Source organism: Echiichthys vipera, assembly GCF_963691815.1.
Source record: "Echiichthys vipera genome assembly, chromosome: 15".
Classification (NCBI taxonomy): Eukaryota; Metazoa; Chordata; class Actinopteri; order Perciformes; family Trachinidae; genus Echiichthys; species Echiichthys vipera.
Window position 1 is genome coordinate 24,200,046 of NC_139840.1, and position 139,863 is coordinate 24,339,908.

Sequence of the window (139,863 nt, forward strand, 5' to 3'; positions counted from 1 at the left end):
AGCCTCTGGGGGCAACGGACAATTGAGGGTTCTGGTGTAGCCAGTGGATATCCGGATCAAGACTCCTCTTCTCTGTGCAGGCCATTGTTTACACTCTGATAGCAATGTTGGGGGTTGACTAGCAATGTTGGGGGTTGACGAGATGACATCTAAGACTGGAAAGTGTGTCAAGTAGCCACTCAGTTAACAGATATTTCCATATGAATGTTAAGCCATGTTTCCATCAAACACTTTTGTTATCGTAGAACCTTTAGAACCGTGATCGGATTTGCGTTTCCACTGCAGATACTCTAAAATGTATGCAGTATTATCACCAAATGGCACAAGTCGTGGACAGGCATATGCTGAGAAACAAGTTAAAAAACCCTTTTCATTCCATGCCCCAGACGATGCAGAGGAATGTCTGCACCAGTCAAACAGACTGCAGTGTTTCTAGCGCCATCTTTTTAGTATCGGATCAGTGTGCTAGGTACCTCAACAGAGGGGTGACGGAAAACGGGACCACTCTGTTGATACCATCCACAACTTTTGACGATAGAAACACAAAAGTAAATGTTCTAATGTGCAACTAACTGACCAGAACTGAAGCAGACAGCTCAGATGGAAACAAGGCATGAATGCTGTTCGACAATATCAGCTTAAAATACGATATGTTCTCAGCGTTCAAAGTTTGTTTATGTTGCTCCGAAGTGACAAAAAAAGAGATTCAACCCTCCTTAGCTGTGATGTCAGACAGATGTCCATTGTGGGAGTCGTCAGTGAAACAGGAAGCGATTTCACTCATTCACAGCCAATTTGTGTCTGGCAAAATGGGATCAAAGGTCCCTGTGCTGATTGAGAGAGAGCAGAGATGAAAAGCTGCTTTTGTCATTCCAGTTCACAGCTTCTTCCTGGTTGGCCAGATACAGTCTGCTGTGCCAGCCGGTCGACTACAGCGACAGCCCACTGGCCATGAGGGTAACTTGCTTTAAAACATCATATTGCCTACTTAACAATTACTTACAATTTCAAAATCAAGCTCCACTCTGGGATTTGTTTTGTGCAACCATACACACAGGTTTTGATGGACTCGACCTTGATGGCCAAATATTCTGTACAAGTGCCTCACAAAATATCTGTGTGTGTCCTAAAATCCCAGTTTAAAAGACTAATAACACTTTTCTCCCTGTTGGGCAGATGGCCAGAGTGTGCTGGTGGTTCTATTTCTCCAAAGTTATAGAGCTCAGTGACACTGTGAGTACAAAATTAGTTATTATGTGTTATTTAAAATGATTTACAGCAACTCAAAGTGACAGATGTTCTTTCTGAACATCCTTAAGTGTGCATGTATTCCTGTACCTGCAGTGCTTCTGTGTGTAAACACGTGGATGCAAGATCTCACCCTGTTTCCTGTCTTTGTGCGTGCTTGTGTGCTTCAGATATTCTTCATCCTGAGGAAGAAGAACAGTCAGCTGACCTTCCTCCACGTCTACCATCATGCCACCATGATCTTCAACTGGTGGGCTGGGGTTAAATATGTGGCTGGTGGCAGTGTGAGTACATTACCAACATACCAGCCAAGTCTCACAAAAATGTCTCGAAAATGGAACAAACTGTGCAAATGATGTCTATTTTACAGGAGAAACACACTTTTAAACACATGCGTTCAGGGGTATTTGGTGTGAAACTCATCCTGTGTATGTGTCCATAGCTTTCCTGATTGGTCTGATCAACTCCTGGTCCATGTTGTGATGTATCTGTACTACGGCCTGGCAGCTTTGGACCAAGCATGTCCAAATACCTCTGGTGGGAAGCGCTACCTCACCTCCCTGCAGCTGGTCAGTAAATACCTCCGTGTGTATGGGCCTCCGTGACATTAATTCCTGCATTCACTTTGCCTCTGCTTTCCTTCTCTTTTCCTTTTTTTTATTTAAATTTTTGAGATGTTATCACTTGTCACGTTCCCATCGTTGTCATCGTTAATGTGGCACAATGCATCTCAGAATACCTCCTTGTGTAAGTCTGTCGGATCATTTTGGGTGCTTATTAACCAAAGAGAGTCTGTACGTAGTTACACTTGTATCTTTTGAATAAAATATATTTCAAACTTTTAGCATCCTGTATGCGACATTGTGGTGCTGCCAGCATTGTAGTACATTGGCAAGTCTTTCCCTTTCAGCCAGGTCGGCAGAAAGAAATGTTGGCATTGTACATTTCTGCAAACCACAGAAACAGTTTTGGCACCATCATGTGGCGTTATTTTACACATTTGGAGCAAGTGCTCCAAAAGCCAAGTGACAGGGTCTAACAAGCCTCAAACTCTTCTTACGGAGGCCGGGGTGGATGGTTGGATCTTACGCACAGGGCTCTTGCACCCAGGAGACAGCGGCCCCATTCATGTCCATTCCCATGTGACAGTTAAACTTAATAACATAACAGACCCAAACCATGATCTTTTTCTAAACCTAAGTATTTATGTATAAGTATATATATATATATATATATATATCTTACCTCTGTTTGGGTATGTATCCAAAAAAACTAAAAAGTATTTGACTTTGGTGAGCCCTGGATGAGGCCTTGTGCTTGGCTAGCCATTGCTCTGATTGGCTGGTGGCATAACTAGGCGGATTAGCAGCACTGATGCTCCTCAACTAACTACTGGACCATCTGTTTACTTATCGTTGATAAAGACACAATGCATCTGTTGGTCATTTTTTTTTTCTTTCTATATGACAGCAGCATATATAGGTCAGTGTGGTGGCTGATGGCCATAATGTAACAATAATAGTACTGACCTTAGAGGCGACCCCACAAGCCCCCATTAACAGTTGACTTCACAATTTTGGTGAGCTGAAACGGAAAAAGTTGAGTGATTGGGGAGGTTGAATCTCTATGTGTGTGTGTGTTTGTGTGTGTGTGTGTGTGTGTGTGTGTGTGTGTGTGTGTGTGTGTGTGTGTGTGTGTGTGTGTGTGTGTGTGTGTGTGTGTGTGTGTGTGTGTGTGTGTGAGGGGGGTTTCTTTTTGTGTTTTTGAGAGGTAATTATTATTTACATTGGAAGGGGAGGTGTCTGGAGTGTTGTGGTCCATATGTTCATTCATACACTATTCCTGCTGGGCTCAGTACAGTTCATGAGTTGTTTGACATATTTGGTAAAGAACTTGGTTTTAATGAATTATACAGGCTGTAGTGCAGGAATAGGTGTTGCTCTGTTTTCTTCAAGTTGCCAGGTTTGTCTGTGTCCAACAGTCACTCATACAGTGGTATTGTCTCTCTCTCTCTCTCTCTCTCTCTCTCTCTCTCTCTCTCTCTCTCTCTTCTCTCTCTCTCTCTCTCTCTCTCTCTCTCTCTCTCTCTCTCTCTCTCTCTCTCTCTCTCTCCTCTCTCTCTCTCTCTCTCTCTCTCTCTCTCTCTCTCTCTCTCTCTCTCTCTCTCTCTCTCTCTCTCTCTCTCTCTCTCTCTTGCTTATCGCTCCTGTGTTTTTCACCCCCCAGCTCCAGTTTTTCGCAGTAACCATCCACACCACCTACAACCTGTTTGCTGACTGCGACTTCCCTGACTCCATGAACATAGTTGTGTTTGCCTACTCTCTCAGCCTCATCGCTCTCTTCAGTAACTTCTACTACCACAACTACCTCACCAAGAAGACCAAGAAGACATAGGGAGAGAGTCGGAGGTGTTTAAGAGGAAGAATAGAGTTGAGATGAAACAAGTTGGAAACAGGAAGGTAGTTGGGGAGAATGTGGTGGGTAAATATTCAGCTCTTAAGGGTTTCTCTTCTAGGCTTTCACACATTAAGCTTATAATAAAACTATGATTACCATCAAATGTGTGAAGGGAGAGCTATAGCTTATATTTAAGCCTAGTCACTAGAAAAGAAAATCCCAGTTGGGGATGTTTGTCTCATTCCCTTCAGGTTTGGTTGTCACTGTGTCATTGATGGTGAGAGTTTTTTGTATTCTACTTTAAAAAAAAGCACTTGTATGAATGTTTTTCCTGATTATGTTCTCTCAATGCAGGATCTGTACGATTGTTGTATGAAATTTAATTAAACTTTTTTTAAATTATTTTTTTTTAATTTGCCTCAATTCTCATTTTTCCCTGTTTAATTTATATGCGAAGAACCTCTCCTCACAACCGTTTATGGGGCATTTATGAAGACAATGACAGAAGAGTGCGTGCTTGAGCGTTGTTATCTAACGAAGCTTGTATTCACCGACTCAGATCAGACTGTTACTGTACTGCTTGTTTCTCACCTAAATTGTTTTCAGAAACACATTTTAGTGTACTGTTTTATCTGTAATTTAGGCTCTCATTCACTCTTTGTAATGACAGTAACAGTAACGCAGTAATTCTCGTGTATTCCAAGTATCTACTTCATGGGTATTCCATGTATTTAAAGCAGGGGTAGTGTAAGAAAGCTGATCTCTGCTTAAGGAGGTAATTTGGGGTGGTGGATGGGCCCCAAAACACGAGACTTTGTCTCCTGTTGTCGATCTTGTCCCAGAAGTACTAAGCCAAACCAAGCCATTGTGAAGCCTAACCCTAACCGTCACCTTATGTTGCCTATGCCTAACCAACACCAAATGTAACCGTCGCAGCCCAGTGCCAGTTGGTCACAGTCTTGCTGCCGCTGCTTTTCATGTGCTTTGAATCTGCGCCCTGAACAGTAATGCAAAGATGTTTCCTATACCTATCGCGGTCTTCCATTCATTCATTCATTTGTTCCTTCTGTTCTTTGTACCAGCACAGAACCACAAACTCATTCAATACAAATTAAGTCATGTTTCATCACTCCCTTCCCCCGCTGCTGATGGATGAGACTTTATAATCACTAGTCGAGTTTTATTCTTCTCTTACACCCATTGGTTGGCCGTCACAGCCAATCAACTGTTGGCTGCCATTAGCTCTGTATCCATCTATCCCTCCCCCTTTTTAGATTAGGGTTCCCCTCCCCAGTTTCTAGCATTTAATCCCTTTTACCAATGGGGAAACCACAGTCCACCACACAACCCCCTGGTTCCATCTGTCATGATGTACAATTGCCTAAATCCCAAGAGTCCATCCACTCCCCCTTGTGGACAGAAATGACATAATCATTAGAGGGCTGACTGAATTACCATATCTGCTCCCCTTGCATTATATATCCCCTGCCATCATCACTTATTCCCAATCTGTTCACCATCTATACTTTAATCTCCAGCAGCATATTGCTTTTGACTGTTCCAAACTCAACAGGGGGGTGGACAAAATAACAGAACACTGTGAAGAAACACTTTGAAATGACTAAATCAAAAGGTCCCGAGGCAGCTTCTCAGGTGAGTCATATTAATACCAATCAGCACAATGTGGCAACTTGACCAATTTCGACATGAAACAACTTACAAAGGCAACAGAAACCAGACTGGTGCTTTAAAAACAAAGGACTCTTTTCTTCATAAAAATCAACACACTTTGTCAAAGTAGCACATAGAGTTGCTACATGACAGGACACAGTGCATTCACAACTAACCCCATAATTAAATCACATCTTTTACACTTGAAAAGGGCATTAAGACCCTTTGTGTCAGCACAGTGGACTTTGTTTAAATGTTACAGTAGAATTACAGTTTGACATTTCTGACAAAAAAAGGTATTGTGGACATTACACAGTAACAGGATTGGGCTGCAATTAAAAACCCATTTGCATCAAAGTCAGACAGTTTTGTACAGGCTGGCATAAGGAGCTCAGGCCTTAGACCAGTGAACCAAATATTATGGTCTGCTGAGACATTTTGCTTGTGTTTGGAGAAAGCCAAATGGAAAAGTTAACTGTTGACCATGGTGGTAGATCTGGAGTAGGTTTAGAGGCCATCCTGTTTAAGTCATTGTAACAGTTGACATCTTGGTCGTATAATGTTGAAGGAAAATTAGACTGTTTGAAAGCTGCACAAGAAGCTTATAAGTGGAAAACAGCACTACAATGGGACGATGAATGTAAGCCCAGTGTGAGTGACTCTGAAGGACACCAAAACACAACATTGTTGTAATACTCTGGAAAATGACCACGGTGGCAATCGTGGTTAGCCTCATGAGACCATCCTGATCATGTGAGCTTCATTGTATTTAACTCACAGATCAATCTGGTAACATGCGGCAGAGAAAATTTGGAGAAGGTTGCCCAGGCGACCGAACCAATCAGCGTTGGTTTTGAGGCAGCTTGAAGTGTGACGCAATGAGAAGCGACTGTTCAGTGTAAACAACATGGCAGCTTCAACCAATGAGATAGATATGCAGAGCAAATGTGAATTATGCAAATCAATCCATCTGTTAAATTGTGGTATCCTCTCTTTATCATTGCTGAGGTTAATCGGAATATGGCCAAACTCCTTTGTGACTCCAATGAAACCAACAAAGAAGTGCCAAAGACTGTAGTTCCTAAAGTGGCCACTTGAGGCTGGCACCAAAGGTGAGTCAATCACCAAGGACCCCCATGTTTAAATGCCCAGCTTTACAGCTGAAATAAACACGTTTGAAGCTTGGTACAAAAACAGGTTTGGACTTTATAGCTATTTTCACTGTTCTTCACTACTGTTCACATCCTTCACCCCTTATAGTTATGCATAATTAAGGGAATGCTGCTTTGGATGACAGGTGAGTGCCTTTACAGATGGTTTTAGACTGCAGGCTTCATTTGGCCTGCCTCAGCTCCACCCACGCTCCATCCCCTCGCACTGCCATGATGGCGGTGGTCGGAGCCCACATTAAGCTTCACATCGTCTCTGTAGAAACCTATGAGTGACGTCACAGAGATTTCATCTATATTTCATCAACCTGTGCCTCCAAGGTAGGAGTTTTTGACCACCAGTAATGCTTGGGGTTCAACACATTCATTAAGCCTCAAGGATATACACTTCTATTACCACTTTAGTAAGAAAAAAATAATGAAAAACTGTAATACTCTCCAGGGTAACTTTAATATAGGCTATGTTTGAATTTATGACTACAGATTATTTTTTTCAGATGCTCTTTATTGGCAGATGAGAAGCTTTTCTGACAGCTGTGTGATGTGTGAAGCTTGGCTGACATCAGTTAGCATTTTGCAGACTGTGTGTATGTTTATGTGTATGTGTATGTGTCTGTGTGTGTCACTGAGTGCAATATAGCAACGCATGGCCAGTACTAAAATAACACAGACACACTTGTGTAGCATTATAAGCCATATTTTGCTGCTGGCAAGTACTTAATCCACTCTCCATTTCAACTCAAGTGTGACACACACACACACACACACACACACACACACAGCGCTGATTGCCAGCAGCCCATTTAAAGAGTGATGTCCCTCAGCCCTCTGCAGGCACAGCTCCAGGTTGATTACCGCTGAGTGCCGTACAACTCAGGCATGACTGACTTTCTGGCGCCCAGTCACTTTTATCAACTTGTGATTTTGCAACCGGATGATGGATTTCATCTTGAGTGTTACAGGTGTCACCCAGAATATTAGCCCTTTTAACTTACATTTAACAACATGCATGTTAATTGAAGTGCACAGGGGTGATGCAGACATTAAAGGACTAAAGAATCTGAGCAACCGCTGTGCTGTGAACGTGCTTAAATCTGCGTTTCCTGAATCTTGTTTGTGAATGACTTTGTGCCTGTCTCCTTGGTAACTGTTAGACAGTGTTTGGGCTGCGGTCAGCTAGAGGCAGACTGTAATTATTAATCAGGTTAGAGGGAGAGGATATTGAAGCGCTCTCGAAGCTGCTGCTGCTAACTTCCTAGTGAGAGGGACAGGGATACACACTCACACATAGGGACACACACACAGACATTATTGTTGTTAGTGAAAGAGGTTTGGGAATAAGAGGCTGATAAGTGTGCTTGAAGGTGAGCCACTGGGTTGTTTCATACAATGAGGGTTAATAAGAGGCTGCAGCAATCTCGCTGTGATGGGAGCACACTCAACCAGCAGGCAAGCTAGTGTTAATCAGCCAACCAACCAGCTAGAAGCTCCCTGTCAAGTGTGTGTCTGTGTAATTAACAAGCGTGAAGCTCCAAGTAGTCGCCAATAAAGACTTGTGCAGAAGGGAAGGTCTTTTACCCTCCATCTCTACATCGTAGTATAATTCACATTTGATAGAAAACATCTATCAGCCACTTTGTCGTCACTTGTGTTCCATGCGCATATGTGCGTACGTGTTTCTTTGTTTTCATCAAGAGAAGCCCCATCTGTTGGCGACGTCGTCCCCATTTATGGACAATGGGATGAACCCAATGCCACCTGTATCTGTGTTATCAGTTATATGGGGGATGTGCCATTAGTCTTGACAGGTTTGATTTATGGCTTCTATTGTTGCTGTGGGTCAGACCATCTCAGACATAAAGAGATTTGTTTCAGCGGGGGCTCCTACCCACAGGGTATTTCTTGATTTGATTCATATTTGCATGAATCTGATTCAGTGAATATGCCCAAATTGATTTTGGGTACGTCTGTCAGCTCCAGGATGGCAATGCCGGTCGGTGGCTTTGTCCACCACTCTGGTCCGGTCTGAAATAGCTAAAACAAAGTTGGATGAATTGCCATGAAATTTTCACTAATCACTAAGTGCATGCTCCTTTTTGGTGAAGAGTAAAGAGTAAATTCTAACATATCGTCGTACAACGGTTTGCATGATATCTTACAAAAAGTAATGCACGCTGTTTTTGTGCATTATCCTACAAATTTCCAGCAACAGGAGCAATCAGGTTGCCTGCAGTGCTGAACCTGTCTAGGCAACAAACTTGGTTTTGTGTAGGAAAAGATGATAGTTTGGATTATAATCAAGTAGTATGTAAATTACGTAAATTACGTGAAATACGTACACAAGTAAGGTGAAATAAGCCAATATGGACTTTTGCTTTCACACGGGACATAAACAGCGGGTAAAAGTCCTGTGTTTGTTTGAACCATCCATCCACCCTGACCTTCTCCCTACACAGGCTTTGTCGCTCTTTATGGCACGTCGCCTGACTTCTTCCTTTCAAAGCAGCCCCGCACGCCCTGGCTCACAGGTATGTGGGTTATATACGTTACTTTTCAGGACGAAAAGTGAGTGAAAACCGCTTGGAAAATTCACACAAATCGCTCAGTGGTACCTGTGGATGCTGATGTAGTCACCGTATGTACCAGTAAAAATTTGATCTATTTTTCCAAAATGAAACTTTTTACACAAATAAAGAAGCCAGAATATTAAACCTCTGTTTCTTGCATCACCATTAGTATTTTCTTTATTGTGTATTTCCAGCATATAAAGCAGGTCAAACACAGACTTATTTATTTATTATACACTTCTGCATCAGCTTAACTTCTGTGTATCCCACTATAACATTTGTTAGAAAGTAAAACATTTCTCCATATTCATCAATGTTATTAGGCTTGATCTGAAATATTTTTAGCCCTTGATGGTAGGGCATCATCTGTGCATTACAGAAAGTACAGTCTGAAAGACTGTGTAGTATACTGTGTTGCCTAGATACAAGAGAGGCAATGTCATTAGACAGCACCACATCTTCTTGAGTTAGTCGGGGGGGGGGGGGGGGGGGGCTCCTGTTACAGATGGATGTTACTTTCAACTCAAGTGGGGTGACTGTGGCTCAGTTGTCGGCCAATGTCCGGTTCCATCCCCGCCCTGCCCTACTTGTGTCATTGTTGTTGTGTCCTTGGGCAAGACACTTCACCCACCTTGCCTCGTGTGAATGTGTATGACTGCTGTATGTTTGAGGAGGTGGTCGGAGGGGCCGTAGGCGCTGATTGGCTGCCACGCTTCCCAGGCCCCAGGGCAGCTGTGACTACTACGTAGTTTACCACCACCATGTATGCCTGTGAATGAATGGGACCTGGACTCTGTAAAGTGCATTGAGCACTGAGAAAGACGCCATATAAATCTAAGCCATAATAAAAAAATTAAGTGTAATGGTTACATCACAAGTGGCCTCTGTTTTGTTTAAGTATTAGTAATAACTGAGGAACAATGTGGAAACCCCACTAACAGTGTTTTAACGTCATCGTCCTGTGCTACGTTCGCCACGTGAAACACAGACCTGATTTTTTCCCCTAATGTGCCCTTGTCCAACAAAACAGTCTGTTTTAGCCTCTAAAGCCTCTGACCTTGTATTGAATAACATTTGGATTGATCCATTCAAACTAAATCCTGCTGGTATAAACTAAATGCTGTATCCAGCTGCATCATGATGAGCAACAGAGCAGACTAGACAGCCTGACATTTGAGATGCACTTAAGGCTATTTACGTGTTCACAGGGTTTTTAGTTTAGATGAAGCTGTTTTGCACACAAAAACAGTCTGCCAATATGAAGGATGCAGTGGAAAAGACAGCTACATTTTCATCAGGAACCAGTCCATCTACAGTACAGTGACTCTGGCGTCTTTCACACTTTAAACAAGCTATATATTTTTGCAGTTTGAGCTGTGAAGACCCAGTTAAGGCCACTTTAAGGTCAGTATGACAACTGATTTTGTTCTGCTTGATTATGCTGCTACAGTCCTATTCTGTCAGGGGATGATACTCTGAGCTTCTCTCCTTTCTGTCTGTATCAATCATGTCTCTGGAGTTTTTTTGTTTTGTCGTCTCGCAGGTCTCTGCTCATGGTGGTGCCTGCTGCAGTGGTCCTGCATGACGCTTCCTGCTGCTATGTAACACTATTACTCATATATACTATCATTAGTCTTATAAATTATAACATTTGTAGCCATGAAAACATCATCAGTAACATATCTCACCGTATCGCAGCTCTTATTACCCCTACTCAACATTGATGATATTTACCGGCAGTAGCTCAGTCCATAGGAGACTTTGCTGGGAACCGGTACTCGAACCGGCTCCCAGTTCGAGTCCCGATGTGGACCATGAATGGAGCGTGGACTGGTGCCTGGAGAGGTGCCAGTTCATCTCCTGGGCACTGCCGAGGTGCTGTTGAGTAAGGCACTAAACCCTCAACTGCTGGGCGCTGAGCCATTGGCAGCCCCCTCGCTCTAACATCTCTCCATTAATTGCATGTATAGAGGTCCTGTTTGTGCATGTGTGTATTTCAGGCCTGTGTGTGTGTATCCTGTATAATAATAATAACAGAGTGAAAAAAATGAATTTGCGGGATAAATAAAAGGAACTCTTCTTCTTCTATCTTTGTCATATTCTATCACCTTAGCTGTGCTTGTGCTATATAATAGCTGCCATAACATATAAGTCATATTCACATTACTATAGCTATTATTATAGTTACTTTGGTGGTTGCTTGCATCTCTGGGACTGTCTCTCTGTCTGTCTTTGTGTCTGTCTTTGTCTCTCTCAGTCCATCTGTCTGTCTTTTCTCTCTTTCTCTCTTCTTTTCTTCCTCCCCTACTGGTCAAGACAGACGTGTGTCCTCCACAGAGCTGGGTCTGTCTGACGTTCCTGCCGGTTGAAGGGAAGGTGTTGTTGGGTCTATGTAAATCATAAATAAGTCATAGAGTGTGGTCTTTACCTCCTCTGTAAAGTGTCCTTAGATAACTTTTGTTATGATTTGGCACTATAAATAAAATTGAATTGAATTGAATTGAATTGAATTGAATTGAATTGAATGGAATGACCCCTTTTTAAAGTGTCCCTGGTGCAACAGTTTTATTCCTACCAAGGTCACATTGAGAAAGTCCAAAATGTAAATATTGTCTGGGATGGACAGGAAAGGACACTAGACTTGTCAAGGACAAGAGGAAAGAAAATATGGAGCCCCCAAAGTATCACAGGGGACTGGGAAATCATTAATTCATTCAAGAAGAAGAAGAAGAAGAAGAAGAAGAAGAAGAAGAAGAAGAAGAAGAAGAAGAAGAAGAAGAAGAAGAAGAATTATTACTTCATTAATCCTGCAAAGGGAAATTAAATTTTTTCACTCTGTTATTATTCAGGTTACACACACACACACACACACACACACAGGCCTGAAATACACACACACACACACACAGGCCTGAAATACACACACATGCACAAACAGGACCTCTATACATGCAATGAATGGAGAGATGTCAGAGCGAGGGGGCTGCCAATGGATCGGCGCCCCGACCAGTTGGGGGTTTGGTGCCTTGCTCAACAGCACCTCTGCAGTGCCAAGGAGATGAACTGGCACCTCTCCAGCCACCAGTCCACGCTCCATTCATGGTCCACACAGGGACTCGAACCGGAAAATTAACGGTTCCCAGCCGAGTCACCTATGGACCTTGCTAAATCCAAAATGTCCTTTAACAACTTAAAAGTTGACACATTGTATCCCCCGTATTTAAACATGTAGTGATAGAAATGGAGGCATTGAAATTAGCACACAGTTAGCTTATTTGTTTGAGCTACAGGAAGCTAACGTCCCGACTGCTCTCAGCTGGCCTTTGTTTCGTTAGCTGGTCTTTCTAAGCTGTTGTGTTGTGACACGTTTTTCTCTCTGTTAATCTTGTACATCCAACACATTAAACCGTGTCTCTTGATAATTTATGATGTAAATATGCTGATGGTTTCAAGCGAACTAACAATGTACCCACTTCTGTTGCTCACCGGCTTGCTCTCAAATGTACGTATTTCACACCTCTCTCTCCTCTGTTCAGCCCTGCGTAAGCCTTCACCTCTATGCATTATTTAAAGCACTGAGGTATTTCTCAACTCCCCCCTTTCTTCTCCTCCCTTCCTCTTTACTTTGCTCTACTTACCTTTCATCTACTCTGCTGATCTCTCATCCCTTCGCTTTCTTCTGCTTTTTTATCTCTTCACTTCTCCCCTCTTCTCGCCTCATCTCTCCTCTCATTTCTCTTTTCTACATCCCTTTATTCATGCCACCTGGTCTTTCTTCTTCTTTCCCCTCAACTCTTATCCTGGCTTCACTTCTTATTCTCCTTTTTACTCCCTTGTCTCCTTCCCTCAACCCCCTTCTCCTCTCGTCCTCCTCCCCTCCTGCCAATCGCCCCTCCTCTCACACCCTCTTCACCCTCTGATGATTGCTGAGCACATTTCATTTGACATGAAGACAAAGGGCTGAGTACACATGTGGTTTCCCTGCAAGTCCTGTGTAATATGAAATATTAATGCAGGCATAATTTGGCTCCCCGGGTGAGGTGGGGGTGGTGGGGGCTTATAATCACCAGTGACTGCCATTTCCTTCCCCAAAGGATGGTAAGGCTGTCAGGATGGATTGAGAAACGGTAAAGATAACAACAACAGAATGCTTAATGTTGGCAGCTACCGTGGCCTATTTCTGTCTCTGTGTTTAATGGTTATATTGGCTCATTGCCAGAGTTACAGTACTCTCTTCCTGTCAGGCTCTTCAAAGTTAAAGGTGCTACGTGCAGTATTTTTCCACCATCAACAGTCATGGTCAAATTAGTTGTGATAGACCGTCATAATTACCATAAACAACTGGGAGCCTCTCTTGCACACCAGCACTGTAGTCATACATCTTATATTTGCCATAAGACGATGTTTCTTCCTGTTCCTTCTAAAAGTTTTCAGTCGTCTCACAGGTCTGTTACAAGAGAGCCCAAAAATCCACATGCAAAGTAACAAGCAGATACAAAAACATATAATCATTTTATGAAATATGATCCATTGTTATAGATTAAACTTCCCAACTGTATGTAAAAACGGAACTCGATTATTTGGATCTGAACTACACCTCTGTCATGTTTCATCAGGGTTTTTTCTGCAATATAAATTTTGAGGCGGTCAACTTGCTGAAATTGTCGCTGGAATCTTGATTGAAAATCACTGTAGTTCTACGGAAGCTCAGCGGTGATGTTTTTAACTCGACCGCAGCAGAAATGCGTTTGATTTCAGCTCGGGGCCGCAAAATGACGTTGACGCGCTGCTTGTGTTGCCACGGGGCTCATAGGGGCTCCGCTCCTTTAGAATGTTGTGCTGAGCGTAAACGCCCCCCACGGGCGCAGAGCGGCGCGGTGGTTTCATTTGCTGCTTAGCGACAGGATGGCTCCGGTACGTTTGAAACAGGTGGGGTGAATTATTTTGCATAAATCCATTGCGACCTTGTTTGGACCATACCCATCTTTAAACTCAGCCTTAATTTTGATCTCAGCTACACATTTGTGAACCAAGTTTGCATGGAAGCTATCGGGGTGACAAAGGCTACGTTCACACGGCAGTTACAAGTGACCTGAATCCGTTTTTTTGCGCTAATATGTGACCCATAACTGATTTGCCTTTGACAGTGTGAACAGCACAAGACACATTGAATCAGACATTTTAGAATCGGAATTAGGCCACTTTTAAATGTGATACTGAATCGGATACGTATCTGATTTTTTTAAAAATGCGACCGCAATCTGAACAGCCAGGTCACATTTAATGCGGATTTGATGTCATTCTGATCCGCGCTGCACTGTTTGGTAAATTAATTACAAAGAAAAAGAAAGTGTGCCACAGGCAGGAGCCAAGAACAGAATCAACAAACAAACATGGAGGACAGCAGTGAAGCAGGCGGTCAGTAGAGGGAGTGAAGTTTTGGACCTCATTAGTATTTGAGGTGACACTTCGGTGCAAGCTACACTTGAAGGGTCTTATCCTAACCCACCTATTTTTTCCGAACAGGCCATAAAGTCCTACAATACCGGTTGCCGTTGCCATGTTCACTTCCGTAAACACCGATGTGGCGTGATGTCATCAATGATCAACTAGACGTGCGGGTCACTTCAGGAGCATGAGCTGTTCACACAGCAATCCGTAGACAGGCCACATTTAAAGACCTAATGTGAACAGCCAAACAAAAAATGTGATCAATAAATCAGAATTGTGCATTAAGACCTGCAGTGTGAACGTAGCCAAAAATGTGTCCACAGACAACGACAAAACACCTAGCAAGCAGGTAGTTTCCCACTCCAGTAGGTGTCTCCAGGACCAGATTTTTGATTCACACACACTCCCAGGGTGAAAACACAAGGGGCCATTCTGCATTAGACATTGGATCTTTCCCTGCACATGCACCTATAAAACCAAACGTATTAAGATACTATACTGAGAACCACACAGACAAATGAAAGGGTTTTACTCAACTGAAAAACTCATGAAAACTACTGAAAAGCTTCCACACACACCAGTAAAGTGTGCTCATATACTGTATACTAGTTCAAATGCTCTCGTATGGTATTGTAAACATTTTTAATATATTACCAAAGCTTTTCAGTTGTGTATGTAAAAGCATTTAATGTGTAAGTGTGTGTAGTTTTCAGTACAGTATGTGAATAAGTATGGTTTCATATGTAAGGGGAAAAGTACATGTGCATGCGTGGTAATTCTTAATAATGTCCCCAACGCACTTACTTCCATGTAATGTCGACTCAAATTTTATATTGAGCACTGGTTCATAGTTTAATTTTGAATGAAAAATCATGTTTTTTTCTTTCTTTTTTTAATACCTTGCATTGTCACATTTAGTTTCATTCAACTTTCTATTTATTAAGTTGTTGATAGAATTGGTTTGCACTGTCGCCTCACAGCGAGAAGGTTCCAGGTTCTTATCCCAGCTGGGGCCCTTCTGTGTGGAGTTCTCCCTGTGTCTGCGTGGGTTTTCTCTGGGTTCTCCAGCTTCCTCCCACAGTCCAAAGACATGCATGAGTTAGGTTCATTGATGACTCCAAATCACCCGTAGGTGTGAATGGTTGTCTGTCTCTGTTTGTCTCTATGTGTCCTGTGATAGACTGGCGTCCTGTCCAGGGTGGACCCCGCCTCGCGCCCGATGTCAGCTGGGATCGGCTCCAGCCCCCCCACGACCCCGACAGGGACAAGCGGTTGAAGATGAATGAATGATTAGTAGAAAAAGAAACTGGTGCAGGTACACAGAAAAATGTTTTTCAGGCCCTGCTGGGGTGAAAGACGGTACATTCAACCACAAATCTGCTTTCTCTAAGCCGTCTTTTTACGAACTATACCTGCTGACAAGATTTTACAAAAGCAACAAAAAGTAATTCACTGAACAAGGACACTCTCTCTCTGTCACATGTTGTGCTTGTTGAAGTGTATTTATGTATTGCGGCCCTCGCGGTGTCACCTGCACACCTCCTTCTCACTCTTTTAGTAATTCATTAGAGGAAGTATGATGCACTTAATCAGAGCAGATGAGGCCGTGAGCATCCGGGAGCGTTTGTCTGAAGCTGCGCTTGCATTACAACGCGCTCATCTCTCTAGCGTCGCACATGGCACAAAACTTTAGCATCAAAGCCGAGCATGTGCACACACCCACACCCACTTCTTTCCCATGGGAACCAGCTTTTTGCCCCCTCTCTCTCTCTCTCTCTCTCTCTCTCTCTCTCTCTCTCTCTCTCTCTCTCTCTCTCTCTCTCTCTCTCTCTCTCTCTCTCTCTTTTACACACACACTCACACACGCATGCTGGGCGACACCATGGGCACACACAGACAAGGTCACAATTTGTCTTTCACATGTTTTATTCCCTATATGTGATTTTCTTCTCTTTCGCTCTTTCGTTCACACCCACAGACACATACACATCTCTGCTCTCTCTCTCTCTCTCTCTCTCTCTCACGCACACACACACAGACACACATACGCACCCATATAGGCTACAGTTGCATCACTAGTGAATTACCATGCCGTTCCGCGTTATTAAACATGACACTCGGCCCAGATAATGGAGCCTTTCTTCATCTCAATTTGGAAGGCTAATCTTATTGCTTTGATTAGCAGCAGCTTCATTTACATATCAAGGCCTCCCCTCCTTTAATTCCTCCATCGCAAATCCCCTCTTTATAGCTGTAGATAAAAGGAATCTATCTATATGTATCTTTCTTTAGAATCTTTTCTTCCTTCCCCCCTCTTCCATTCTTTTGTTCTTCATTAACTCCCTGTTCATTTGTTCATATTCTTGTTTTTTTTCCTCGTCTTTTTCCCCCCCGTAGTCATCATCAGCTCACTCTAGTCGTCTTTATTTCTCCCCTTCTGCACAAATAAAGAAAGATGTCTATCACAAAACAAGAAGAGAGAGGCACGAGTAAAGCATGACTTCACAGAGATGTGATTGGATGTTACATAATGGTCAGCAATTCTTGTTACTTATCGTCCAGCAGGATTTACACCCAGGGAACGAGGAAAGCTGAAAAAAAAGAATCTTTCATCCAAAGTTTCAGATACAGCCTGCTATTAAAGTGTAACCACGTTGTTACGACATCGGCAATAAACTTCGACGTCTGTACTTTGCTCACTATTTCAATGCTGTGAATGGGAACATTTTGTTTGACCTTGAGACAAAAAATAAATGACATGCAATATTTTTTAGTCCTGGACTTTCTGCATAAACTAAGTGCGCACTCACACGGTCCATCCGTACTGTGCCCCGTGCTTTAGGGTACTTGTCCCCCCTCCCTCTCCCCCCGTGCCCCAGGCCCGTTTGTACTCACACTACCTGGGCCTCGGCGTGAATGCTTCTTGCTGCCTATACGTCATCACGCCGTAACACGTCACACGCATTGATGACGTCATCGCGATGCGTCGCTTTGTTTACAAATCTTTCCATAGACTGTCCGACTGTTTTTGAATCTTTTCATCGACCAAATCTGCAGTAAACACTCCACCTCCGCATCACACCAACGTGAACCTATCGCCGCCATTGTTTTAAATGTCCGCGCATGGTCCCTCCTTCTTTTTTCTATGTCCCAACAGGCGCACATAAAATGACCTCAGAACCGCCGTAGGCCTCATGCTCGTGCTCGTACACATGCGCAAACTCGTGCTCGTACATGTGCAAACGTGCTTTACAAAAGCCCACCTCTCCCAAACGGGCCGTGACCGGCAAATGTACCGCTCCTATGAGCTGTATGGTTGCACTCACACTGGTCAAACAAACTAGACTTTAGTCGTGAAACGTCCTGGGGCACGGTACGGATGGACAGTGTGAGTGCGACCTAACTATGGTGGAAAAGGAAACAAGTGCTTTAGATATAGCCTCTCAGGGTCCGTCCATACGAACGCGAGTGTTTTTTCATCAGCTGCACGGTTTGACCTTTCATCAGCAGTCATGTGTGGACAGGGAAAACCGAGGAAAACCGCAATTTCTTGTCGACATTGTTTGAAGTCACACTGTGCGATGGTAAACAGTCAGCTGTATCCATGGAGACGTGCGGAGCACTCTAGACGTGACCAGCTGATGAAGTTGCTGTTATGGAAGATCTCACCAAAATACTGCTGCTATTTAACAACTTATCAGCTCTTTGTGTGTGTCTCACTGTCAGTCCACAGGAAGGAATCTTCCCGGCCTCGGTCTGCCATTGTTGTGTTTCTGTAATGGCTTTTTCCAGCCTTGTGATTGGCTGAAATGGCCTTCCTGTTAGAAATGCTGTCATCACCTACTGCTTTGGCATGTGCATGACATAGTTTCGACGAAAATATTTTTTATCACTCCAGAGGTGTGTGTGGGAATTTTTTTTTTAGTTCGGTTTCAAAAATACCTGTGTAAATGTGGACTAGGCCTCAGTCAATTTGATGACACTCTGTTTACGACGATGAACTGTCTGTCAAAGAATTGATTTCAAAATACTTCTGTTGGTTTACAAAGATCTGAATGGTTTAGGTCCAAAATACATTTTTGATCTTCTGCTCAGCTACGAACCATCCAGACCTCTCAGATCCTCTGGGACAGGTCTGCTCCGTGTCCCCAGAGTCAAGACTAAACATGGTACAGGTCTGCTCTGTGCCCCAGAGTCAGGACTAAACATGGGACAGGTCTGCTCCGTGTCCCCAGAGTCAGGACTAAACATGGGACAGGCCTGCTCTGTGTCCCCAGAGTCAGGACTAAACATGGGACAGGCCTGCTCCGTGTCCCCAGAGTCAGGACTAAACATGGTACAGGTCTGCTCTGTGTCCCCAGAGTCAGGACTAAACATGGTACAGGTCTGCTCTGTGTCCCCAGAGTCAGGACTAAACATGGGACAGTTCTGCTCTGTGTCCCCAGAGTCAGGACTAAACATGGGACAGGTCTGCTCTGTGTCCCCAGAGTCAGGACTAATCATGGTACAGGTCTGCTCTGTGTCCCCAGAGTCAGGACTAATCATGGTACAGGTCTGCTCTGTGTCCCCAGAGTCAGGACTAAACATGGGACAGGTCTGCTCTGTGTCCCCAGAGTCAGGACTAAACATGGTACAGGTCTGCTCTGTGTCCCCAGAGTCAGGACTAAACATGGGACAGGTCTGCTCTGTGTCCCCAGACTCAGGACTAAACATGGGGCAGGTCTGCTCTGTGTCCCCAGAGTCAGGACTAAACATGGGACAGGTCTGCTCTTCGTCCCCAGAGTCAGGACTAAACATGGGACAGGTCTGCTCTGTGTCCCCAGAGTCAGGGATAAACATGGGACAGGTCTGCTCTGTGTCCCCAGAGTCAGGACTAAACATGGGACAGGTCTGCTCTGTGTACCTAGAGTCAGGACTAAACATGGGACAGGTCTGCTCTGTGTCCCCAGAGTCAGGACTAAACATGGGACAGGTCTGCTCTGTGTCCCCAGAGTCAGGACTAAACATGGGACAGGTCTGCTCTGTGTCCCCAGAGTCAGGACTAAACATGGTACAGGCCTGCTCTGTGTCCCCAGAGTCAGGACTAAACATGGGACAGGTCTGCTCTGTGTCCCCAGAGTCAGGACTAAACATGGGACAGGTCCGCTCTGTGTCCCCAGAGTCAGGACTAAACATGGTGCAGGTCTGCTCTGTGTCCCAAGAGTCAGGACTAAACATGGGACAGATCTGCTCCGTGTCCCCAGAGTCAGGACTAAACATGGTACAGGTCTGCTCTGTGTCCCCAGAGTCAGGACTAAACATGGTACAGGTCTGCTCTGTGTCCCCAGAGTCAGGACTAAACATGGGACAGTTCTGCTCTGTGTCCCCAGGGTCAGGACTAAACATGGGACAGGTCTGCTCTGTGTCCCCAGAGTCAGGACTAATCATGGTACAGGTCTGCTCTGTGTCCCCAGAGTCAGGACTAAACATGGGACAGGTCTGCTCTGTGTCCCCAGAGTCAGGACTAAACATGGGACAGGTCTGCTCTGTGTCCCCAGAGTCAGGACTAAACATGGGACAGGTCTGCTCTGTGTCCCCAGAGTCAGGACTAATCATGGTACAGGTCTGCTCTGTGTCCCCAGAGTCAGGACTAAACATGGGACAGGTCTGCTCTGTGTCCCCAGAGTCAGGACTAAACATGGGACAGGTCTGCTCTGTGTCCCCAGAGTCAGGACTAAACATGGGACAGGTCTGCTCTGTGTCCCCAGACTCAGGACTAAACATGGGGCAGGTCTGCTCTGTGTCCCCAGAGTCAGGACTAAACATGGGACAGGTCTGCTCTGTGTCCCCAGAGTCAGGACTAAACATGGGACAGGTCTGCTCTGTGTCCCCAGAGTCAGGACTAAACATGGGACAGGTCTGCTCTGTGTCCCCAGACTCAGGACTAAACATGGGGCAGGTCTGCTCTGTGTCCCCAGAGTCAGGACTAAACATGGGACAGGTCTGCTCTTCGTCCACAGAGTCAGGACTAAACATGGGACAGGTCTGCTCTGTGTCCCCAGAGTCAGGACTAAACATGGGACAGGTCTGCTCTGTGTCCCCAGAGTCAGGACTAAACATGGGACAGGTCTGCTCTGTGTCCCCAGAGTCAGGACTAATCATGGTACAGGTCTGCTCTGTGTCCCCAGAGTCAGGACTAAACATGGGACAGGTCTGCTCTGTGTCCCCAGAGTCAGGACTAAACATGGGACAGGTCTGCTCTGTGTCCCCAGAGTCAGGACTAAACATGGGACAGGTCTGCTCTGTGTCCCCAGACTCAGGACTAAACATGGGGCAGGTCTGCTCTGTGTCCCCAGAGTCAGGACTAAACATGGGACAGGTCTGCTCTGTGTCCCCAGAGTCAGGACTAAACATGGGACAGGTCTGCTCTGTGTCCCCAGAGTCAGGACTAAACATGGGACAGGTCTGCTCTGTGTCCCCAGAGTCAGGACTAAACATGGGACAGGTCTGCTCTGTGTACCTAGAGTCAGGACTAAACATGGGACAGGTCTGCTCTGTGTCCCCAGAGTCAGGACTAAACATGGGACAGGTCTGCTCTGTGTACCTAGAGTCAGGACTAAACATGGGACAGGTCTGCTCTGTGTCCCCAGAGTCAGGACTAAACATGGTACAGGCCTGCTCTGTGTCCCCAGAGTCAGGACTAAACATGGGACAGGTCTGCTCTGTGTCCCCAGAGTCAGGACTAAACATGGGACAGGTCTGCTCTGTGTCCCCAGAGTCAGGACTAAACATGGTGCAGGTCTGCTCCGTGTCCCCAGAGTCAGGACTAAACATGGGACAGATCTGCTCTGTGTCCCCAGAGTCAGGACTAAACATGGTACAGGTCTGCTCTGTGTCCCCAGAGTCAGGACTAAACATGGGACAAGTCTGCTCTGTGTCCCCAGAGTCAGGACTAAACATGGGACAGATCTGCTCTGTGTCCCCAGAGTCAGGACTAAACATGGGACAAGTCTGCTCTGTGTCCCCAGAGTCAGGACTAAACATGGTACAGGTCTGCTCTGTGTCCCCAGAGTCAGGACTAAACATGGGACAGGTCTGCTCTGTGTCCCCAGAGTCAGGACTAAACATGGGACAGATCTGCTCTGTGTCCCCAGAGTCAGGACTAAACATGGGACAGATCTGCTCTGTGTCCCCAGAGTCAGGACTAAACATGGGACAAGTCTGCTCTGTGTCCCCCAGAGTGAGGACTAAACATGGGACAGGTCTGCCCTGTGTCCCCAGAGTCAGGACTAAACATGGGACAGATCTGCTCCGTGTCCCCAGAGTCAGGACTAAACATGGGACAGATCTGCTCCGTGTCCCCAGAGTCAGGACTAAACATGGAGAAGCAGCGTTCTGTTTTTATGCTCCACAAATCTGGAACAAACTTTCAGAAAACTGCAAACAGCAGACACTGCAAACTGAACATCTCTGAAAAGCATTCATGCTACCCCATATGATGGATATGAGATAGTATGTCATGAAAGTTTGTGTCTGTTGGCTGTTGCGTAACACATTCATACAGCAGCTCGAATATTAGATGGGAAATGCTGCATCGTGAAGAATATTGTGGAAGGTCCAAGCAAGAGCATTAAAAGTCAACCAGAGCCTGATGTCATGTCACGTTGCAGAAAACCATTCACCCAGCTGGAAAAAGTATAAAGATGCTGCAGTTGGGGTGTAAATCGTGTTAAATGTGATGAGAAGTGGGTTCTTTAAACAGCATTTGTGCACTTCAGCACACTGACCTCTCTGTGTGAGAGTGTGTGTGAGAGTGAGAGACAGTAAAAAAGCCAGAAAGATAGTGGGTGTCTTTTATAGGATGTTGGCCAATGTGATGTTTTATGTATCTATAAAGAGCTCCAAGGCCATGTTGACTTTTCATGGTTTAGAAACACTGTTAACAGAACTACAGGCTAATGTTGCAGTGGACCAACATTTTCCATTATGGTGACTACCTGACTGAAGCACCTCAGGCTTTCAGTTCTGACAAAGTGTGAATAGGTAAAAGCTTTTGATGCTGCACTTAACTTCGATCTTACACAATACAGCCATTTCCACAGACCACGGTGTGCTGTGCCTTTTTTTTAAAAGGAGGATATAAGAAGCGCTTGCTGTCGTCTCTAGTTTGCCGTTTTTATTAAATTTACTGCTGCACACGTACTCTCAAAACTCTTTCAATTATGTGTGAAGAATAATATTACTCAATATATTTAATATATAAAAGAACTTAAGTTTGATGACATTAGGGCAGAAACCCTCTTTTACATTTATATCTGTTGCAGGCTGTCATCGTTCACTGTTCGTTCACTGTTGAAACGTAACGACCTGTAATTTGTGTGTCCAATATTGGTTTCAGCCTTGTCCCTTGCGTCCCGATTGACCTAATTAATTGCGCGATGTTCCACCGGGTGTTTTCTTCGAGCATTTCACAACTTTTCCAGACTTTTCTTTTTGCCACTTTGACAACTTTTGTGAAACGTTTCGCTTGCATCAAATTCAAAATGGGCGTACCGTTTTCAAAACACTCACATTTCTCAGTTTCAACCTTTGACATGTTGTCTTTGAGCTATTTTCTATTAAATATGGGGTTTCAGTGTTTTGCAAACCGTCACGTTTACATTTTAACACAGTGTCGCAACTTTTCTGGAGGCTGGTTTGTACCAACAAAACAATCTGTATCTCCTTACACAATGTGTACATTGTAAAGGTGTGGCATATATCACGTTCCTTTCCTTAGACAAAAGTATGAATTATAAAGTAGGGTGTGACTCGTATCACGTTTCTCTCCTCACAGAAATGCATCAATTATAAAGTAGGGAGTAACTAACATCATATTTCATCATTCCATCAACACCAGAAAGACCTTGAACAGGTTCATGATGATCTTTTTACAGATCAGACCATTCACAATGGAAGACCATAAACTACTTTAAATAAAGGGATTATATTTTCAAATACTGCTTTTTTTTATTAGATTTGAGCAGTAAAAGTGGAGGGTGAGACCATGGAGCCATTGCAGGAGAGTTCACTGACCTGGAGGTGAGCTACAAACTCACAGCGATGAGCAGTCAGCACTTTACTCACTGCTCTAAGAACTCCATAAAAACCCGTTTATGCAGGTTATTGCCCTCTCCCTCGTAGCCCATTGTAGTCATATTCAGCTGTAATTACACACTTGTGTCATCACATGCAGATGAGGGAGGCGGGGACAGGTGTAGAGTATATAAACAGGGAACAGCCTTGGTCTCGGCACCTCGCTTTTCCCTCAGCTTGCCTCATTACCTCTGCTCTCACGCCTCCACATACCGACATCACCAAGAATGGCCTTCACTGGAAAATGGGAAACTGAGACCCAGGAGGGATACGACGCTTTCTGCAAGCTGCTCGGTGAGACAGACTGAATTTAAAACTCTTCTCAGGCAAACTTTACTTCCCTTATCTACCCTGTCTGATTGTCCGGACGAAGTTGGACAATTATAACCTCACACTCCTCTCCTTTCCTCACTCTAGGAATCCCCGATGATGTCATTGAGAAGGGCCGTGACTACAAGCTGATCACAGAGGTCGCCCAGGATGGCAATAGCTTCACCTGGACCCAGATCTACCCCACAAACGCCAAGGTCACCAACAACTTCACCATCGGCAAGGAGTGCGACATGGAGACCATCGGAGGAAAGAAATTCAAGGTGGGAGGCGGAGAATCCCAAGCTCTTTCTTTTTCATATTCAGTCTTTAAGTTCCAGCGGTGCAGGGCAGACATATGAAAGCATGAAGGTGATTATAAACCCAAAGGGAAGCTGCTTCCCTGACTGATATAACCTGTTTGTTTTCAGGCCACAGTGCAGATGGAGGGAGGCAAGCTGAGCGTGACCTTCCCCAACTACCACCACACCTCTGAGATCAGCGGAGGCAAGCTCATCGAGGTAAACACACTTACTTTGGCTTTTAGTACTGAAACCCTGGCGCGATGACAGCAGTTATTATACTCAACGCCCCACAGGGATCATTAGAGTCATTAATGTTAGATTTCTGCAGCTGGGGGTAGACATTTGCTCACAAGAGAAAAACGGCCTCAAACACAGAGTTGTGCAAATGAGTGCACATTAACAAGCGTTTCTGTCTCACGTCTAACCTTTAAAGCCCGAGCCAGTGAGATATATCTCTCCAGTTTGTTTTTTTTGCATATGTTTCCATTGTGCTTTTCAAAATTTCTTTCAAGAATTAGATTTTAAATGAAAAAAACGAGGAATAATACGGTGCCAGCTAAAATGGGAACTATTTTAGTCACTATTACACAGCAAACCTTTTTATGAGATCTATTGAAGAATAACAAGACTCCGCCAGAACACACTCCTTCTTTTAATAATGTATCACTGTCTGTCATCTGTCTCTCTAGACCTCCAAAGCCGGCGCTGTAGTGCTTAAGAGAACCAGCAAGAAGATCTAACTGCTGACTGACCTTTGACCTCTTAAACAGTTACAACGGAGACCTCAGCTACTACTGCAATTAATAAACTAAGAATATGATACTATAAGATGAGCCTGTGATCTGTCTGGATCTGACTGTGTGTTTGTGTATATCCTTTAACAATAATGTGAGCTTTTTATTCATGAACATTTTTGAAATTTAAGGCTTTTGATTAATGCCACAGTTTAAACAGAGTCAATCCGTGCAGCACAAGTAGCAGCAGCGTAGGACTTTGGATGGGTTTGACTCTTAGGAATATGCTTAACTCAAATACCAGTGAAGTAACGTCACCCATAGGTGCCATTTTGACAGTGCCTGAGTGTAAATGGAGCTGAGGTGGAATAATGGAGCCTAAGGTCTATGCTATCCACCTGTGACCGCACCCACCTGTCATTCAAAGCGACCATACGTTAACACTTAATTATGCATGACCTTAAGAAAAAAAAATCCACGCCCCATACTGTTGTCATGGAGAGCAAACCAAAACTATTTTGTTGTACTAGGCTGTTAACATGTTTATTTCTATAAATCTGTGCATTTTAACATGGGGTCTGTGGGGATTTACCTGCTTATCAGCCACACTTGATTTAATGTTACAATGCTCTGCAAGTTTAATCATTTGTTATCATAAGCTCACAAGTAATATCGCCTACAGTTTAACTTGTTTGCTATTTGCAAAAAAGGCTCTCTTTCAAAATGGAAACTAGGCCACTAATGCACCAGTTTTGATGAGCTTCTGTTGCATGACCTGACATTAACACACCTGCTACCTTTATCAGGACCCATTCACCCAACTAGTGGTTCTGAGTGCCCCTAGTGTCTACAAAAATAAATAACAGACAATACCAATGAAATAATCAAACGAATGAATAGTGGAGGTTGTCAAAAGTGGGATGTAATGTTATTTTGTCCTATTGTTAGGACTGTTACTGTTTCAAGTCACTTCTGTCCATATGCATGCTCTCTCACTCTCTGGATCTGCTGTATTTCATAATCAGGAGCTAAATCACATTATAGTCTACCTATGTCACTTTGCAGTGGCAGTAATTACAGTTTAGCTGACTGGGTTGAACTCAGGGGTCTGTCTGACAGGGTGTTCAGTGCCCAGAAGTCTTTTATTACTTTGATTCAGCGGAATAAACTCTAAAACACCTCAATGTGTTCGCTCACAATAGAAAAGCTCTGACCTGCTGCGACTCACATGAGTTTGCGAGACGTATTAGCCTGTTAGCAAAGCAGCAGCAGTGCTCTGCCTGTGTCTGCACAGGATGCATTCAGGCACAGTAAATACGGATAAAACCAAAGTAAAGCCTCTTTCCTGTCACACTTTCAGTACTACACACATATGTCCTAGTAGGAAAGGGAAAACATCATGAGTTTAAACATTTTTATCAGCTGAAAGTTTTTAATAATGCCTTATTTAATTTTTTTTCCTGCAGCCTTCTCAGAACCCAGATACTGTGGGTTTCATTATATTAGAAGAATAATGTTAAAACTCATTCTTCTTTTGCAACTTTGACAACTTTGGGACATCCACTCATGATTTACTTCTATTAAACTAAATACAATCCATGTAAACTCTCATCACACAGGATGTCTCCTCCGTCAGAGTGCTGCTCTGTTGCAGTGCGCTCAGTGCTGCCACCAGTGGAAGGAAGCTGTATTGCAGCAACCCCACTGATTACTGAGACAAGTAGATTCCTGATCTTTGCCTACTTTTTGGAGGTTGAAACTGGCCTTTGTCATTTTCTCTTCTTTACTCATCATTTCTTTCACACCAACCTTTTCTGTTAACCTTTCCATTCCTGTCCGTATCCCTCACTCCCCTGTCTCTTCCCTTGCTCTTCCTTTTGCCCAGTGTTCCTCGTCTGCGGCCTCTTTTCCTTTTAATTGCTTCTGTCCTCTCCCCTCATGTCCTCTCTTTTCCCTCTCCTTCTTGTCTCTCTCCATATCTACCCTATTTCTCTGTGGCTTCCAGCCAAGCAAATAATCAGTTAATTAACCAGCTCAGTCCCAGGATCATTGTAGCAGCTCTCAGAGGAGCACTGTAAAGGCTCTCGTGTCTCTAATTTACAGCTTCATAAAGTGGACTGGAGTAAGGTACCAATCTTTTGAATAAAATTGCCAGAGTACAGCCTGGGTCCATGTGTGCGTGTGTGTGTGTGTGTGTGTGTGTTGGCCTTGACTTGAGAGCCGCTGACTCAATAGCTCCCTAATGAAAACAAAATTTCATTTTTTTGCCTCTGAGGTGACGATTGTTTTGTCGTAATAATGAGACGTCCTTTTGCCGGCATCGATGCAATCAAGATCTTACACTCCTGGAAAATTAGGGTTGGAAGGCAACAGGCAAGGTGTCATTTGAACATGTTTGTGTGGCTCTGTGCTGGTGCAATCACTCTGCAATATCACTTCCTTTGTCCTCACAGACAAACAGGCCTAATTGGCTATTTCCAAGGCTACTGTTTCTGATTGGACATTTTGCCTCTTCCTGATTGGTCTCCTTCTAAGCAACCAGGAGTGGAGAGAAAATGGCTTGTTAACATCGCCCTGTTGTGTTTTTGTGATCATGTAGCCTTCCTTCAAGCATGCACGGAGCCAAGACACAATATGAACCTGCATTCCCCCAGAAACTGTACTCACCTACATTGGCAACATGTTGCTCATAGTGTAGAAAAGCACCAGCATCTTTTTGTCCATTAGTCATTTTACTTCAATCAACCTTTCATTTAAGGGCGTATTGGTTAGCACTGTCACTCACAGCTAACGTCCTCACCTTGGTCCAATCCATCCAGTGTCTGCTGGGTGTCCTCTGGATGTCTGCTCTGCTCCCAACAGTCAAGAGAGGCAAGCAGGCTAGGTTAATTGGAGACTAAATTGCCTACAGGTGTGACTGTAACAGTGAACGTCTATCTGTGATGGACATGCAATCTGGACACAGTCTCTTGCCCGGTGTGCTGGGATTAGGCTCCAGCCTCCGCACACCTGCACAGGATAAGTGGGTACAGAAGATAGATGGGTTCATGTTTAATTGAAGGTCTAATTCATAACACGACACAGTCAGAGTTGTGTTGATGGGAAAATGACGTTTTTGGCACGTCCATGTTGGCTTTATTTCTCAGACTCGGAGGTGGCTGTTTGATTCTATACTGGTGGCAGCTTCCTCTTTATCTGAGTGTGACTAGTCAACTTAGATCGACTTTATGAAACGGACCCAAGAATGCTTGTTTCTTTTCCAATTTCCTTAAAAAAAATCATTTTCTATTTGCTATAATTGAAGTAGCTCTATCTCCCCCCAGCTCCAATTTCAATCACAGCTGCTCAAATCACAGTGCTTTGGAGAACGCACTGAATAAAGAGATACAGAGAGACAAAAATGAAAGTGATTTAGTCGAGATGAGTGAGGGATTGAAACAATAATAAAAAAAATAGAAAGAGCAAGAGAGAGTAATGCTCTAGACTGGGGCGTATGATGGGGTGGGGGTAATCTGCTGATTTAAATCCAGCTCTGTGTCATCTTTGCGTGGGCAGAGAGTGGTGTTTAACTTCCCTCTGTGGCACCAAGGAGGACTTCACGGGGAGCTGCACTAGTGCCACAGAGGGAAGCCAAACTGTTCGTCTGCCCACACTAAGATGACACAGAGCTGGATTTAAATCAGTATCCCTGTGATTGCATGCATTTTCGGGCTACAGCTGTAGTCTTTGACACAGAATCCCCTGATTTTCTCCCACCGTGCTTCTACTGTTTCATTGTGGCTGTTCTATCACAATCCAAGTCCTCTTTTTAAAAGATATTCTTCCAACTTTGTAAACAGTTTGAATAGTGGATTGTACCGGAGCAAAGCAAACGAGAAAAAAGTGCAGCATGAGTCAATTTCTTCAGGGTTCCTGTCTTAGCCCATGTCCACATAATCTGTGTACAATAATTCTGGTAACTTTACAAAACAATGTTGGTAAACATTGCAGGAAAGCAGACATACGTTGGCCATGTTTGTGCAAAGTGTGTCACAAGACACTTTGGAAAGGCTTTTTTATTCTAATAAACACCTAAATGCTGTTTTCACAGCTTGGTCTGCAGAAGAAAAATGTTGCAATTGAATGTTTCTGCAAACCACAGAAACGTAAATATGTCACCCTCTAGCATCTTTATGACACGCACCAGACTTTCAACTGATAGCAAGAGATCCATAAGTCAGGTGATGTAGTATTTCCAGCCTCACTCTTCTTAGGTGAAGTTTAAATACATAACAGAGGTACTTATTTAGACCCAAACCATGATATTTTCCTAAACCTAACTATGTAGTTTGATCCTAAGTAATGTCAATAGTTTCTGTTAGCCATGTGTTTAAAACTGCGACCTTGGAGCATCAAAACGGGTTACAGTGGTTCTGAAATGTTCAAACGATTCATGGTTTGCAGAAACGCACAATGCCAATGTTTTTTTGTGGCAACCGGGTTGGTAACAACATCGGAGAGAATATTTGAAAAGATCCTTTGCAGCTGGTGTAGAAGGCCAAAGTGGAACCCAGATAATTGTGAACATGGGTCAGTACTTGCCCCCTCCCTAAACACCCACCCACCCACCATCTACACCACGGCTTTTAACTGAGGCCTTTAAATCTCTGAGGTGAACAGAAGCAAGGAGTCGTTCGTATCTTGGCCCCTGGACTGTGCACAACACCCCCCCCCCCCCCTATAATAGAGAAACCCCCACAGTTTAACCTTATGTTAAAAGTGCCTAGGGATTTCTTTTTCTTTTCTTTTTTTTTTTGCTTTTGGAGCTCTACAATTCCCTTCTATGTCCCAGCATGTTATCTGATATTATAGCATGTCCTTGTAAATTGGTAAAGCAATTTGTGTTGCTTTTAAATAGACTTTTTAAAAAAGTAAAATGTCTTGACTTGACCAATGATGGATTGATGACGTGTGAAGACTGCAGACCACTTTCAACCAAGTGCAGTGGAAAAGATTCAGCCAGCTCACTGCAACCCTGAACAGCATTTTAGTGAATCAATGGTTCAACTGATTAACTGTTTTGGCATCTTTGGTATCTAATGCCCTTTTCAATGATTAAGCAGCAGTGTGGTAAAGCACAGTGGGATGGAGGTATAGATGTGGGGATGCTTCTGGAATAAAGGAGTGTACTGCCAAGATGACTGTAAACTGTGCTAGTCACTCATTCACTTCTACATTATTCAACCTTACATACAGTATAGACCAACATTAATCATTTGCTTACAGTCCTGCCTACAGCAGACACAGACAAAATAAATGTAATTCAATTTAATGTAAAAATGCATCATAGCCCTTATGTATAGATGCCGACTTTAAGAGAAGGGTTTTAGGCTGCAGTCAAATAGTCTTTGAAGGTTCCTAACAGAGATAAATGACCCCACCTAAATGGCAGCCATGATAAGAGCTGTCGAATTCTCAAAATGCTTGGTTCCTTTGTTGCCTCCTTTAGCACACGGTACACTGGACCTTCCTTTAGAAAGGAAGGGAGATAATGCCATCCCACAGTTTGAAGCGACGAACCAATGATACGCCTATCTTGCATAAATTTAACAATTATTTTCATACAATCTTACTATCTACATATGAGTGAACTGGAGGGTGAGTGTGAGCAACCCTTCTCAATGTTACAAACAATAATAACATCCACCGTCACATAATTACGAAGCCTAGTGTAAGTGCAGTCAGAATCTCTGAACACCACGGTTCTCTTTTTCTAAGTCCTAATGAGTTCTCTTTCACACCTTTCCTTAAACGTGTGACGTTTTCCATTGAGGTGAAGGAAAAGTGGTTAGTAAAAGACAAAGGGTGTCATTGTTTTGTTTTATTTGACCGCAGACTTATTGTGTACATCGTTTCTGTAATGAACGCTTATTGGTTACAGCTTATAAAACCTCAAGGTCACAGAGACGTTACACGTTTTAAAGTGGTCACGAATGGCGACTTGAAATCCTGTATGTGATTTGAGCGCATTTATTCTTCTGTGCACATTACAGATTCATTAAATATATTTAATTCTGCAAGATTTATATAGGAGATATCCTGGTGTGTAGATGGTTTTCCCTCAAATTATTGGCCTGCTTACTTGTCAGCCGGCAAATCTATTCATCCGTCCAGAGAGGCTGACTCCTCATGCCCTGTAGCCCAGGACAGGGCCTCTCTCCGGGGGACAGTAGCCGGCTTTGTTCCCCTATCATGCCTCACATTCCCCAGACCTGCCCTACATGCCTGCTCTGTGGGCAAGCAGCCTGCCAGCCGGGGAACCAGGGTCCATCCATCCAGACAGCCATCCATCCATTCATACTTTAGAGCGGCTGACTTCTTGTACCCCCCTGGCCCAGAACAAGGCCTCTCTCTGGGGGACAGTAGTCGGCTTTGTCCCCCTCATGCCTCACATTCCCCAGACCTGCCCTGAGTCCCCCCTCAAGGCACAGGGCACTGGGAGGGGCACGGGCCTCTCCAGGCCCCCATTTTCCCTTTCTCCTTCTGATATTATCGCTCTTTCAGACCCCCCACCCCCGACCCCAAACCATCACACCACCACATCTTTTTTTCCTGAAGGTTTTCTCTAGCCAGCACTAAGCTTTTACTGATGCCCTTTCTTGCTCTACCCCCCCCCCACTAAACTATAAAACTGACAGTTAACAACCTTGTCTCTCCTCTCTGAATCCCTCACATCCCTTCTCTCTCTTCCACTCCCACACACTCCGTATCACCTCTCCTTTCTAATTCTTTTTTTTTGGTCAGAATTATACATGTATATCATACCTGTAGTTATGTATTCCTCCCCCTGTTCTCTCTGATCCTTTTCAACTTTTTCTTTCACCTAAACAATTCTAATATTCAAATACCCAACTTTTTCACCCTGAAGTCAGCTTTCCAAACCCTTCTGTAATGCAACCTCAGCAAACGTCCGCCAGCTCACCTCCTATCAGCCGCTTGCTCGACACAAAACACAAAAACCTGATCAAGCTCCAGTGGCTGTCTGTACCTACAGCCCACTTCTATTCAGTGAGGAGAAGGGTGGGGGCGTAGGCCATAATTAAAGATGGCGTCCTTGCCGTTGCACAATGGCTCTGCACAGAGAAGGCTTTTATTGCATGTATTTTTCTCAACAGGAGAGTGGGCAGTCTACCCTCTGTTAGCATTTAATTGGTTTAACAGCTGGAGAGGAGGAGGAGGAGGAGGAGGAAGGTGGGGGTCCAAACGGAGGAGAGGAAACAAAGACATGGAAGAAAAGTGAGTCACCGGGATTTTAAATTTGTTGTGTCTGATGTTGATAAATGTATCAGCGGCGGACTGATTTTAGATATTGTGCATCTGAGTGGAAATTAATGATTTGCTGGCCTGTCATCTCCCATCTGCACACCGTGATTGGAAATGGTTGGCAGGTAACATTTTCCCTGCAGCATCATGGATATTATTTTAATTTAAAAATACACCGAGATTAAGAAGAGAGACGCAGTGCCTGTTTTGTTTCAGGATTCCACCCACTGTGTGTGTGTGTGTGTGTGTGTGTGTGTGTGTGTGTGTGTGTGTGTGTGTGTGTGTGTGTGTGTGTGTGTGTGTGTGTGTGTGTGTGTGTGTGTGTGTGTGTGTGTGTGTGTGTGTGTGTGTGTGTGTGTGTTAGGTTAATGTGGATGCTGACAAGTGTCTTTGTCTGTCCTCCGCCAATAAATGAAAACTGGAGCAGAGCCTTGGGGCAAGGTGAGGCCATGACGCTCCTCTGGAGGTTTCAACTAATGGAGATCCACTGTTGGGTCGGTGGACCGGCCCTCAGGGGCACGTTTGGGGATTAAAAATGTAATCCACTGCGCACATTACCACGTACAGGCTGGAAATTGCAATCTGGGGTGTAAGTGGCCACAGTTCTAATACTTTTACTTCCCCTTTCATTTTGCCACTACCCCAACACTGTTATTAGACTATTCTTCCATTCTATTCACTGGATGAATAATATGATTTTTAAACTATTGCCAATTTAAGGACCCACATCTGAAAAAGAAAATGTTCAACAATGCAGTAAACGTTTTAAACAAATACCGTGCTGTGACATAATTTCCTTCCGACACAACTATGGCACCCTGGAAAGAAACTGTTGCATCCGTGTTTAAAACTAAATAAAATGAGTACATTTTTACAACACTGGTGTGATTCAACATTACGTTGTGGAGTTGATGTAATGACACATAGGACACCAACAGGACACCAACAGGAGACAGACAACTTACTCCTGGGTCAAAGTCCTGGGTTTGTGTGACCCATCCATCAACCCGACCTCCTCCCTACGCAGATTGTATTCATCAAAGCGCCTTGTATATCAAACACCAAGTAAAACGTGGTTAAAAGGTGGTATTTGACGCTGTGGGACGAAACACAGGAACAAGCACTAAACCGCAAAAGACACTTCATCTACTTGGAAATAAATCAGAATTAGTTACGGCTCATCTTATTCAGCACTAGAGTCAAATGCAAGCATACAATAGGCTGTTAACTCAAGTTGGCAGAACTGATTACAGGCAGTTGAAGCTATTTCAATTTCCTCCGTACTTCAATGATGTGGGTTTTTTACAGATTTAGGGACATTTCTTTCTGTCTTTTTGCTTTACCACTTAGGGGCAAAACTTCAAAAAGCTTAGCCTTATAAAGCTTTTTGTAAAGTCACATAGTCTGCCTCAGTCCTCAGTCGCTCAGGCCCTTGTTGTCTCTCCTCTGCTCTTATTCCCTAGGCCCCTTCACTGCCATTTTCCATCCTTCCACCAGATGCCCTCAGACTTTGGCTGAATCCAAATGTCTGTTCCCAGGAAGCCTGTGAGTGCTGAGGTCTGTCCAAATCCACAATTCAGTCCACAAGGGGAGTGGCCTTCCAGACTTCCAGAGCGGCCACTCAAAGTGCAGTGATTTAATTACCCACAATTCATTGCAATACGGGCATGACATTGTAGTTTTTCCAGTTGCTGATTAATAAGCCACCAGGCAGGTCTAAAAGTGACAAAGCAGTGTACAGAGTTGCTTAATTAATAATATTATTAATAACTTTCAGAAACATTGCATGCAAGTCTCCCTCTCTCAAACATACACATGCGGGTGCCATGGCGCTGCAGTACAACCGTCCTTTTCTCTGCCAACAATGTGCTTACTATAATGTATAAAGTTGGCAGTTTGTGGGTCGGCTGATTAGTGGCTCACTCACACTAGACGCCAACGCCATATTTTGCTTTCAAAATGCCGGTGTTCTGCGTGAAATCACAACTTTAAGCAGCCTCTGCAAAAAGCAAGCACTTCAGTGTTCAAAAGCTGCAGTGGAACGCCAAACATATACATATATGTCGGATAAAACAACAGGCAAGTTCTGCAGCAATCACCATCTACATGATTGTAGTTTGAACATTTCCACAGCAACGAGTGAAACAGACTTCAGGCCCTTCTATCAGCGGTTTTGCAGTGTCTTGCCCTCGCAAGCCTTGATGACAGCGAACATGTCACAGTGTTTATGACTAAAGTCAAGGGGAGGGTGGACATTTTCAGATTCAGCCTTTTCCTCCTGTCCCCGTCACCTGACTGACCTGCTCATCTACACACCTGTTCCCACTTCCCTCATCAGTTGCCTGGCCTTTCCCACTCACCTGCATCTCATTCTCTCATCAGCCCTGCAGCACCACACTGCTGTTTTTTTGACATGCAGTCTTAAGTGTATTTCTTTAGGTATACACACACTTTGCATATATGAAGAGGTTCCCTTATACTCATTTGTACATAAAGTCCTCGATAGCTGTTTCTGTCTTTACCATTAAGAATAAGAGAGTTTATGCTGTCTGTAACACCCCCACGTTCTCTTCAGTGTGCCTATTCATCAGCAGCATATCCATCATAGTATGCCCACCTTGTTACTATCAAATGTTAGCTTTAGTGGAGGCCTAATGGCCAAGGTGGGAGGGTATATAGATGGAAGGATATGTGGTAAACATGTGTGATGAGCTGAGGGGGGGGACTTCCCACAGCTATACTCCAGAGACAGAAAAGCTTATTTCACACTTCATTTCCTCCTAATACTTAGAACAACAGCACAGGGAAATACATTTACACTCACACACACACACACACACCTGTAATCACTATAAATTTCCACCATGTATGCATACATTTGTCTGTACCCCACACTCTTAATAATATTGACGGATTAGGAAGAAGAGAGGATATTGAAAGAGTAATAAAACTAGCAGCATGATCATGTTCTAGCACAAATGTGTGTGTGTGTGTGTGTGTGTGTTGTGTGTGTGTGTGTGTGTGTGTGTGTGTGTGTGTGTCAGGGATCCTGTATTCAGTTCGTCTCTAAGTAAAAATGTTTGTGTGGGCTGGCAATAGAAAAAAATCAATAGAGCACAGCTCATAACCTGTAAATGCGCTCTTTAGAAATTCTATTAAATGATCCTCTGAGGTATTGCATTTGGGTTAATAGACACAGTGAAATGTTGAGATTAGCAGCTGATAGATGGTCGCAGGGAACAAAGCAATGCCTACTCAATCTCTGAATTATCTGTGAGATATGCTCGTTGGAAGTAGTTGCTATGGTTGTGGCTAATCTTACTTTATTAAATAGGTTTAATAATTAGGAATTGAATCTGAATCTGGACACATATGAAATTTCCCCAAATGGACATCAACTGTGTCCCTCAAGTACAGGAGTCTCTTGAGGGACCACCACCTCGTGCAAGGCTGCTAACCTGACTCAGAGGCAGCCCTGAAGGCATCGGCTGGCTACTTTTTGGTAGCCTTTAGCTTGACCGTTTAACTGCTCTACTTGTTACAGCAGGGAAAAATGCAAAAAGGTGTCAAGGTGTGGGGAAGTTACACCATCCTTAAGAAACGGACAATAATAAAGGCCTCTCAAATACCTGGAGACACCACACACCCTGTCCACTCTCACTCTGTGTCTTGACCACAGACGTCACGTCAGAGTCTGACACTTATCTGACACTGAATCAAGTGTCTATACCGCTTCTGAATTTCAAAACAGCAGGGCAGACAATCCCAGACAGTGAAGTTATCAGTGTTGCTACATAAACACTGCAGCTCATCAGTGTTCAGATCTGTGAGATTAAACTGACGCAGAAGGTGCTGCTCTCTGCCTCCAGCCACGGCACGCTTTTGGACCTTTTTATCGGGCTTCAATCTCGCGTTTACTAGAAAAAATAGACCTGAAGCATCAATATATGTTTCAGGTGGGAGCTTGTACAGATACCTGAATTGATTCAAATGAGATTGTTTCAGTTGTGTGAGACAGGTGAGTAAAAAAAGTTCAGAAACACCTGTGGTCTAGACCAAGCCCCCAACACAGCGGCTTCCTGGTTGATCCAATACGGAAGTGCCAAAAACTGCAGTTCTCCAAGTGTCCACTAGGGTAGTTTGCATAATAGAGCAGTTTCTTGTTGACCCCCATGTTAAACAGGCCGTTTTCACGGCATAATTAAACCTATTTGAGTCCTGGTACACTGTATGTTTAGGTCATATCTCCATGACAACACTGAGGGGTGTGAATTTCTTTGCACTAGGCTAGTTTTTAATTTATTGGAGGTTAAAGTTTATGAACAATTAAGGGCGTGGTCTCTTGAGTGACAGCTAGCCTCTGGCCCTCACTTCTCCTTGGAGGTATACTTCAGCCAGATGGACGTATCTCCCTCCCCCCAACGTCACATACATGCCCTCTTTTGGTAAGAGGAAATTAGGGAATGTGAGTCAAAGTCTGACAAGATGGAGACTCCTGTAGGCGAGGACGATTGGATCAAGTTTAGAGAACGTACGCTGACGGGTATAATACGTCCTTTTTATACAGTCTATGGTCTAGACACAGGATTAATACAACCTCAAGCCCCCTGGACGCTGAATTAGATTAAGATGGTTGATGAATGTACTGTAGCCAATGTAACTCCGCTGCTAATAGTAGCTAGCACGCAAAGCTAATACAGTCATTGGCCCTCATACAAGAAGCGGTATATGAACACATTCTCGAAAGATGTCAATACTCTCTTGTTCATGCATGTACACGTCTGTGAGTGTGTGTGTGTGCACGTGTGTTTAGTGAACCAATCCGATAATTGCATTGAGCGATTAGAGCTGACACCTTGCACTTTTTTGTTATCAGTCATTAGTGAGAGTGCCGAGCATTATGAGTGTTGTAACCCTCCTCCACACGGACACACACACACACACACACACACACACACACACACACGCACACACGCACACACACACACAGAAAATCCATCCCTGCCTGTCACATTTAATTCATTCATCCATTGTTGACAAAGAAAGGGACACATTTAAACCCAATTTCACAGCTGAGCCTGATTGGATATTGTTTGTTTATTAGTTTGGTTTTGCATATCACATGGCTGTATACACACAACCGTTGATGCACTTAAAAATAAAAAAAAAATGGGGGACAAAAACTTTTTCCTTTCTCGCCTTTTTTTTTAAATGTGTAAATACTTGACTCAAAGCATGTGGCAGAAGAAACAGATCCATTAATTCAGTTCAATTTAAAAAATTCTGTTTTAGACTGAGGATTATCTCTGCATCTATAATAGTCAAAATACACGGGGTGCATACATGGGATGCCTGCAACAGAGTACGTCAGAATACATTGAGCAGGTAGAAAAGCCTGCTGAGCCCCGCCTACATATGCTGGGCTTCTGTTCCCCATGTATTTTGGATGTGATGGGCACCCCGAATGTCTGTCCCAACTTCATGGCAATCAGTCCAGAGATTGTCAAAATATTTTGCATAAAACTAAAAAAATGTGAAACCTATGGTGGCACTAGAGGAACAGCGAGGGAATCACCAAAGTCATTGGAATTCTTTAGGGGTTATTGATGTTTGTACAGAATTTCTGTCTCAGTTCATCCAATAGTTGTTCATATTTCAGTTTGAACACTGTACCAGACAGACAGGATTGCCATCCCTTTACCCATGCTAATGGTGTGGCTAAAATAGTAGTGCTATAGGGTTACAATGTCATGGTTGCATTTTCCTTTTGAACACACCCAGTGTATCCGTCACACAAAGCATTTGTTTGTCTCTCAACTCAAAGAGCCATGTTTTTGAGTGTTCCAGTTCCTAGCTAAAGCGTTACCCAATGAACACAGTACCACACAAAAAAACCCTTGTTTTACTGCACACCACTCATTCACGCCACTCACTGCTGTAGGTCCACACACACACACACACACACACACACACACGCACGCACGCACGCACGCACGCACACACACACACACACACACACACACACACACACACACACACACACACACACACACACACACACACACACACACACACACACACACACACACACACACACACACACACACACACACACACACACACACACACACACACACACGCACACACAGAAAACCTCCCACTTGGGTTTGTTTAGGGTCACAGAGATGCCTCCTCAGATCGAGTGCTAACCATCTGGTGCTACATTCACCACACCATGGACTCATATGGAGTGTGTGTGTGTGTGTGTGTGTGTAAGTTTGTCTAGTGGGGGGGCATTGAGCATGTGGCCCCCACCCAGGGTACCTTCATTGCATGCAGTGGTCTGGAACCTATGGATCACCACAACCCTACTGTCATAAACACACTGTATTGTTTTGCATTCACGCCACTCACTGCTGTAGGTCAATACAAACACACACGTGCGCACACAAACACACACACACACACACACACACACACACACACACACACACACACACTCCTGGGACGACAACTCGAGATCTCTTTTGGAGTGTGTGATGGTTAGATGCGTTAAGGGGATGGTGAGGGGAGTGGGGGCTGATGGGGCTGACGGGTGGAGATGATAGAGTGCAGCGGTGAGATGGAGCAGGGAGAGGATGGTGACTGAAGGTAAAATGATGGCTCTTGGCAATGAAGATGGCGGTGGCTAAGGTGAAGAGTGCAGCGAGGCGATGAGTTTAAAGCTGGATTTTCTCCCGTACACCCTTATGATACGCTTGTTGACCTCTGGAGCCTGAGCTGCGTTGCACCAGCTAAATTCATTTCATTTTATGCTCCATGCTGCCTGTGATGACTTCCTCATTGAAAGAGTCCTGAAAGCGGCTGCACTTAAAGAAGAAAGCAGGTTTTGTAATGTAGTCTTTATTTTCTATATTTTTTCATTTTTTTCTTGCCAGCATTATAGGTTCTTTAACAAACCAAGAATACTCTACTAACAGGGTAGGCAGGAGCCCAACGTGCCTGTGGACCTGTGTATGTGAAGAGATAATAAAAATCAATCTGGAAAATCCTGTTAGTGACAGCTGTGGGTACAAACAACAACCCAGCAGAACAGGACAACCTACCCTAGGGATATTTCCAGTGGTGTATTAAAAGCTGCACTAATCCATATTTTTATATAAACGATGGATCAGATGACTAGGTTTGATGTGAATGGTGTCACCCGTGGTCATGAACCCGCGGAGAAGTATCATTATTGCACTACGTTGGTCTCCGCAGCTTCATTCAGCTCATTTTCTTGGTTTTTCCGACTCGCCTCTCCACTCATCAACCTTGTATCCAGTTGCAGTGGGCAGCTGCTTTCAGTGAACAAGCTCTTATAAACCTACTGTACCTGTACCTGCCCAGCAGCAGTTTGCAACGTTATCGACTAGCTGGTGAACACAGCACAGACCAGGCGTCAGCTTACAGAATAGATGCATCTGCTCTGGAAACCATTCCCGTTCTACTAGTTAAGCGAACCAGTAGTCCAACTCCATTCTGTTTCTGTGGGAATCAATAGGAGCGTGATAAGCTCTCATCTAGTCTTGTATTGCAGCATGAGTTTCTGTTTTTGGTATAGGCTAAAATAACCTGCGCAGGGTTGTTTGTATATCTTTAAACCAATCACAATCGCCTTGTGCGGTGCTAAGCCCTGGATGCAGCAACGGTGCCTTTGCAAAACAGATACTAGATGGCGGAAGGGACCCGACTAGCTATATACCAACTGTGTACATCTGGTATGACAGACTTGCTCTCGCCTGACTATCATTACATTGACATTACATCAGAGGACATTTTCATCAAATGTTTCCCCATATTGCCGCTGATCGCCTTTTAATGCTCTGCAGCTCAGCGGGCAGTGCCAGGCTGCAAAAATCGGTCCCATTCACAGCGAATAGCAGCCTGTCGCTGTCCCAGCTTTTGAGTCTGTGTGCGTGAACGGCCCGTCGTGGACCATTATTGAAAATACTCACTTTGGAGAAGGGGAAAAAGTCCAACATGTGGTGTGTATGAGGTAGATGTTAAAAAGAAACTATCACTATATTACAGAAAGGTTACAAAACTCTATGCAACCAAAGGTGACAAGTGGTTTTACACTAAAATAATGTACTTTGGTTCTACTTTTTCTCTTCAATTTTGGGCGCGGATTACAGACATTTTAACTTCTCCTGCCTGCTTCTTGGCCGTAGGCTTTATGGAATGATATCTAGATGGTTTCAATATACTGGGTTAAGGTTGCAGTCAAGTTGTGGAGACGTGGTGTTAGCATTTAAATGAGTTTAAACACCAGTGAAGAGGTGTTCTATCACCCGTTCAGTGTTTTTATTTAATTTTAGAAGAATGTGGAGGCGGGGCGTATCAAAGGAAGAGAAGACTTCGTCTATCTGTGTATATACAGAGACACAAATACACAATTTCACTGCTTGTCAGATTTCATTTTCCAGGTGACCAAACAGAGAAAATGAATTTCACAGTGCTGATTGGTTAATTACTCTTTGTTTATCTGTGGTCATTTGTCCGTCTTTTTTTGTTTTTAAAAGCCCGCATTATCTTGTGGCAGAGTGGTGTATAGACCAGAAATGCCACATTCATCTTAATGGATAAAAATGATTAAAAGGCCACTCAACCAATTTTACACGTGCAGAGGAGTGCCACTCAGTTGTGGAGACAGTGTGACAAAATAGCCCTGATGATGTCATCCTTGTCAACTCAGTTTGGGCTGAAGACGACACATTTATAACAGAAAGCCTGCACTACAAACCGGGTACTTTCATGTCGTCTTCATGGGAACAGTATTTGTAATTGAGTCCTTAGCCCTATTCACACTGCATGTTCGTTGTGGGACTGACCAGGAAATAGAATAAACCAGGAAGCAACGGCGCCGGAAAAAAACGTGAAAAAAACAACAACAATAGAGGGTTACCTTTAAACCGAGGGAGGAATACGCCATGGCAAGTGACGTCATTACCAGGAAGAACACCATAATTCTGTCCAAAATTCGTCCGCTTGGGTTTTTGACAAAGGTGAACCAGAAAACAAAGCAAACAAATTCTGACCAGCTGTATGTTGGCCGAGCGCCATCTACTGTACCGGAGGAAGAGTTAATCCCGTCATTTTCCCATTCAACCGCCTCTCATGTATACGTGGGGAACTTCAATAAGGCCATTTTTGGGTTACTGATGTGCATGTAAACAAACTAATTGATATAGATTATCTAAAGTGAGCCTTTTATTAGGTGGCTCAAATATGTTTATGCTTTTCCCTTTCAAAGCAGTACGTTACTTACTCCTGCACTGGGACTGCTTTCTGCTTCTCCAAAACCTAAAGTTACCAACTTCAGCTTTAATGAAATAACAGGGAGGTTTGCAGAGGAAATGGCTTTGGAGGAGAAGCTTACGAAGCCTTACTTCAACCTTCTCTGTTGTCTTCACTATCAATAACCACCACCATCTGCAAAGTAAGACACAAGTGTAGAAGCTCAAGCTGGACAACAACAGTTCAAGTTGCCTGCAGCTTCAATCTGGAGGAGATTCATGTCACCTTCGATCACCTTTGTGGCTATGACACAGAAGCAAAACTCCCGCTTTACTTTGGTCTGACATACACACACACACACACACACACACACACACACACACACACACAACAACAACAACAAAGACGTTAACACAGTGAGAGCTAGCTTCCCCTCTTAGCGTTATCTGATCTGCAATGCTAATCTGTGGTATTTGTCTCCTGTCAAAGAACTGTTTATTGCTGATTCTCTCAATACACTTAATCCTGTTTGAACATGCAAATGAGGGAGAGGGGAACAACACACACACACACACACACACACACACACACACACACAAATAATCACAAACACACACAAACAGAAGGATGCATTCAAGCAAGCACTGCGTCGGCTAATGTGAGCACCGGAGCGCGCACACACAAACACCAGGCGAGCAATTTCTCCGACTCACATAAGCCATTTGGCCGATATGGTGGCTGATGAGACCATAAGGCTGCTGGGTGTGAAATCACATCTTAACACACACATACACACTTCAAATCACCCCCTATCACCATTAGAGACACCGCAGAAGCACACACACACTCCAATCAGGGTCCAATGAGCCCGTGCAGAGAGAGAAAGGGGCAGAAAAGAGAGTCGGGGTGGAGACGAGAGAGATGGTGCCTTCAGCTTTGAAGTAATGTCAGCAATTTCAGATATAACTCTCTCTCTCTCTTTCATTTGATGGGAGTCCATTTAGATGGATTGAAAGGTGCTGAGTGGAGGGCTGAAATCACGGGTAAAAACATGCATGGTGTTACATTTTATGTTCCGTTTCTTAACTTAAGTTTTCCTTTTTGTCTCCACGCTATTGTGCAGTCATAATGGACGGAGGATATTCACACACGATTATCAGAATAATGGAAATTCACCACGTAAAACATATTAGCGTTTGCCTATTTTTTTATCGCAATCCGCAGTAACGATGATTATTGTCCCATCCTTAATGTATTTGATTCCACTGATGAGAGAATGCTCTTTGTCTCTTATGTGTAGGCTTTATGTTTTACTAATGAGAGGAAATATGCATTACTTGATCTTGTTTTTATACATTTTTAAAATGTTTATAGTCTGTGCTTTACATGCATGAAAGACAGTTGTTGATTTCCAAATGGCTGTTTAAAGAAAAGGCAGAAACAAGTGTTAATGAACGATCATTTAGGCACAAATCTACCGTTCTCGCGATTGACAGATACACCGTTTTCTCATCAACAGGTTTGTATATCATATGAAAAGTGAAAAAAACGAAAATGTGAGCAGGCCACAACAGTTTCTTTTAGCTTTTGCTACCATTACTTGACCAGTTCTAGTCTACAAAAGGTGATGGTGATGGTTAGGGTTAGGCATCATATTTTGGGACACTTCCACCACCTCAACCTGTCTCCTTCAAGTGAAATTCAGGCGTAAAATCATCCCAGGGTCCGGCAAATACACTCTACAAATAAGCCACTGAGACAATTTTTTTTTTAGTGTTACTACTATAATTGCTGTTTCTTCACCTTGAGAGACGCCGAGGTCCTTCGGGCATTCGATTAAGACATCTTGTGCAGTTTTATGAAATCTATTTGAAAACACATCTAGCACCACAAGAATAATCTTCTTTAAGTCAAGAATTCGTTTTTCAAATCCTGTTTATCTTATAAAAAATGAAAGGCAACATGATTCCACTCGGATTAAGTTCAAAGCAACTGGTTTTAAGAGTTTAGTTGTTTAGTCAAATCAATTTATACTAGAGTAGAACATTTCCAAGGCACTGGCTGTGTGGCCATGCATCCGTGTTGCCAGACACGGCCGTGATATTAGGTGATGCTGCCTGGATAATGTTTACAGTGGGTTATTACGGGGAGAGAAATGGAACTAGAACCAGGGATATTGTGATCAATATATTTCATTTACACATCAACACACAGCCACTACAGAATGGTTTGTTTGTGGAAAATAAAAGGTTGTGAAAATGGAAAATAAACTGTGGTTAAGGAGGTGTGGTTAAATGTTTTTTGGGGCACTTGTCAATCAGCATAGATATATTATCACCATACAAAGTTGTCATGGTGAACGTCTTAGCAAAAGATTGCTTATTTACACACCCAGTGGACATGGAACATATATTTTGAGTTGTGTTTTTGGACACCTGATTGTTTGCTCTATTTTGGTTTCCGCTCACTGAGAGAACACCTGGCTCTTTAGCTGGCTTGCAGCAAAATTGGTTTGGTCTTGTTTTCATTTTGTGCTGGGCAGGCGGCGTCTAATAGGTTTATTTGAGTTGAAAGACACTGAAATGATACCTCCCTTCCGCCAAACACCCTCTCAGTACCATTGTAATTAAATGTTTAATTATTGTTCACGACTTATTTTAGTTCACTTTAACCCTTTGCATAAAGTATATAACCCTTATCTGTGTTAATTATTTTTGTGTATTTTATTTCTGTATGACAAAACCAAACCAATTGTGTCCACACTTGGCACATTTCCAGCTAACATGTTGGGCCCTATAAGGGGTAAATGAGGCCCAGGAACAGGCTTAAACTGGATTCACAGTGTGGTGTCCATATGGGTCCAATGGGTCCCACATGGCATATAGATGTAGGCTGACTATATGAGCCCTTTATGGGTTTCTTACGGCCAAAGGAAAATACACCCAAAGGGTCCGCTGCATTAAATTGGGCTAATCCCCAATAGCTTATTGAGAAAAATGCAAGGAAAGGGGAAATTGAACGATGCCAATAAAAAAAAATTATATTTCTCAAAAGAGTTTAATAGTGGGTGTCTATCTCCTCCAATCTGTCCTTTATTCCATCTTGCTCTCGTTTCCTCCCTTTTTCCTTTCCTTCCCTTCCCTTCTTCTCCCCACAGTTTGATTTTCATCTCTTTCTCCCGCTGGATGTCCCACTGGGGGCCGATAGCCTCCACAAAGCACCCAACACCCAGAGTGAAGGAGAAAAGGGCAGCGAAAAGAGAAAAGGGGTGAGAGAAAGGCAAGGGGAAAATAGAGGGTGAGAGGTCGCAGAGAAGAAGAGAGCAAGCGCAGGAGAGAGCTGTAAAGAGAGCAGAGAATAGAGAGCGAGAAGAAGACTTAAGAAGGATAGTGAGAAAAGGAGGCAAATAAAAGGGAGGGAGAAGGAGAGAGAGAGAGAGAGAGAGAGAGAGAGAGTCAGTGGTGAAAGAGGTAGAACAAGGAGGAGAAAAGAGGCAAGAGAGAGGATAATGGAAAGAAGACAAAGATGTGAAGAGTGGCAGAGAGAGAGAGAGAAAGAGAGAGAGGCTGGGAGGGAAGGAGGGAATGGATTTGACACAAACAAGAGTATCCAGCAGAGTAGAAAGGTGGAGATGAGAAAAGGGGAAGAGACAGAGTTGATGAAAAGAAATCAAGCTTTGAATCAAGAGGGAGGGAGAGTCGGTTGCCTGGAGCCTGTGTGTGTGAGTGTGTGAGTGTGTATTGTAGAGGATGGAGGGTCATAAAGGCTTGTGCCATCTCTGCTAAGGAGAAGCCCTTCAGAAAACATCTCATCAGCTTAATGTGTGTGTGTGTGTGTGTGTGTGTGTGTGTGTGTGTGTGTGTGTGTGTGTGTGTGTGTGTGTGTGTGTGTGTGTGTGTGTGTGTGTGTGTGTGCGTGCGTGCGTGCGTGCGTGCGTGCGTGCGTGCGTGTGTGTGTGTGTTTGTGTGCGTGCGTGTGTGTGTGTGCGCGCAATTTGTAGGGGCAGTGTCTTCAGGCGAAAAACAGTGCATTCATGAGTCGGCCATAGGTTAGGTGATTGCATACTTCCCCTCCCCCTTGACACACAAACACTGTCTGGCCGATCCGCAGCCTGTTGACACCTCAGTCTTAATCATCACCTCTGTGTCAGGCTGACAAAATGTTCTGCTCGGATCTGCGTCTGCCACGCACTCGCGGCGCTTACGTGCACTCAGGAAATCAGATTACTCTCGGCTCTCGGCAGTAACCTAATTTCTGAGATGATGTGTAAATTAGAAACCTGGTTTCCTTAACGAGGTAAGAAAAAAACCTGATTAGCAGAGGTTGATTTCTGCTGGAGAAACATGGTTGTTTGCACATGCATATCTAACGTTTTTGTATCGTTTTTTATGTATTTGTGCATCTGCACGACAATGTATGTAGCCTGGCAAGTGTAAAGGATAACAAATAAATCACCCGCATATGCAAATGAGACTGTCGTGGGACGTAAAACATAAAACAAAAAAAGCTGATGTGAGCATTTTGCAGCTTTGCATCCCCTCAGTTGGGACAAAACACGACACTGGGAGGTGATATCTTGGGCTCTGGGAGCTTGTTAGGGCTGTTTAAATAAGCCACAGATTTAGTTTTGCTTTTGGAAATACTTTGAATTTTAGGCTCAACTTTGTGTTGTCCTGTAAACATGTTTCACTGATTGTTTCTGTTCTGGTTCTTGCATATCTGCCGGGGGATAGTCCTGTTCCTGATCCTCTGAGCTTCTCTCCTCTCTGTCTGTATCATTCATGTCTCATCAATGCATGTTACTAATTCAGCTTCTTCCCCGTAGTTGTTTGTGTTTTGTCGTCTCGCAGGTCTCTGCTGATCGTGGTGGTGCCTGCTGCTGTGGTCCTGCATGACGGTTCCTGCTGCTATTATCACTGTTACTCATATATGCTATCATTAGTCTTATAAACTATACAATTTGTAGCCATAAAAACATCATCAGTAATACTCGATATCTCATTGTATCACAGCTGTTATTGCTGTTACTCATCACTGATCGTATTTACCACCATAATTATTATCATTGTTAAATTCTATCACCTTTGCTGTGCTTGTTTCTACTATTCTACTATATTAATGCCATAACATAGAAGTCATATTCACATCACTATAGCTATTATTATAGTTAAACTTATCTGGAAGTGTGTCAAGCGGTCAAGACAGATGTCCGTCCTCCACGGAGCTGGGTCTGTCCGACGTTCCTGCCTGTTAAAGGGAAGGTTTACGTTGCCACTGTGTGCCGAAGATTGCTACTCATGGGGGAATTGTTGGGTCAATGTAAATCATGAATAAGTCATAGAGTGTGGTCTTTACCTACTCCATATGTAAAGATAACTTTTGTTATGAATTAGGACTGTAAATCTTTTTTCCATTCCATCCACATTCATACACCTATGCAATTTGGGGTTCAGTGTCTTTCCCAAGGACACAAAGGTCGACATGAAGGAGCCGGGATCAAACTCTGATCTTCCAAATTGTGGAAGATCCGCTCTACCTCTGAACCACAGCCGTAAAATGAATTTTACATTAAGAGTAAGTCATACTGTATTTACATGCGATTTCACATCAGGGATCCTGGCCTGGAACTATGTATACTTGAAAATTAGGTCTTGAGTGTGGTTCATGTGTACTCTGGCACACATCAGGTGTCATGTACCAAAACACAGAAGTAGATTGCTTTTTTAACACCACAACCAGTTTGTTCTGCATCTCTGTGAATGTTTTTCATCTATTTGGAGTCAGTTTGCATCTCTCTGGGGTCATTTTGCATCTGTTCTTAATCATTTTGTGTCTTTGTCAAACTTTTTTTGCTTATTTGTGATCATTTTGTGTGTATTTCCAGTCATTAAGCATGTCTTTGTGTTGGTTTTGCATCCCTATAGTCATTTTTGTCTCTTTGTGGCCACTTTCTATCTGTAGTTATTTTTTTCAGAAACATTTTATGGGCCCATGACTTGAAGAGAATACGTTGATTGCTTTAATGTATGTGTCAAACCAGCCTTCAACAGTGTGGTTTAACATTCACTGAGCTATAATTTAAAACCAGGTCAGTAGTGTGTGAGACCTTGCATGTGGCCAAACACAGTAACATGCAGACACAGATCCATTCTCCTGTCCCGCCTCTTCATTTTCAGTCTCTATGTCAGTGTACAATGAAGCACTGGAGCACAGAAGGAAAATAAATTGAAGTGATTATCATCTATGCAGAAAAGAGGGGCAGAGGGAGAGTGAGAAAGGTGGATATTTTTGCTCTATTTTCCCCCAGCGAAGAATACTCAAGTGGAGTGTTTACGGTGAGGAAAGCACCACGTTCTATAGCTGTCATCCACTTGGTTGGCAAGATGGGAGACAAAAGGTGTATGCACATAGGGTTATGTGTCAAGGCCAACACACACACACACACACACACACACACGCACACGCACACGCACACGCACACGCACACGCACACGCACATGCACACGCACACGCACGCACACACAGAAATTGTTTATCTATTGAACGTCTTCACACTGCGGTGAAAATACGGTTTCCTGCCTACTCTCACCGGCTGCACAGAGATCTATTTCTGTTTTTCTCTTGCTCTTTAGGACATGACTCTTGTCCCCTGAGATGTGTGCACGTTGTGTGTGTGTTTGTACCACTGGACTCAGAGTAAGCTAGCTGACGCCTGCTGACATTGTGAATGAACACAAAAAACATCCTTACACGTTACTTGAGAATTTGTCATATAATTGAGAACATGTCTGCATATGTGTGTGTGGGTGGGTGGTTGGATTGCTGAAAGTGTGTGCATGCTTGGAATGTGGGTGGGAATGTGTGTGAGTAATGCTCGGACATGTTTGATATGTACATTTTTAAACATCTGTGTAACGTAATAAAAATATCTGTGACTTGGATCAAAAAATATAAGCAGTTGTAGATGACGATGGATGGAAACTCTATCAGCAGAAGTGTTGTAATATCTCACATGACGCCTCAAAAACAAAACAGAGCTGTTTTGTTTTTGAGATTTGATTTATTACCTCAGTCAACATTTTCCTAATGAGTTTATGGTCTCAATCTCTAGTTTCGAGTCGTCTTCAATACAGCATGACGCTCGTTTTGTAAATAATGGTCCCATTTAGTGTCAAATAAATGATAAAACGGGATGCTTTTAAAACACAGACAAGAGTCAGCATTCACTTATTTGAATGTATTACATATGTAACGATAGGCTATGTAAGTAACATAACAAACATACTTATTTTAACCCAAACCACAACCTTTTCCCGTAGACTGAATAAAAAATGCGCGTAGCATACCCGTCGGGATGCATTCTCTCAACTTGATCCAATTGTCCTCGCCTACGGGAGTCGCCATCTTGTCAGACTTTGACTCCGCCTCATTCCCTCTCACCAAAAAAGGGCATGTATGTGACGTTAGGGGGAGGGAGACACGTCCATCTGGCTGAAGTATACCTCCGAGGAGAAGAGGGCGTGAGGCTAGCTGTCACTCAAGAGGCCCCCCCCCTCCCCTAATTATTCATAAACTTTAACCTCCAATAAAATAAAAACTAGCCAAAAATACAACCCCCACAGTGTTGTCAAGGAGATATGACCTAAACATACAGACTAGAATGTATTTTTTTGTACCAGGCCTTAAATTTAATTATGCTGTGAAAACGGCCTATTTAACATGGAAGTCAATGAGAAATTGCTCTACTGTAAACTACTAAACAACTATTGAGAACTGCAGTTTTTGACACTTCCGTATTGGATCAACCAGGAAGTCGCTGTGGTGGAGGCTTGCCTTTTCAACAACCTAACAAAGTAGTTTTGTTGCCTAAGCATACATGTACCCTGCACGTTGAAAAATGAGAGATACCCAAAGCGTTAAAAACATGACGCCAAGGCATCGCACATTCAGTGGCCAATACAACAGACTGACTCCTTACCGTAAATCCTATCTTTCCCAAACTGCTGCTCTTTAAACAGAACTGTTCTCTCTCACCTAGCATTAGCATTACCAAAGCTTCCTGCCTGTGCTCTCCGCTGCAGAGCAATGAATCATTCACAAGCTGATTCACTCCCCTGTTCACTAACATACTGTTCACTGCCTGAGCTTAGCTTGAGAGGGGAGGGAAAACATTTCTTTAGCGATGTGATAGTGTTTTCGTAGTTTATCTCCACTGACGTCAGACAACCTTACTGACAGAGACAGAAAGATATTTATGATTAGCAGGAATGCCGGCTTAGTGCACATGCTGTAGGAGCTAATCCAAAATGTACCTTTAGATCAGCACTGCCACTATTTTCACATTCAGTGGTTTCTCCTTATTTCCTCTGTGAGCCGCTCGACTCAAACACAGCACACGATGTTGCCCACTGAGCTGACACACTGCTGCACCCCGACCGCTGCCTTGCTCAAGTGCAGGTTGATAGCCGTTGAAGAGCAGATTCCCATTGTCATCCTGCTCACCCAGAATCTGTAATCTGGTCGGTGGATCTTCACCTTCTTATCATAAACCAGCCTCTTTTACCCAAAAGGCTCCTCTGCAACCTGAGAACACGGCAATATGGACACGCCACATGTTTACATCCACCCGTCACTCCCTCTGTGGACGTATGTGTGCTTCACAGGGGTATCTCTACCCTTTACCCTCCATGCACTGAGTGATAATGAGAGGAAATGCACACAATGGAACCACATTTTGTTTTGGAGGCAGGAGAGAGGAGAAAACAGGAAAAAGAGGGAGGAAGAAAGAGAGAAGAGGGCGTTACTGCGAAAGCCAGAAAGAATGATTGCCTATTGACTTGATGAGAGAGGATGCATCATTATATAATTGTGAATCCCTGAAAGATAAGGTGTAATGGGGGCTTTCTTTCCTCCCACTGATGCTTTGGTAATTTATCCCTCTCTCTTTCCATCCTTTTCTAACTCTCTCTCTTCCCCCCTGTCACCCATCAATCTTTTTCCAATTACCTGCTCTGTCTTTTCACAAATCCATCATAATCATTTCCATGGTAACGGGTTGCATCCTCCATTGGCTTTGGCCTATTGTTCAATATAATTGCACGCCAAAAAGCAGTCTTTAGAAGAGGGAAGGGGATACACAGAGAGACACAGATCTGGATATTGTCTCTGTGTTCAGCGACTGAAGTCTCTCCGCACGTCTCCGAAGAGTTCACTTCAGAGGAGATTGTCTGCTTAATTTCAACCATGCCGTCCATTCATCCGACATTTTATGAGCCATTATGTGAAGATTGGCTTTATCCCAGGCTGAGGAAACATCTTCCCCGCCCATGCAACTGTCAATTATTGTGAAAACGAGGAAGTGGAACTGCTCATGTAATGTCAGTGAGGAACAAAATTGAAATGCGTTTGTTGGGAACCAATGGGAGCCAAACATCCACTAAGAGGGTTTATTTTTATTTGGTTAGTCATAATTGTAAGTTAATGAACACATATTTTAAGAGTGCCTCGGGTCTCATGGTTCTTCCACATAACCCTCTCTCACTCAAACTCCACCCAGCCTTTGAGGGAATACGATTAGTCCAATGACATCAGCGACAAAATGATCCGCAAAGCAGCAAAAACAAGTGCTTCCTCTAGTGGGTCATATGATCTATCACCATTGTTTTAACTCACTCTTTGATAGATAGCAACTCAACAGACAATTAACTAGATGAACATCTTATGGACTGCAGCTTTAAGCACATAAGAAGCCAGCTCTAAATGGCCAGTATGAACAGAAATAATAATTACAGCAAGTGAGCCAAATGAGTTTCACTGTCCATATTGGCACCACGTTGCAAACTTTATCCTTTAAGTTCAGGGATGCAGATCCGATGTTTTTTGCAAATCATACCATGTGACCATAAATCACGACTTCATAGATGCTCTCCATATCATTCAAAAAGTACTGCACAGGGAATCATTTTCTGTGCTTACCTTTCTTGTTTATTTGTCGGGGGGGGGCACTCATTCTGTCCATCTGACAGTGCCCCGTGCTTTAGGGTACTTGTCCCCCCTCCCTCGCCCCCTGCGGCCCAGGCCCGTTTGTACTCACACTACCTGGACCTCAGCGCGAATGCTTCTTGCTGCCTATACGTCATCACGCCGTAACACGTCGCACGCATTGATGATGTCATCGTGATGCGTCGCTTTGTTTACAAATCTTTCCACAGACCTCAGAGTTTTTGTGCGTCTTGTCGACTGTTTTTGAATATTTTCATCGACCAAATCTGCAGTAAACACTCCACCTCCACATCACACCAACGTGAAGCTTTCACCGCCATTGTTTTAAATGTCCGTGCATGGTCCCTCCTTCTTTTTTCTATGTCCCAACAGGCGCACAGGAAATGACCTCAGAACTGCCGTAGGCCTCGTGCTTGTGCTCGTGCTTGTGCTCGTACATGTGCGCACACTCGTGCTCGTACATGTGCAAACGTGCTTTAAAAAAGCCCACCTCTCCCAAACGGGCCATACTCACACTGGTCAAACGAACTAGACTTTAGCCGTGAAACGTCCTTGGGAACGGTACGGATGGACAGTGTGAGTGCGCCCCTAAACAGCCAACAGCGTATCACTGCTTACTTAACTGTTATATTAGGGCGCACTCACACTGTCCTTCCGCACCGCGCCCCTGGCTTTAGGATACTTGTCCCCCCTCCCTCTCCCCCCGCGCCCCAGGCCCGTTTGTACTCACACTACCTGGGCCTCGCGCAAATGCTTCTTGCTGTTCATACGTCATCACGCCGTAACACGTCACACGCATTGATTGACGTCATCGCGAAGCGTCTCTTTGTTTACAAAACTTTCCATAGACCTCAGAGTTTTTGTGCGTCTTGTCGACTGTTTTTGAATATTTTCATCTGACCAAAGCTGCAGTAAACACTCCACCTCTGCATCACACCAACGTGAACCTTTCGCCACCATTGTTGTTGTTGTAAATGTCCGCGCATGGTCCATCCTTCTATTTACATGTCCGAACAGGCGGACATAACGCTACTGCCGTAGGGCTCGTGCTCGTGCTCGTACACGTGCGCGCGCTCGTGCTCGTACATGTGCAAACGCGCTCTACAAAAGCCCACCTCTCTCAGGCGGGCCGTGGATGGCCCGCTGGCCGCAGTTATGCGCGGAGCGGGTGCACTCACACTGGTCAAACGCACTAGTCTTTAGCCGAAAAACTGGTTTTGGCCCGATGCGGAAGGACAGTGTGAGTGCGCCCTTAGTGAATCATCATTTTAAGGGTCTCAGCATGTAGTTTCTACTCACCCCAAGTTCTTCTCACCTTCTTCTTTTCCTCCAGGTGTATGGGACTACTTTATGCATGATTAATTGATATGGATGAATATCAAAATATGACTAAAGCCTGCTCGTCGTCAGCATCTGTGTAAGAAACTACGCGTTAATTTGTGTTGTAGTGGAGGAGAGCAGAGATAGAGTCAGAAATATATTTGTCACAACATTATTTTTTTCCACCATTTCAATCATTTCTTTTAAGATGTGAATCTAAAATGTGAAGAATGTGAAGTCTGACAATACATTTGTTCAATTTTGAATAATTTAGGGTAATTTTATTGGGGGCGAGAAGTCATGTTTTTCAGAAATAGGGGGGGGGGGGCATTTCTGTGTTGTCAGGAGTAAAATCAAGTGTAATTTTCTTGTGTAATAATCTGCATTCACCTCACAGAGTACTACTTTTATTGTATTGTGTAATCCTGCAGTTAGGTAACAATAAGGCCGTACTTGTCCCATCATCACCAAACTTGACAGTGACAGTTGAGCCTGCTCCTGGAGAGTTACCAACCGCCCTGCGTTTTTTAGCCATCTCCTGACTCAAACACACCTGATTCTAATTACTAACTCATTATCAAGCACTAAACAAGCTTCGGTGGCTTGATCATGAGCAGCTTATTAGAACCAGGTGTGTTGCAAGGTAGATAGGCGGAGGGTCTGTGACCAATAGCCCCTTTTCACACACATGTTAAGGCTGGAGGAGACTGCGAAAACTCTGACCGGTCAGCTCGGTTTGTTTTTCCTACGAGTTTCCAGTGCAAGTGGATGTGGTTGGTGATGAAGTCAAGAGCAGCATTCTTCTTCTCTGTCATATCAGACATATATTTGAATCCAATGGAAAGCGTCTGTGAGCTGCAATCAGTGTTTTCCGTCTTCATCACAGAGTCAATAAAAGAGTGTAACCTTGATAACCGTTGCGATTAAAGATTACGTGCATGGTCATTTTTTGTTGTTAGCTAGAAGAGTATAACCTTCACTGCCAGTTAGTATCATAACTGTTTTGTTTTATTTATACATAATGCATGCCTGGATAATAATGTCATGTGTTTAGCTAAAAAGATGACGAATTTGATTTTTGTCTTACAAAACAACTGCACATTGTTTTCAAGTTGAAGGATCACAAAAGTCTCTTTACAGATACCGATGAAGTATTCGAGTCACCGTATAGACACACACACACACACACACACACACACACGCACACACACACACGCACACACACACACACAGATGTTTGCAAGAATTAACGCTTACACACTTTGAGGACCTTGACCCTGAACTACAAAAGGTTATCACAGTTATGACGGATGTAAATTTACCTCAAGATGATATTAAAATGAGGTCACTTCTGCGTACACAACCCTTTGTACCTTTGTATTTTCACAATATGGAGCTAGTAACAAAATATCATAAAGATCAGTAATGTTAATAACATTGTATGCCTTTCTGTGAGTAGTTTTTCTCTTTGCACTTCTCTCCACTCATGACTTTGTACGTGTTTTTAACATGGCTCCAAGCCTTCTGTGTCCTGCTGTGTGTCAAATGAATGTGTATTGGCTGCCCCTGGGTCATTGATATGCGCAGGACACATAATGGTGTGAATTGAATTTGCAAAAGAGTAACTTTGTTATTCACGGGGAGCAGTCGGGATCGTTATCTGCTTCCGTGTAAAATGTGTTAAAAGTGTGATAACTGAGGTTAATGATCATTTTTATTCATCAGTTCGTTTGAATTGATTATTTATTATTAGGTTAACTGGTGGCTTTTAAAAGTGCAGTGCTTTTGGTGCCTTGTTGTTTACATTGTGTCCGCTGCTTGCCTTTGCATCAATGGCTACACCCATTCATATAAATAACAGAGCATACTTAAATATTAGAGAGCAGATCTGGGAGCAGCAACTGGCATTCCACGCTGATAGGAGACTGGAGTGTTTTGTTATTGTGTTGGTTAGTGACGTGTAACATCCTCCACCCCCCATCAATCTACTGACCCTCTCTCTCCCTTCCTCTCTCTCTCTCCCTCTCTCTCCCTCTCTCTCTCCCTCCCTCTCTGTCTCTCCCTCTCTCTCCCCCCCCCCCTCTCTCTCTGCTCAGCTGCATCAAGTCACATAGACATATAGCTTAGGAGACAGGAAATTAAGGGATTGCTCTTATAAAATAAAATACTCATTATCACCACACTGACTTGTATTCGACAAACAAAAACAAATTGCATACACATACGACATAAAGGCAGCTACTTCAGCGCCTGTTGCGGAGGCAGGTACGATACAGCTGCACTATAGTCAGTGGCGGATTAAGGTGGTCATGGGCCCCCGGGCTACTGTTTGTTTGGGCCCCCCACATTATTAATCATGCTTTATCAGAAAAAGATCTATGCTCTAACAGAAGATGACTCTGCCACCTTAAAAAATACTGTAAATTTAGTAATTTTCTTTAGCAGATGTTGGTCCTGTTGTTCTTTCAGTCATTGTGCTTTTCTTTTCCGTGCTCTATCACATTTCCTTTCTGACATTTTGCCGCAATACTGTGTAGTAACAGTGAGTGAAGTATCATTAGACCACAAATCTGACCTTATGCACCCGGCCACATGATGGCAGCTGATTGGCTTAATGTGTCCCTTATCTATCCAATCGGTGACTTAATTTTTTTTATGTTTCTAAGGGCCCCAATAGGGGGCAAGTTTTTTTCCCCCTACTAAGGTAAATAAGAAAATCAGCCTGGCCAATCCGGGGCCCCTGCTCACCTGGGGCCCCTAGGCTGCAGTCTAGGCCAGCATGTGTATTAATCCGCCTCTGACTATAGTGGAGAGCTGCCTACACGCCGTGAAAGAACAAGTGGTAGAAGCAGCTGAAGACCAAAGAAGGAACAGAAGATGAAAAAGGATCAAGCCGGAAAAGGAAGGAAAAATTAAGTCAAAAATGAATAAAAGCTTTTATACAATATCTAGAGAATGATGATCCAGGTAATCCCATATATGTGGCGGGCATGTGTTTGTTTAAACTGTAATTTTGTGTTTTTAAGTCTTTTTCATCTTTATTTCCATTGGTAGGCCTTTTTATTTTTGCCTGCTCATTTTACTGTTGGGGTCTTATTTGAACAATGTATCATGTGAAGCACTTTGTGGCTTTATAAACGGTGCCATATCAAATAAATGTATTAATATTATTATATTATTATGATTAAATGTAAATGGTTTAAACTTCTTTTGATGCCTTTTCCGTTCCATGTGACATGAAAAAACAGATTATTTTCATCTAGTTAATTTCTTTTCCTTTTTTTTCTGCAATTTGTTATTGTTGTTCACATTTCATGCACGAATAAAAATGTTGATGGAATAAGAAATGAATTAAAGAAAAATGACCATATAGATGTTAAATACTCAAGTAGCCTACCTAGGTGGGGTGTGCAAAAAAAAGATTCCCCAGAAAGAAAAGTGTGAACCTTATTCATGAACTCAACAACTAACGCGCTTTTTAAATTTGTAATCAGCGAGTTTTATTTTGAAAGTTGTGCTCGGAAGTCTTGTGTGAGACCCTGTCGGGTTTTACACTAGCCATTGAACTGTGTGTGTGTGTGTGTGTGTGTGTGTGTGTGTGTGTGTGTGTGTGTGTGTGTGTGTGTGTGTGTGTGTGTGTGTGTGTGTGTGTGTGTGTGTGTGTGTGTGTGTGTGTGTGTGTGTGTGTGTGTGTGTGTGTGTGTGTGTGTGTGTGTGTGTGTGTGTGTGTGTGTGTGTGTGGCTTCCTGCTGCTGCTGCTCCGTGTCCTCTCTCCGCTCGTCTCGTCAGTGTTGATCGGCTCGCCATGGCGGAAGGACGCAGAGAACAGCCACCCCATCCTCTCCTCTCCTTACCACCAGCCAGCAAGCGACCCTGCCTGCGCCCTGCTCCTCGAGGTCCCGGCCCGGGGCTCGGCCACGGCAGCGGGTCGCCCAGCTCCCGGTACCGTTCCCCGGAGTCCCTTCTGGACTGCGCCGCGAAGGCAGTAGCGGAAAAGTGGGCCTTCGAGAGAGTGGAGGAGCGCTTCGAGCGGATCCCGGAGCCCGTCCAGCGCCGCATCGTCTACTGGTCTTTTCCCCGCAACGAAAAGGAGATATGCATGTACTCTTCGTTTCAGTGCCGAGTCGCCGGCGAGGAGGGTCCGTCGGCGGCTACCGGCGGTCCTGGGGGTGCCGGGTCCGGACCTACAACCGCCGGCGGTGGCGGAGGATCTACCGGTACGACGGCTACCGTGGGGGCAGCCGGAGGAGCAGTGGGAACGGGAGACGGACTGCCTTTCCGCCGGGGTATCAGGCTTCTAGAGACCGGCTGTGTGGAAAACGTTTTACAAGTCGGTAAGTGGAATATTTTGTGCGGCACGAACGGACCGTTTCCTCTGCCGCTTTGCTGGATCTTTACCGGAGATGATTGATGGAAGTTTTTCCGGCTATCGTGGAAAAAGTATGCGACGCGTCTATTTTCAACGCGTTGGCTATTTAACCACACACGGGTCTGTGCGTGGTTCTAGTTGAGTTGGTTTACGGAGGGAACATTTGTCGTCAAATTTCAACCTTATTTATTATTTTTTGTAGTTTTATCGGCCTGCGTGTGAAATGGGGAAGCGGAGGTAGCTTGGCCGACCGGCTGCTGTTCAAACATTAAAGGGCTTCTTCTTCTTCTTCTTCCTATTGTGGCTTTTCGTTACTTTGTAGCGCTACTGCGTCTTTACCTTCACTTCTGTGTGTGTGTGTGTGTGTTTAGGTCTGTCTGTGTATATGTGTGTGCGTGTGTGTGAGAGAGAGAGAGAGTGAGGGGTTTTCAAACAACATAAGTCGTGTTTTGTGCTACTATGGGCACTTTTTCTTCCTCTCCGGGGCTCCTCGTCGACGGTCGGCGCTGGGCAGGAGCCGTAACCCCGGCAGAGAGAGAGAGAGAGGGGCAGGGGGAGGCGGCGGCGGAGGAGGGCTGACAGACGCGGATACAAAAGCGTTATAGCGTCGACGGGGCTTTTATTTTTGTTTGTGTGCGAATTTCTCGTTACAAAAGTCGTTTTTCCCCCTCAACTCGCCGTCGGTTGAAGGTGGCTTAGGCGGGGAACAAAGGCGGTTATTGGGTCTCTTATTCTGATTAATCCAACGTTAATCCGGAAAAAAAATCCCCCCGCAGCTTTTTTTTGTTTATTTGCCGCTGCCGCTGCTGCTGCTGCTCGGACCGGACAAAGAGCGCAGTCGCAGCCACCAGCGTGGAAAATGTGTGCTGGTGTTTTTTTTAGTTATTATGCTGAAGTTAAACCTTTCGGTGCACGGCGTTAAAGTGCAGTTCTGAGCGCGTTTACCCGCAGCCCCTCAGCCTCTCGCAGCACAAAAGGCTCCCAGTTGAAATGATCGATAAGCGTCTCGCGTTTCCAGCGCTGCAGAGAGAGGCTGTTTCCAAACAAAGGGCCATTCCGCAAAGCTCCATCTCCACTCAACATTGTCATTAGCTTCATACCCCCGGCACTGCACAGCCACAAAACGAGCTCAGACATCAGGGGAAATTGACGAGATGAAGCCGATAGATTGTTAAAAAAACAAAACAGAAAAAAACACGCTTTCATGGTTACCAGGAGGATTTGTCTTAGACCATATGGTGTAAGAGCCACTGGAGCTTGTCTGGGGTTTCATGTTGCTCCAAGGTATCTTTGGGGGTGGGGTGGGGGGGGCTGTGGCTGCTGTGTTTCTCTGTGACTGCTGTATCTAATTGCATCTTATACTCATCGATCCCACCCTATAATTAAATGAAATTTGAGACTTGTGAATATGAAAGTGAGATTTGTTGCCATCTGGCTCTGTAAGTTTTTGCAGAGCCCGGGTCTGTCTCAAGAGTTGTCCTCTAATAGCTTATTAGTTATTGAAGTCAGATTTGTTCTGGCTTTGTTCTGCCCGTCCTTCCAGGCCAAACGTTTAAATACCACACGCAGGGATTGTTTGTAATCCATAACTTTGGTGAAGGGGGCTCTGAGCAACTTAGAAGTGACCTACTTTTAACACTTCCTGTCATTACAAACACATCAACCCCCCTCCCACACAGGTGTGCGTGTGTGTGTGTGTCTGTGTGCACCATTTAAGATAATTCTAATGTTTGCAGCACATCGTTCCAAAATGTAAATTTTTGGATTTGTGGAACTGCATGTCGTTAGTTCATAAACTTCAGTTGAAATTTAAACGGTCAAAACAAAGCATACACCCGTAAGCAGTCGCTTCCAGTCTTACCTGCCTCACCGGCGAATCCTTTCCAATCTCCCCCCAAGGTCAGTCACAGCAGGTAAAGCAGCAGGCGCATGGTTTTGTCTTTCTGTCGACAAAACACAAGACGGGCTAAATAGCTGTGTGACATTGAGATAAGATTCGGCCTGTTCTTCACTTTGCAGGCCATGGGAACCAGTTACAGTGGAAGGCTTTACTGGCTGACTTAACAGGAGAACAATGGTTTTGTTCACAGCTGGATTTAGATACTAAGTTGGGCAACAGCACGTTCACACACACCCACACACACACTCACACACACACACACACACACACACACACACACACACACACACACACACACACACACACACACAATGCGCTCATTAAGGATCATGTTACACACCTGTACATGACAGTCTTAAGGTTGCTTTCACCTGACATGGCATAATATAATCGCCACTTAAAATAGTGGCAGTACTTGTTTTTAAGAGAGCGAGTGTGCCTCTTGCGCTTTGTAATAGGAACTTGCAAGGAGAGCGATTTAGGAGAGAGACAAGGCTGCATGCTGACACATGCATGGTTTAAAATATTGCATCTGCATTGCAGTCTAGAAAAGTGGCATTCAACTTTTGAACAACATAATATGCATGTAAATTGTTCAGATTGGGCTGCAAGCTACATTTATACACTAAAACGAAAGCCTTTTTTCCTGTATATACACGTTAAGTTTGCTTTAAGTCAAGACAGAGTCATCATCCGTCTGCATCAGTCCCGAGCTGAAGTGCTTGATGCTGCTCCAGTTTGTCCGTCAAACACACAACCACTGAAAACACTGAAGCGATGAGCTCACAAGCTAGGCTATCATGAGATTTAGTTTTTTTTTGGGTTGTTCCTTACAGCTACAAGTTACACAGCAGGAGCTTCTGTTCCTATGAACTCATTCTCGTCCTTTGACTTCTTTTTGTCCGGGTTTCTCAGAATCTGTGTGCCTAGAGCCAGATCTGGAGTCGCTCTTGTTGTCTCAGGTAATTACTAATGGGATCTGGTGCTATAGGCAGGGGGGGGGGGGGGGATCTGTGGTTTGCTTTTCTGCTGCGGGCAACTTCATTCAGTGTCCGAGGTCACGGAAAGTTAAAGGCAAGACTAAGAGTGTGTGAGAAAAGGAGGACAACTGTTTTCTAATTTTTGCAATGAGACACGGCACTGCATGAGTGACTTTTAATTTTTCATAATTTAGGTAATTTTTTTATATCCACTGGACATGGTCTCTCACTGCTCGGCAGCTGTTCTCAATCGGACTAAAACTCTGCATATTTCAGTAGGAATTGATCATGTTTACAACTTAAAGACATCTCTGCAAACATTAAAAATTAAAAGGTGAGTTGCCCGGTATGTCCCTTAGATGTCCTCCGCCCCTGTAAAGTACGCATGAAGGTCTTTGTCCTAACCGTAATACTGACGGATTGAAGAGACGTGAGCTCATCAACTACTCATCAGCCCATGTGTTCATAATAATCTACTCCTCGCTCCAAGTCATAATTAGAATAATCAAGGCTGAGCGTGCTTGTATTTGTAAAAAAACCCTTATTCCCGGCACATACACACGCATGTGCGCCCAGGAGCCCCCTTGCCTGAGCCTTATAAAGTCCTCAGAGAGCGGGAGGAAGGGATATAAGAGGAGGGAGGGAAGAGAGGGGGTTCTTAAGCTTTGAGTCAAGCTTTGGGATTATTGGGTCATGCTTTGTTACCCAGCTGTAGAAAAACCCCTTGTTCACAGAAAGGGGAGGAGGAGGAGGAGCAGGGGGGTTCTGTGTGTATGTGTGCGTGCACGCCGCTGTCTCCGCAACGTTACATAAAGCTGTAATGGGTCCCTGACGCCTTTTGAAGCACCGGTGACTCTGACAAAGCGAGGCAGCAAAGTTGAACAGGATTAAACTGTGTGGGAGAGTCAGTCAGTGGGCTGAGAACACTGTGGGGCTTCTTAACTTTCAGGTCCTGAACTGTCTTAAAGGCCCTAAAACTGGTCCTTTTAATTAGGACCGGGTACCGAACAGAAGCATCTTTCTGGTACTGACTGAGTATCCAAAGCTGTCAAGTGCCAAAAGTTATTGTATCAAATATCCGGTCAGTTTCATACTTTGATAGCAATTCCTTCCCAGCGTCTTAAGTTGACTGGTTTCTTCAGAAGTTCATATCGCCCGAAAAATTCACTTCGCAATGAAATAAAAGAGCGAAAAGCAGCAGTTCCTCTGGCTGGAATTTTCGCAATGTGCTTAATGTGTGAGTTCAATGAATAATTAAGCTGCAAAAACACTTAATCATTCTAGCTATGGCCCCGCCGATATGGGATTTTATGACCGATACTGATTTAAGAGGGGGGAAATTCACTTCACTTCATTCATTTTATACAGTATATTTAATGTATTACATTGTCAACCAATTCTTAATGAACAGAAAATAAAGAATAAATAAAGAATATATATAAAATGAAATAAATACCTAAATCACCCCAAGCATCATTTTCTGCACTATAGGTTCTGTATAAAAGGTTTCCTATCGGTGTATAATGTCAATCATACGCCAGTTTAGATATATCTTTGACAGGCCAGTATCGGCTGACCCATATATCGGGCCGACTCTAATTGTAGCAGTGCATCTGCTTCATATTGCATGCCACATAATGCACATTGTGAGAAATGGCATACATGACTGTTAAAGTATGTAAACAAGAATACACGTGAAAAGAATACGGTTCTGATATTTCCACACTCAAGTATGTAAAAGAGCAGCCGGTTGTTTTTAATTTCCCGTCACTTAGAAAGCGTGGTTCCTACTTGTCATCACTGTATTTAGTCAGTGTCAGTTGATGCAGGATTTTCAGTTTGCTGAGTTTGTGTGGAGGGAGGTGCTGGTGCTTGCCAGTATTTCCCCAGATGTCATTTCCTGGCAGTATGGCCGCGGGGCTCCTTGTTGTGGAAAAGCTTGTGAGCCTCTGGTGTAAATCCGCTCTTCGGTTACTCAAGAGTGTTGCGTTTAAAGCCGCGAGGAGGCGGTGAGCTCATCCACCGCTTGCCTCATCTCCAATCTCTCTCCCTGACTAGACTCTCAGGACCGAGTCCACTGACGCAGCTCGGTTTTCATCTCTCTCTGTTCTCCTTTCTCATTTCTGTGTCTGCTTTTCACTCAGCGAAAACTATACGTTTACTCCTGTCTTTCATGCGCTTTTATGTCCTCCACGCGCCCTCCCTCTCTGTTTCTGTAACTTGCATCAGTGAAAGATGACTCGCACTTTAATCATATTCTGTCTGAACTAGGCCCCCGCGCAGTAAAGGGGCTGTTAGTCGGCCAGAAGAGATCTTAAAGCTTTCTCCTGTCTTTGCTTTACTCCCGTCGTCTCCTCGGCAGTTCACGCGCGAGGCTGCTGCCAGTTGAGGAAGCGTTGTTGGCTTTGACCGGAGGACTGGGGGGGGGGGGGCTGGAAAGAGTCAGTCATGACTGTTGAGTGAGAAAGAGGTCAGACAGTTGACAGCAACACTCTGGGCGCACTGTTTCCACACTGTCGGGATGTTGGCTCATGTTCTTTCTGGGTAACCATGAGTAACTTCACAAAGGGAAGACGCCTGTATGACTTATAGCTGATGGTGTACGTGTGGTTCTGTTTACAGTTTCCTCTTTGGTCCAGTCCATAGTCTTATTTGCATGTACTCTTATGATACTGTAATATAGTGTACTTCTCCGTATCAAACTTTTTTATTCAAACGGTTCGAAGAGTAACAGTTTGAATAAAAAAAGCTTGATACGGAGAAGTACACCATGTACACTGTGTACACCGTGTTGTGGTTAGCACTGTCGCCTCACAGCGAGAAGGTTCCAGGTGGGGCCCTTCTGTGTGGAGTTTGCATGTTCTCCCCGTGTCTGCGTGGGTTTTCTCCGGGTTCTCCGGTTTCCTCCCACAGTCCAAAGACGTGCACGTGTTCGGTTCATTGATGACTCTAAAATTGCCCGTAGGTGTGGATGGTTGTCTGCCTCTGTTCGTCTCTATGTGCCCTGTGATAGACTGGCATCCTGTCCAGGGTGGACCCCACCTCACGCCCAATGTCAGCTGGGATCGGCTCCAGCCCCCCCGCGACCCCGACAGGGACAAGCGGTTGAAGATGAATGAATGAATGAACGAATGAACGAATGAACGAATGAACGAATGTTACTCTTCGGGGACCACGTCCAGTCGAGAACCATTAACAAATTGGAAACAGAATCGTATACCACCTGGTTTATCAATTCCTTTTACTGATTTTTTTCAGTTTCTGCTGGACACTTGCAAAACGGAAAGGAAGAAAAGGTCCAGAGCATGGCGTTGTAATAACATTCGCAGCAAAAACGGAGCTGTAATATTTCTTTCTCCTCTGCATTGACGCTGTAAACCGTTTTCCCTTATTTTACCACACACATAATTGACCAGGATTCAGTAAGACCTGCACCGTTGGTATCAGCAGAATCTTATCAATTTCCAGCCCTAACTTTAATTTCAGGTTTGAATTTTTGCTGCACTCTTTCTTCAATTCACATTTTATTTACAAACATTTTCCTACTTTTACTTTTTGTCCCTTTTTTTGTCACGTTTATGTAAATCTTTGTTACTTTATCCTTGTCTTTGTAACTCTATTTAGAAAATGGCTTTATATTATTTAAAAGCTCATCATTACTTTGATTTAAAGAAACGGTACGTTCTCAACTTGAGTTAGTGCTTTGAACTTCACTGCGGAGGTAATTGGAGCGGGATGTTTGAACATTAATTTGCAAAAAAACCCCATCTTTTTTCTCCCTAAGTGCATTTCTTCTTGTATATCTGTTTATTGATATTTTTATTTGTATATTCACAGCAGGGCCCGTTCTGAGGCACGACTTAAGCCACTTAGCACACACACACACACACACACACACACACACACACACACACACACACACACACACACACACACACACACACACACACACACACACACACACACACACACACACACACACACACACACAGTCCGTCTTCAAACCTTCCCCAGCTTCACAACGCAGACAGACAATATTTAATCAGCGTAATTAATTCCACGGCCGCCACACTCGAAAAGAGAAAATCGGTAAAACAAATCGTCCCCGCACTCTCGTTAGGTCTGGGAGAGGCTCGTGACAGATGAGGCCATTAGGAAGATGGTCTGTTTCTGTATTCATCAAAGGGAGAGGCACCTGTGCGCACGCATGTGTGAGAGCGCATGAGGGCTGATTATCTAAAATCATTAATCAGAGGTTGTTGTTTGAGGGCTTCCTCCACCAGACAGCGAGGCGACCATCTGTATGTGACACGTGAGACACAAAAGCACAACGGACGAGGAATAGAAAAGTGCTAATCCAGACTTTTTTCTTTTGTCTCCCTCGTGTTGCTCTACATTTGTTAATTAAAGCAGCGCTGTGATCCTCCTTGAACATGTATTTTTAAATGGATATTGCTCTTCCTGCTAAAGGGCTCAGCGTACTCTGTGTGGCATCTCCTCTACGGCTGTGTTCACTGTCAGAAACAGTCAATGTTTACATTATCACCTCTCACCATTTTTGTACTTTTTCAAAAAACATGCACTCCAGCTTTCACACCCACTACATATTGTGATTAGCCAGGTATGTGCAGGTGAGAAAGAAAGCAGGTTTTGACCTTCTCCCAAGCTGCCTCTTTATCATTCTTCGGTTGTTTGATACCGACACCTACCTAGATAAAACAGCCATTCTCCTCGCCGCTCTAAAACGGTAGCTTGCACAACAAGTTGCACTGTCCTGCCACTGCAAACGAGTGTTTTAAGAACAGCAAAGTGGAGATGAGTGGTCTGCTAGGGGGGAGTTTAACGTTATTTTAAAATCAGTAAAACAATGAATCGCACAGAACGCAGAGCTTCGAGGTGCGCCACTAGTGTTGCTGTTATTCTACTATATACATTTTTAAGTGTGTGTTGTTTTAGTAAATCATGGCTGACTGATTCCTATTATTCCTATATTTATGAATGAAGTCAGTTATGCCTGACTGTCAAACTAGATACTAAAAGTAAGTTCTATGACATTCATTCTCTGTATGAATTTCATATTTTACAAACCTGAGCCAGGCCATAAAACGATGATTTTATATCAATACAAGGTTAGTAGCATACGGATGTGTGTGTGTGTGTGTGTGTGTGTGTATATATATATATATATATATATATATATATATATATGTAGACTAGACTTAGACTTTATTGATCCCTTTGGGATGACTCCCGCAAGGAAATTGAATCTATACATATATAATAGATTTTTTTGAATGCACTGCGATCAGTACTAGGTATCGGGCGATAAGCAAGTTTGGTTATCAGCATTGGTGAAGAAAAAATTATATCAGAAGATGTCTAATTCTTAACACAATCTTCTATCACTTTTGTGTGTTTAACCATTTGCAGAGGAGCAACTGAGAAAGGTTTCTTTAACAGAGTATAGATATTCTCAGGGCATTGTTATTGTAACCAATGCAAAGTACCATTGAATTCATAAAAAAGCTCTAAAATGGAAGTATCGCGTTCACAGCACTCACTGCTGTAAAAATGAATCATAGCTCTTTTCTTGCTGCGTCCTTCACTATTTCCAGCATTGTTCCCATTTGCTCCCCGTGTATATTCCCCTGATGTGTTTTCTGTTTAAACCTGGCCTCAGGTGTTTTCAGACACAGCGATTTTCCAGCTATGCCATTTCCACTCCGGACTTGTTTGCAGTAGCGAGCAAAAAATGGCATTCTTTGCCGTTGGTACTGTTTGCCCCGTCCCTCAACAGCAGCTCTTTTCTTACAGTTGTCAGCACAGCGTGTGTGTGTGTGTACGGAGGCTGTGTGTATCTGCACATGTGATGAGATAAAAACTCAGAGCAAACATGTTTTTACTACTCCTGTCCTGTTTTCATACCCTGCTGTCCTGGGTGTCTGTCTGTGTGTTTTCCTTCCCACTTTAGTGCTTTTACCTTGGGCAGAGGGTGTGCAATTATCAGCCAAGATCAATGGTGGCCTTGTCCTTTTAGGTTTCTGAAGCTGACAGCCTGCTGTATTCAGTTATTGCACCGCTCCACACCTGTCTTTTATTGTGCTTGCGTGTGTGCGTGTGTGCGTGCCTGCCTGCCTGCGTGCGTTTGTGTGTGTACCATGGCTGTTGTACACATTTGGCTCCTGAACATGTCTCAGAGAGAGGCTGGACTTGAAAGGGAAGGCCGAGTCTTGCAGACTGGACTATTGTGTCCTCGTTTGGTTGTAATTGCCTAACAAATGTTGGGGAGAAAGGAGAGAAAATGGACAGACATGGGGGGGATTTGAAATGCAAAACAGACCCAAATAAAACTCTTGTCTTGTGATCACGTTGTAAAGACTCATACACACCACATTCTATGACTGGGAGGGAGCACAATATCCTCCATACTACTTTGACGTGCAATATAATCTCATAACTCATCCCACATGAGATTAAGTGACGCATTTCCATAGAAATAAAAGCAATGCCTGTGGCCCGACAGAGGGGGAAATCCAGGATGACTTAAGTGTGGGAGGGAAGCAGTAGCAGGTAGTATTGTTTAAAAAAAACAAAAAAGGTAAATCTCTTGGGGGTAGAGCTATTTGTAGAGGATGTGATTCTTCGTGGGGTCTTTTTTCTTCATCCGGACCCTTCACTAGTCACATGACAGACCATGACGTTTTCTTGAGCTGGAAGAAGTTAAGGCCTCAACATTTTTAACCCAAATTAAAACTTGGCTGCAATTTATTGACCCTTAAACATCTTCCACATCCTCCTTGTTTGACTTGGAGAGGGGGGGAAGCAGCATTACTCTCCTCATCTCTGTGGTGCTATTGATTTACTTGATGGTTGGATAGAAGTCATTCAAGCAGAACTCCCGTTCAAGGTGTGTGTCTAGATGTGTGCATCTCCTGTTCTGTTTAGCTGTAGGCAGTTTTGGAAAAGCCCTGAAAGCTTAAAGGAATAGTTGGGGGGGGGGGGGGGGCGTTGTTGAAAGAAAGTTTGCTAATCCTGGACTGTTGCTGCCGATACACAGTTGAGACCCAGCGAGTCCACCCTCATTAAATTGGAGGAGCTACAGCCGCTGACTGGAGGTCTGTCTCCAGAGATGCCGCCCGCTCTCCTCCCGGCAAAGTCCTCTCCTCGCGGGGTACACTAGCTAGCTAATACGTGTTTCATTTGTGCTCTGATAAACAGTAAATTTGTCAAATTCAGTGATTGCCGTTATGTCACTGTTCCAGTTGCTCATCCTCAAACTGAAGAGAAATTTTAGAAGCATTCATTTAGCAGCAGGCCATTTCCTTCCTTCTTTCTGCCTTGCACACTCTCTGTCTTTCCTTATCTGCTAAAAGAGCAGTCAAAGAGCAGATTCACAGACTAAAGCACAGCACTGTAAAGATCAGGGCCTCTCTGAGCCAATTAGATTAGGTCTGACCTTTTACACTGCACACGATCATCTGCTGTGGGTGCCTTCAGTGTGGCAGAGCACTGTAGGAGCAGTTTTGGGGATACTGAACTGTGAACTGTCGACAGTGTGGCATCAAATGGAAAGAATCTTACAGTAATGTGATTATCTTTTTTTTAGCTCCACATCTGCAGCATTTTGAGCACTCCAGAGTTCCCATAATACCTTGCTTTGTATTAACCAGCCCATGTCCTGATGCTTTCCAACTTTCCTTTGAACGCACTGAACTTGGTGCTTTATTGTGCTGCCCATCTCCACTTACAATGGGCCGCTGTAGAGGATAGATATCAGGCACAGATAGCCTCACTCGTTTTTTCCACTCTTCTTTTGAATACACACAGCTGTGTATTGCAGCGTGCCTATATCATATGTGCTCTCCCAATCTCAGCAGCACTCAGAGCCCCTCGCCATCACTATTACAGCCAACGAGACAGACAAGGGCCCACAGGAGTCACCCGTGGAGTCCATTGTGTGCGAGACATCCATTACAGCTGGATCGGAAACTATTTCCATACATTTGGGTGACTTTGATCTGAGGAGCCGATCTTATTTTTTCATTTTGCAGATGTGCAGCTCAGTATTGAGGGGCGTCCAGTTGTGCTCTTTCTCTTCACATCCTTTATGTTCCTCTCAGATGAAAACATTTTCTCTTTGCCGTGTTTGACAGTTAATATGCGATTCATCAGCTTTGACCTCTCCAAGTGATTTGCTCTTTTCTGATTGCTCAGGTTTGCCTCTCCCTGGTCATCTTGTGCGTTTCATCGCGCTCCTTCTCTCCCCAAATGTGTGGATAAGGTTTTAAAGGAAGCACTTAGTGCTAAAACTATGAATAATTATATCACTTAGAGACCAAGTCCCCTATTATGGTGATTCAGACTGTCAGTGTGCATTAGCAAATGGGCCAGGGCCTCCTGTGTGGCTGAATTATTCTGAGTCGCGCGCGGTGTGAATCTGAAATGTGACCACTCCCCCCCCAAAGGTTCTAAAAACTCTCCAACACTCCCATTTTCCTTTATGCACATAGTCTGTCCCACTTTATCAGCCTCACTCTGTAGCTATGTTTACATACAGCTGCACGTGTTCAACAAACCTTTGGTATTAAATTTGAATGCTAATACAATAAAACAACCATAAACAATTGTTTAGCACTTACTTCTTCTAATCCTCATCGTATTCACGTAAACAAAAAAAGCAAAAACGTGCCAACTCTTATCCAGTCAACCATAATAAAGACATTGGATCAGTAGCATCTCTGTGCTCTCTGGAGTCAGGCAGACAGTTAAAGCCATTATCCTTAAACCAAATAACATCAACGTCCTCCAAAACCCCCTCTTTTAATACAGTTTTTAATATGCAGACAAACTTCAAACCACAGCAAAAGAAGTTGTAAACTTCGGCCCTTAAAAAGTGATAATGGCTAACATGTTAGCAAACACATACTAACTTAAACCTATAGCCGAGAGGGAGCGACATTAGCATTTATTTTGATACCTAATAAGTCAGACAGTCACTCTTCTTCTAGCTCTGTTTTGACAAATACAAAACTTTATTGATCCCCGAGGGGAAATTCAACTTTTTCACTCTGTTGTTATTTTACACATCACAAACACAGGCCTGAAATACACACGCACAAACAGGACCTATGCAAATGCATCACTGGGGAGATGTCAGGCAGTTGGGGCTCAAGGGCACCTCAGCAATGCCCAGGAGGCGAACTGGCACCTCTCCAGCTACCAGTCCCCACGCCAAACGTGTCTGTACTGAGCTAATGTTTGGTTTCCCTCTGTATAAAGTGGTTTAGCGACATGATCTGAATAGTTAGCTTGTTTACAACCTGTTTGGCCATGTATGTAATGCTTGAATTTCTTGCCCCGTCTTACTTTTCTCGCACTATGTCAGTTAAACTCAGTGAGATATATGGGCATATTGTGGGGTTAGTAAATTCAGATTGGTGCTTTAACAAAAACATGACAGAAATCTTTCAGTTCAACAAGAATCATCCTGTTACAATCCTGAAAAAGTGTCTGGATACGTACAGCATCTCTGCACCCTTTCCGTCACTGTGCATCACCTGTCTGCTCTGGAAAGAGGCTGATGGGGTCGTGCTGCTCTATGGATGAACCTCATCCTCTCTGAACAAGCCGTGCTACTGACTGGAAAGAGAGATTCGTAATCGTATGAGGCCGGAGTGTGGAAGATGCCTCCTCAGCACTTGTTAATTGAACGCTGCATTAATATGAATCACCCCATTTTGCCTTCATATATTATTCTGCTGCATTTTCCACTATTTCCCTCCTCCTTCTCTCTGCCTGTCCACCTGCCTCCCTCTCCCTCTTTATCTCCCTGCCTGCTAATAACAGCACTCTGTGTGGGTTTCTTTAGTAGAAGGCCTGCCACGGCCCATTAGGCTGCAGTCTCGCTGACAAATGAATGGTAAGACTTGACTGCAGAGAGAGAGAGGAGGAGGAGGACCGGAGGCGAGGATGAAAAAAGGGCCGGGACAGGGACGGGATGGGTGCGAAAAGAGATGAAGGCAGGGGAGAGGGAGACGAGGGTGTGAAGGAAGGAGGAACGGCGAAAAAGTGGAGAGAGTACGAAGCGAGGAAGGAGGGAGGAAGAGGGGAGCTAAAAGCCAAATGTAGAAGTACATAACCAACCTGTCACCTCTGGCTCTCCCTTCCCCCTTCACACACACACACACACACACACACACACACACACACACACACACACACACACACACACACACACACACACACACACACACACACACACACACACACACACACACACACACACACACACACACACACACTCTGCAGTCACAAAAAAGCCAAAGGGAAGGGAGGGGACCTCATTAGGCTCTCAGCAGTCCATCACACACAGGAGAGGGAGGAGAGAGACTACTGAGCTGGGGGATGGGATGCCCTGAGAAAAGAAGGGAGCAGAGGGAGGAATGAAATTGAATTGATAGGAGCAGTCAAGTGCAACACACACACACACACACACACACACACACACACACACACACACACACACACACACACACACACACACACACCAAGCCTATCTATGCAACATGATTAATGTGGTCAACAGCCGTGAGGGTCAGTCTGGTTGAGACCTCTCACCCTTTAACAGGCGCACACACACACACACACACACACACACACACACACACACACACACACACACACACACACACACACAGACAGACGTTGCCCTTGTCCTCTTTAAGTGTCTTCATGCCCTCATCTGTTCACACACCCTCCTCACCCCCAAACCAGCCTCCTCTTCCCTCCTTGCACCCAAACAAAGATGGAGGAGACGGACACAGTGGATGTTTTGTTTAGTCCAGCATCACATAAGACTGGTAGAAGCCCGGCATCGAGCATAGTAGGAAATGCAAAGGTGCATGAACTGCAGTCGACTTCGGGAAGATGTTGGTACGGTGTTGTGCAAGCTGGCTCACTGGAATAGCGTCAACAGAGGGGTAACGAAGAAACATGAGCGAATAGAGCTGTTCTTTTGATCCTGTCCACAACTATTGACAATGGAAACATAAAACTAACTGTTCTACTGTGTAACTGAACTGAACCAGACTGCTTGGTGGAGACGAGGCTATAATGGAACTGAGATGCCGTTAATGGTATCAATTTCACCTGTGCTTTTCAAAATGTCCAGAAAATGGGCATTTTTGCCCTCCTGGTTCCTCCCTGTTTTTTTTAGATACAGTATGTGTTTGGTAAAATTACTTAAATAAAGCCTGTGGTGAAAACAGGCTTAAGAGATTTTGATGTTTTGTTCTACGAGATAAAATACACCAGTCAATATGCCGCTCTTGAACTTTGAACATTGGCTTTTTACTTCTGCCGATTGCATTTACACTTCAAAACTCACACGTGTCAGGAAGTGTAAGTATCATAATGTTCAGTTTGCCATAGAGCTAATTTTCTGTAAATTCAAAAATCCAATTGCTTTTTGTGGAGGGAACCAGGGCGATGCGTACTTCCTAAAAATCCGTCATCCCTGCAGCGTACGTCATCTCTGCAGCACTCTATTGTGAAAAATCATATTAACTGTCTTGTATATTAGCTTAGTCATGTTATCCAGCTACTGGTCACAGTTCAGATTCCCAAATATTCAACTTTACTCATGAAACCTGAGGTCTTAAATAAAAAAAGTACTGGAATATTAAAATGTAAAACTTGTAGAAACTACAGAAAGGATACAGCAAGTACTCATTACACTCATGTATCACTGTCCAGGGACATTGTCTTCATTGAACTTCCTGTAGTTGACAGTACCCTCACTTAGAATCTGTTCCTGGACTCTACTTTACACTGAGCAGGCCGGGCACACACATTAGGAGAGACGGTCACAGCTGCGTACGGCTGTAAATACATTTCTACAGATAACATAATGAACAAATGGATCCTGGGTAAAAAAAAACCTCTTGCTAATGCAGCTGTTTGAAACATTACCTTTGTAAGATGGCCTCAAGACGTTTGGACCCAAACCACTTAAACTGTCAGTTCAGATGAGGCCAGTAAACTGTCCATCACTGGGAGCACATAATAGGTTACTAAATGTCCACTTTAAGGCTGTGAATTATTTCCTGTGTGTGTGTGTGTGTCTGTTCATGGTGGGCATATATCAGTGAATACAGGGTTTCCTGTTGTCATACTGTAACAGGATTAGGTGCTTTCTCTACTGCCTTACACCATAGGACAATTGGAGTGTGTGTGTGTGTGTCGCTCTTTCCTGTAAACCTCTGGGAGGGCAGTGTGTGTATTGTATCACTGTTCATACATGTTTTCCAAAATGTGATTTTATTGCAGAAATCAATAGTTGAACATATTATTTGATACTGGAAATTAATGAGTATTTTATGAGGTCATGGTACAGTATTTTTTTCTTTATCACTCCTTTTAAATATGTTTTTTTTGTTTTTTTGCTTTGCTTTCTTGTCCTTGACGGAGATGATGTTAAATGCAAAAAAAGATCCAACATCCTATCTAAAATTTTCTTTACCTCTTCCCCTGTAATACACACACACACACACACACACACACACACACACACACACACACACACACACGCACACACACACACACACACACACACACACACACACACACTGTATTTTAAAGTCTAATTTTCACCTAGTTAAGTTTTGTCTCTCTCTAAGCTTTTTTTTGCCATGGCAGCAGAAAGTGTGTGTGTGTGTGTGTGTGTGTGTGTGTGTGTGTGTGTGTGTGTGTGTGTGTGTGTGTGTGTGTGTGTGTGTGTGTGTGTGTGTGTGTGTGTGTGTGTGTGTGTGTGTGTGTGTGTGTGTGTGTGTGTGTGTGTGTGTGTGTGTGTGTGTGTGTGTGTGTGTGTGTGTGTGTGTGTGTGTGTGTGTGTGTGTTTTATCAGTGGGATGAAACACCAGTGCTGTAACAATGGGATTAAAGCCATGCTTATGAAAGAAGCAATTAAATGGTATCTTATCTCATCTTCTTCTAACACCAAAAAGCACTTTCATATTTTCAAGTTTCTACTCTTCCTCTTCTCTGGAGGCGTCTGCAAGCTCCCAGCAGACACTGCCAATTGGTTTAAGGCAGAGCCGTCCTTTGATCTGATTGGTTAGTTGCTTTCTTAAAACGGGGACATGTCAAACAACCTTTTCTATAATTATTATGACATCTTCTTATATACAGTAAGTAAATGTGTATTTTGCAGCATTTGCATTGCTGTAAATAAGAACGCTTTTCCTGTTCTGGTGTTTGTGAAGTTGCCCTGATGGGAACAACATTAAACTTACAGGGGACCTAAACACAAAATGCATTCTATGTGAAAAAATACATCCAACTAAAGTACTCCATTTCCAAAAACTCCAATTTCTTTTACAGGAAACAAACACAAACATATTGTTTGGTGCCGGTCACACTGGCTGATTGACAGATGAATGCTGGGAAGGGAACAAAGACCATAGACATGAGGGCCAAAGATAAATTCCTTGTATTGGCAGTTACATCACACCTGAGTTGCCCACGTTCCAGTTAGAAAGTGGGAAAACCATTAGATGGAGAGGTGCCAGTTCATCTCCTGGGCACTGCCGAGGTGCTGTCGAGCAAGGAACCGAACCCCCAACTGCTCGGGGCGCGGGTCCACTGGCAGCCCCCTCGCTCTAACATCTCTCCATTAATTGCACGTATATAGGTCCTGTTTGTGCATGTGTGTGTATTTCGGGCCTGTGTGTGTGTGTAACATGAATAACAATAGAGTGAAAAATCAAATTTCCCGTTGCGGGATTAATAAAGTCATTCTTCTTCTTCTTCACCATTGTTAGCAATACCAGTTGCTAATAGCGCATGATGTTTTAGCCTCTTTTGTGCGTACAAACACTGAAGCAACATGTCCACAGTTTGAAGACACAGCACTATGTGTATGATTATTTAATGGGACACAAATAAGACAAAAGTGAGAACGAACAGTGTATTCCTACAGCTTCAACTACTGTCGATGCTGGGCGCCGCCATGTTGGATTGCGAAGCCGGGATCTCCGACTGGGAACCGGAAAATTACCCGACTGCTTAAAGTCTCATTTAAATGTTTTAAGGTTACATGATTTAAAAAAAACAAAAAAACAAAACTGATATGATAATGTAAATAAAAAGTGGTGCCCAGCTGTTTGGTGCACCTGCTGGTGTTACAGTATTCATGATTCATGACCAGATGTTGCCATGGCAACAAATTAGCTGATTTCAGGGCTATTTAAAGTAGCATTATGCATTTGTCATCAACAACAATAAATGGACAATACTCCCACTCCTACTCTGTTCGCTCTAACCTCTCCTCCCCTCTCATGTCCTATCCCTAGTCTCTTTAATCATCTTTCATCTCTTCATTCAGAGTGGACGTAGGGAGCACGGGGTGGGGGTGGGGGGGCTGTGTGATTGGTCGATGGTTGGTCAGGATAATTCTCTCTGATTGGAGTCTCTGTCTCCTCTCTCTGTGACGGTGAGCGCCGTAGTTGCTTCACTTGGCCTCTTTGTCCTCTGTCCTTCATCTCACCTGCTTCTGTCCATCGAGGCCCGACGTAAAAGAGGAGGCAGGAGCAGAGCTTTTCCCGGGACCATTTTGTCCGTGCGAGCGAGAAAGGCCACTTTTTGCTTCTTATGATGTTTGATGTAAAGATCAGATCCAGGGATAAGTTTGGGCAGGTAGTGAATCATTTCATATCACAGCTATATGAAGATACAGATACTGTATATAAAAGGTGTTTCGGAGAGAATCATCCACCAGACTGAATGGGACGTCTGCCTGCACCTAGCAGCTGACTGCGGTCTGTTTTCAGCACGAGTCTTGCTGCAGTTGGAGAGTCTCCCAGGGCCGTGCAGATTGTGTTTCACTGACCTGACCTGGCTGCTCTTCGGCTGATGGGCTTTTGGTGAAAGAAGTTATTTAATCAAATTTCGAGTCCAGCGGTTTTAACTTTTGAACCTTTTTGAGAAGGCAGGCTGTTTTGACTACGGCAGTATTGGAGGATTGTTTGAATTCTCTTATGAATGTAGCAAACCTTTATGTGGTTATCTTTTCACCGGACTCTCTACACTTGAATTTCAATGTGGTGTTGATTCAAAGGTTTGAAAAGTGCTCGTATTTTGAGTGAAGTGCTTGAAACTGAGGTGAAGCAGGATGCAAAGTTTTAATGTAGAATGATAACATCACTTTTGTTGTTTATAGCACAAACCCAACTGATTTAATGTGATGACGAAGTGCAATAATCAGTATACTGTGTGTATACTATAAATATGCCATTGACTATGGCTGTAAGGTGCTGGAAAAGCTTTAAAATGTGCACTATAAGGCTTGAAAAGTACTTGAATTTGACTTTGCTGCGTGTAGAAACTCAATTATTAGTCACCGTGTTTTGTTTTTTTTGAATGCCAAACAGAACCGCTGCCATTTATGATGATGGTGATCACGTATCTAAGTTTAGAGTAAAAAAAACTACACATTGTTGAATTGAAAATACTACTGTAACTATAATGCGAAATTAGAAACGGGTGTTTTCAATCATTTTGGATGAACGTGTACAGTCTGGTTCCTTATTCAGAACAGGGATCATTACCATGTGCAGCGGCTGTCCCGGGTGCAGTGAGCAGCAGGCGTTCCCTTGTTTTTTTGGGGGTCACGAGACGGAAAACAGCCGAGGCCCCGCGGTAACAGATGCCTGTTCACATTCAAGACTATTAGCCGCTTCCCCCGTGGCTGCCACGCAATCCAGATATCAGCTCGTACACTGAACATACACTCACACACTTCTCCGTGGAGTTACAATCTCAACGCTTCCCATACACACTGCACTAACAGTGTTCATACTGCATATACTGACTGACCCTGGCCTACTTCCCTGGGGGGGTTCCCATGCTATTTAACCACTGCTTTTGTTGCAGGGGTCTATAGCCGAGCCTGGCACACCTTTTAACTCACAATGCCCATTTCAGTTGGAACCCCCTGGTTACTGAGGCCCGGGGACACAGTGTGTGTGTGTGCGTGTGCGCATGTGCATGTGTGTGTGTCTCATGGTGGGGAAAACCCATACACTATGATCAGACCCTCCTCAATTGTCCAGTTCCTGCTCTTTTCATTCTTTTTCTCCTCCCTCTTGTCCACGTTCTTAACTAAACCAATTCCAGTCAAAGCGTCCTTTAGCTCCGCCTGTTACAGTGTCCAACTTGTCCCCCTCAAAGCTGAGGTTTTGCTGTCGCCTGAGTTTATGTGAATCAACAAATGGAAATAAAAGCAACCCACTGTGGCGTCTTTGAAATGGGGTTGCTATGCACGCCAGTTAGGAGAAGCTTTGGTAGTCTGAGTCGGCATATTGAATCTCTGAGGTGAAACCAGGCACTTGTTTTAGTGTGTTGCCAGGTGACCGATTCAGCCGGCTCAATAGATGGCGGCAGCACAACAGTAGCTGACTGGTGAAGAAGGAGGCTGAAAAATGCGTTTGATATCAAGCACCACAAAGCCAGGAGAGAGTCATTTTTCCAAAAGCCAAGAGAGGCCGGGCGAGGCTTGCCAGGACCAGCTCTGAATGGTGCTCCTGGCACTAAGGGGAAACCTATTACTTTATTATGACGGGAGGCCATGTCTCCCATGGCAACAAGATACAGAGAATCCCGTAAATGGTGTGAAATCTTTGGAAATCTGGAGGTGCGGCCCTACTGGCCATCCAGGCTAAAGGGAGAAAGCTGCCATCATTTTGTGACGAGGCTGTAGGAGTACTAGTTTAAAACACCGGTCTCGTTTATTTAGAGTCTGCTTGCTTCAATCTTTGAGTCTCGGACTCTTTGGTACAAATTCAGAACATTTACTTTAATAATTTGAGTGTAATCAGATTTAGGCAACACTGTGGGAGTTGTTATGTAAAGGCCTCGAACGGATTAGCTTCTTAATCTGATGATCTGCATTAGCATAACCTGATTAGCACACCTAGATTTTTGCTCATTAATAAGCAATCACTCATTTAGTTTCTGGTGTGGGGATGAAATCAGTTGATGAAAAGTGAAGAAGTGAAAATTAAACAGCAACTGTTTTGATAAGTGCTTAAACTGTTTGAGTCATTTATCAAGCAAAATTGTAAGAAATGAACCCGGTTTGTTAATAAGTGTTGTTAATAAGTCTTTTTAGACTAAACAGGTACTGTATTTTCCGCACTATAAGGCGCACCTAAAAACCTTCAAATTTCTCAAAAGCCGACAGTGCACCTTATAATCCGATGCGCCTTATATATGGACCAATACTGAGCCACAACAGGTCTCCAACTACGGTAAGCAGCCGCCGACTCTGTTTTCCCCCGTAGAAGAAGTAACGCGCGGTGCATGTTGAGATATACGACTGCGCGAAGCGTGCCGTTTCATTTCCATGTGTGTGTTTGTGTAAAGAGCCCAAAATGGCTCCTGTTAAGAGACACGCTTACGACGCAGAGTTTACACTCAAGGCCATTAGTCACGCAGCAGAACACGGGAATAGAGCAGCAGCCAGAGAGTTGAACATGAACCAATCAATGGTGCGGAAGTGGAGGAAGCAACAACCATCTGACTGTTTTGTTGACATTCCCTTTAGCGCAGCTCCATCTAATGGATGCAGAACGTAACCCTAGCCTCGACTGTAGCGTCTATTCTATGCTCTTTATAATGTAAAAAAATAAGCCATTCGTTGAAGGTGTGCCTTATTATGCGGTGCGCCTTATAGTGGGGAAAATACTGTACTTCATTATTTTTTTAGAATTTAAGACTGCACTTATGTTATGTTTACTTTAATAGTGGATCAAATGCCTGCGTATAATAATGTGATAACATCAACAGATACCTCAGCCGTCGATTGAGCTCCCCTCAGGTCTTTAACCCGAGGGTTTGACTTCTTTCAGCTCATTACTTTGGTTTATGACCAGTAAGTGGCAGCTGGCAGTTTTGATTACTTTTTAATGAATTGTTAGTTACTTTTACTATTTGTCAATCAGCATAACCTAAGTGGCAATTAAAATGCATCTTTTGTAAACCCCCATTAGACACAGCACACACATTCATCTCACGGGGGGTAGCGCAGGGTCAACCTGGAGCACTCTGAGGGCGTTCAGTGCCTTGCTCAAGAACTGGCGAACTCACACTAGCTACCAGTCCACACTTTGTACTTGGTCCATACGGGGACTTGAACTAGCGACCCTCCAAGTCCCCACGGATCACCCCACTCTCATTTTCAGCCACACTACATGACAGTACGCTACCTGCTCAGCACCCTGCAGCCGACGGACATCATTAGTCACTAGCCGGGGAACTTAGTGGAGCAGCTAAAGACGTTTTAATTGAAGTTTTGCCGCCGCATCTTTTTTTTAGATGCTGTAAATCTGGTTACTGTGAAGACGGTAGAACCATAAATCAATATGAACCGAATCTTGGAGCAATTTAGAGGTATCTTGCATGCAAAAACACAGCAGAATGATAGATGCCATGTGATGGACGTTCATATATTTTCTGTCCTCCCTTTTGGCTTCTTTCTGTCTTTGTAGTCTCCCTCCGTGCTCCCTGCAGCATTGTGTCATGGCTGTCTGCTAACTTCAGGGGGAGTTCCCCCCATTCGTCTGTCTCTGCTCCCTCAGGTCCTCTCACTGAAAGGACCTCTTCCTTTGTCATTGCGTGTGTGTGTGTGTGTGTATGCGTGTGAGTGTGTGTGTGTGTGGACAGGCTTCTGTGACATTTCTATTGAGTTCAAAGCAGAGAGAGGGAGTGTTTGTGACACTATAGAAAGCAACCGTAAGATCTCGGTGTCTGAGTCCGTCACTCTTTTCAAACGCATGCACACACTATGAACCGGCCTCACCCCCGAGCTCGAAAGCTTAGAGCCTTCCTTTTGTGGTGCATCACTGTATGGGATTTCATTCCCTATAGCTAATGACCACTGCATTGACTTCCGATCATAGAGACACAGCCAATGAGCCTTTTTCTAAAAAAAACACACACACACACACACAACAGAAGATATTTGAGCTGCATATTACCCACGCACACATTCACACGTGCACACACTTAAACAAGTATTCAACATTTGTTCCCTGTGGGTTTGAAGGGAGACCAGGCGATTTATGTGTCGGAGGAAAGGTGCATGTGTTAGCATGTGCGTATGCATCCTCTTTGATGATTGTACCAGAAAGAAAAAAGAAATACACCCCATCATCATATCCTTCCTTAAGGCTGGGGTTGGTCCATCACAAGCATATTTTCCTATATATGTGTGCGCGTGTGTGTGTGTGTGGATTCACCTGTCTCCATCTATTCCGCGTGTGTGTGTGCAGCGTTGTATCTAGATATGTTGGTGTGGAAGCTGGAGTGTATCTTTTACATTACAGTTGGGGATTGTGTGTAAAACTACACACGTCTGTCTTCTGTGTATCCTGTGTAAATTAAAACCTCACCCAGTCATCCCTCTCCAAATTTAAAGAGACAAAGCACCCACATGAGGCCTTGAAGCTCCAACAAAAGGCCTGCAGTGTTGGTGTGCGTTACAAAGTACTGATGAGAAAACGAAATATGCACCAGAAATACCAGTTTGAAGGCTTATCGGGCACAAAGAAGCCACTCAGCAGTTGGAAATGCTCAGAGCCATTTTTGTAACAACAGAAAGCATGGCATAAGTAGTTCTGCAGTTAGCGCAGTGCTACAAAGTGCTGTACCTGGTCGCATGTATTCTACTGGCCCAAACGGTTTGTTGCACAATAATGAGTAAACTGAGTCCACTTATTTGTGGATCACACTGCATTTTCTTACTGACGCTGCAGCGGCGCCCATGGGACCTGTTGAGGAGTCTGCTTTTTTTGAAACAGTGCTTATGTTAGGATAAACCAGGGGTAGGCAATTCCACTCCTAGAGAGCCACTGTCCTGCATGTTTTAGGTTTCTCCCTACCCTAACACACCTGAGTCTAACAATAATCAAACTGTGACGAGCATCAGCTGCTTGATAACGAGCAAATTATTAGAATCAGGTGTGTTAGAGCAGAGAGAAACCTAAAACATGCAGGACAGTGGCTCTCCAGGACCGGAGTTGCCTACCCCTGGGCTAAACCATAGACTGTATAGAATATGGATGCAGTATCTGTGACGTCTGTCCCAGGGATTGCTGCCTGGTCCAAACACGACCTGCATTTGGCCTATTAGCTTGCTCCAATCAAATTCATAGAAACTGAGTAAAGCGGCCGGTCCATACATTTTCAATTAGATGATAAAAGTATGAAACTAACACAGATGTTGAACTGTATGTTTTCCAGGTGAATGCATTTTGCTCTTAGTTCTCTGTGGACTTACCGTTCCTCATTCTCTCTGTAATTTTCACTGGGAGTCTGAAAGGATGAAACTTTAATGGCCCCTTTGGGGAAAGTGCATCTGATCACAGATTTACCCCACGCATCACCGTACATTACATTACATTTAGCTCGCTGGCCTCCATGCGGGGCTGTTGCCGAGCACCCTGCACTGTCTTTTCCTAGCTCTATTCATTAATTCATTTCTTATTGGGACGGAGATAACAGGATTAGTGCTGCAAGCATCCAGGAGTCAGCAGGGAGGGAGGGGGACCCTTTAACCCTGCAGACAATGGGTGTGTGTGTGAGTGTGTGTGTGATTGTGTGACTTAGTGATTGTGTGGGTGTGTGTTTGTGTCCTTGCCAGATGGGACCAAGTTGTTCCAACTAAGAAAATCAGCAACACTCACATGCATAAGACACACACACAAACACACACACACACACACACACACACACACACACACACACACACACACACACACACACACACACATCACATTCTCCAGCTCTCATCCTCCTTCTTCTGGTTTGTGTCCAATCATCCACTTCTCTCTATTGTCTTCTGGCTTCCAGCAGGGCTGTGTCCACAAAGCCAAATATCAATAAGTATAATGGGAGTGCGCTATCATGCAAGGCGTTGGCGTAAGCGATGCAAGCAATTTGGGGGTTAGGTGTCTTCTCCAAGGACGCTTCAAATGACAACCCACTCTACCTGCTGAGCCTCATCTCCACCTCTTAGAACCCCATCCTCGTCTTGTTATCGGCTGTAGAGCTAATTTCACGCAAAATACGGAACACAATGAAGTGAGTGTAGAGGACGTTGGATAGTTCATCGCATTAAATCTCTGCCTCTCTTTTTGATCTTTGCTTCGCTCTTCATCGCCCTTCTTCTACAGCAGCGCCTCCTTCCCTTTCTTACTCGTCCTCCGCTCCCTCCCACCCTCCCTCTGTTGAGACAGAGTCTATTGCCTCCTCTCACTGTTACTGTGGAGAAACCGGCAGCATGCGTCCCAGGAATGCAAGCATACACACATTCCTACGCACGCACACACACACACACACACCGTGCCCTGCCAGCTTTGCGGGTCATTGTATTTGGCACGTGGCCACTATCTCCCCTACGTTAGACACACACACACACACACACACACACACACACACACACACACACACACACACACACACACACACACACACACAAACACTCGCCCCTTGCCTGACTCCTGCCTTGGCAGACAGCTCCTGCTGAGTAAGGAGGCCCTTGCTCTCTTTCTTTCTTTCTTTCTTTCTCGCTTTGCTCTCTCTCTCTCTTTTTTTACCTCCAGTTTCTTTTCAGACCAGCCTTCTCTCGTCTCGTCCGTGTTCCCTTTATGTCCCCACAGTAGTCTCATTTCATCTCTTCCCACATATTTAACACAACCTCAACCTGCAGAAAAAAAGCAAAAAAAAAACCCAAGGCACTCCCATTTTTTTTTCCTGACGCCAGCCCCCGTCCCATCTTATACTTCAAAAGGTTTCACCGTTACTGCAGCACCGCTAAGCCGCACCGAATGCTTTTGAATTGACACGTTGCAACTGGATGCGAAGATTTAACTTTGGCCATTAGTCATGTCTTTATTCTCCTGCTGGCAGTAATGTCTCAGCAGCTAAGAATTAGAGGTGGGGCATCGGGGATTCAGGCAGCTACATTTAGCCTCAAGATATATACTATGTTTCACAATGGCGTGTAGTGTATGGCCATGCAGGCTCAGCCGATCCCCCTCACAGTGACTCACATTAATTACAGATTTAGGCCGCTGCAAAAACAAAGAGTGAAAACCTGAATATACAGAGACTACTTAAGCATAGATTTAGCAACACCTTGGTTACTGTGTAAGCGTAACTGTTTTGACTAGTGCTGGCTGTTGATTAAGGGATATACATTGAATGAGTCACCGGGGCAAGTGTTGAGCTGTTTGCTTACTGAAACTGTACAATGACTACTGTTGTGTAAGCCATATAGGTAATAACACTATTTAGGGCCGAGTGAAAAATGTTTTTTTACTACCACCCTGTCCTGTGTGACACGACTGCACCTGGTATGAGAAATATGGTCACACCCCCTCCGGGTCATTCTTTAATGCAGATTTTGGAATGAAGAAGAAGAAAGGGGTTTAACACTTTGATCACCATGCTGAACATGTAGGTATGAAACAGATTTTGGTGTTTTTTCCCTGTTCTATATACCACATGAGTTGCTGGAGTTTTGACATGAAACGTAGATGTTAAATAAAGTAAATCAAGGCGTTTTGGACTTAGACGATAGCTGGAACCGATCCGTACCTTAACAATCCTGGATGGAATCTGGACAAGCAGCCACACCCGGTTGTATAATGTTGTGGTTATGTTCTTATTTCATAACATCTCTTATTATTTCCTTTACAGTTACTAGTTCAGATTCAATGGTTCCTGCGCGCAGTTCCATCGCCGAGACCTTACAGTACACTGATTGTCCCTGACTTCTGATCTGCTTGCCCAACAGCTTTAATCAGCTGCCGATCACACAGAACAATGTTCTTTTGTTCAGGAACAATGTCCCTGATAATGCTTTATCTGCTCCTCAGTGGCTGGCAGCGAGGGCCAAAAACTTCCATCCCCTAAAGGTCATTTCATATCTTGAGACAATATTCCAAATATCACAATATAGCATGTTTTCTGGTATTTCAATGAATAAAAAAGTCTAAATGAAATAACCACATGGTAAAGCCCATTTTATATACTCCTTTGTTAATTAAATACTTGACGGATGAAAAGTAAAAGCGAAACTGCAGAATGAACATTACGCGCGAGGGTAAGAATTCAAAGCATCATCCCTACGACTTATATTTTGCCGTAATGCAGTTCGGCTGCAGGTTTTTGACATTATGATAGAAACAATATAGAAAAATATAACTGATAGACATTTTTGTTAGTGGCAGTTAAGGGCGCACTCACACTGTCCGTCCATACCATGCCCTGTGCTTTAGGGTACTTGTCCCCCCCCTCCCTCTCCCCGCGCGGCCCAGGCCCGTTTGTACTCACACTACCTGGGCCTCGGCGGAATGCTTCTTGCTGCCTATACGTCATCAAGCCGTAACACATCACACGCATTGATTGACGTCATCACGTTGCGTCTTTTTGTTTACAAAAGTCAGGGTCTTTTGGCCACATAATGGAAAGAACCCTTAGAGTTCAACTAGAGGAAACACGTATATCAAGTACAGTAATACTAGTTAAGTCATGGCAGCCCCCTTTAGGGATGCCATGCTGTCAAAATATCTTTTACCTACATTTCAAAATTAAGACACTGATGTGGACACAAGTTTGTATATTTGATGAGCATTTTACAGAAGAACCTGTAGCTCTACCTGGTTTCACGCTGACCCTCTGAGCGGCTCTCCAATGTGCCTGGAGATGCAGAGACTATTCTGAAGCCTTAATACAGACACAGATACTGTAGCCAGGAAGATGTAAGAAATAACTACAGCAAGTAAAACTGACATGTCTGCTCTGCTCATCAAACACACGAGGCCTGTCAGATAATGCATTACGAGCATAGAAAGTGTTTGCATTATTGATCGGTGTTTATCCTTCATGAAGCCAGACAAGTTCAAATCAGCTTTCTGAGCCGCTAAACACTCTCTACCCGTCCGGCACTACATTTGAGGTACAAGCCCATCCCAAATATTCGTCCAGCTCCCTCCAAAGCCGCCAGCTGAGTCTCGTTCAAGTTCCACCGTGTTTCTTTTCCTCCCTCTTGTTTCCAAGATGAAAAGAGGATCCTGTTGTGTGTCTTTGGTGTAGCCCAGCGCTGCCTCCATTCACTGGGATCTGATGAACAGAACTTGTTTTAAGTGTCGAGACTCTGTGTAGCTACGCTTTTCTTTCTACCTGAGGGTGGGTGTGTGTGTGTGTGTGTGTGTGTGTGTGTGTGTGTGTGTGTGTGTGTGTGTGTGTGTGTGTGTGTGTGTGTGTGTGTGTGTGTGTGTGTGTGTGTGTGTGTGTGTGTGTGTGTGTGTGTGTGTGTGTGTGTGTGTGTGTGTGTGTGTGTGTGTGTGTGTGTGTGTGTGTGTGTGTGTGTGTGTGTGTGTGTGTGTGTGTGTGTGTGTGTGTGTGTGTGTGTGTGTGTGTGTGTGTGTGTGTGTGTGCGCCATTGTCATGCCAAGGACAAGCAGGCTTGTCCCGTGCCAAGTGGTGCCAGGCCAGCTGGCTGTCGCTCACGCTTTTGTTTTGTGCTATGCTCAGTATTCAGCCCACGACACACATTGTTGTGAAGAGCCTTTCACTTGCTCTCCCTCCCTCGTCCTCTTGTGGCAGTGACCTTGATGTCGGGAGAACTAGAAACACGAGTGGGCCAATGGAGAGCAAAGAGAAAATTAGAAATTAAATGCTGCTGCATGTAATTACCTGCTTAATATGTGCTGGTGTTTGACATTGGACGTACTGTAGCTGCGGTTTCCGTCTATTGTTACACCAAAGAGGTGAAGGGGCACTGCGCGGCTTTGTGGTCAGATCCTGTTCATGAGTACCGTTGCCTCTCACGTGACTCTCCACTGTGAGCTGCACAGGAATACAGAGACACTGGGGATATTATATTAAAGTATATAAAAGTTCAGTTATGGTGCACTTTTTCTTCTCTTGATGCTGAACGTAACTGTAAGGCCGTCAGTTTGTGTCAGATTAATTGCTGAGCAGTGTCTCAAATGCCGACCCGATATGTGGGGGCCATAGCCAACAGTTTTTTATTGCTTTCTGAAACTGACCTTTGGACAGGTGTATGGCGGAGAGACAGTTTGAAGATTTGAACTTCTCTCTGACGCTCTCTTGCTTTGATTCTTCACACAACTGCTTTTCAGAGTGAGCACAACCGAGTGCAACACCATGGATGCCTCAAAGGAGAGACTGTCTTACTTTTACATTACCTACATTTGAACAATTTATTGCTTCTCGCCCCTCTCTGTGACAGCTGTCTATTTGCCTTCAGGCTTCGACCTTGGAGAACTAGTATGAAACTCTTTCTGGTTTCTTTGAAGCACAGTGAACCCTTAATGCCCGTTCACACCAGAATGTGACCCAGCGAAAGTCTGTCTTCACGAAGTATGTGTCTCTAGCAGCTCAGTGATGTCAGGACTACCTGCAGGGCTAGTCGGTGAACTGTTGGTGCTAGTGAGTCAACAGCTAACTCACTAGCTAGCTGGGAATATACTAGCATTTGTCCTCTTTCTGTTTAGTCTGTACTAAGCTGTTTATTCTCAGTACATCTAATTAAAAAAAAGTGCAAAGGAAAAAAAGCTTGGTCACTTACACTTACATGTTTGTACAGTTTATTCAAAAGAGGTATGTGAACCATTCCTCTATCACAACAGAGGAGGTTATAGAAAAGTGGATGGTAAAGCTTCCTCCATTCCTCTTGGTCTGTTTCCTCAAACCTCGGCACTGTCAAGATGGCTCGCTATTTTTTTTATCAGCTCAAATTTTCACTTCACAATTTACCAAAGTTGAACTCTATGTGCAAAATTACTTTGGATTTATTGTTTCCTGTCAAGTGAATCCAGCAAACACGGCGACCCCATTGGAATTTATTGATTTTGCCTCCAAAAATGAGCCATTTAGACGCTGGCGTGAGGAGTCATGAGTGTTGTGCGGATAAGTTGCAGTCAGTTTTTTTTGACAGGAGTATGTTACGAAAAGAAACTGGTCCTTTGTTAATGTTTGTGATTGACAGGCAGATCTTAACTGTTAATATCCTGAAATCCCTTTCATTCAACTGTTGCCTCATTCATGCCACTAAAACAGACAGACTTGAAGTGCAGTGGCAGAAACAGAATGTCTCAAAAGAAGTTGATTGGCTGGTTCTCCTCCTGTAGTGACCCATGAGAGGATATGTTTAAAGTGTCTCTTCATGATTATTCATGAATAAAGTCCAAACACTCAGCCCACCCCTCCCCTCCCCCCACCCCCCTTCACCCTCACACCTCCTGCTGCCTCATGTGTCCAAAGCTGTTTTTAAATCTACATAATTTGGGTTGAAGTGCCTTTCAAATGGCCTTTCCTGTTCTGACACTTTCCGGAAACAAGGGAGAGACACACTTATTAATCAGGCTTTCATTGTGTGCGGAATAGTGTGTGTGTGTGTGTGTGTGTGTGTGTGTGTGTGTGTGTGTGTGTGTGTGTGTGTGTGTGTGTGTGTGTGTGTGTGTGTGTGTGTGTGTGTGTGTGTGTGTGTGTGTGTGTGTGTGTGTGTGTGTGTGTGTGTGTGTGTGTGTGTGTGTGTGTGTGTGTGTGTGTGTGTGTGTGTGTGTGTGTGTGTGTGTGTGTGTGTGTGTGTGTGTGTGTGTGTGTGTGTGTGTGTGTGTGTGTGTGTGTGTGTGTGTGTGTGTGTGTGTGTGTGTGTGTTAGCTGCAGAGGAAAACCTAGGAAGAGAAGGGAAGTCATACAAAGGGGGTGTGAGAGAAACGAACAAAATGGGATAAGAAAGAGCCATGTGCTTTCGCATTAGACACCTTTCCACTACTGCGCCAAACACAGATGAACTTGCCCGTGCCAAGGCCAGTGTCTTTTCCATTGTCACTTCTGGTCTTAGATGTCGTCATGATGGACTGTGTCAGAGCCAGATCCCCAGTGAAAATGGCCCACCGTTTACCCGTTGGCCAAGCAGGGCTGAGGTGGAGTCAAGAGTCTCTAGACGGGGAGACAGACAGGGTTCAGAAGCTCATGTCTCATAATCACTGCCAATCAACCTTGCCAGCATTTAACATAAAAAACATTAACATTCCTATTAACATTACCAAATACTCAACACTGGCACAATGTGAATGTACCATCTGGCCTTAAATGAGTCTCCACTATGCACATTGGGATTGATTCTCTCTTAAATCGCCAAAACGAAGATTCTTGAGCCCTGTGAAAATGTTTCCTTTGTCTTTTGGTCCCCTGTCTCATTGACCATCAAATTGCATTCACACCTGCACCTTTTTTGTTGCTTTTTTGCAGCCCAATCAATAGAAATATGTAAATGCCAGAAACCAAAAGAAGGTCTGGGTGGAGGTCATCCAAGAGCTCCACTGGAAGCCCCCAGAGGATCTGAATACACCCTCATCAGACTCCATTCACCAACAGTGGTGAATTAAACGAGGTGCATGGAAGTTGGATAGAAATCATGTCCAATCAAATCAAATCAAACGTTATCTTGGCGCCTTTTATGTAATCAGGCATGTATTAAGAATGCGGAGACCCAGGGGCGAGACACAGCAATCGCTCAAACGGGGGATAGCGGTGCACACTTTCAAATAATATCTCCTCGAAAGCAATTAGAGAGTCGTGCTTGTTTGCATGAACAAAAAGTAAACACTGAGAAAATAGAAGTTCAAGTCTTGTTTTTCACCTCCACACTGTGAAAATGGATGATGGTCGAATTATGTGTTTGGAAAAAGTTCCAAAAAGTGCTGGATGAAGCCTTCCCCGACACCGTCCCCCACCCACTTCCAATGTGAAAAAAGGGAGGGGACGGGGTTACAGATGCTGACCAGTAATCAAAGGTAAATGGTAAATGGACTTGTACTTATATAGCGCCTTTCTAGTCTTCTGACTACTCAAGGCGCTTTCACAGTGTTTGTCACATTCACCCATTCACACAGACATTCACACTGATAGAAGTGGACATCTACATACCATCTAATCTAACCATTCACACACCCATGCGCAGCGCGGGGAGCAATTCGGGGTTCAGTCTTGCCCAAGGACACTTCGACATGTGGACCGGGGGAGGTGGGGATTGAACCACCAATCTCTCGAATGGAGGACGAGGGATGCTCACCACTGGAGATACGTTAAAAGGAAAGCATTTCTGTTATAGTCTTAAGTCTTTTTGGAGGTGATTCGCAGCAACTACATCCGTGGTGTTCCTTTTAAGTACTAAAACTTAGTTTTTCTTACCATTCATGTTCACGCTCAACTCATATTCTGTATAGCTTTTACTTGGGTTCGTCCTGTTGCTGCATTTCTGCACAGGTCAAAATGAAGCCGTGGCTTAGTTGTTGTTTTTAAAGAAAGAAATCGCTGAAGCGTAAAAGAATGCAAGTGCAGGTCGCTTTTCTTTAAGTGAGGTTTCACAATAGCAGTTTCCAGTGCCAGGGGGGAAAATACCAGGAAGCGGGAGAGCGAACGACAAATACCGGCTCTTCGTCCTTTTGACGACTGAACGCACTTTAAAAAAAGTTGGCTGCTTTGGGGTCAAATGAGCAGGTTAAGGATTTGAGTTGTATTAGGTCTTTACTGGAAACTTGTCAGGGTACAATTTTCTTGAGTTTTGCTGGTTCTATTATATCAGACAAGTTTCAGTATAGTTTCAGTCATTACACACATAAATACACAGTGTACACACACACACACACACACACACACACACACACACACACACACACACACACACACACACACACACACACACACACACACACACACACACACACACACACACACACACACACACACACACACATCCATACAACTGTAGCCCCAGGGTTGTTGTTACTAACTCTTCATTGTCCATAAAGAGGGGATTGGGAGGCTTGCATCACTGTTGGTGTTGGTTCAACTTCAACCCATCCCTGCACTGTGTGAATCCAGGCTATTGTGTGTCTCTGTGTGTGTGTGTGTGTGTGCGTGTGCGTGCGTGCGCGTGCGTGTGTGGTGCTGTACTGTGCCGGGGCAACGAGTGCAGCCCGATCCCTCCTAACTGTCCTATACTACAACTCGGTGATAAATGGCTGAGATCCTGATGATGAAGAAAGCAGAGGACAGAAAAAAAGGGGGTTATTTTAAAGTGCATTAAAGATGAGCAGAGAGACGGAGAAGGGGGGGAAAGAGCAATTGAATGACTGAATAGAGTAAGTGAGAGAATGGTCTGCCTGGCATTGTGAGTCCCGTAGTGTGCGTCGTAAAGGTCTCTCCCGCTCTCTCACCCCGGCCGTGTGCGTGCGTGCGTGTGTGTGTGTGGCGATTGGAAACCCATTCTTTTGTAAACTCAAGTCTGTGCCAGAGAGCATTGTGGAGCATTGTTTACCAGCCTCCCGTCCTTTGTTCTGCCCGTGTGTGTGTGTGTGTGCATGTGCACGCATTATGTGTGTCCTTGTGACAGTTGACATTATCAGATGATTGCTCCCACGACTCGTCACTGTGTGTGTGTGTGTGTGTGTGTGTGCACGCACGCACAGGCATGCCTGTGTGTGTGGTTATGTCAGCTGACATTATTGGATCGCCGTGTGTGTGTGTACGGCTGCATGCTTGTGTGCGTGGGACAGTTGACATTATTGGATTATTGTGTGTGTGTGTACGGCTGCATGCTTGTGTGTGTGGGACAGTTGACATTATTGGATTATTGTGTGTGTGTGTGTGTGCACTTGATTACTTTCCATTCAAATGAGTGCTGTGGTGTGACAACAGGACGTTCTTATGTGTTAATTAGAATTGCAGTGTGAAGCTGCCCAAAACCTCACCTCATGTGTCATTTTTTCATACGACACACTGTTGACAGAGCTAAACAAACTCCTGTCTGTGTATTCTTACACTGCAGGTCAGTGCGTTTTTTAGTTTTGCAGTAGACATTTGAAACCTCAGTGGACGCTTTTATTGATGCGTTTTTTGTTACTTAACCGTCACTGCTCGCCGCCCCCATTTTACAAACTGGAAAAACAAGGAGGCTCTCGATATATGATTTCATCACCATACAACTCCATTGAAAGATGCTAAATTATCATATTGAGTTATCCTCCTGCCCTATTTTAACCTCTTCAGCCTTGATTGGGAAAGTCATGCTGTGCAGCCAAACTTGCTTCAAACGTGGGATGTTACAACAATAAAGAATAACCTTTATTTTTTACCTTTTATTGTTGTTTTCCATCTGACATGCTTAATGTTGTTTTTTTAAAATGAATCAGCCATTTGGTGGAATGATAATGCATTAGTCGTTAAAACACTGTACATGATTGTTCAGCTCTTGACAGGTATCACGGAAGCAGCACATTTAAATGTAATCTGTCAGAAATGTGGGCTCGTAGCGAGAGTTGAGCCAGTTTTAAAAATATTTCCCTGTGAGCCCTGAAATGCAGCTTTTAAACATGACCTTACAGTAAGTGAAGCTTGCGGTGCAGCCTGGCTGCAGGGACAGATGCTCTCATTTGACATTAACAAATGAACTTCCATTGACTAAAGCTCACTTTGTTCAGCTTGATCCCAGCTTTAGATGACAGATTTAATAGAACAGACAGCAGTCCAGCATTATGCTACGGTGTCTTTGTGAGCAGAACTTGTGTCACTTGTTTGAGTTGCTGCATTTTCCTGTTCTGGTGAGTTCAGTATATGATGCTGAATCTTGACTCTTTTGTCTTTCTATGTTCATTTCAGCTAATAGGTTTATCCAGTGTTTGCCTGTGCAGGCAGGCCAGACCCCCTTTGTCCATCCTCCCCCTACAGTAGCTGCTCGTCTTCCTCGCCCCTGGCTTCCTCCACAAGGCCTGCTGGCTGCTGCCTGCTTGCCAGCCGCATCTCACCCATTGTGGGCTAACAATGGCAGGCGAGGCCCCAGCCTCGAGGCCTGCAGCCCGGGTCTTAGGGGGTCTCGGGGTGGGCGGCGCTTGGTGAAGAGGGGTGTGCTTGCCTGTGAAAGGCTGAATCTATGGGGGCAGCCAGTAGGGGAGGGAAGCTGAGGTAGAAGCCAAGAAAAGCAGGTCACACCCAGATTAAGTTCAATGTATGCCCCACGTACGACTGTCTGACTACGTCAGCAAGCTGGCCTTGGTACACGGGGGGGCGTGGGTGGCCTGCAGTTGGGGATTCTTGGGATTTTCAGGGTGTCTTGCCTGCTTGCCATTTAATTTAAGAGTTAGGAAGAGGAGGAAGGCAAAGCTAGAAATTAGAGAAGCAGAAATACAGACACAATGGAAGAGTGAGGAGAAATGTGTGTGTGAATAGGAAAACAGGAGGAGGTGGTAATCAGAGTGTCTGGCCCTCTTCATGGCTTTACTTCAGCTGCTTTGAGCTCAGCACACCTTCAGGGTGTATGTTTGTGTGTGTTAGTGTGTGTGTGTGTGTGTGTGTGTGTTTGTGTGTGTGTGTGTGTGTGTGTGTGTTGGGGGAACTTTCTTAATGGGGCAGCACTAGCGTCATAATGCATGCAAGACAAAGCTGATTTGGTGATGCATGCTTCCTTTGTGTTGGTGTTGCATTCGAGGGGGGTCTCGGTAATACACACATGCACAAACACATAATCCAATCCCCTCTGTTTTGGGCCCCATCCCCATATGGTGGCTTGGCTTGATGAGAGCTTGATGAACTCAACCAGAAGTCCCCCATCCCTGTGCGTGTGCGTGTGCGTGTGCGTGTGCGTGTGCGTGTGCGTGTGTGTGTGTGTGTGTGTGTGTGTGTGTGTGTGTGTGTGTGTGTGTGTGTGTGCGTGTGTGCGTGTGTGTTAATCTGTGATTGCTTTTCAGCTAATGGATGATTGAGAGTTTCACCCTCCCACACTGTGCGCGTGTGTGTGTGTGAGTAAGAGAGAGAACAGGAGCATGTGTGGATCGTGAGCTTGTATATTGGCTTGCAAGCTGTTTTCATTATATTTCATTATTCATGTTTCATGCATGGTTGTGCAAGGCAAGCAGTGATCAGCTCTGTAGGGGTGGAGGCTAATCAGGGGGTGGAAAGGTTTCTAAACTCAGACACGCAGACGGTCCAACAAAACCACAAATGTCACGACCTTTGCATTAGACGAAATATTTCCCAGAAAGGAGAAAATATCTTGCGGAGGCGAAACCTAACAGTCAGTATTTATTTTCAGATTTGAGAAGTAAAGTGCCAGCAGGGGATTGAACTGAGTCCTTTCCTGAAATGACTGCTTCTTGTGTTTGATACGAACAGTTTTCATGTCCCTGGGTACACTGAGAATCCAAACGCAGATCTAAAATTAACCAAGGTTATTGTCTTTAAATGAGTTGCAAGTCAGAAATATCTTTGCAATTTTGCCTGTCAGAAATAAAGCTGAAGCACACACGCTTGTGCCATGAAAGATTGCTGACATATTGTACTTGGGCCACTTTCTGTAACTGCAAAACATCAAAAAGTTGCTTAATTATTCATACTGTGTTTCGCTAATTTTACACACCTGTGCTGCATGTCTGCGTTCAGACGCTCCGTGAGAGTGTGTCACCTGCTTGACAAGCCTAGGTCAACATTCACATATTCCAAAATGTATCTGAGTTACTTTTGTTCCGTCTTCAGGCATCGATTTGGCTGCTTTCATCAAATATTTGCTTTTTAGTTGTACAGTAAACAAACCACTGATTAATAAAGCTGGATTTGTATTTCAAATGTTCAGCTTTGTGCTCAATTGTGTTTGTGCGCAAACTACAAATGCTCGGCTTTGTGCCTCCTTCCTCTGTGCGTGTGTGTGTGTGTGTGTGTGTGTGTGTGTGTACACAAACGGCGTCAGAGCGAGCCTTTTCTTTTCCTTTATGTTTTTCTTGCCACCTCGCCATTCCTTGTGTTGTGTCCGCCAACTCCGAATGGAGCCATTTTGTCTCCTTCAGTTCCTGAAATGAAATATAAGCCTCTTAAATGCATACTTATCTTGCCCTGCAGACTGAGTTTGAAGAACACACACACACACACACACACACACACACTTACTAAAGAGGCATTGTGATGCCAGCTCTTGTTGTTCCTAAGACGGCGGCGGCTGCATGCATGTGGCAGATGGTTGTTCCTTTGCTCGCATGCCGCCATATTAAACAAAAACCATGACTAAGGCCGCGGCTGGTTTAGGAAAAGGGCAAAGTGCGAGAGAGACAGAGAAAGAAGAGACAAAAGAGCAGCAGAGGGAGAGACAGAGACAACAGGCTTGGCATACGTAAACACAAGCAGGAAATCCATGTGTGTAAATGTGCATATGTGTGTGTATAACCCCATTAACATTGCATGCATTGCTCACACAGATGCATGCACACAAAACCCTCCTAAACTGACACACAAAGATAACCAGAATAGACACATATATTCCAGATGAATGGTTTGCTGCAGGGAAGGGTCTATGCATGTAGCAGATATCATGCGTGTGCGTGCGTGTGTGTGGACATGTGTATGGGTGGTTACACTAAGTGAAAAAATGGTGTCACGTGTAAATGTGTGTGCATGTCTTTGGTAAGCTGGTGTATTGGTAATTGGAGGGTAAATCCAGTGTGGTAACCTTTTACTGCTGCCGTCTCCTTTCATATGCTTACATGTTGGCGTGTGCCTCGTTAGGGAGTGTGTCCGTATCACATTCTGGTTTTGTCTGCCTCAGCTACGAGGAAATATAAAGATGAACTGACACGCGGGTCATTTTCAGTCTGCCTTCTGCATTCGTCCCACTCTTAGTTGCTGTAATGCTTGTAGCTCTGACACTAACAGTGACATTAATCTCCATTAAAGTTTAACAAAATATAGCATTAAAAAATATGCAATGGTAAAAGTGTAAACATATTTGAGATGATGATGATCATGCAGAGTCTTGCAGTGTTTAGCTTAATTGTAAGGTTTAGCCAAACATTATGTCTTGGCTATGGTAACGCAAGCTTATCTGGCTCTTTAGTGTGACGTAACACCCTTTCAAAATAAGATTTCCAGGTCTAAACGCTCCGTTGAAACAAAACAGACAACAATGGCCGAACGTGTGCACAATCACGATCACCTCTGACGTCAGACTATCTTTTTCATCATCAAGATCTGGTAAAATGACAATACCGTTGTTTTCCAAAACTCAGATCTGTTCAAACAACAGGAAACACGGCACTGCGACGTTGAAGAAATACAAGGGTTGGACCCGGAGTTCATACTTTGAAAGGGCGTTACATCACGTCTTAACAGCCAGATAACTGCTATGGCAACCAGTCCTCATGACATTTCTCAGCCACAGAGAAGAGGCAGAATATAGATTATAACACATCCCAATAGAAAGAAACTTCAACACTCCAATCATTTACATTCCATTTCATGGAATGTTTGACCATCAACACTCACTTTTCCTCTCCTGCTAATCAAAGTTATTTACCGTATTTTTCGGATTATAAGTCGCAGTTTTTTCCATAGTTTGGCCGGGGGTGAGACTTATACTCTGGAGCGACTTATGTGTGAAATTATGAACACATTACTGTAAAATATCAAATAATAGCCTGGGCTATTATTTATCTCAGTCACGTAAGAGACTAGGCGTATATCAGCAATCATCACACACACACGTCAACCAATCAAAATTGGGCGGGTGTGGGTCATGGCAGAAGTGCATTGTGAAAAAAAAGATGCTACCTGCTACTTCCGTACCTATGAGTTGGCGGAGTTGTTCAGAAGTGACAGCGAGGAAGAAGAGTTCAGTGGATTCAGTGATTAGGAGTGACAGGTTGTTTGGTAAACGTAGAGCATGTTCTACATGTTATAGTTCTGTGAATGACTCTTACCGTAATATGTTACGTTAACATACCAGGCACGTTCTCAGTTCGTTGTTTATGCGTCATATAAAGTACACTTATTCAGCCTGTTGTTCTCTATTCTATTTTTATTTTAAATTGCCTTTCAAGATGAAATGTCGTTTCTTGGTGTTGGATTTTATCAAATAAATTTCCCCCAAAAAATGTGACTTATACTCTAGTGCGACTTATAGGTGTTTTTTTCCTTCTTTATTCTGCATTTTGGGCTGGTGAGACTTATACTCCGGAGCGACTTTTAATCCGAAAAGTACGGTAGATGTTATGATGTGATTGCCCCCCATGGCGTCTTATGTCCAAATTACCCAATTAGCTGTATGGAAAAGGCAAAAGCACACAAACATGTTACCAAGCTTTAGCCTTACTCTCACCGTTAGAGTTGTACCAAATAGTTTGAAGCTTCAAATTCTACATCAACATTCGAAGTCTGATTTAATGGTCCGCCTGAGCAGCAGTGACTGGCATTTGAGGCTCCATAGAAAAACCTCAACAGAAGCTTTAAATGTTAAAAAAAAGACATTTGGTACAGCCCTAATAAGAGATAATGCCAAGACTTAACAAAAACAAACTTAAGTCAGAACTGGAACTGGAAGTTTTCTAGCAGAGCATGAATGTGGGCTTTATCACCTGCAGGTGAGTCCGTCTTAGTGTGTCTGTAGCTTGATAAATTGCTTCTGCTTGTCTCTTTGTAAATGTGGCCAGACAAGGCCGCAGCACAATAATGCCTCCACACAGCAAACAACGGGCCGGAACAAAAAAAAACACTGCCGCCTTATCTCTAATTTAGCCTTGGGTGAACAGGCTTTTCACATACAGCTTCTGTGTATGACACACATGCACACACACACACACACACACACACACACACACACACACACACACACACACACACACACACACACACACACACACACACACACACACACACACACACACACACACACACACACACACACACACACACACACACACACACACACACACACACACCAAGGCCCTTAAACTCTGCTTCAACTCAACCCAGCTTCAGCTTTGTATTCCACATAATGTGTTTGTGTGCGAGCATTTTTGCTCTCAGATTTTTGATCCTGTATTGTTCCGCAAAGCCAAAAGCACCATTTGAGGCTTTTCTCCTTCCCGAGTAACCTTCATTCTAGTGTCACCCGTGCAATGGAGTGAACCGACTAAGTGACTCACCATTTACATCTGAATCTATGGGAGTCTTAAATTGGACCACTTTGGCTCTCAGGTTGGTGCCCATTGTTTGCTTTTCATATTAGACGGATGAAGCTTTTCATTGAATTTCATCAAGCAAAGGATGCCACTGTCGTTCGACCTCTACATGCCACCCCGTCCTCCATCCACCCATCCCCCGCTACTGTTCAGAGGCTACGGGTTTAACTCTGAGAAGATTTCAGTACATGAGAGTGTGTGTGCATCAAAAACAGGACTTGCGATCCCTTCTATGTTCTTTCTCATTCTGATGAATTCGATTGACCTTTGTCTCCATCTTTGACGAGCATTTCGCTGAACACTATCTTCCTCGCAGAGTAATCCGGTTTAGGTCAAGTGTTACCTTCCCTCTCTCTGAATTACTTCTCCCCACTTCTTCCATTTTTCTTTTTTATGTTGCCCCGTCACTCAATCAGGTTGGGAACATCGGGGAGGGGAGCAATGCGTCAGCCTTTTGCTGATTTCCGCTGGTGTCAGATCTGCAGTTTTTCCCCTTTCCCGTTGTTACACATAAGCTGAAAGGGATTTGATTAAACCCGTCTCTCCCATCTTGTTCTCAGTCTCCCCCCGCACCCTCTCTTCCCTGTCTTCCCGTCCTCTCCTCCCCCGTCGCAACAGAATGGAGCAAATCAGGGAATCAATTCAATGTAATCACAATGTAATCATGACAAATGAGTCCCGGCGTTTAGCAAGGATTTTTTTTTTGTGCATGTGTGTTTGGGACAGGGCTGCTGGGAAATCACAAATGAATCAATCAGCTGTTATCGCATCAGCAAACACTGCAGGAGGATGGATGGATGAATGATGGATGGATGGATAGATGGATAGATAGACAGAGGGGAGGAGTTGTGTGTGTGTGTGTGTGTGTGTGTGTGTGTGTGTGTGTGTGTGTGTGTGTGTGTGTGTGTGTGTGTGTGTGTGTGTGTGTGTGTGTGTGTGTGTGTGTGTGTGTGTGTGTGTGTGTGTGTGTGTGTGTGTGTGTGTGTGTGTGTGTGTGTGTGTGTGTGTGTGTGTGTGTGTGTGTGTGTGTGTGTGTGTGTGTGTGTGTGTGTGTGTGTGTGTGTGTGTGCCGGTTGTGCAGAGATAGATGGCTGATTGAATACAGGGCTGTGTGTGTGAATGAGAGCGAGTGGGGGGTGCTGTAAACCTCGGAGCTGTCAGAACAGATGGGAGATGGGAAGGGCTGCAGGCTGGGAGGGATGTGTTGGCTCTTGGAGGAGGATGAAACCTGCAGTAGGCGACTTTTGGGAGAGGGGCACTGAGATTTTTTTTCTACTAGATGTGTTTCTGATACAGTTTACTGATCAAAGTAAATAGTAATGTGTCATCTCATAGAGCAAGTGAGCACACAGAATGAGAGCAACGTTCAGTTGGGGGGTTGGCTGGAAAAAGAGAAGCGGGTGTATTTGACAAGGAAAGTATCTTGATGTTCTGTTCTGTTGTTGCCATGTAATGCAGACGTAAGACTTATCTTTGAAAGTTCAGCGCTGCAATTCCATATGTATATATATATGCATATGTTGCTTTCTTTTTGTGCATTCAGTTCAACACAGACTGTCTCCAGAGTTGTTCTGCCGTTAAGGAGGTAGCCACACAACCCAGTCAAGGTCTTTGTAAGAGGGACAGCTGGCATAACACTGACATACAGTCTTAAGTCATATACAGTCGGCATTATGCCACTGTTGTGTACTGGGTTGTACAGGTCAAGGAGGTGTGTGTCTGTGGCCGGCAAATGAACCTGGATTAAGATGGAGAGCAATGAAACGCACAACTCGGAATAAATGAGTGGAGAAACACAATGAATGCAGATGATTCCTTATAGACCATGAGGGGTCAATGAGTTCAGTGATGAGAAGAATTATGTAAATCCTATGCCTTGGTTGTCTCAGTTACCACATCTCTGGGCATTTTTGGATGATGTCCTTTACTTTAATCATCAAAACACCAAATGAGATGACATTTTTTGGAAAAAGAAGGCCTGTGGTGAACACCTTACTAAGACACTTGATGTTGTTTTTTCCCTTTAATTTGCCACCCATCTTTAATGCTTTACCAAACAGGTGATGTGGTGATCCCGTGTGGGTGGTAAAACGTAGGAGTGGCTTTTGGTGAAGTCTGTGTAGTGTAGGCGCAGCGCTGTGGGACAAGTAGATGACTGTATCTCTGTATCTCTTCCTCAACTGGAGGAAGTTTGCCTGTTTCTGCCAGGCCTGTGGTGAAGCTTTGGTTGAATAAGACTATGGTTTGCAAGTGTGTGCGTGGGTGTGTGTATGTGTCTGTATAAATGCACAATTTGGCTCACCGCCCTGGCTCCATCTCCCCAGCTGATTAGGGGTTAATGGCCTATGAGCGTGGGGAGCTTTCTGCCTCCTGATTGGCTGACTGGATTGTGTGGGCGGAGTTGCCATCGAGTGACAGATGGCGTACAACAGGGAGGGAGGCAGGCAGGGCGGAGTGTGTGTGTGCGTATTTGTGTGTATAAATACATTGGAGCGGAGTGGGGCGGCTCTAATTACAATAGAGAGATGTACAATGGTAGCCTCTTCAGACGTCTTTTCTCTTCCTTTTATTGCCTCTTCACACTTTTTAGTGGTTTTCTCACACGGTGCACTTCGATGCAACTGATTTCCCCTGCTCACACATGCATCCATAGATGGACATGTCAAGTCCTGCTCACGTGCATTCTCATATGTTTTGATCGAAATGAAAATAATCCAAGAGTGAAAACAAATGCTCAAGTCAAAACTGAATTCTTTTGTTCTTGTTGTTTTCTCTTGCACAAAACATGCACGCTGCTCTATATGTAGCTCGAATTTGATGTGCAACACAAACAGTGAAAGGGCTGTTGTTATACACACTGGTGTGTGTGTGTGTGTGTGTGTGTGTATGTGTATGTGTATGTGTATGTGTATGTGTATGTGTATGTGTATGTGTGTGTGTATGTATGTATGTATGTGTGTATGTGTGTGTGTCAAAACAAAAAAGACATGACACACACACAGGGACCATGTGATTTCCCCCCCAAGGATTAGGCCAGATCATTGTACTTGGCAACACTCCCAGTTTAGGCACATCACAGCCTACTGATATCTACTGTGAATATCACTGACTAGTTTGTGTTGTTCCACGCTATGGCATTAAGAACAAAAGCAGACAGGCTCCGTAAAGGTTGTTTCTTCATTTGTGTGTGTGTGCGCGTGTGTGTGTTTGCTTCGACTGTCTGATGCAGTGTCCCCTTTTTTTATCAAGTGTCATTGCATCCCCATCTGCTGAATACACACTTGTCTTCTTCAGCCTTTTTACACACACACAGAAGCACTTTATATGTAGAAGCGGCAGAAAAAAGAGAAGGGGTACAGGTTAACATATACTCAGCCATGGAGTACCTCAAGGTTCTGTCCTGAGTCCCATTCTGTTTGTACTGAATATTGTTATTCTGAAGACGCACACAGTGGTTGATGTGAGGCATAATTTTGGCTTGGCCACTTATTTGGGAGCAGCAGAACCATTGAGAGAGTATTGCATCACCAAGCTTTGGGACTAGATACAAGTTTGGTAAAAGGGAGTAAGAAATATACTCAACCGTGGAGTACCTCAAGGTTCTGTCCTAGGTCCCCTTCATTCATCTTATCAGTTTTATTATGGACTGCTGTGGCTTTATGTTTACCAGTGGTATTGATCTTCTCATGTTCTTGACTAGAAAGCAAAAAGAACAGAAAATTTGAAACAATTACTTTACCTACGAATGACTCAATCACAAGAGATGAGAAAGGGGTTGTTATAACATAACATCCTGAAATGCCTTGTCTAATGAGCCATCGAGTCTCAGTTTTATCTAATCTGTTAGCAGCCTAATGGCCATGTTGTGTGGGAAAAGACATGGCGAGGTATGAATGCCACAAACTGCTAATTTATGGAGACTTAAGCCCAGCTATGTTGTGGGTTTTATGTTTGAAATTAGAAGGAGATCGAGGGGAGGGGGGTTGCCAGACAGACGGACTGTGAACTGTGTCTGGGCCATTTTAGACTTGATTGAAAGTGAAAAGAGCAGCGGTGTCACCACCACATTCATCCCTGTGGTCTGAGCAACAATAGACTTTGTAACTTAACAGACACAGTCGGAGAGGGAAGGAGGGGCGAGGTCCAAAGCCAAGACAGAAAGAGACAGCAGCAGAGCACCCGGCTGTGAGAAAGTCTTTATACCCGATATCATCTGCCATCAACACTTCTACACTCATCTGAGATGCTACACTGGATTTGTGAAAAAAAAGTGCAGCTATGACTGAGAAGACATTATTTAGACAGTTTGAAGGGGAAGATAGCTCTCAAATGTTCCCCCGATGCTTTCAAGCAATGCACTCACCCAGATTTTGTCTGATCCTTTTGCTCTCCGTTGTGATGATTTCAGCACTGGAGGATCAAATTTGGACTCCCTTACACTAAGCTGTGGTTAGTGCAAATTGGCTCTACAGGTATATCCATTATAAAAGCACCGGGAAAGAATGGAAAACCCTTTTCCTGACATTTCTGATATTACCATGCGCTGCAAGACACAAAGACACAGTGGGAGGGAGAGATTTCAACAATTTCAGAGGACTTTTTATGTCTCGCACTGGCAGATGCATCAGCCTCTCTCTCTCTCTTTGTCTCTCTCGGTGCGTCTCTCATCCTTCCTGTCACATTCAGATGCCCAGTTTGGCTCAGTGGGCAGTTTATGTTGGTCAGCCCCATCCTTTTGAAAATCGATTGGTCGGTTAGTTGTCTACGAGGCGCTCAGTGCGTGATAGGTAGTGCAGGTCTTTGAGTTTTCTCATTATGTTAGTGGGTTGATGTGTTGGTTGGCATGAGGCCAGTGTGTAAGTAGGTCGGTCAGTAGCTCACTTGGTGGTACACGTGTGACCGGCTGCTGGGTCAGTTGGTGAAAGGGTACGATGGTCTGTCGGTGGGTAGCTCAGATCCTTTGGCCATGTGCGGACCAAAAATAGTGCTGCATTACAAAAGTACAAAAAATTAAGAATGTGAAATGCAATCCAGTAAATCCATTGCACAGCAGATTATACTAACAAGACAACAAATACAGTTTAAACATCAAAATTCAGTGTGTTCACTACTAGTTACAGGTGTCCTGATTTGAGGTATCTGAATCAACCTTACATTCATCAACATATTACCCAAACTGAAACTCCTGGATCATATTTTCACCTACACCTGTAGCAGCACAGCCAAACCAACATAGGTCTGCTATTTTGGGTCCAAACTCCATTTTAGTTGTTGTGTCTGCAGGTTGGTGTTTTGGTCGTGTTATGTCGGCAGTTGAGATGTTGATCTGAACAGCAGGCGGCTGTTATGCTGGTGGGAAGTGTTGAGCTGACAACTTTCGTCTTGGTTCAGGATGTACGAGTACACCTGTTTGCGTGTTTGCATTGGGGTTTGTAAGTCTGAGTTTCAGACATGTACTTGTTTTTTTTCTGCCAATGCCCAAAATAGCCATGTCATTGCCTTTCAGTTAGCTTGCTCATCCTCCATTTATGTCTGTCTCTCTCCCCCTCTGAGAGCAGCAGTGGGGTTGCTATGGTTTGGGAAGATACAGTAATCCAATGTGCACACACACACACAAACACACACACACATACACACACACACCTCACCTCATAAATAATTGACCTGTCACAGTGAGACGACAGGACAGAGCAGATACACTCTCCTCCCCTCCTCTGTTCTCTGTTCTCCTCTCACATTTCTCCTCCTATCTGGTCCCCTTTATCCTCAGTTTCCTCACTGGCTGTTCCACCTTCTACCTTTCTGTCCTTTTGAGTTCTTATTTTCTCGTCACGTAATTTCTTTTACCGTCTGGGCCATACAGGATCCCTGCAGTCGGTGGCATTGCATCGAAAGGCTTTCATTAGTTATTTATGCTTTAATTGATGGAGTGAAAGTAAATCAAATTTAGGTTAGTATTAACAAAACACGGGCTACACGGTGGTGTAGTGGTTAGCACTGTCGCCTCACACTAGGTTCGCATCCTGGCTGGTGCCTTTCTGTGTGGAGTTTGCATGTTCTTCCCGTGTCTCCGGGTTCTCCGGTTTCCTCCCACAGTCCAAAGACGTGCAGGTGTTAGGTTCATTGATGACTCTAAAATTACCCGTAGGTGTGAATGGTTGTCTGTCTCTGTTTGTCTCTATGTGCCATGCGATAAACTGGCATCCAGTATAGCAGTGGAGCTCTAGGAAACAGCCTTGAGGTATTGACCCATAACTTCATGTTGCCTTTTTTTCAAAAGTAGTTCTATCTTTTCTGGGGGCAAAGACAGCTGTTGGACTGCTGATGGCAAGTATGCTCATTCATTGGAGGAAATAACAAGCCTGTTGTCAATGTCCAGAATATACTTCTAAGGGCCAACCAAAGCCAATGATGCCTGACGTACCACTAAAAATCAAGCAATGGTTGCCCTCTGATGCTTAACAACAGCCCAGCAGCTGCCAACGGCCAGGGGTTAGTTTAGTGTGTGAGGGCCCTAAAGATTAACTATGCAAAGCAGAGTTCATCTCTACAGGTTACTACCCTTTCTATCGTGTGTGTGTGTGTGTGTGTGTGTGTGTGTGTGTGTGTGTGTGTGTGTGTGTGTGTGTGTGTGTGTGTGTGTGTGTGTGTGTGTGTGTGTGTGTGTGTGTGTGTGTGTGTGTGTGTGTGTGTGTGTGTGTGTGTGTGTGTGTGTGTGTGTGTGTGTGTGTGTGTGTGTGTGTGTGTGTGTGTGTGTGTGTGTGTGTGTGTGTGTGTGTGTGTGCATATGCCATCAGGAGAGAGAGAGAGAGGGAGGCATAGAGAGTATCAGATGGCACGGTATCCTGCTGGAGACGTCTCATTAAGTTGTGTGTGTTTTGTACTAAAGGTTCATTCTGTATTGTTTGTGGAGGCTCAGATAACCACAGAAGCTTGTCCGCACACAACATCCGGGGTAGATGCTAACACAAAAGAAACAGGAAAGATCATTTAGGGAACCCTGAAAATGATTGTTGTAGTTTTTAAAAACCCTGATGTTTCCGTTTGTTAGGCAGTTTCCTGTCGCAGTTATCCTCAGGCAGATGTTAAAATGTCGGGATAATTAAATGTCCATTTAACAGAACACTTGCTTTTATGTGAGAACGATGAAGCTCACTCATTCTCCTTTCTTCCTTGTGTCTTTGCAGGGTTTCACCTCAGCGGCACAGTAACTGAACCCGCCACATCATCAGAGCCGGAGGTCACCCACAAGGTGGCCATCAGCTTTGACCGATGCAAGATCACCTCTGTCACCTGTGGTTGTGGGAACAGAGACATTTTCTATTGCGCCCACGTGGTGGCGCTCTCTCTTTACCGCATTCGCAAGCCTGAACAGGTAAGAACAAAATAATGCCTCACAGATATCGATGTCTGCTGAGGATAAACCTTCATAAATCTTAAAGGAACTATAGAAATGTCCTAAACAGAGTAAAAGAGTAAAACGTACATTATACATCACAGTCATACAGCAGCCTTTCCATTCGCTTTATGTCTGATACAGGTGAAGCTGCGGTTGCCCATCTCAGAGACGTTGTTCCAGATGAACAGAGATCAGTTGCAGAAGCTGGTCCAGTACCTGATCACGGCCCACCACACTGAGGTGCTGCCCACTGCTCAGAAACTGGCTGACGAGATCCTCTCCTCCAACTCTGAGATCAACCAGGTCCACGGTGAGAGGACAACCTCAGTGGCAAACTTTCAGTTCACGTTTGATTGACGTAAAAATGCACAATTGTGTAATTCTTTTTTTTTTTTAAGAGCACGTTCATTTCTTAAAGCAATTCTTACCTTTCTGACATTTTACACTTTTCTTTTGTAAACTTATTCGGTCCAAACACAATTGCCGAGCTTCCTGCCTGTCATCCGTCGCTCCGTTTCATTTGCGCTGCTCATGCTGCCTTCCAGTGCCATGGGAAGTCTGACGTTTCGGACCTCCAACCAGGCAAAGTACACTGAGAATGCCTGTTAAAGGGGAAAACCTCTTACCGGCGAATTCAATAGTAGGACGTTTCACTTTGACAGGCATTCCAGTGTGCTCTGCCGGGTTGAGGTCTGAAAATTCAGACTTCCCATGGCACTAAAACGCAGCATTTCTCTCTCCCCGCATGTGTCGGGGAAGGAGGCTGCGTCAGAGGTCATGCAGGGTGAAGAGGGTGGGACTTTGAAGGGAGGCGGAGTTGTTCATGTTCAAATTTTAAGTACGTACTGTGAGACATGCCAGAAAGGTAAGAATAGCTTTAATTTATCTAGAACTGATTTTTAAGGTCATAAATGCGTGGCAGTCAAGGGCACCTTTCTTAAGTTAGCTCTCTTGGTAAATGGACTTTCTTTTATACAGTTTATTTTTTAGTCTTCCAACCACTCAAAGCGACCATTCATACACTTTAAAGGTGCCATCTGCTCATCAGGATCTAATCTTACCGCCGTCATACACAGATTGCACAGCCAAATTTGGGGTACAGTTTTTTGCCCAAGCGCACTTTAACATGCTCCATGACTAGAGGAGCCGGGGATCAAAGCGCTGATAGTTCAAAATAGTGGATGACCCGCTCTACCTCCTGAGCCACAGCCGCCCCAGTTGAGGTGCTGTCCATCCCCTCTGCAGTGATATCTTCACAGCAGCAGGCCCGACTTGAAAGCTTCCAGACTTAAAACATGCTGCACGCTAGCCTACAGGCTGTCATACGTCAGGGCCCTGATAAATCTGGCGAAACAGTGAGGCAGGCAGGCTTCAAATGGCTCGTTTGATTTCTTAGTTCCCTCTCTCCAGTGGCAACCTCCTTCCAGTGGTATGTTGAAGAAAGCAGAAAAAAAAGAGGTGAATGCTGAAATGGATGCAGGAGATGGTAGAGAGAGAGAGAGAGACGTGAAGGGGGACACTGAGAGGAAGAGACAGGAGAAACAGCACTCAGGGAGACGGGAAATGAGAGGAAAGATGAAAGGACCGGAGAATGTACTGAGATGAAAAAGGAAGAGGAGAACCAAAACAGACCTGCATCGGGGAAACGACAAACTAGACACATCCTTTCACATAACAAAACTCTTTTTCTATTTCTCTATTTCATTCCCCCCTTGCTTAATGTTGACATTCTCCAGCTCTCCTGTCCAGGAAGCCTGTGCGCGGTGTTTCCTGTCTGTGTTTGACAAGGGGGATCATGGGGGTTGGAGTTCAGTCGGTCCAGGAGCGAGGTTTTCTTTGATGGGGGAATGTTGCTGTTTGCTGTTGCGTACTCCCAGCCAGTCGGAAACACATCTCGGGGCATTCCTCAGCTCGCTTCCTGCTAGATCAAAGCAGCTTCTCCCTCCTGAGCGCATCTACATTTCCCCGTAGTAATACTCAGATATACACACACACAGACTCATTGCCGAACAGAAGAAAAATAACGTTGGCCTTATACTCCCTCAGTGCGCTATTAGCATTAATCCAGCGTCTTTTCTCAAGTGTCACATAGTACACTGTTAAGTTGAATGTAAAACAAATGGTGTTAAAGCAGTATCAGGGTAACCATTCAGCAGAGATTTAGATTCATTCAGAATGACTGTTTTTATTTTTAGGATTGCTAACTATCCTTAAAATGTGAGCAGATATTAAATGGCACGTTAGGATCAAGCAAAGGCTGTCTAAAATTAAACTCCATTTCCCATGTCACCATGTTTATTATGTTTTTGTTCAAGTGTGAATTGAGAACAGGAAGGAACGGTCTGACTCTGCGAATATGCACACGTAACTCTGTTTACACCAGCTTTGATGTGGAGAGAAGGATGTTAATGTTAGATTGAACTTGTGCTTCTTTGTAATGTTTCTCGTCCGCATGCGTTTCTGTCATTGTGCCTGTCATTTAATATGTGCCTGTGTGTGAATTCCCAGGTGCACCGGACCCGACTGCAGGCGCCAGCATCGACGATGACAACTGCTGGCATCTGGACGAGGATCAAGTCCGAGAACAGGTCAAACAGTTTCTGTCACAGGGTGGATACTACGGCTCCGGGAAGCAACTCAACTCCATGTTCGCCAAGGTATACATCAACACCTCCCTCAATTATGTGGCTGGGGATTTATGCATTGATTCATATTGTCATAATCATCACCAAGACACTGATCCCTACATAAATGCTCAGCAGCAGCCTATCTGAACACATGGGTGACCAATTGGAAGCTGCACTCTTATAGAAAAAAAAGGTTCTGTGATATCCTGACTTATAGTCCCTAATATGGGTCAAGCTCAAGCCTACATTTCCCATAATGCAACTCAGTGTCTCACATGAGAAAGCCCACACATCCAGTTCATAACAGGCTTTCTGTAAAACATGTAGAAAATGTAAATACATAAATAGATCCAATCTGATATGGCGCCGGTTATGTCATCAATAAACTATTAGTGAACGTATCTTCATATGTAAAATTGATCAACTGCCCCTTTTTAAAATAATGAAAACATTTAATGAAGACATTGATTTTTAACCCTTTTGTCCCTGCTTCATATTGACCCCTGTGCTTATTCTATACTGTCAGAGAATGAAGAGATTTGAACAGACATTTAAATTAAAGCACTCTGCCTTTTGCATCCATTCAACTTCATGTCTCCATGTAAAAATATGGTTTCCCTCAAAGAAACCTGTCCCAAAAGCATCTTAAGATACTCTATGTGTCTTTCTGTATTATTCAAACTCAATGCATTAAGGTCTTGAATAGTGTTTAGAGTGTAGCTTTGCAAATCTTCAGTCAGTGTAGGGGATTCATAAATGCACTTCGGTGCTCTTTGTCTGAGTGAAACCACAGACCCATATTCTGATAGGTCTGGGCTCTGAACAGAAGCAGCACTCGTACTGAATGTGACCTCATGTTGAACCTCAAGTAGAGTTAGTGATAAGTTTGGTAACAAAAATCGTGCTTTATAGATCGCCTGGTAGGGTCAGGGGTTGCGTACAAAAAGGTCCAAAATATCTCTTTGCTGCATGTCATCCCCTCTGTCACAAAGCACAAAAAAAGAAAAGAAAAGAAAATAAAGAAATTACGTTTTATCTTTTGTGATTTCAAATTAGATTTTCACATATTATTATCTGGATGATAGACGCATGCTTCTATCGTCTAGTTGCGTTAAAGGAACGTTTTAAGTTCAGGAAATATCTTACTGACAGCTGAGACAATCGATACAACTTTAATATCTGTCTGTTCAATGTGAAGCTAGAGCCAGGACATGCTTAGCTTAGCTTAGCTTAGCTTAGCTTAGCTTAGCTTAGCATAAAGACAAAAAACAGGTGGAAATTCACGTGAGTTTGATACTAGCTGAGCTTTTTGTGTACGGATAAAACAAAATAGAAAAAACATATTAATGCGGGAGCTTGGAGGTATGGGTTTGAGGTTTCCCCCTGTGTACAGTCTTTATGCCAAGCGAAGCTAGCCCCTGTTTCCAGCTCCAAACAAAAGAGGCATACATGCGAGTGGTATCACTCTTCTCATCCATCTCCCAGCAAATAAGCATTTTTCCCCAAAAGGTCTCACTGCTGCATCAACAACAGCTGACCTGCACTTCCTTGCTGCATCTGTGTGTTCATGTGTAACCTGAGGTTTGGCTGGTTGGATCCTCAGTGTATCTTAGGTACAATTACACAACCGTTCAGTGTTTCTTTCGACCCTTTGAAATACACTCTGATGGGCAAAGACACGCATCAGTTTCGGATGGAAGAAGGTCAAAGTCTTAGGGGTTAAATACAGTGACTAAGCCTGCACTCTCCGTGTCTTTCCAGGTGAGGGAGATGCTGCGAATGCGAGACTCAAACGGCGCCCGAATGCTGACGCTCATAACGGAACAGTTCATGGCAGACCCGCGGCTGTCGCTATGGAGACAGCAGGGCACGGGCATGACGGACAAGTGTCGGCAGCTCTGGGACGAGCTAGGTAAGAACAGCCGGAGAAACGTCTGACCGAAACGGAAAAACACCATCAAAATGACCTACTTGTTTATGAGTTGGCCTATCAGCTCGCCAGTCGGTCCCATCAGTCACTGTAGGTCAGACAGCCGAGCCGACTGAAGCGTCCAGCCTGTTGGTTCCTCAGACAAATCGACAGACACCTTGTCAGAGTAAGCGTTCATCCGGTCAGTAAGCTATTAGGTCATCCAAATCAGCAGCTCCTCCTCCTGCTCCGGCCTCTCCTCTCGATCTCTGCACAGAGTGAACGATAAAGGCTGCCGATCAATACGGCTGCTCAGCTCCTCTGCAATCAATCTCAGCATTTAGGAGGTCAATGAGAATGCTTCCCGGGCGAGCGAGGGGGATCATGACACAGACGGAAATAACAGCCAGGCGCTCAGGGTTTGCTGCCCAATCGTTTCCCCTCAGAGATAAAGACGCCTGACAGTCGAGCCAGCTCGAGCCCTGTGTATGTAGAACAGGTGAGTTCAGTGCAGCCGCCTGTGTGTGAAAGCGGTAGTATATCGATTCATACAATAGCTTTAACAACTCTGGCTCTCATAAATGTCCGACGCACCACATTTAGATTCTTCAATAGTTGTTAGCCGACTTCAGACTGTGTTGCCATTTAAACAATATTTGATTGTGATGACTGTGGACATGTGACTGACAAGGGACGACAGAGCTACAATGTGGTACAGTGCATCAGATGGGGATATTTATGTATTTAAACTGCACACAGACCATTTTTAAATAATAAAAAAAAAAAAACTCTTGAGCTTTTCCAGGATAAAAACATATCTTAAACCGATTTGGTCTTGACTTTCTGCTATATTATTATTTTACTTATTTGTCACTAAAACATCAGAAAACGCCTATTAAATGTTCCCAGAGTCAATGGTGCTTCCTCAATTTACTTCGTTTCTTCAGTCAACAGTAGAAAACCAAAGATGTTCACTTCACTGTCACATACAACAGGAAAAAGTAACAAGAGACTGTACTTATGTATGATCCAAATTAAGTCGTCAAGGTTACTTAACAAATGAATGAGTGGACTCATCGCCCCAGCTTTTTTTTAGCACAGTATGTTTAAGATATGGATTATAGTATCTGCTTTATGTTATATAGTTATTTTATGTATGTATGTATATATGTATGTATGTATGTATGTATGTATGTATGAATGACTTCATTGTAAAATTGTGTACCTGTAGGGATTCAGTCTAAAACTGTCTCTCACCTCAAGAATCTTCTTTTTTAATTTCCAGGGAGCATGTGTTGAAGAGGTGTTACCAAGAAAAAAAAACGCCATTCCCTTTTGTTTAAGGCTCTAATCAGTTGGTCAGGAGTGACAGCATTGTTTCCCTGTCAGAGCAAAGCATCGTAGAGCGGAAATACTTTGCTTTTATAAAAAATGATTCACAAAGCACCCGAGTTTCTGCAGTCAGAAAAAAAAGCAAAAAGCCGAAAAGAAGTATTATTTTGTAGAGAATTCAACCAGCTGTCATTGTGGTTTTCCAGGAACTACAACCTCTGCTTCCTTTTAATCCTTATCTCTGATTGCCATCCTTTCCCCAGGTGCATTGTGGGTGTGTGTGGTGCTAAACCCCCACTGTAAGAGCGAGGAAAAGAGCGGCTGGCTGAGGCAGCTGAAGAAATGGGGCGACATGGACGTCTGCCCGCTGGAGGACGGCAACTACGGCAGCGAGCTTCCAAACATCACCAATGCTCTGCCGCAGAGCAACCTGGCACAGGGTCAGCGCACGCGCACACACACACACACACACACACACACACACACACACACACACACACACACACACACACACACACAAACAGTCCGTCTTCAAACCTTCCCCAGCTTCACAACGCAGACAGACAATATTTAATCAGTGTAATTAATTCCATGCCCGCCACACTCGAAAAGAGAAAATCGGTAAAACAAAACATATATACTGTGTCATCAAAATATGAAATCACAGACAAGATGGGACAACACGATGCTATCACTGACTGTGTGTGTATTGTTGTTTTTCTCAGACTCTCTGTCCAGGCCGAGGAGGTCCGTGTTCAGCCGGGCCATCGAGGCCTGCGACCTCCACTGGCAGGACAGCCACCTCCAGAGGATCATCAGCAGCGACCACTACATGTCTCCATCCTACCAGAGAGAGGGCGAGAGCCTGCTCTTCAACCCACAGGGACTGCCGCTCTGGCTAGGTGAGCACACACACACACACACACACACACACACACACACACACACACACACAAACACACACACAAACACACAAACTTTCTGCATTACAATAGTATAGAAAAGCTTAATTTTCGCGAGGAATGACAGCATGGAACTTCCATAGAGACACAATCTCTAATTCCACTGAAAGCCGAACCAACACACACACACACACACACACACACACACACACACACACACACACACACACACACACACACACACACACACACACACACACACACTCACACACACATACACACACACACACACACACACACAAGCACACACAGTAATTCTGCTGATATTGAGGCCAGTATCTGCAGTAAGCAGCTTCCAGCTAAGATCTGTCAGATTCTGCAACTTAAGCCAGCTATCAGACACACACTGGCGTTCTGCTGAGACTGCAGTGTGTGTGTGTGTGTGTGTGTGTGTGTGCGTGTGTGCGTGCGTGTGTGTGTGCGTGCGTGCGTGTGCGCGTGTGTGTGTGTGTGTGTGTGTGTGTGTGTTACTTACTTCATCCCATGTTTGGAAGAAAAATTGCTGTCACACTGTACAGCAAAGCCTTTGTGTGAAGCTGTCCTGACTCCGCCTTATCTCCCACACAGACCACGTCCCGACAGCATGCGCTCGCGTCGACGCCCTGCGTTCTCACGGTTACTCCAGGGAAGCATTGCGATTGGCTGTCGCCATCATCAACACGCTCCGCTTGCAACAGCAGAGACAGATGGACATCTACAAACACCAAAAGAAAGGTAAAGCGCACACACACACACACACACACACACACACACACACACACACATACATACACATTCAGTGCAGAGTGTGGCATCATTGTAACATTTCTCCCTCTCCTCTCTCAGAGCTTCTCCAGAGGGGCGTGACTTCCACCACTAACCTGGAGGGCTGGGTGGGTCATCCCTTAGACCCCATTGGCTGTCTGTTCACCACGCTCACGGAAACCTGCCGCGTGGACGACGACAACACCATGGACACTGGAGGTACAAAGACACGCTTGTGTTCCCATGACTACTCTTGTCTCGTTGGATCATTTTGCACTGAAGTATCTTTATCTATCCCAGCAGACAGCCTGGTTTTATAATGTGCTTCTGGTCTAATAGAGAGAAGGCTGGTTGTGAGTTGACTCACTAAAATCTATTGTTTAGCCTTCAATGAATGTGTTTTTTTCACATTGAAGTGATAGGCATTTTGACACTTTCCTTTACTGTGGTGACATGGCGAGCAAAGCGGAGAATGAGCTTCACCTCCCATCACGCCTCCATTATGAACAGTCAGAGCTGCAACAATTTATATAGAAAGGAAATGAGAGGTGCAGGTGAAAAGACTATTATGTTTCAATATTCAGATATGTGCAATTACTTATTATGTTATAAATGTTAGTTTTACCCAGACGTGTACATATATTAAAGGGGACATACTTGTATTTTGGGTTTTTACTAGCACATGTTTTAATGTTCAAAACACACATTAGTTTTGTTTTAGCACCTGTCTCTTTACGCACCCCTACCAAAAAAAGGCCAGTCTCCTCTGATTGGTCAACGTTTTCGGGTCGCCACATCTGCGCTCTTGTATTCTAGCTGTGACATCCCAACCCTATAGAAGTCCTGACGGCTCGTTTAAAGACAAACTTTCTGAATACGGGCTGTGTGCATTTCTCTGTGGATTGAGTCTTTTAATACTCTCCTTCAGGGTCTGAAATTAGCACTGGCCACCCACAGCGGGTAAAGTGTCGGCAGTGGCGTGTAAAATGGTCAGACCATCGCTAGTTTGGACAACAGAAACCTTAAAACCTCCGACTTCCTTGAAGCCACCGGTTTGGAAACATTTTCCTGTGAGCTATGTTCACAAACGACAATCGATGCATTCAAGTGCTGCTTCTAAAATTTGAAAATACAAACTGTTGAAAGTATCCTTCATTGCAAATACACCATGCATGTAAATATATAATAATATATATTTACATTTTCACCCCAAAGATCTAAATGTTATTCATTCATTTAGTGGCTTTCACAGTATTTATATAGCACCTTGACCTGCTTCATAATAAACAAAACAATCTAACTTTTTACAAAATGGGCCCTTTAAGATAGAAAAAAAAAATCTCCTTTTGCATGTCCATTGCTGCATCTACTGTCCACTCAACCACGGACCTCGTCTAACACAATACATGGGTCAAAGAGCTTATTTGCCAGACACAAGGTATAATTCCACGCACACTTCACCAGCTGATTCAGTGTAATCCTGAGCAGAGGTGATGGGGCACACCAGCAGTGACTCATTAGACAACAGACTCCATGTTCTTATATCGAGGACGGGCGCTATTGTTCTGCAGACGGCCATAAACCAGCAGAGCATGAATGGATGGTGCTGGAACACCCTGCTCATTTAGACCACACTCCTGTTGTGTGAGTGTGTGAGTGAGTGAGTGGTATAGAATCCATCACCATTTGCATTTCTCACCCTGCCCAAGGCCTTTTTTTTCACCAGTGGCTATTGCAGCAGAGCAGAATAGGAGGTTGGGTTTTCCCATTGTTACCAGGCTACAGGGAACTATTGTCAATCCATACAATGCTGCTGACCGCTGGCACACTCATTGGTGCGAGTGTGTGTTTGTGTGTTGGCGATAGAGTGAATTATTGTATTATGTTGTCTTGAGAATTTGAGAAGAGTGGGATGAGTATTGTGTGTGTGGGTATGTGTGTGTGTGTATTTGTGGGGCCTGGTCACCATCCTTTATTTCCCCCCCTGGAAGACAGCTGGGAACATCTGTTAAAAGGGGAGAGGTGGGGCCAGCCTATGTGTCAACCAATCAGAATGCAACTTCTCTCAGATCTTTTCAAATGAACCAATAGGACAACGGCCCTTGGACAAAAAAAAAGAAAACAAAAATGAGTTAGCGCTGGGGTTAAGCCTGTAAAATCAGTTTCCACTTTTCCCTAGATTTCTTCACACACACACACACACACACACACACACACACACACACACACACACACACACACACACACACACACACACACACACACACACACACACACATCCGTGGAATAAACAGGATTGAGGGGATCTATTGCTCAGAGGGGATTTAAGCGGAATGATGGGGTGGGGGAGTAAGAGAGAACAAATGGGCACCAATCAACAGCTGAGAGTCTCATGGCATCTGTTCTCACTTATAGCTGTCGAGCGTTGGTTAGCGGCCATCTTAGCTTAGTGATCACAGTCTACCATGGACGCTGTATTTATATAATGTTACACAAGCTTTATAGCTGTATATACAGGTCAAACCAAGTTTAAATTTATTTAAGCTTTTTCAGACACGCCGGCGTCGGTATTCACTGAGGGATATGTCTGGGTGATTCAAGTCTCTTGATATAATACACACTTTGTAACCGTTTCTCTGGCCCTGAAGCAACCTCTCCATAATTCAACTACACTGTAAGAAATAGGGGTCAGTCCTTGTTTACTGCCAAAATGCAAAGAAGCTACGACTACCACACCACCTCGGCGTGTCTCAGCTGCTAAAACCGAGACGTTTGGAAATGCTGCTGACCTCATTTTAGTTTGAAAATGGCTTTGATATATATATACTCTCAGTTAACAGTTCCACCTTGTTGTGACATGGACAGGACTGATTCAGACAGATCTTCCTGATTTGAACATGTCTTTGTTTTATTCACTAAACCGTTTTTCGTTCCTTCCTCCCTCCCAGAAGGTGACCCCAGGCCTCCGGTCTATCACCACGTACCGGTGTGGGGCAGTCCCGACGGAGGGGAGTCCTACCTGACTCTGGCCTTAGAGGTGGCTCTGATGGGTATGGGCCAGCAGAGGATAATGCCCGAGGGCCTGTACGCTCAGGATAAGGTACGGTAGTCCTGAAAACAGTTAAACATGATGCAATATGTAATAATAATATAAAATGAAGGGATTTTACCCCCTCAAAGAGAAACAGTCGACTCGGCTGCTCAGTGGGGAACTGAGCCGCGTTTGTGTGTTGCACATTAAAAACAAGCGATTGGTGGTGTAGACAATGTCACCGTGATAGAAAATCACTGTAATTAAATGTCTGTGTGAAGTAATTGCCACGCACAATGAGAGAAAAGGTCAGGGCATTTTGTTTCCTGAAAAACGAGCAGACGGTCACCGCACTTAAGTTCACTTTGACTTAGAATAAATCCAAGGAGTTTTACTTCATGTGAAGGGTAATCTGCTTAAGAGTTCCTAACATGGCTGCCATGGACCTTTCCTTATGTCATAGGAATCAGAAGAAATATTAATGATTTATGCAAGGCAAGTTTATTTGTGTAACACCTTCAACGTGCTTTACATAAGACACAAAGACATTATGAAAAATAATTCAAATTTTAAGCAAGCATTGCTTTTAAAAGCAATCAAACTTCCAAAAGGACATTTTAATAGTGAAATCAAATCTCTGGCATGTGAACTGTAACAGTAGATACACACAGAATGGAAAGTGTGAGGTATTCAAGCACCCTCCCGGTCCTTTAACCCTTTAAGAACGGTTGTTGGTTGTTTTTTACACAATCCTGTATAAAATCATCTAAAATCAAATAACACAACATAACTAAAAACATAACAGCATTTATTCAAAGCTGAGGCTTCTGTCTCTCCCGCCATCACATAATGTGACGTGAGGCGCAGACCTTGGTTTCAGTTGCAGATGAAACTGTCACTATCGTGCCTTTCCACTCTGCTTGGAAAAATGTGCATATTTAAAAAACAAAAAATTGTGAATGGTTCAGATAACTTATAAACTGTTAAGAAATATTGTGTCCATGTGTCTATTTAGAAATCTTATGGATCAATATGTTTTATTTAGTGGAATTTGATGAGGAACACATGTCAGATTTCTTTTATTTCAAATGTATATTAATTCCAATATTTTTAACAATCATGGTGGTTGAATGACTCGCATAAGCTTTGAGTTTAGGCTGTACAGTACACTCAAATGTACTCTTGTGATATTTAAAGTTCTTTCCTCTCATTGGACAGTTAAATTGTGGATCTGACCTGTATATCTTTTAATGAATTCTGACATATTCTCATAATATTTTGATATAAAATTAATTAGAAATGTTATTTTTCTAAATGTATTTAATTAGCGTTTGCATATCATTTTGGCACATTCATTTGCAATTTTCATTGACACTAAACTGAACATTCACTGCATGATCACAGTGAATAAAATGCGCGTTGTGAATATGTTCTAGGTGTGCCGTAACGAGGAGCAGATCGTTGTAAAACTTCAAGAGCTGGAGCTGGATGACCTCCTGGTTCAGACGCTTCGGAAACAGGCCGTACAGCTGCTAGAAGGTACGACGCCAGCGTCTGAGCGACGAGCACCTCCATGTGCCGGGGCCTCGTACGGTGTTAGAAGACGAATAAACGTAACGTCTTTTTTGCTTTTATCTCTTCCCAGCGGGTCCTTTCAGCGGTCTAGGCGAGGTCATCCACAGGGAGAGCGTTCCCATGCACACCTTCGCCAAGTACCTCTTCTCTGCCCTGCTGCCGCACGACGCAGACCTAGCATATAAGGTGGCTCTCCGCGCCATGAGGTAGGTTTATTGGTGTTATTGAATTGCAGTGCATTATACTGAGAGGTGTCTCTAATATTTTGTGTTTATATATAGATAGATAGATTTACAATATATGTATATGTATATATCACTGATACACTTCAAAACATTCTCTATAAAACAGACTACATTAGTTTTAGCTTGTAAAGCTGCTGATTGTTCGTGGTGATGCTCTTATATGTTTTAGGTATTTACTTTAATAAGTCTAATTAAGTAGTAGTAGTAGTAATAATAATAACAATAGTAATAATAATAAACTTTATGTATATAGCACCTTGCAAAACAAAGGTTTACAAAGTGCTTTTACAGACAAATAAAAAATGTAAATCTATACACATACATATATATCTTTATAATAGTGAAATCAAAGATATGACACCCTAAAATGAAATTAACAGAAGATAGGGTACAAAGACAATAAAATGAAGATAAAAAGATGACATCACATAAAAACAAGTCATAAAAATGTGTTTTAAGAAGTGATTTAAGAGTCATTAGTCATTAGTAACAGTAGTGTGATCTATTACGGTTTGTTAAAATGCCGCCTTTTAAGTTTGCTTAAACCAGAGTTTTAGAGTAAATGTCAGCATGGATGTTTTTTTTTCCTGATGTAAATTTCTGTGATGAAATTCCTCCTGGATTCAATCTAATCTGGCCTCAGACTCTGGTGAAAATGACAAATAAACACAGTCTTCTCTGTTTCTGTCAGGCTGCCGGTGCTGGAGTCCTCCGCAGGCTCCGGGGACGTGGGCCACCCTCATCACGGCATCTCCATCGTTCCAAGTAGATACCCGCGCTGGTTCACGCTGGGACACCTGGAGTCACAGCAGTGTGAGCTGGCCTCAACCATGCTCACTGCCGCTAAAGGTACCACGAACACATCCGTGCACCCACAGCCGTCGCCCTTCAGATGTTTCTCACACAGTCGGAGTTGGCTTCTCACTAATAAAGTTTTTATTTCGGCCGCAGGTGACATGTTGAGGTTGCGTACGGTGCTGGAGGCCATCCAGAAAAACATCCACTCCTCTTCTTTAATCTTCAAGCTGGCCCAGGACGCCTTTAAGATCGCCACACCCGCAGACAACCCGCCCGATATCACTCTGCTCAATGTGGCGCTGGAGCTGGGACTGCAGGTACTGTGTGTGCGTGTGTGCGTGTGTGCGTGCGTGTGTGCGTGTGTTTGTGTGTGTGTGTGTGTGTGAGAGCAGTATGAGGGCGAGTCAGCAATTTTCATAAATCATTTCACCACAAAAAACAAAATCCTAGCACTGGTCACCAGTCAAAACATGCAGCAGATTTCCTTGAACTTGTAATTTGCGCAGGCCTCCGCAGCCTCACTACAAATTAACAGAGAAAACTTCACACAGCGTCTTGCCGTTGTTGATGAAAAGAAACCACATAATTAAGCCTTTTGGGTTTCACGGCAAACACAGAAAAAAAACTCCTCAGATCATGAAGGCGGCGGTGTCACTGTGGCTCCGGACGCCTTTTCACTCCCGGTACTTTAGAGGCTGAATTCCTGTCAGCAAAACTGCTAATAAAGTGCTCAGGGGTCACAATTAGTCATCTGTGGACACATCCGTCATCACTGATGTTATTGACTTAGGAAAAATCACACATTTTGTGATTGTTAGGTTTCTAAAGGTACAGAAGTGTTTTTGTTCTGTCAGGATCAAAAACCGACTGCCAAGAAAATACTGGACAAGTGTTTTTCCCACGCGTCACAAAGTTACCGGATCAGACATCATCAGGTTCTGCGTGTGTGTGCTTTACAGGTGATGAGGATGACTCTGTCCACGCTGAACTGGAGGAGGAGAGAGATGGTCCGCTGGCTGGTAACCTGTGCCACTGAAGTCGGTATGTGTCGCCATTTCACACTCACACACACACACACACTGCATAGTTGGCTGGTAGCTGATATAATCGGCCTATCACACACATATCAGTAATGCTGTAAATGTTTTTTTCACAGAACATATAATGCAGAAAATTATATTTAGGGGGGTTTTGAAATGCCGTCATATAGCTATTTTAAAAAAAAATGTATTTATCTAAATTTACACAATAAAAAACAAACAAACTAAGAAAACACAGGAAACATAAATACCAACATTATACAAAGACAATAAAAATAAAAAAAGAAACAAATTGTGCCGGTGAGATTAAGAAAACCCATAGTGCCTTGAACGTACAATACTATTTAGCTATTTCTATATTTATTCGTTATTTTCTTAGTGTTCATTAAGAATTGGTTGACATAGTATAAAAAATACAAAAATAATGTTGGTTATGTTTAATATTCTTTAATAATGTTATGTGTTTAGAAAAAACAGCCCTCTGAGTACCTTTTGCAGTCATATCAGCCAGAATCCACACAGGAAGGGTCTGTTGTCCGAGACCTTTGGTAGTCAGTAAAATAAACCCCCTCTAAAATCGGACCTTAAATTCCCATATCAGTCGCTCCCTAACTCTGACCTTTACTTTAGCGTCTGCTGCTGTCCAAACCATATCAGCAGGACCAGTTCAGAAAGAGACGACCTTTATTCATGTTGAGCCTTATGAGAGCAGAGCCTCAGAAAGCCTCTTTTCCTCTTTAATAAAAAGATCAAATGAAAACCAAAAGTTGAGACACACACGGCCTTAGTTTCGAAGTGTTGCTTTACTGGATAAAAACAGGAACAAATAGTCAAAAACTCTGCGAAAGAAACCGATACTGTAAAAAAATGATAGAGACCTTTAGTTTTATCTGCAGTTTAATGCAGAAAAACTTTTCTTTAACTGTGGAATAAAGTAAAACACTTGTCATAGAGGTTTTAAAATGTAAAATCCTACCAGTATTCATATAATTGACATTCTGACCACAACAAAAGTTAAGTCTTGTCTTTCTCTCTTTTCCTCAGGTCTGCGGGCGTTGGTGAGCATTCTGCAGAGCTGGTACACTCTCTTCACACCGACCGAGGCCACCAGCATCGTTGCGGCCACCGTCATGTCCCACAACACCATCCTGCGCCTCAGCCTCGACTACCCCCAGCGTGAGGAGCTGGCCAGCTGTGCCAGGACCCTGGCCCTGCAGTGCGCCATGAAGGACCCCCAGAACTGCGCTCTGTCAGCTCTGACGCTCTGCGAGAAGGACCACATCGCCTTTGAGACGGCTTACCAGATTGTGATCGACGCGGCCTCCACGGGCATGACTTACTCCCAGCTGTTTACCATTGCAAGGTACATGGAACACAGAGGATACCCGCTGCGGTCCTTCAAGTTGGCCTCTCTCGCCATGACCCACCTTAACCTGGCTTACAACCAGGACACACACCCAGCTATTAATGACGTGCTCTGGGCCTGCGCGCTCAGCCACTCCCTGGGTAAAAACGAACTTGCGGCCATCATCCCCCTGGTGGTGAAGAGCGTGCACTGTGCCACGGTGCTGTCCGACATCCTACGGCGGTGCACCATGACGGCACCGGGTCTCGCCGGGATTCCCGGGAGAAGGAACTCTGGGAAGCTTATGTCAACGGACAAGGCACCGTTGCGGCAGCTCTTAGACGCCACGATCTCGGCATACATCAACACCACGCACTCTCGACTGACGCACATCAGTCCACGGCACTACGGAGAGTTCATAGAGTTCCTGAGCAAAGCACGGGAGACTTTCCTGCTGGCACAGGATGGCCACATTCAGTTCGCCCAGTTCATAGACAACCTGAAACAGATCTACAAGGGCAAGAAGAAACTGATGATGTTGGTCAGGGAGCGCTTCGGCTGACCACACCCCTCCACCACAGGGACCCTCTTCTTGGGAAGTAGTTAAAGTTATTTGTTTCTATTTAAGGTTTTTTGGATTCCTTGTGATTTTACTTTTTATGTCGAGCCATTTGTTGACTAAGTCTTAAGTTTTTGTCCTGTTTTGTTGTTTTGTTTCTTGAATGTGAACCAGGAAGTGTTCGCAGTACATTGCTCTACTTCATTGAGACTGCAAAAGGGGGGGAACCGCTCGAAATGTAAAAGAAACATCAACAAAAACAAAGCGTTTTTCCCCCTTCAACTACTGTTGAATCTAGTATGAAAAAGTCAAAAGATTGTGATGAAAAAAGCAAAAGGAACTTTTCTTTTTTTTTTGGTGGCACATGACGATTTTTAAAAACCAAAAGAATTTGTCGGCTGGGGTACTAACTTTGAGCCAGAAGACGCTTTCAGCTGGGGTTTAGAAGAAGAAGATGAGGAAGAAGTGGTTTTCAGAGGAAGGAACATGTCATTCCGAAAGAGAAAAACCCCTACTGAGGTCGAAGACACACAAAGTGTTCCCGTCATACCTCGACTGTATTTTTTGTCAGCTTTAACTTCTCTATCAGAAATGGACTCTTGTCTCGTTCAGGGCATCGTAGAGTAGAGAGAGGGCAGAATACAGAACTATATATGTGTGGTCTCTCTGTACCAACAGGTTTATGAACCTGATTAAAGCCACTCTAGACTAGCTCCTACCCCTCGACACCTGCTGGTCAGTGCTTTTCCTTCAGAAAATCTTCAGTGAAAGAACCATGTTGCTTCACAGAGTGTATGTTATTCAAATCCAGAAGCCTGAGAGTGACATTATTCAGGCCGTTCAAGCTAAGATAGAGTAGTTGAGGCTCCACGTGCACATATATATACAGTATATCTCGTATGTCCTCCTATAAGCTTATAAACGGTGACAATAAACAACTGTGATAAACAGTGGGGTCACTATATTCCCATCTTTAGCTCAACCACTGCACTGCTGTACAGCTATTTGTGGCCAAAACCTTTAAAATCTTTAAGACTCCAGTGGTCACCTTTCACCCGCTAGATCAAGATTGAGTCAATAAGCAATATAAGTCAAGTCTGCGCTCCATTTCTTTCTTTTTTTTAATCACCCGCGGCATTAATTTCACCTTCTCGTATTCTGTTTAGAAGCTTTTGGAACATATTGGGACCTTGTTGATTTCAGTGACTGTTAGTTAGTTAACTCTGCCTGTAGCTAAAGTCCCTTTTTCATCTCAAAATCACAACTTTTTCATTAAAAATCTGGTTCCAGTGTTGGTTCTTTTGGTCACATAGTACCAATTGCTATCAGTTCTTGGGGTGACCTATGCAGTACTGAACAATTTCTGGTTGATCAAAGAAGCACTATTAAAAATAAACCGGCCAGAATGAACTAAAATTACTGTAGCAGCCAGGGGCAATAAGTGCCTAAAAATGAAGTCATATTGGACAGATAACAAAATGAAAGGTCTGCCTTTTATATCTAGAATCAGAAAGCCTGCAAAAATATTTTTTTAATGAATTTAGAGTAGAACTAGGCTTATACCACTGATAAATCTGCAGCAATTAAAATTGTTATGAGAGCAATTGATCCTGTGAAAGGCGGTTACACACTGGGGGCGTGACAAATAAACAACATGAAAAAGCAGGTGAGCATTATGCATTTATGGCTTTTATTGTGAAAGTGCAACAGTAGTGGACCTGGTTTGCACTGTCTTTGTCAAGGGTGAAAGGAGTAAAGTTTCCAGTCTAGAATGGGACTGTGGAGCATAAGTGTTGCTGTTTTATAATCCACATGCCTGTATTTTACGGTGCGAAATCTCATAAAATCGACCTTGCGCTCTGCGTGAAAGTACTCACGACAAAAACAGCCGTTTGAAAAATATATAATGGCATGCAAATAAATTGCACCCCTGGTGTGTAAAAGCCTTAATGTGAAGAGGTTGCTTGTAGTAACAAACCCACTATTACCCAACTCTGCTGTTCCCCTCGACTCTACAAAGCTTTTTAGCATCATTTAGCTAAGTATTTAGGCCTACAAGTTTAACGTTTGGCGAAGTCTCACTGTGCTCATTATTAGCGGGGAGCTGTTGTCAGCAAAGAAGCTAACACTGACTGCCTAGCAGCAAACGCTTGACAGAGTCAGCAGCTAGCTTGCGGACGTAGTGTAGCATTTATCTGCTAAAAAGCTGAAAGCGAGTGAATATTAGATTAAAATTTGTTAGGAGGCTAGAAAGAGGACTCTTAAATGAATGCGAATGTTGCCCCATCTCTGCTAAATGTGCAAATTGGAAGCCCTTTGCTAACACATTAGCCATAGCAACTTTGTAAGATGGTAAATAATGTGTTCTTAGCTTGTTCCACTGCCCCCCAAGTGGCCAAAAACCATTTAACAGTGGTTTTAGTATGTGTTTGGATAAACTAAAACAAATGGCTTATATCTAAAACGTTAAAAAAACAAAACCCAAAGTAATGGCACTATAGCCCCTCATGGCTAAAGCAAAAATGTACACGGTTAACGTGGTTGATCCTAAATTGTTTTGGGATGGAAAAGGGTCTATAGCTCCCTAAGCTACTAACCTGTGAATGCTACTGGCTGGGATCATTCTGGACTGGGACGGACAAGTAGCTTCGTCTTTCCTGAAGGGTTACGGCGCAAACACAGCAAATACTGTATGCCCTACGCCTTCGTGACTTCACCAGGTATATTTGAGACCACATTCCTCGGCACAGGAAGTGATTTGTTCCGTATGAGGAGTGTCCCTGCTCTCCTTTTCTTACCCAGTGGCAAAGTGTTGTTGTTAAGGGCAGTATACAGCACAGCGAGAGCATGAATCTTTAGCTGTCGGACAAAAACGCCATCCTCCTACGAGCACTTCACACAAATACCTCTTCAGTGCGTTCCCGTCGGCTTCAGCATTTATTTATTGATTTGTACGACTTGAGTAGGAACGGCAGACACACACACAGCAGAACACAGCGAGTGAGTCAGCCCCGTCGATGGCAGGAGAATAAAAAGAAATGGGTTTTTTTTTTTGAACGGAGGAACATTTTTCTTGTCCGCTTTTACATTCCACGAGAGCTACCTTTCACCCACTACCCGGGTAGTCAGTCACAACTCTGGGCCTTTTCGATCTGAAGAAACGCAGAGAGAAGAACGAAAGACAAGAAAAAGGAAAACTGAGCGAAAGGAAGCAACGAGAGGCTAAACTCAGTTCTCAGGGACATCACTTAAAGAAACAAGACAAAAAGTAGTAGCATTAAGCATTTAAGATATTGTAAATATTAAAGTGTCAATTCAGAAAATTGTAAAGTTATAATTATTTATGATAAGTATGTTCTGTGTTTGTTTTATTACTTTATTTCTACGTTCTTTTTTGGCAGGGGTGTACTTGAATTGTTTTTGGACTGGGAACTTGACGGCGTTTTTTTTTTTTGTAAGAGTAAAGACTTCAAGGCATTTCTCAGGTGCTCCCGTGTACATTTCTTTCTGTTTGTTTTTGCTATAATAACTATTATTATTTGTATTTTTTTTTTTATTTCGTTTTTTTTTTGCAAAGACAAAAAAAAAAGAGTCTGTTTTCCAAGGAAGCATGTTATTGGGAGTGGAGGAAAAATGAGGAAGGCGTTCATTTGTAAACATACGTACTAAACCTGACTATGCAGAACCACTTGGATTGGTCTTGTCGCCTCTTAACGACGCCCCCCTAAGAACTTCACAGTGTGGAAGAAGAGACTCAGTGGGCTGAACCACTATTCAAGAGAGAGGGGGGGACGGACAAAGACAAGACCCAGCATGCTTGTATTTGGACAGTGCGCAGTAGCCAGCCGGCATTCGCTGCGACATTTAGAGGAGAAAAAAAAGATGTAAAATGGTGGAAAATGCCTTTTGTGACCGATCAATGTACAAAGTTTATTTTTGCTTTACTCCTTCTATTATTTAATCAGGACTCAAGCCTTTAGTGTCTTCTCAGAGGTGCCGTGTGGCGGCACCGCAGTGAGACAGAACACTTCGCAAATGTCAGAAACGGCAACTGTGTGAACAAAAGGAGGCCCGCGGATGACCTCGTGTTCGTTCTCCGTTGTGACTTTTACTCCCGTCAGAGTTCACCTCTTCTATCTGCTCACCATACTTTCTTTATCTAATCTTCAGTCGTCCACGGCCTCATCTCATCGGCGCGTCGGCGAGCAGCTCTCAGTGCAGCCGCTTCCTCTGTTGCCCCACTTTTAACGCACTCGAGACATCAGTGCACTGCAGCCGCCTCGTATCTGCACAGAGTTAATGTTTGACAAGGAAGTGCTCTCTAGTCGCTGCAAGGTTTCTACAGAATGAGGATTAAAAATGATCCTTTTTTTTGTATTTTCTCGGCTACTACGTTAGCGGGATGAGGCTGTTTTCCTAAATCATCCACGATTACATGATTACATGATATTATTTGACCACTTTTCTTAACTTGGAAGCTCCAGCAGGCTGCCTTTTAATGTGACGCGTTAACTGAGAGCATTACAACAAAGAAGTTCATCCCTCTAACTTGATCTCTGTTTTTCAGTCTGTGTTTACTGTATCAGCCAGTTCCTATTATTTCCCTTTCTTTCTTTCTTTCTTTCTTTTTACTGGTAGAGATCTAGCTCACCCACTGTTTCCCACTTTGTTTTCTTACGGATTCTTTCTAACTGAAGGGAAAATTGAAAGTGTTTGTCGCCTCTTTGTGCTACTGATTATGAAAAAGGTATTTCCAGTATTTGTTGCCACAGAAGTATGATAGCTTATCTTCAACACTTTTTTTATTTTTATTTGTAATTTTTTTTTTTCGTGCAACTTCTTGAGCTACTGTCTATAAAGCAAGAATTTATTACTATTTATGTAACGCTACTACCATTTTATATTGATTTGTGTTGGAATCTCAGTGCTTTTCTATGAATAAAGTGTGAAACACGTTACAAGGACTTCTCTGTTTTTATATGTTGGTATTGAACCCAGATGCATTGCTGTGTAAACAGTATTCACAATGAGGTTCGGGACATTTACTCAGTAAAGTGTTTTAACTATATTTTTGTGATATTTAAATTTGTGAGACTGAAACGTAACTACTATTTTAGAGGAAATATTTGTACTTTTTCCCTTTAATATATTAATGTGCCTTCACTTTTTGTATGAAAATCTAAATAATACTTTCAATTCATCTTGAACACAACACGCGCTAACATCAGAAAACAGCCTGATTTTTCCATCTTTAGTGTAAAATCCCCAAATTTTCAAACCGTATTCCAATTGTAGGAGAATGAGGCCCCTGCGATATGATTTAGCATTAACGGATTCATTAATCACCTTATTAAATATTTATTAGGCTAATGTTTGAATATTAACGGACAGTGCTACTACATTATCTGACAGTTAATGATCTAAATATGACAAACCACACACTTGATAATCTTATAAAATATGATTATCGTGTGAAGTACACACCTAGCTCCAACTTGACCAGCTCCAGCATTACAATGCTGCGTATACATTCAATATAAATGTGGTTTATTTAAACTTATATATATATAATTTTCTTCAGTAGTTAGATAGTTTTGGCATCATTCCTATCTCTACTCACCGTGAGAACCTAACAATATCGCCACAAAGAGACAGAACATGAAACACAATGAAGACTTATGTATTATACATAGATTATAATGTTTATTTATTTATACTTGCGTTTGGTTTTACCTCCAGAAAAAAAGTGGTTCATTTGTTGTTTTCAGATTTTAGCATGTACAGTGTTATTGAGCTTGCTCTCTCCTGTTTCTTGTTCTGAGATCAGCGTGGGCAGGTCCAGTCAACCTGACGTGGAGCCACATGCTGCCTAACCCTTTGGAGGTTACACGACAGCTCAGTGCCATGCTGTCTCTCTCTCACATCCGAGGCCTCCCAGCATGCAGATGCAGCTTATTTTTTTAGTTCGGCCTTAATTTAATTCACACTTTATCTCTGTTATGTTTTAGTTTGTAATAGGTATCATTTGACTGCTCTCCTCCATCATGGCCTCGAACCGGGTTATGACCTCGGGACCCGCGCTGATCTCAAAACTAGAAACAGGAGCACAAATAGTCATTGCACATTGCAGCCTCACTACATGTAAGGTTGGACATGAGCCGTCACGCCTGTAACATCAGGAGCACTTTGTTGCCCTAAACTCGCAAACTGTACGCAGCCCTCCCTCACAAAGATTCAAGGATAAAAGATTGTGCTGCATCCCAGCTGCTGGGACACAGTCCTGCGTTTTCACCCGTCCAACCCTCCAGCGTTAGTGATAAATGAAGCGCACAGAGGCGGCTATAGTTCCATCAATCTTTCGCTCATTTGTCTCTAATCTGAATATTTTTCTTCTATCCCTCCTTCGCCATTTCATTCTCATTCATTAGAGATTTCTGCAGAGCCATCTAAGTAGACAATCAGGCCATCCAGAAGTGCTAAGCGTGCTTGTGACACTGTGTGTGTGTGTGTGTGTGTGTGTAAATCTAGATTGATTGGCTGATGTTAAATGAGCAGATTTATATTAATTATCCAGACAGATAGATGGAGAAATGATTGCTATATGCTCAATCTTTTTCCCCTCAGTTTGCTTCCCCCCCATCTCTCCACTCTCTCTCTCTCTCTCTCTCTCTCTCTCTCTCTCTGGGATTTTTTTCCAGTGTAAAATGTTGCCCTATTGTTTCTTTTGCTAGCCCTGACTAACGTTACACCTTCCACTTGCTCTGCACGTGTTGTTGTTAGTCTTCTTTTTATAGCCCAGAGAGAGTCCATTATGTCCAACTGAAGCTGCTAAATGGACCAAAGAACCCAAACACATGCGGCTCACTCCTGTTTTCTTGCAGCTTATCAATTTTTTTTCTCTCTTCAAGAGAGTAAAAAACAAGTACAATCTCACAACAAACTGCGTTATCACCTAGCAAAACTCAACATGTACGCGGTGAAGCTAGCAGCGGCCACATGCTTCTGACAGAGTCTGAACATGGTGAGACAGGAAGCTATCATCAGCAAACAGGGGCAGTCACAGCTGTCAGCATCTGCATTAATGTGGAGCTTCTCAAGGTCTTCAGACTACAGCCACTTCCTGTTCACTTCCTCCCTCCATAACCACTATGGTAATAACGCCCATCAGTCTCTGTCACAGTGGGCTGTGTGTGGATGTGTGTGTTCATTCATGCATGTGGTCATTGAAAGACAAAGTTTGTGTGTGTGTGTGTGTGTGTGTGTGTGTTTGTGTTTGGAGGGCGGTCACTGATAAAGCGCTGATAGTGTCCATCCATGGCAGATGATGTACAGCCTGCCGTCTCTCCAGGCAGATTGGATTTTCAGGCCTGCTGATTTGCTGAGAGATGGAGCCTGGACCTCCTTCAAACACACACACACACGCACACGCATGCATGCACACACACACACACACACACACACACACACACACACACACACACACACACAAACACACACACCTGTTCAATCTCTGGGCAAAAAATAAGCACATAAAAGCCCAGACGCACACACATGCACAAATACACTCAAGCGCACACACAAAGAATTGATTCACGCAGGTACACACACACACATGTTAACTGGCAGACAAACATGTACACACGCAGACACACACACACACACACACACACACATATTATTCTCCTGCCAAAGCCTTTACGGGCGACCATGTGGAAATTGATCTCCATTTCTAAGGAGCATAGATTCATTGTTACAACCTCTCTCTCTCTCTCTCTCTCTCTCTCTCTCTCTCTCTCTCTCTGTCTCTATCACACACACACACACACACACACACACACACACACACACACACACACACACACACACACACACACACACACGCCCGGTCACTTTGTTCCCAGATGGTCCACTGACACACAGCCCCAGCCTCTTCAGTCTTACCTGTCGACAATCAGCGGTGATTTTTGTTCATTTGTCTCCACTATTTACGCAATAGGGGGGCCACAACAAAAGCCTTTGTGTGTGTGTGTGTGTGTGTGTGTGTGTGTGTGTGTGTGTGTGTGTGTGTGTGTGTGTGTGTGTGTGTGTGTGTGTGTGTGTGTGTATTTATGGCACTACAACAACACAAAGGACAGAGATGAATGAAAGCCCGCTTTCATTTGAGGAAGAATTGCTTTTCCCATGAATCATCAACATTAATTCAGCTGCTTTGAGCTTTGTGTATCTTTGTATTTATTAATAACACAGAGGTCCTCTTGCTTCTGCTCAGTCTTAATTATTTGGAGGCTTGAATTCAACATTTTATTCCGTTCCTCCACTGAAGTGTTCAGCGGGCGAATCGATAAAGGAGCGGCACCATTCAGCTGCTGTGGAAGCGCTCAGCTGACCTTAACCTTGTACTTTTTCAGTGTTGAGGCTGGAAAGCTGACAACATTCAAAATGTTTCTTACTGTCAACAAATCTCATTAAAAGACCAAAAACAATAATAATAAATTATTTAAAAAAAAAAAGTAATTAGTATTGTGTGTATCAAAGCTTTCATTGTTGTCCAAAAATGATTAAAAACACATGAATGAGCCACACTGGCTGACATGTTCTTTCTTTACATGAACACACACGCTGTGGTTCATTTTGACTCAATGTCACACACACACCTTCCTGCTGCTGTAAATACTTACTAGAGCAACAACCATGTATCAATCCGCAGCTGAAAGTAGTCCCAAACAAACCTCCCATTGACTTTTGCCAAAACTATATATTTGAAACCTGCTTTTAAAGATTTACTTCTGCAAACAGGATCAAATTGGCCAAGTGACAGTAGCTGCTACCGTAGAGGCAGAAGACTTAAGAAAGCCACAGACAGACGAGGGAAATCAAACCGTATTGTGAGACCTCTTCATCACAATTGCTTATTAGCATGATATCACAATTTCATTTTGGTTTCTCAAATTTAAAACAGGTTTCAAGATATTTATAGTCATGTGTGAAACAATTAAGCAGCCATTGGCAATGAGATCGAGATGTTTTTGTCTCTTATCATATATTAGAGTGCTCTCAACCACTCGTGAATGTTACTCATACGTTTCCCTTGAGAGCAAACATAAGTAAAAATAGGAAAAATCGCAGAAACCAGTGAAACGAACTAAATAAAAATGAAAGAGATTGGGAATATGGATAAAAATAAGAGCAAAGTTGTTTCACATGAGGCCCACTATGTTCTTTTTTGTTTGTTTTTTTATTTGTGGACTAAAGGAAAATAATGGAGGGACATTAGAGCAAAAAATAGAAACGTCATAGTTATTGAAGCCAACTCTTTTTATTGTAAACCATAAAATATTTGACAAATTTATTCTAAATCTCACGGTTGTTGTTTAGGCATGGTTGCTATTTCATATTTTAATATAATTAATATAACAAATAGCAGAAGAAAAGTGAAGTGTCAGGGTGAAATACTGGTATTGACTGTCGCCAGTGTTCAGAACGGCAGTGACAACAACATGGGGTCCATACTAACCATGTGACTGGGGAGGACAGATCCCCTGAAACTCAATCTTATCGCATTATATTAGGATTTTTGCTGGAATCCTTCACAACAACATCAGCAACAACAACAACCGGATTTACTAGAATCTGCTTATCTGACGTTCTGAGCTGCCTCACACAGAAAAACACAATTTGGGATTAACTGATCTCTTTTTCCCCCCAATTCCTCGTGTAAAGCACTTCTGTTGTGATTACAGCAATAATGCACATCAAGACAAATTCTGCGTAATAATAAAATGCAGCTTTGTGTTTACCCCAAATGTACCAAACTGTTAATTCACATGCACACAAAAGACATCAACATGAGCTCTGTGATGTTTCTGCCTGGTCAGCTTACAGCCATGCTTCTCATTGGTGGTCGTGATGGCAGTGGTGTGGTGCAATGAGTTGTGATTGGTGGCTGACTTTAACACACCTGTCTGTCCTGAAACGACCTTTGTGAATTCACAAGTGCTTCCGAGCGGTTTGAAGTAACAGCTACACATTAGCCCCCCACTGCGCGTGTCGAGGTGGATAATCAGATGTTAAAGTTAAAAAAAAACAACTCTCATTTTAATGTCAAATCCATCTTCAACCGCTTGTCCCTATCGGGGTCGCGGAGGGCTGGAGTCGATCCCAGCTGACATCGGGCGTGAGGCAGGGTACACCCTGGACAGGACGCCAGTCTATCACAGGGCACATAGAGACAAACAGAGACAGACAACCATTCACACCTACGGGCAATGAACCTAACAACCTGCATGCCTTTGGACTGTGGGAGAAAGCTAGAGAACCCAGAGAAAACCCACGCAGCATCCTGGGCCCAAGCCAGGATTCAAACCACTTTGCTTGAAGTTGACAGTGCTAACCACCACACAACCATGCCGCCCTTAATGTCAGTGTATCCAATCTTGCTGTGAGTTGAAAGTGCTAACCACCAGTGCCGCCCTTAATGTCAATGTATCCAAGCAAATAAATCCCTAGTCTTACTTTTCGCCATAGATGTTCTTCAATAGTATTTTCAACTTGTACATCCTACCCTAGAGCAACGTTAGAAGAAGAAGGCTGCTCAGCGCCCCGAGCAGTTGGAGATTCGGTGCCTTGCTCAACTGCATCTCGGCAGTGCCCAGGAGATGAACTGGCACCTCTCCAGCCAACAGTCCACGCTCCACTCACGGTTCACACAGGGACTCAAACCTATGGATTACTGCCGCCCTATTTTGTTAGTCAACAAAACTTGCGATCTGACGGGCCAATCGCAGCTGTTGATCTAATATGGGGCGTGTTTGAGACAATAACAGTGGCTGAGGCATGTTCAAAAACAACCAAGATGGCCGCCGCTCATGTGGAACTTTCTGTCGAAGCCGCTATCATGTAGCCTGACATCACCCGACCAAATGGCCGAGCGTCTGCCAGAACAAATCACAAAAGAGCTCACACGAATGTGTGGTTCCTAGGCAAAGTACTAACAACTCTTATCTTCAAATGCTGAAAGAAGCGTCAACACTGGTTCACAGACTGATGCTTCACCGACACAGCTCATCTCTGCACTCTGATTGGTTGCAGCTGTTGATAACGGCCCTCGGAAATCTCCAGACTTATTCACATTTGTGATACGAGTGCGATTTGAGCTTCTGAGAACTTTACTTGTGAAAAAAAATATGGCTTTTTACTTTTTGAGGGTTTTCAGGGCTTTGTATTTCTGCAAGGCCATTTTTTATTGACTTCAATACAAACTGCATCCACCAGCCCCAGTAGAAATATCTCACTGGGTCGGCCATCACCTTTGAGTCTGACGTACCTGCAAATTATTTAACATGTTCTCTGAACAGGCGCGCGCACTCAAAGCTCTCAAGGTCGTGGAGTGAACGGAGGAAGGTGGTGACTACGCTCAGTGGAAAATGTTCAAAGCTCAGGCAGGTTTGAATCAATGCTTTTATCTAAATCAGTATTCTTTATCAATCAGTATGATTAATATACATTTCAAAGATGGGCTTTCACACGTGTCTCTCTAGAACTGTGTAACCTCTCTTCTTTCTCTATTAGTTAATGTTTTTCTAGAGGCCACACTGTGCTGTTTATTTATAAAGACCTTCATTACATGGCCGTCTCGAAGGACTTCAGACCGGATGATAAAATCTTGTTCACACACACCTTAAGGCAGGACACCGTCTCACTTCTGTCCCAGTTAAAGCTCCACTCACTCACTTTTCTGGGCCAGGCCTCCAGCCTCCAATCAGCGGAGAAACAACAACGATGCAGGAACCATCGCAACAAACAGACATTATGAAAGTGGAGCTTTTTTTTTAGAATATGCTTTTGAGTATTTAGGCACCTCTATCCGATGGGATTTACAAGTAGGTCTTTATCGGTAAAATAGGCTTCACTTCAGAAATGATCCTAGGTACAAATCACGAAAAACAACAAGAGCCTAGATGAGTGCTTTTTGTGATTATTACAACACGTGAGGCAGGTGCCAGAAAGAGACACAATGTGTTTTTTAACAGGACTACAAGTGTCCAGCATGGCTAACTGTAGAGCTAGCGATGCTATTTACCCATCAATAAACACAAGTAAGGCTGATGTGAACATTTATCTCATCTAAATCTTTATTAAAGTGGACATAAGATACATACAGTATATTCAGGGGTTAGGGTGAAAGATAAAGACATCTATTTTCTTAAAACATTTTCTTTCCACGGCAGTAAAAAGAAAACTCTGCGGGGGGGGGGGGGGGGGTTGATGGTAGAACCATCTTGTTGTGAGTTGACAGTGCTAACCACCACATCAGCGTGCCACCCTTAATGTCAAATGTATCCCTAGTCTTACTTTTCTTCATAGATGGTCTTCAATAGCATTTTCTGTATTTTCAACTTATACATCCATCATTTTCAACGGCAGAGCAACGTTAGTCAACAAAACTTGCGATCTGATGGGCCAATCCCAGCTGTTGATCTAATATGGGGCGTGTTTGAGACAATAACAGTGGCTGAGGCATTTTCAAAAACAACCAAGATGGCTGAGCTGATGTGGAACTTTCTGTCGAAGCCGCTATCATGTAGCCTGACATCGCCCAAGTGAGGCTGATGTGAACATTTATCTCGCCTAAATCTTTATTAAAGTGGACATATACAATACATATATTCAGGGGATATGCCAGAAAGAGACACAGAGGATAGAAATGTGTTTTTTAACAGGACTACAAGTGTCCAGCATGGCTAACTGTAGGGCTAGCGGTGCTATTTACCCATCAATAAACACAAGTGAGGCTGATGGGAACATTTATCTCATCTAAATCTTTATTAAAGTGGACATATAAGATACATATATTCAGGGGTTAGGGTGAAAGATAAAGACAGCATAAGTCCTCTTCCTGTACATCTATTTTCTTAAAACATTTTCTTTCCGCGGCAGTAAAAATAAAACTCTGCAGGGGGTTTGATGGTGGAACGATCGGCTGCTGGGCTGACATTTGCTGAAACTCTTGTGCCAAATCACCAGCTTTTGTTTTCACAGCAGTTTTTTTCTTCCCGGACAAAAGAAGCTTCTTGCAATGATGAACTCAGTTTGGATTGAAGCCGTTTTCAGCCATTAAGGAGGTTATCAAGGCTTTGTATTTTTATGTGCCAGAGTGATGTTATGGTACATCTGATTGGATGAGAAATATCTAAAAAGAATAATAATAGTTTTCATCTACAAAGCTGTTTTGAACACGTTTGAACAGATCCAATATTAATACAAATCCCATACAATTTAAATGCCTTTGTAATGTACTTGTACTTACGCTCTCTAGTGGAAATACATAATCCACTCCGGGTCAGATCAACATTTTACAGATGAACCAAAAAAAACATTTTGCTTATGCTGAAAATCGACACTAGACAAGCACGTAGTGAGTTTTATTTCTCCTCTCTGGGGATGGATTATTTAAGTGCTGAAAAACAGGCGTGAAGCTGTTAAATGTTTTCATTTTTAATAAAACAACGCATCCATCTTTACACTTGTTTGTTCATCTGTTTAGAGTGCTGGTGCACAGCTTCGACGAAGGCGCCCACATTCTCCGGGTCCATGTCGGGGTAAAGGCCGTGGCCCAGGTTGGCGATGTAGCCCCTCGTGCCGAAACCCTCCAGCATCTTCTTGGCAATGTCTGAAATGCGTTCCTGATGGAGAGGGAGAGAGGATTGACGTTACGCTTCGTCTGGCAGAACTTTTGGATAAGCTGTGGCTCAACTTTAGAGTATTCATAAGAAGTCTGAGGGATTCACTCAAACTGGGTCAGAGGAGGAACAACTTTAGGAACTTTTGGTGACAGGTTCTAAACAAACCCTTGTCACAATGTATTACAGCACATAATACAGAAAATAATATGTAGAAATATAGGAACTGAAACACTGTGACAAAAATAGGATTCACAGCATGCACTCAAGGCCTGAAAATAGAGATTGAGAAAAGTGTAGCAGGAGGTTTTTTTTTGTTATTTTTCATCTCGTGAAGAATATAAACTTCTACTCTGGAGCTCAAACAGAGTAAGTGAAGCTAAAGCAGTAACAGGAGAGAGGTCAGTTGTGTTTGTTTTCTGACAGTATTGAATATATTTGAGCGTCTGACACTATTATTCCGGTAAGAGAATACGAGGGACACCGTCGGCGTTTCACTTATTTTATATAAAGAGAACCTTTTTAGCCGCTAGCGGCGTACACACATGTAAACAAGCTCAGTGTAAGGACCCAACAACAACATAGCTGTCCCATATACAGCCTGACCCAATAACAGGCTAACTTAAAGATGCCTGACCAAATATTCAAACGCTTACATCAGATTATATTCAACAAATTAACATCTTATTAGCCTGTATTTGCATACTCTTAAGGGAACTTATAACAGACAGATTGTTAGCAGGTTATAAATCTCTCTGCATGGAAGAATGATCTCCACATGACCTCTCTGTAAAGGATCAGGACGAGACAGGACTTCTGATCCGAACCCAAACTATGAAAACTGTTACAGCGGACCCTGTTAAAGAACACCAGTTTGATCCCAATATTCCTGACAAAGATTTTGGACTATCAAAATAACAGCTGTGTTTAAATGTAAGTTTATTACTTACAGACATTTCTTAGGGCCAGTTCCTAATAATATCTTGAATAAGTAGAAGTGCCATTTGGAAGAGATGAATCACGTGCATGTGTTATTAAAAACAACACAGCCAATACATGTGTAAAACACTTTAGAGATGAGACCAGTTGAGGTTTTGGGGCAAATCAATATAGTCTACACCAGGGGAAGGCAATCCCGGTCCTGGAGAGCCACTGTCATGCATGTTTTAGGTTTCTCTCTGCTCTAACACACCTGATTCTAATGATTTGCTCGTTATCAAGCAGCTGATGCTTGTCACAGTTTGATTATTGTTAGACTCAGGTGTGTTAGGGTAGGGAGAAACCTAAAACATGCAGGACAGTGGCTCTCTAGGACCGGAATTGCCTACCCCTGGTCTACACAAAAATAAGGCAAGATTAGTGCATTCCCCTTTTTCCCCCTCTCATCAGTGGAATAATATAAACACTAGGGATGGCACCATAATAATTTTAGGGCGGATCGTGATTAAAACGAATAAGTTTTAGAGAGAGAATTCCAGTTATCGTGAAAATCGTGAATGTCCTTACGCGGCACATTGACTGCAGTTTACTACAGTTTTTCCTCTGATACGTTCATTCAACCACAGCCCATTAGTTACAGTTAAAATCAAGTCGTGAAAGTGTACGTTTCATGTGCAATGTGTATTTATCAATCCCAACGACACCTGAAATAAAAGACTATTTCAATTCTACAAACTTATTTGGTGACCACTGAAGATTTTCCAGTAAATGGAAACAAACTAAATGAAAATTACTGATTATTGAGCTACTTTTTCAAAATCTGTACATAAAATGTATTGTTTAACTTTGTAATTACTTATTTATAAATATCCTATGCTTGTTCAGTCTCTCCTCTCCTCCGCAGAGACTATAGTGTTACAGGGGATGGGTGAAGGATTTTTGTCGATGTTTGGAGGAGTTTTTTTAAAGATAGTTTGAGAAGAAGACAGACACCGTGTCCATGTGAGCGCCTAAACCAAAGTGGGAGTGGAGGTTACCTTTGGAGCGTAGAGAGCACAAGGGTCCATGTTTCCCTGCAGGCTGACCTTCCCTCCTGTGCGCTCCCTGAAAAAACACACACACACACACACACACACACACACACACACACACACACACACACACACACACACACACACACACACACACACACACACACACACACACACACACACACACACACACACACACACACACACACACACACACACACACACACACACACACACACACACACACACACACACACACACACACACACACACACACACACACACACACACACACACACACACACACACACACACACACACACACACACACACACACACACACACACACACACACACACACACACACACACACACACACACACACACACACACACACACACACACACACACACACACACACACACACACACACACACACACACACACACACACACACACACACACACACACACACACAGCAGAGGACACAGGGTAATCCTTTAACCAACAGGTTAAGTATTTGATGAGCGGAGCAGGAAACACAGACCTTTGTTGACTCAAATCCTGCACCAAGTGACAAACCGGGGATGAGGGAGAGGTCACTAATGGTTAACCTGCTCCTCAGGAAACACGACAGCATGCTTCATGATTCATGACTTTTCTTCCAGTTGAGGCTTTAGCTGTATTTGTTTTTGACCGAGGAGATCTGTGTATCGATTCTCTTCTATTCATGCTCACATTCCACCGATATCTCCACACTTTAAATCTTACAAACTACCCCCGGAGGAGCCACTTCTGGTTGAGTTTAGATTTCTATTATTTCACAAATGGCAGGTGGAGTGATGTGGCATATTTAATACAGAGCTTGGTGCAGACACTGGAGTTAGAAGGTGCAGCTTGAATTTAGATTTGTAAGAATTTTATTTTGACAGAAAAGACAACACAATGGTGTGTGTGTGTTACCGTGCTGAACGTGGGTCAATGGTCCAGTCCAGCCCAACCACCTCATAATGAGACTGAGACAGATCCTCTACACCATAGTGAGCATCCTTTGCAAACACAATCTGGAAAAAAAAAACACACACACACACACACACAGAAATGTTTTTTAAAAAAGAGTTGATTTTCAAAGGAACTTTTGCCGGAGTCCTCATGAAGCATGTTTGGTGTAATGCTGCCATCTAGTGGTTATAAAGCGGAACAGTTGTATAAAATAGACCGGATGAATCCTTAATGATCTCTCCTGGGAAACAGCGCTGTTGAAGCAACAGAGGGATGATAAGAATAGAACAGAGTATTTAAACTAATATAGAAAGTGATAATAACAAGAAAGCAGGAAAAAAATAGACTTAGCACAGAAGAAGTTTGCAGTAATGTGCAGGTGTATATCATTAGTCACTGACATTGTCAAGAAGAACACAAGCAGAAATATAAGAAATTAAATAAAATGTGTCCTGCCGGAGTCTGAGAGGAGAAGTGTGTGTAAAAACTGAAGCAAAAGCGAAGCATATTGCATCTGTACTCTCACCTCCTTGGAGCCATGTGAGTTGAATGATGCATTTGTGTTCACATCGGCAACGTAAATTCACTTTGCCTTTCTATCTTTCACAATAAAAGCCCTAGACTGAGTAACTGTTGAGCCGAGCACGTCGCCGACATGAATATTCACAGACGAGTTTTCAAAATTTTTGTGTTGTTTATTTGTCACGGCTACCTGTGCTCGACTATGGCGGTGTTATACACATGCATGCATCCTCACAATGCCTCCATATGGTCAATACTGGGGTTTTATTTCTACGTTTGATATGTATATTAAGATGAGGACATTAATGCTCTCTGTACTCTGATATTCAAGGTATCTCATTGAAATGTATGCATTCGGGAACACCTCTGTTGTATTTTGTTATCTTATGTAAATGTAATATTTGTATGTAGTTTTGTACAGTAGAATAATGTTGCTCTCGCCTATTATTGGACTTTGTGAGATGTATTTGTATTGGGGAAGGTAAACCTGTTGGATTCTCCATCCTTGGCTGTGGGTTTGGGTATGTGTATTTGTTTGGACAAAGGTTAATTTATGCTCATGTGCGCTGCGGTTTCTCACCATTGGAATGTCCTTTCCTGCGTCTTTGAGTTTCTCTTTGACGCAGCGAGCGATGTCCCGAAGGTAAGGCAGAGAGAACTCCTTAAACTCGGCCGGCCCTAGAATGCCAGCGTGGGACTCAAACACCTGCAGAGCCTGGATGACACACATTCAGCAGAGGACGAATTATTGGACTTTGTGAGACTTTGTGAGACTTTGTGAGACTTTGTGAGACTTTGTGAGACTTTGTGTGGCAGGTCTTCATTCGCATTTATATAAAATTGTGTTTGCATTCGTCCGATAAATGTATTTCCTACTAGCTCTGTTTTGGTCACCACCAACTCCTCACATGTAAAGATGTGGTGCAGAAATTAGAAGGAAGGGGGTGTAACCTGAGCTCCAGCTGCCACCTGTCCCAGCAGATACTCCACTATCACGTCTGTCAGCATCCTCAGCAGCATGTGGCTGGCCTCGGGGTGTCGGTAGAGCCAACGCTTTGCTTTAGAGAAGGTCTTGGAGCCTCCGCCTTCTATCATGTAGGACATCAGCGTCCACTGTGGAGGAACACAGCAAAGAGGGGATACTTTTGATTTTTGACCCGCTTTTCTATACATCAAGTCAAAACATCAAGTGTCTGTTTCATATCTAACCGGAGCTCCAGTGAATCCTATGAGCGGCACTTTGCCCTCGATCTTGTGTCTAGTCAGTGTGATGGCTTTGAAAACGTAGTCCAACTCTTTGCTCACGTCCACTTTGGCCTGCAGACGCTGCAGGTCTTCTGGCTCCTTCAGGGGGTCCGGGAATGTAGGACCTTTACCTGCCACCATCTGGACATCCATCCCCATGGCCTGGACGGAGAAAGATGAAGGAAAGAAATCATATCGCCTGTAGTTTATTTGAATTAACAATAAAAATATACAAGTCTCTACAGCTGCTTTATGTGATATTTAACTGCCTCATTTCGATGCAAATTAGCGCTCAGTGGCCCAAAAGAGAACATTATATTGACATTTCCAAAACTCCCAAACCCAACTATATATCATTAACACATTTTGTGTTACATTCAGGGTTTATATGGCTGTAAAACTTTGAAAATGCATTTTCTGTCACTTGTGTCTTTAATAATCCTTTCTCACAGCAGACATCTTGACTTGTCAGAGCAGAAAAAGCACAGGTGTTAATAGATAACACTAACGAAGACTCTGTTCAAGTCTTCCAGTGAGAGTGACAGTATGAGCCAGCATGTACAACACCAGGAACATGAAATCAAAGCAGCTAAATGGAAGTCAGCCATCATTACTTTCATTAGTGGCACCTGAGCTTTTTCCGACTGTGAGAAGTCAAAATGACCTCAGTAAAAAGGGCCTACTACCAAGTAATCTGACTGCTTATATGCACACGACACAGTAAAATGCTATTAAAGGTGCATTCATATGCAGCATCAGTGGTAAACAAAGTAGTTAGTGTAGTGGCCATGTTGATGAATGGGCCTGGTCCTGATAGCTTTACCTGTGGGATAACCAGGATGTCAGAGAAGATGATGGCAGCATCGAAGGGAAAACGTCTCAGGGGCTGAAAGTGGAAAAGAGGAAGACATTTAAAGATGGATAACATAAAGATGTAAAAGTAGTTGCTGCATCTTGATCAGTGTATGTTTTAAATTAGTTTTCAGTGGTTATTTACACATTGGAGCTTCTTCTTTCAAGCTGATATTAACTAATAAAAATGGTAAGTGATGAAAAAGAGGTCTTTTAGACAAATAAAACACAAGTTAATGCACATTCTGGTTTTTGTTTTGTTTTATTCCACTGAATGTTTGCCATCTTGTTGTGATGACTTTTACTTTCTTTTCCTGAGTTTTCAGTGTCAGTAGATTTATAGTATACTTGTATCATTAAAATGAGACTTTTCATTCGAAGGGCACAGGTTTACCTGCAGCGTTAGCTCACAGCAGGCCTCCGGTGAGCGACATGTCTCAAAGAAGTCCTTCCCTGCTCTGGACTCACGAAACTCTGCAAATCAAAATTCAACAATACATTGATGTCTTCATGTTGTACTGAAGTTCTACTGTTGAAAGACATTTAATTGGAGTCGAAAGCAAAACAAGACAATGATTCAAAGAGGGTCCTTGACCTTTGGTAAGAGAGAGAAACCTGTATTTCAGGAGAAAAAGGAAAAGCACTGATCACAGTACCTGGCAGGTATCTTCCAGCCTGTCTCATACACCACACAGGGACATGTTCGGTTTCTGCCCCTCGTGCTGCTCGCAGAAATGTGTCATTCTGGAGCTGGGGGAAGTCCTCGGGGCTAGAAAGAAGAAAAAAACAAACAAGGTTTAGCGTCAGTCTTTTTT

The 139,863-nt window shown here is 43.7% G+C and overlaps 4 protein-coding genes across 5 annotated transcripts in view; 3 read left to right on the top strand and 1 right to left on the bottom strand.

The window, feature by feature from the left end:
• elovl8a (ELOVL fatty acid elongase 8a) overlaps positions 1 to 3,642 on the top strand; it is a gene marked incomplete at both ends in the record, with an annotated part of 7,140 nt that extends 3,498 nt beyond the window's left edge. The window contains 8 exon segments of the mRNA XM_083929077.1: positions 877 to 957; positions 1,177 to 1,233; positions 1,419 to 1,530; positions 1,691 to 1,711; positions 1,714 to 1,755; positions 1,758 to 1,789; positions 1,791 to 1,817; positions 3,475 to 3,642. Coding sequence (XP_083785203.1) covers positions 877 to 957; positions 1,177 to 1,233; positions 1,419 to 1,530; positions 1,691 to 1,711; positions 1,714 to 1,755; positions 1,758 to 1,789; positions 1,791 to 1,817; positions 3,475 to 3,642 — 540 coding nt within the window.
• Positions 3,643 to 23,711: 20,069 nt separating this feature from the next.
• LOC310957251 (gastrotropin-like) lies at positions 23,712 to 24,971 on the top strand (the record flags this gene model as incomplete). The annotated part of the gene is given in 5 exon segments (XM_083927740.1): positions 23,712 to 23,843; positions 23,845 to 23,911; positions 24,035 to 24,210; positions 24,358 to 24,447; positions 24,921 to 24,971. Coding segments are annotated over 5 exon segments (516 nt in total).
• A 31,687-nt stretch (positions 24,972 to 56,658) lies between these two features.
• On the top strand, positions 56,659 to 119,799 carry zswim5 (zinc finger, SWIM-type containing 5; the record flags this gene model as incomplete). Of its 2 annotated transcripts, none has more annotated exons than XM_083927855.1 (16): positions 56,659 to 57,202; positions 103,400 to 103,587; positions 103,753 to 103,921; positions 106,120 to 106,268; positions 108,000 to 108,150; positions 109,743 to 109,919; positions 110,205 to 110,381; positions 111,009 to 111,155; positions 111,267 to 111,404; positions 114,134 to 114,285; positions 115,653 to 115,755; positions 115,862 to 115,997; positions 116,728 to 116,885; positions 116,988 to 117,151; positions 117,794 to 117,875; positions 118,919 to 119,799. In XM_083927855.1, the coding sequence occupies 16 exons, from the start codon at positions 56,674 to 56,676 to the stop codon at positions 119,779 to 119,781; spliced, it is 3,483 nt and encodes a 1,160-aa protein (XP_083783981.1). In that variant the 3' UTR covers positions 119,782 to 119,799. The 2 variants fall into 2 exon arrangements, with proteins under 2 accessions (XP_083783981.1, XP_083783980.1); XM_083927854.1 differs by having other exon boundaries at positions 56,674 to 57,202; positions 111,267 to 111,420; positions 114,147 to 114,285.
• A 12,729-nt stretch (positions 119,800 to 132,528) lies between these two features.
• urod (uroporphyrinogen decarboxylase) overlaps positions 132,529 to 139,863 on the bottom strand; it is a 10,138-nt gene continuing 2,803 nt past the window's right edge. Inside the window, exons 2-10 of the mRNA XM_083928899.1 lie at positions 139,705 to 139,817; positions 139,443 to 139,522; positions 139,020 to 139,082; positions 138,161 to 138,358; positions 137,903 to 138,064; positions 137,532 to 137,666; positions 136,391 to 136,491; positions 135,434 to 135,500; positions 132,529 to 133,460 (exon numbers count right to left, since the gene is read on the bottom strand). Coding sequence (XP_083785025.1) covers positions 133,296 to 133,460; positions 135,434 to 135,500; positions 136,391 to 136,491; positions 137,532 to 137,666; positions 137,903 to 138,064; positions 138,161 to 138,358; positions 139,020 to 139,082; positions 139,443 to 139,522; positions 139,705 to 139,817 — 1,084 coding nt within the window. The 3' untranslated portion in view covers positions 132,529 to 133,295. The remainder of the gene's footprint in view (positions 133,461 to 135,433; positions 135,501 to 136,390; positions 136,492 to 137,531; positions 137,667 to 137,902; positions 138,065 to 138,160; positions 138,359 to 139,019; positions 139,083 to 139,442; positions 139,523 to 139,704; positions 139,818 to 139,863) is intronic.